At 38.2% G+C, this 144,179-nt stretch overlaps 10 protein-coding genes, 1 long non-coding RNA gene and 1 pseudogene across 14 annotated transcripts in view; 8 read left to right on the top strand and 4 right to left on the bottom strand.

Annotated features, from left to right (window-relative positions):
- Positions 1–9,267: 9,267 nt before the first annotated feature.
- On the top strand, positions 9,268–10,089 carry LOC139196094 (uncharacterized). Its single transcript, XM_070821755.1, has one exon. The coding sequence runs from the start codon at positions 9,268–9,270 to the stop codon at positions 10,087–10,089; it is 822 nt and encodes a 273-aa protein (XP_070677856.1).
- A 4,082-nt stretch (positions 10,090–14,171) lies between these two features.
- On the top strand, positions 14,172–14,750 carry LOC139196093 (uncharacterized). Its single transcript, XM_070821754.1, has one exon. The coding sequence runs from the start codon at positions 14,172–14,174 to the stop codon at positions 14,748–14,750; it is 579 nt and encodes a 192-aa protein (XP_070677855.1).
- Positions 14,751–30,004: 15,254 nt separating this feature from the next.
- On the bottom strand, positions 30,005–33,447 carry LOC103436514 (uncharacterized). The gene is made up of 7 exons (XM_008374946.4): positions 33,104–33,447; positions 32,817–32,874; positions 32,429–32,509; positions 32,245–32,280; positions 31,887–32,126; positions 31,654–31,795; positions 30,005–31,002 (listed from the first exon to the last, which is right to left on the bottom strand). Exons 1-7 carry the CDS (start codon positions 33,322–33,324, stop codon positions 30,509–30,511), a joined length of 1,272 nt encoding a protein of 423 aa, XP_008373168.1. The 5' UTR covers positions 33,325–33,447; the 3' UTR covers positions 30,005–30,508.
- Positions 33,448–52,789: 19,342 nt separating this feature from the next.
- On the bottom strand, positions 52,790–54,348 carry LOC114824811 (cyclin-dependent kinase inhibitor 7). Of its 2 annotated transcripts, none has more exons than XM_070823024.1 (4): positions 53,938–54,348; positions 53,603–53,661; positions 53,296–53,469; positions 52,790–53,106 (listed from the first exon to the last, which is right to left on the bottom strand). In XM_070823024.1, exons 1-4 carry the CDS (start codon positions 54,190–54,192, stop codon positions 53,037–53,039), a joined length of 558 nt encoding a protein of 185 aa, XP_070679125.1. In that variant the 5' UTR covers positions 54,193–54,348; the 3' UTR covers positions 52,790–53,036. The 2 variants fall into 2 exon arrangements, with proteins under 2 accessions (XP_070679125.1, XP_028957916.2); XM_029102083.2 differs by having other exon boundaries at positions 53,296–53,466.
- Positions 54,349–61,790: 7,442 nt separating this feature from the next.
- On the bottom strand, positions 61,791–63,159 carry LOC114825077 (wall-associated receptor kinase-like 22). Its single transcript, XM_029103414.1, has 2 exons — positions 63,119–63,159; positions 61,791–62,826 (listed from the first exon to the last, which is right to left on the bottom strand). The coding sequence occupies exons 1-2, from the start codon at positions 63,157–63,159 to the stop codon at positions 61,791–61,793; spliced, it is 1,077 nt and encodes a 358-aa protein (XP_028959247.1).
- A 250-nt stretch (positions 63,160–63,409) lies between these two features.
- LOC139196092 (uncharacterized) lies at positions 63,410–64,186 on the top strand. Its single transcript, XM_070821753.1, has one exon. The coding sequence runs from the start codon at positions 63,410–63,412 to the stop codon at positions 64,184–64,186; it is 777 nt and encodes a 258-aa protein (XP_070677854.1).
- Positions 64,187–81,672: 17,486 nt separating this feature from the next.
- On the top strand, positions 81,673–86,114 carry LOC139196091 (uncharacterized). The gene is made up of 9 exons (XM_070821752.1): positions 81,673–82,443; positions 82,698–83,573; positions 83,656–83,729; positions 83,818–83,825; positions 83,932–84,215; positions 84,320–85,055; positions 85,405–85,502; positions 85,675–85,749; positions 86,055–86,114. The coding sequence occupies exons 1-9, from the start codon at positions 81,673–81,675 to the stop codon at positions 86,112–86,114; spliced, it is 2,982 nt and encodes a 993-aa protein (XP_070677853.1).
- Positions 86,115–97,288: 11,174 nt separating this feature from the next.
- On the top strand, positions 97,289–99,770 carry LOC114825076 (sugar carrier protein C-like; annotated as a pseudogene).
- A 17,068-nt stretch (positions 99,771–116,838) lies between these two features.
- Positions 116,839–122,434, top strand: LOC114825216 (uncharacterized). Of its 2 annotated transcripts, XR_011581299.1 has the most exons (6): positions 116,839–117,068; positions 117,228–117,326; positions 119,500–120,144; positions 120,239–120,464; positions 120,558–121,572; positions 121,670–122,434. XR_011581299.1 is itself a non-coding variant. In XM_070822309.1 (4 exons), the coding sequence occupies exons 3-4, from the start codon at positions 121,216–121,218 to the stop codon at positions 122,204–122,206; spliced, it is 894 nt and encodes a 297-aa protein (XP_070678410.1). In that variant the 5' UTR covers positions 119,621–120,144; positions 120,239–120,464; positions 120,558–121,215; the 3' UTR covers positions 122,207–122,434. The 2 variants fall into 2 exon arrangements, 1 of the variants encoding a protein (XP_070678410.1); XM_070822309.1 differs by lacking the exons at positions 116,839–117,068; positions 117,228–117,326 and having other exon boundaries at positions 119,621–120,144.
- A 531-nt stretch (positions 122,435–122,965) lies between these two features.
- Positions 122,966–125,977, top strand: LOC114821174 (uncharacterized). The gene is made up of 3 exons (XR_003768598.2): positions 122,966–123,167; positions 123,327–123,425; positions 125,939–125,977. It is a non-coding gene; the product is annotated as an uncharacterized lncRNA (long non-coding RNA).
- Positions 125,978–126,062: 85 nt separating this feature from the next.
- Positions 126,063–128,873, top strand: LOC139196409 (protein ANTAGONIST OF LIKE HETEROCHROMATIN PROTEIN 1-like). 2 transcript variants are annotated; one of them, XM_070822308.1, is made up of 4 exons: positions 126,063–126,582; positions 126,677–126,902; positions 126,996–127,801; positions 128,108–128,873. In XM_070822308.1, exons 1-3 carry the CDS (start codon positions 126,073–126,075, stop codon positions 127,451–127,453), a joined length of 1,194 nt encoding a protein of 397 aa, XP_070678409.1. In that variant the 5' UTR covers positions 126,063–126,072; the 3' UTR covers positions 127,454–127,801; positions 128,108–128,873. The 2 variants fall into 2 exon arrangements, with proteins under 2 accessions (XP_070678409.1, XP_070678408.1); XM_070822307.1 differs by having other exon boundaries at positions 126,996–128,010.
- Positions 128,874–142,698: 13,825 nt separating this feature from the next.
- LOC103436515 (presequence protease 1, chloroplastic/mitochondrial-like) overlaps positions 142,699–144,179 on the bottom strand; it is a 9,694-nt gene continuing 8,213 nt past the window's right edge. The window contains exons 16-19 of the mRNA XM_070823023.1: positions 144,073–144,179; positions 143,815–143,995; positions 143,479–143,550; positions 142,699–143,179 (exon numbers count right to left, since the gene is read on the bottom strand). The exon at positions 144,073–144,179 is cut by the window's right edge and continues 56 nt beyond it. Coding sequence (XP_070679124.1) covers positions 143,038–143,179; positions 143,479–143,550; positions 143,815–143,995; positions 144,073–144,179 — 502 coding nt within the window. The 3' untranslated portion in view covers positions 142,699–143,037. The remainder of the gene's footprint in view (positions 143,180–143,478; positions 143,551–143,814; positions 143,996–144,072) is intronic.

Genomic DNA, 144,179 nt, shown 5'->3' with positions numbered 1-144,179 from the left:
ATTACTGACTTGCGAATTTCCTCTAGAGATGAAGAAATGCCGTCCCAATCTTGATAAACCTTCTTTTCAAGCGCTTGCAGAAACTCCACTTGACTAAGCACAGAGATTACACAAAATGTATAAGAAACTGACTCTGTCCCATTACTTGTCCTAAGTCGATGCTTAATTATCATACTATAAGGAAATATTTGCACAAAACTTGAAAGCTTTCCAGTTATTCATAATAAAGATAGGCTAAGATGCCAACCTACATTATTCCTCATCGCAAAGAGATTCATAGGATAAAGGTCGTACCCAGTGCACAAGACTCCCGCTTTACGCAGGGTCTGGGAGAGGTGAATGTCGGCTAGCCTTACCCCCATTTATGGAGAGACTGCTCCCAAGTCTCGAACCCGAGACCTACCGCTCATGGGCGAAGGCACTTGCCATCGCACCAAGTTTAAATAAGTTTTAAATCTGAAATGAACCTTAACTTTTAAATCCTTCAATAAGATGTTAATTTTTATTTCATTTGCCCGGGAAATTATAACAGATATTTCCAGGTTTATGGACAATACACTTTGCAGAGAGAGGAACAGGTACAGGAAGTCAAGATTAGGCCGAAGACAAATAACTTGAAAAACTTAGTCCAACCTGACGCCAAATATTTGTTCACGAAGCCACGCCAAATATTTGTTCACGAAGCCACCCAAAAACATTTAATTTTGCATCCATTCTTGCTACAGCAATTTAATGACGACCGGCATTGTCTTGGTACTGAAAATGACATATTATAAACTCAAGCTTTGATGGTTGAATGTTAAGGATCAGCAATTATAACATTGACCCGATTTGAATAAGTTTATAATACCTCAGCTATAAACTGGGACACCTTATGCTTAAACCGGCTCTGGCACAGTAAATCGGACTTCTTGAAGAATGTAGTGGATCTGCAATAACATGAAATGAATGCATTAAAACCGTGATGTATTATCTGCCAAACCACTAGTTGAGCACCAAACAAAAATGGCAATAATGATATAGAAGATAAGGATAAAAAAAATTTAGAGAGTAATGGCACACCAATTACATGCCCAGACACCTCCTCACATGCAAAAGCAAGCAAATGAGAAACTATAATATAGGTTTCTTAGCGAAGAGAACTTTATTTCGATTGATTAAGATCAATGTCAATTTTGCATGGGACATATTTTCCAGTCCAGTAATTCATATTTAGAATGGCACCAAGAGAAAACATCTGTGTTTCTCAATCTGACTTGGCCAAATGGCCTAAACTATGAGAAATTATCAAATTTTCTTTGAGTTTTTTAAATTTTTGAATAAGGCAGGAGTTTTGCTGGATGGAGCCCGCTTCATCCAAGTTCGAATTCCCAGTCCCTATTGATCAGAAAAAAAACAAAAAAAACAAAGGAAACTGGAAACACTCATTTGCTACTCGGGAAATAAGAGGGGAGACAATACCAGTTCAAATAGGTCTTCAGCACGTCCTGCCATGACTTTCCCTCGAACAACTATATGGCCACAGGGATCTTTCTTGCACCGCACAGATGACGTCATTGGATCAATTGATATTCCTCCTGTTTTTCTTTTAACCAATTCATGAAGTTGAATAAAATTCATGTCTTTTGTACTCGTGTTCAGCATTAACAAGCTGTCAAGGACATGATGATATTGTCAAGAACACAATAGAGACGGAGACAGGGACAGAAGCTAGGTGTGATTCATCAGCAAGAGAAAATCTGATTTAACAAAGAATACTTGGGTGCTCAAATCATAAGCATACTGGGGTGTACTAAAGAATAAGACTCCACAAACATAAACAATAAACGATTGGACGAAAGAGTAGAAGGAAAGCTTGCCTGTTGAGCAGTCAGCTTCAGTATATCTTCAGGCAAAGGCCGAGAATAGAACTCTTTCCTCTGATTGAAGACAACTCCTGAAATTATGTCCACAATTCATTTAAGAGGAAATGCCATATTAGTCTTATGCTTGGAAAAGAATTGAACGTATAACCAATTAACAAACATAAACTTTGTCAAGGGAATGGAAACCAAGAATACGAGAACTCGGCACAAGTATCAAATGTCCAACCTTGATAAGATATTGAGCTCGTAATGCCAACCCTGTTGCTGGAAAATCTGGACGTCCTCCAAACATTTAGGAAAGAAAACGGCATCAAGGTGTACATCAACCATATTATACAATTCCTGGTTCAGTTACGAAAACCATGTAAGTTTGGAATACAGAATAAATACATTCTTCACACACCCACATTGTAATTTCCTTTCCACTTTGCCAGCTCGTTTTTACCTTTGTAGTTGTGCAAGAACCAGAGTAGTAGGTCCTATCAGCCATTGTTTTAGCATGCAGAGAAGTACTGAAGCTCCCTCTAACCAACTCATCAAATGGTTTTTTCACGGGGTACTTTCTTGACCCACATAACACACTCTGCTGCAGTATGTCAGCGACTCCAGTCGAATCGATCCTTCATCAACAGTTGAACAAAATTAACAACAAATAGGCGAAAAGCCAAAATGGGCAACTGCATTACATGAAAACGAAGGGATTTTTGGAAGAGAACTCACGGCGGTGTTCGGAAAACAATTCCGAAGACCTTTCTGTCGTCGTCGTTGGACAGAGACATGATTTGGGCGCCGATCTTTTTGTGGCGGAAGAGTACACTACAGCGTTGGAGCTGCAGTCTCCGAAGAAATCTTCCGAGACCTTCTCGAAACCGAGCTTGTCCGCAACCTCATCTTGCACACCACGAAGCTCTATGCACACCCAGAAAAGCAAAAATATTTTTTTACAAAAGGGTAGCTTAGTTTGTGGGGTTTGAGAGGGAGATGTAATGGCGAGTTGCGCTAAGTACGTACCTGGCGGAGAAGACTGAGTCCGGGGCATGCCGACGGCGTTGAGAAGAAGTACGGCGGAGCAAGGAAGGCGCGGTGGGACTGAGAATCGGACGGCGGTTGTGGCTATGAGCAGAAGCTGAAGAAAAAATGGAGAACGAAGAAATGGAGTTTGGGTTTTGGTGATGGAAGAGAGAGAGCCAAATGGAGAGAGAGAGAGAGAGTAGTGGGATTATAGGGAAGCGTGACCAGCCTGACCGGGTTTTGATTAGAGAGCTGACCGTACGGAAGGGGAAGGTACTGGCTGCGATCTGACATCATTACAGAGCTGACCGTACGGAGTCTGCGGACAGAGGTGGAGTGTGTGCACTGGGTGGGTGGTTTTGGGGGGAAATATTTCCCAATATTTTACTCAACTCCTTTGTAAAGAGAAGCCGAGCCGAACGAGACGAGCCGAGCCGTCAATTAAGCAGGATGCTTATGTTTAGTTAGACTTTTAATTTTTAATTTTTTTAATTTTTATAAGGTATTTCAAGTTTCCCCTAATTAAACTTGAGTTTGGTTAAAATGTTTTGAACATTTGTTACTAAATGAGGCATTGACAGAATAAGTGGTGGATTACTCAAAAGTGGAAATCTTCAGACTTCATAGATTTTCTGTCACCTCACAACTATTTACATTTTAATATTATAAAATATTATGTCAAAATTATAAAATGACAGAGAATCCATAAAGAGTCTCACTTTTGAGAGAGTGCCCTTAGCATTTCTTTAAATTAAAATAATAATATCACTTATAAAAAGAAAAAAAATAATAATGCAATGACACAATTTGATAAATGAGTTTTTCTTTTCTCAAAATTGAGCTTAGCTTAGTTCGAGTAATCATTCTAACTTATTTTTATGGATATTGTTATTCATACATCTATTTTTATCTCTCACACATACTTGTTAACTTTTTTTTTTTCGAATATACTTGTTAACTTTTGGTTATTAATTTTTTTCAACTCATTCGATCTAACAACCCGAAAATTAAAAGAGGCGTGTAAGAAGTAAAAATTGATGTGTGGATAGCACTATCCATTTACTATATCTAAGTTTTAATAAGTAGTTATAAACGTAAACCGTCTAAGCTCAATGGGCAAACTTCAACAAAAGACTAAGGTACTATTACTTGTAATAAAAAAAATGGCATATTGATACAGTTTGATAAATGATTTTTTCTTTTCTCACAAGCGAGCTTAATTAGTTTGAGTTTCTTTCGTTTTATAAAAGTATAGGTATGAGAACCATTTCACTTTGTAAGTTTTCTCTGTATTTATCAACTCATGAAAAATAAAAAGAAGTGTTAGCTTCCCTTTAAAATTTATAATTAGTACTACGGAACCATTTCTATTGACAACAGCTTTTTAAAAAATTCATTTTTTTTTTGTTTTACTTAACACATTTGTTATTTCAAATTTTTTAATAATTTTTTTTTTAATTTTTTTGGAAGCACCACAACACCAAACCAGCTTGTAATGCTCCAGGACGATTTAGTATTGCTAATGAAGGGCTAACATGTTTTCTAACAACTAAAAGTCTAAAAGTGATTTTGGGTCATAGAAACGCTTTGAAGCGTTTTTCTAGAAATAACTTGGAACATAAGCTCAAGCTTCTCCGAACTTGGATTTGCGGTTTTGAGTCGAGACTAGTTATGGCCTCTTTAACTTCCAAAAGCTTTGCCTCCAAGGCTTGGAGTCCAAGCTCCTCATCCTCTTGGCCCGCGAAGCAAGACTTACAAGCTGGTGTAGCCGGGCACGCAGGAATCTGACAATGACATTCATACCTAAACCTCAAATGCTTTCAAAGTCTTATCCTAATGGCATCTGCGATGTTGAACGTCTCAGAAATGACCCCATCAATCAGTTTGCTCTTCAGACCCTGGAGAAAGTGTTCATCAAGGAACGAGTTCTTGACTGCTGCAAAGCTCATATTACTTGGCAAGACTATTTTGAAAGCTCAGAAATTATGATTGAACCATTGGCGATTACAGTGAAATTCATCTAGGTCCATCCGAAAATTCAAAACCAAGATGTTCACTGTTCATACTGAATATCTGATATCTGACCGGGTTCTGTATTTATTGCCATCGATTGTGCTGTCCTTCGGAATAGATTCCAAGCTCTCACTTTCTAATGGAATCATGTCTGCTACATGATTTAAACTTTTCAAAACGATAATTAGCTAGGGGGATCGGAGAAAGCAAGAGTTACGACGTGATCTTGGTGTATTTGGAAGCAATTTAACAACCAGTATCAGTCCGTTTAGTGCAAGCATCCGATTTCATAAGGCCAAGAGCGCAATCCATTTCATCCATTTGATCTAACTATATACATCTAGACATGTTGGCAGCAACGAATTGAGCGGTCCACCACTCAGTCCTACCTTCTCCCTCCACAAGGCAACTCGTTTGGAATTCAGCCCTCGTCTTCCAAAACAATCATCTTATCTTGTTTTGGCAATTCTCACGGCAGTGTTTCTTAGGAAGACCCTGCCAAACCAAATTTAAGTGCACATAAATATACTAATGTCTAGCACCCAGCACTAACCAATAACTTAATACAGCATTAAATACTCAGTTGGGCCACCCCACAATATAAAACATAAACAGTTTGGATCATAAAACAGAGAACTCAGGTCGCATTTGTGCAAATTTCTTTTTCTTTTGTTGACTTTTGGAGTTAAAAGAGTCTGAACTTGAGACATAGTAACAAACCAAACCAAATCAATTTGATTATTTGGGTATTGACGATGCAGCGTATCATGTAAAGTGATATTATTATGGTTAAAATTAATATTTACCTAAGGCACACATTTCTTATATTATCATTTAACAACCAATTTGACAAATTAATGACAGTCTACCATGAAAACTAAAACGTAACATTGTGCCTTATATTGCTATGTTTTAGAAATGAGGTATCAAGATGACGTTGCGTCTAAACTTGAAGGGCCTTTCCCAAAAAGCAAACACTTTGAAGAAGAGAATTGAACTATTGTATCCAAAAGATGAGAGAATGATGTAAAGCTCCCCATTTTAAACGTGCATTGCAAGTAAAAGAACAAATAATTACACTCCAAATAGTTTTAAAGAAGAAGAAAATGAGCAAGGGATTTGATTAGATAATGCTATGCATATTGGATTACAACCAACTGAAGTATGTGAAATCCCTAGATCTACTTGTTGAAGAAAAACAAAATCATCTGAGCCATTGAGTTCTTCTAAAACCCTAAAAGGGCTTGTGTGTATTTTCTTTCACTTCTAAACACCATGGAACTTCAAAATCTTCATGGAAGAGACGTTCGCGGTTCCTCGAAATTCTTTTTAAAACCTTTATCTTAGCATCAAAACTTACGATCGTCTCTTTCAACTCCAAAAGCTTTGAATCAAGATCTCTAATCTTCTCCCTCCTACCAACTTGCTCAAATTAGCTTCATAATACCTCTTTGATTTCATAGCCACTTCGTATTTGAAGGGCATGCTCAGGCGCCCCTTCAGTCTCGTGTGTAGAAATCCAACATCCATATCCAACAGCTCAGAGGCATGTAAAGTCTTCTCCCACATTACACAATCAGCATGAGAGGGGGGGCAGCTTGCAAGCTCTAATGGCATTAGCGATGTTGGTAGTTTCGGATATTATTTCATCAGCCAACTTACTGTCAACACTTTTGAGGAGATTTTCATGCAGAACTGAGCCTTCTGAGCAGCATAGGTCATAATAGATAGTCCTAACCTGCACAGCGAATTGAGAATATTTAGTCACACCATTCACTAGAATGGTGAAATTATCAATCATTCTAACATCTCCAAAATCAGCTGCTGGTCCTTGAAATGTAATTTCCGCTAAGGTGGAGCCGAAGTCCTCATTGTCACCCTCAGATTGGTTGTCAACAAGCTCGGGATTAGTACTTTTGAATGTTGCCTTGGAAAACGTCTCTTGGAGGAGTCATTAGATGGTTTTTCTCTGCATAATCTTTAGCCAAGTTAACATTTCTGAAGCACATGCAATGATCTCATAATTTCTAAGAGAGGGAGAGAGAGTATACCAGACACTTCTTTTTAGGCGCAGGATTTCATTTTCAAGAGGCTAAAAGCTGCATCGACGTCTGGTAGTCTATGTCTTCGCATTATGTAAACCAGCAACATTGTGTATGAGAGAACAGTAAACTAATCCGCACGGTAGATATCAAGAAATTAGACCGATAAACCACATGCAATGGTAGATACGCTTCATCCTAGCACTAGCAAGAACACCATACTAAGTGGACAGGAGGGTATTAAGAACCAAGCTGTTTCTTGTAAAATTTACGAGAAAGAGAACTATGTACCCGGAAACAACAGTGACTACCTTAAACTTCAAAGGCCTGACCAAATGAAAAACTAAACGGTCGCCAACAAGTAACTTGTTTGCAGTAGAAAACTTTAGCCATCCAGCATTGACTATCCTCCTCTCCCCAAGAAACGTCACTCTATATTTTTCCCCACCTTCAACTTCGAGGGAATGGCAAATACAAATGACAGTGTCCGTCAATAGAAAAATTAATAACATAATTAGTTACACATTTGTCTAGGACTCCAAGTCCTGTCCTTGTTGTAGACATCGAAATTTCGGTGAAATAAATGTTGATCAATAATTAAAATTTCAACGTTCATGTGTCACATAAATTTTACATATAGCATGTGACTAAACGAAAAATCAAAATAAATCGGAAAAGTCATCAAACAGGACACGTGTCAACACCTGGCAGAAATGATTTATTTCATCTGATTATTTAAATCCAAAAAAATCAAGTTTTGGAATTCTATAAATAGGAGGCCAAGGCATTCACTTTTGGGGGGACCAATTCATAACCAATTCACCTCACACCAAAACCTTAAGGCTTTGAAACTCCAAAAACTCCTAAGCAAATCCCGAAGAATCAAGAAAACCCTCTTCGTTCTTCGTCAACGCAACATTCAAGATCAAGCCCCAACGGCCCTTGCAGAACTTCCACCAATTCAAGATCAAGCCCCGACGGCCCTTGAAGAAAGTGTTCATCGTTCATCATCCGTTCATCCTAAGATCAAGCCCCAACGGCCCTTTGGATCAACAACATCAACAAATCCACACATCCAACCATTCTTCAAGATAAAGCCCAAAAGCCCTTGAAGATCCATTCATCAACTGTTCATCAAGATCAAGCCTCAAAGGCCCTTGAAGATCCGTTCATCAACAGTTCTTCAAGATCAAGCCCAAAAGCCCTTGAAGATCCATTCATCAATAGTTCTTCAAGATCAAGCCCAAAAGCTTCTTGAAGATCCATCTATCAACTGTTCATCAAGATCAAGCCTCAAAGGCCCTTTGAAGATCCGTTCATCAACAGTTCTTCAAGATCAAGCCCAAAACCCCTTGAAGATCCGTTCATCCATCAACCTTCAAGATCAAGCCCAAAAGGCCCCATTGAAGAAACTTTCAACCATTCATCCGAGATCAAGCCTCGACGGCCCTTGGATCAGTATCACAATCCACAAATCAACACCTTACGGAGATCGAATCAGATGATCAAATTTGAGAGAGATTGTAACCCCTAAATCATTAATACAAAATATTATTTTGTACACGTGTTCTTGTCTCGTTTGTTTCAGGAAAATTTCGTGTTCATAAATTTGGCATGCCCAGTAGGACCATCTCTACCTCTCATCTCTATCTTTGAATCTGCAAAAAGCACAAATGGCATCAAAGAAGGCTCAAGTTGTTCTCGCAGCCAATGCAATGAACAAGAACGTCATCACCGCAGACGGTGTCACCTCGGGCGTCACAACTCGAAGCAGGGCAAGAGCTCTTTCAACCACATCTTCTACCCCTGCATCAACTCCACCGAAGGAACAAGAGCATCTGAGGCACGAACCTGTGATCACCCTGGCCTCGCTAAGGGCGCCAAGGAAGGAAAGCACAATGAAGTACTCTGGTTGCATGCTTTCCGATGCCAACTCAAGCGGCAACTCAGCCATGCAAGTCATGACTACTGGAGCGACTTCAATCGATGAACAGCTGGCTCATATGAATGAAGCGATCGCAAGGCTAACACGAATTGTGGAAGAAAAAGACCAGGAAATTGCCGCACTCATCAACCAACTAGATGTAAAGCCCGACGTGAAAATCGAGCAAGGGGATGATTCAGTAAAGAAGGAAAACGACGAGAATGAAGAGCCTTCGGTGGAGAAAATCGATGTGAAGCCAAAGCCAGGCCAAGCAGCGGCACTCATGGGATCTCTTTCTATCCAACAGCTGTAAGAGATGATCGCCAACACCATCAAGGCACAGTACGAAGGAAGTTCACATGACTCCGTACTATACTCAAAACCCTACTCCAAGAAAATTGACGCTTTGAAGATGCCAAGGGGTTATCATCCACTAAAGTTCATGCAATTCGATGGAAAGGGAAACCCGAAGCAACACGTCGCCCATTTCGTTGAGACTTGCAACAACGCGGGGACAGAAGGAGATTACCTCGCTAAGCAGTTTGTACGCTCACTGAAAGGAAATGCCTTTGAGTGGTACACAGACCTAGAGCCTGAATCCATCAACAGTTGGGAGCAATTGGAAAAGGAATTCCTCAACCGCTTCTACAGCACCCGCCGCACCGTGAGCATGTTAGAGCTGACGAACACGAAGCAATGGAGGGATGAGCCAGTCGTGGACTACATCAACCGATGGCGCAATCTAAGCCTCGACTGCAAGGATAGGCTCTCGGAGATTTCTTCAATCGAGATGTGCGTCCAAGGCATGCAATGGGGGTTACACTATATCCTTCAAGGCATCAAACCATGGACATTTGAAGAGTTAGCCACCCGTGCCCACGACATGGAGCTAAGTATTGCTCATCACGGGAAGAAAGAGTCGATCACCGACTTCAAGAAGGATAAGGTGTTCTCCCCAAATATAGACAAGACTGGGAAGAAACCCCCCAAGGAAGCGTTCACCGTCAGCACTGTGCCCGTCAAGACCGCCTCCGCGCCTATCAAGATCTCCTTCAAAACCAAAGAAAAGGAGATAAAGAGAGGTGAGCCTCCTCGCACCCAAGAAAAGTACAAAAGCACCTTGAGGGAATTAGAGCAGAAGGCGTACCCTTTTCCTGACTCAGACATGGATGCAATGTTAGACGACTTGCTGGAAAAGAAGGTAATCAAGCTACCCGGAATCCAAGCGGCCTGAAGAAATGAATCGCATAAACGATCCTAAATACTGCAAGTACCATCGAATCGTGAGCCATCCTGTGGGTAAGTGCTTCGTCCTCAAAAAGCTCATCATGAAGCTAGCACAACAGGGGCGAATCGAGCTCGACCTCGAAGACACGGCCGCAACACATACTACTACAATTGCATTTGGATCTTTCGATCTCATGCCTCTCCAAACAACACCTGACCATTCCTATCAATGCTCAAGTTGCACGATACATTCTGCGCAACCATCGCCGGGGGCAAACGAACAGGATGCACATACCGATGATGAAGAAGGATGGACATTGGTGACCTACAAAAAAACAAGGAAACCAAAACCACAAGTTACAAGACCAAAGGTGGAACAAGTGAGAAAGCACCGTCGCCGCAACAGTAGGAAGCCCAAAAGAAACGTAAAAGTTGATAAGCCAACGTATGCTAGGGAACCTATGGAGCAAGAGCCACGCATTCCTGTCTCCTTGCACGAGTACTTCCCGAATGACTTTTTCCAACAGTGCACTATTGTTGCATGCCACATGGTCGAAGTAGAAATGAAAGAACCTTTAAAAGGCAAAGATATCACCACCGAGGGAGAAAAAACTCTCATGCTCGAAGAAGGTCTGCCAACACACTTTAGCATTGAGGAAACGCTACGATTGCCAAAGAAGATGCGAAGAGCATTAGCAGCGGTCTTGGAAAGTCCCAATGACCAAGAAGCGCAAGAAAGCAAAGACGAAGGCTTGAAGCTTCAACCACATGAATGCACCACATGTTGTGCCACCTATGATGCAATCAACTTCACTGCCGAAGATTTACTACTGGGATCAAAGCCTTACAACCGTCATCTCTTTGTCTCGGGGTACGTAAGGGAGCACAAAGTCAACCGCATGCTTGTGGATGGTGGATCAGCCATCAATATCATGCCAAAGTCAACAATGGTTACAATCGGCATCAAGGTGGATGAATTGTCCCTAAGTCGTCTACTAATCCAAGGTTTTAATCAAGGAGGACAAAGAGTGATGGGCATGATCCGAGTGGAGATGACTATTGGTGAACTCAAGTCAAGCACGATATTCCACGTGATTGATGCAAGAACTTCCTACGGCTTGCTCTTAGGAAGGCCTTGGATCCATGCGAATGGAGTAGTACCGTCCACCCTTCACCAATGCTTAAAATTCTACCGAGAAGGAGTGAAGGTGATTTATGGTGACACCAAACCATTCATCGAAGCCGAATCACATTTCGCAGATGCCAAGTTCTATATGGATGAAGACATGGTGCTCGAAGCTCTTCCAAAAGAGATCAAATCCACGGGCAAAGCAACACCTAAAAAGCAGGAGTAGCAAGCCATACCCAAGAAGCAAGAAAGAGAAGCCATGCTGTATTCAAGCAAGAACGATGATGAGCTTGCTAAACCTGCAACAACCAAAGGGAGTAGGACGCCCTCAAATGGATCAAACACTCCCGTTTTTCGATACATCCCGATGTCAAGAAGAAAGAATGGTCAATCCCCGTTCGAAACTGAAGCAAGCAAAGCCGATGCACAGCGGTACAGGGATAATGTAAAGTTGCTCAAGACGAATGCAGTTTTACCTCTGACACAGCTAAGCAATGCTAAGGTTGCAAGATTACCATAAGGCTTCATAAAAGCTCTACCAAAGGGGGTGGAACTAAGCTTTCTCCCAACCAAGAGGACCGAAAAAGGTTTTGATCCAAAACGCCTACAAACTCATGTCAAAAGCTGGGTACGACTTCGCTTCTTCTTCGAATCCTGGGAAAAAGGTTTCAAACACCGTCAACAATAAAGAACGTGACCTCACCGAGACTCAAATGAAGTTGAAGAAGCATGGTTACAGAGTTAACAACAACAAAGCTGGATTTGGCTTCACACCAAATGCACCCGTGAAGATTTCAAGCAAAGCGAAAAATGCTAGCACTCAACACATCAGCGTGAGCATTGAACAAGATCGAGAGGAGCCTAAATCCGCCCCTCGAACGCCAGTCTTCGATAGGATGAATCGTTCAAGATCCAGAACATCAGCCCTTGATCACATTGGTGGTCAAAACTGAACCTCCGTCTTCAAGAGGCTTAACAGGCCAACATCCCAAAACTCTGTTTTTGAAAGGTTGTTAAAACCTAATAAGCAAAGCAACACAGCTAGCTTTCCTCCTCATCAGTCAGCTTTGGAAAGACTTGAAGACAACAGGAAATTTTCTGGAAATAGAGAAACAACATCAAAGGAAGAAAAGCTCGACAGGCTAGCAGAAAAAGGCGTTATTCGAAGCTCAATTCCTTCAAGGATGAAGCGTCAAGCAATCTTGGAGGTTGACGCAAATGGACCACTGATAGTAAGAAGGCATACCATCATCCATACTGGACAATCTTCATACCAACAAACCCAAGAGGACGACACTAAAGAGGAAGTCCAAGATGTCTTCCACATCACGATCCAAGAAGGCAAAGAAGACGAGATCCCTGAAGAAGATGTCACTGCTGCACCACCACAACTTGAGGATGGGGGGCAAGCCACGGTTGACGATCTTAAGGAGCTCAACTTGGGCATAAAAGAAGAGCAAAAACCTATCTTTGTAAGTGCACTGCTAAGTGCAGACGAGATAGAAGAGTACTACCAATTGCTATCAGAGTACAAAGACGTCTTTGCTTGGACTTACAAGGAAATGCCCGGCCTTGACCCTGTCATCGCTGTGCATTATCTTGCAGTCAAGCCTGGAACGCGACCGATAAAGCAAACTCAAAGGCGTTATCGATCCGAGCTCATTCCACAAATCGAGGCAGAGATTGACAAGTTAATCGAAGCAGGATTCATTCGAGAGGTGCAATACCCCAAGTGGATCTCCAACATCATCATCGTCCTTAAGAAATCTGGACAAATACGTGTTTGTGTAGACTTCCGGGACCTCAACGACGCTTGCCTGAAGGACGACTTTCCCTTGCCAATCATCGAAATCATGGTGGACGCAACCACTGGCCACGAGGCACTGTCATTCATGGACGGATCTTCTGGATACAATCAAATTCGTATGGCTCTCGAAGACGAGGAACTAACAGTATTCCGCACTCCAAAAGGTATCTACTATTACAATGTGATGCCCTTTGGTCTAAAGAACGCTGGAGCTACATATCAACGCGCAATGCAGAAAATCTTCAATGACATGCCACACAAGAACGTAGAATGTTATGTGGACGATGTGGTGGTCAAAACAAAGAAAAGATCAGATCACTTGAAGGATTTGCGAGTAGTGTTCGAAAGGCTGCGAAAATACAACCTCAAGATGAACTCGTTAAAATGTGCGTTTGGCGTCACCTCCGGAAAGTTCCTCGGCTTCATTGTCAAGCACAGTGGTATTGAAGTGGACCAATCAAAAATCAAGGCCATTCAAAGCATGCCTGAGCCAAGAAACCTGCACGAGCTGAAAAGTCTACAAGGACGGCTAGCCTTCATCAGACGCTTCATCTCTAACCTTGCAGGGCGTTGTCAACCGTTCAGCTGACTCATGAAGAAGGATGTTCCGTTTGTATGGGACGAAGCATGCCACAATGCTTTTGAAAGCATAAAAAAGTATTTGTCAAGTCCACCTGTCTTAGGGGCGTCTGTGCCCAGGAAACCACTTATATTGTACATCGTCGCTCAGGAAAGTTCAGTTTGAGCACTCTTGGCGCAAGAGAATGAATCCTAGAAAGAATGAGCGCTCTACTACCTCAGCCGAACCCTCACCGGCGCCAAGTTGAACTACTCCCCAATAGAAAAGATATGCCTTGCCTTGGTGTTCGCCATTCAGAAACTCAGGCATTACATGCATGCTTACACCATCCACTTGGTTGCTAAAGCTGACCCGGTCAAATACGTCATGTCCAAACCAGTCTTGACAGGGCAACTCGCTAAATGGGCACTGCTTCTTAACCAATATGAGATCATCTATGTCCCAGTAAAAGCCGTAAAGGGACAAGCGCTAGCAGACTTTCTTGCCGATCACCCAATCCCAGCAGATTGGAAAATCTCAGACAACTTGCCTGACGAGGAAGTGTTCTACATCGACATCTTCCCGACATGGACGATGTTCTTCGACGGATCTGCACGAGCAGACGGAGCAGGGACAGGAGTAGTATTCACGTCGCCGCAAAGGCAGATATTACCTTATTCCTTTCAACTAAGCGAATTATGCTCCAACAACGTCGCTGAGTACCAAGCACTGATCATCGGACTCCAAATGGCGATCAACATGGGAATCGCAGCCCTTGAGGTATTTGGTGACTCCAAGCTCATAATTAATCAACTCTTAACTGAATATGAGGTGAGGAAAGATGATCTCGTCCCATACTTTCGGCTGGCAACTCAATTGCTACAAGAGTTTGAGACTGTGACACTAGAACATGTGCCAAGAAAAGAAAATCAAATGGCAGACACTCTTGCCAACCTAGCCTCAAGCATGACATTAGGAGAAGACGAAGCTGTAGACGTGCTAGTCTGCCAAAGATGGGTGATCCCCCTCGTCACCGAAATGCTACTGGATGATACAAATGTCATCTCAGCACTTCCAGTCGATGTTGAAGAGTGGAGACAACCGCTGATCGATTACTTAGAGCATGGAAAACTTCCAGATGATCCTAGACACCGCTCCGAAATAAGTCGATGAGCACCTCGCTTCCTCTATTACAAAGAAACACTCTACCGACGCTCTTTCGAATGAGTACTTCTGAGATGCCTAGGTGAGGAAGAAGTTAATCAACCTATGGAAGAAGCACACTCAGGCGTATGCGGGGTGCATCAATCTGGACCAAAGCTACATTTCTAGCTCAAAAGAATGGGTTACTACTGGCCAAGCATGGTGAAGGACTGCCTGGAACATGCTAAAAGGTGCCAAGCCTGCCAATTCCACGCCAATTTCATACACCAACCACCTGATCCATTACACCCTACAGCTGCTTCGTGGCCATTTGATGCATGGGGATTGGACGTCGTAGGACCAATTACTCCGAAGTCATCTGCAAGAGAAGCTTACATCCTAGCTGCAACAGATTACTTCTCTAAGTGGGCTGAAGCCATACCTCTAAGGGAAGTAAAAAAGGAAACTGTAGTCCGTTTCATCAAGGAGCACATCATTCACCGATATGGGTTGCCTCACTACATCATCACTGACAACGGAAAGCAATTCTCCAACCGACTCGTGGATGAGCTCTGTGAGAAATACAAGTTCAAGCAGCACAAGTCTTCCATGTATCATGCCCTGGCCAACGATTTTGCAGAAGCATTGATCGGATCATATTTATATATATTTTTACTTCGAATTCACTCGTCTTTTCTTAGTTAGTTCCTTATATTTTTGAGCTATTTACGTTATTTTTATGTTTATAGGATTTGTTATGCAAAGAAAATAAAAATAGCACAAATGAGTTTTAAATAATAAACAGAAAGAATATTGGTTTTATTTTTGGATTGGGTTTTATTTTGGTTTATTTTGGTTTATTTTATATGCATTGAATTGATTGTTTCATAGAATATTGGTTTTGGATTTGTTACTTGAATTTGTTCTTAATTCCCAACTGCTACTAATTTAGAGTTTATGATACAAATTAGTTTTGTATTATTTTGTCAAGGAAGAATCCAAGGACAGCTAAGGAAAGAGAAGGCTGTCTTGCAGCCTTGAGAAACAAAAGAAGAATATAGAGAAAGCTGCCTTTGCAGCGTGCAGAAAAGGAGAAGATGCGGGAGAGAGTAGCATGTGAAAAGAAGAGGACAGTGCGCCAGGGAGCATGTGAGAGGACAGCAAAGGCTGTCTTGGCAGCTCAGAGGAGTGACACGGAGGCAGAAAACGTAAGCTGGAGAAGGGGTCAGTAGGAGAATAAAAGGATAAGTGGGAGGCTGCTTTGAGGGGGGGAGAAACCGAGAGACTGTCTTGCGCAGGAAATAAACAATCTGCCTTTGGGCAGCGAGAGAGAGCACAAACCGAGCAAAACTGCTGCCCTTGCAGCAATTGAGAGGGCACTGCTGCCTTGCAGCTTGTGCACGAGAAAAGACTGAAAAACGCTGCTTGGGCAGCGTGAAACAAGGGAGAGCACGTGGACTTGGCTGCTGTGCAGCCTTGAAAATAGAAGGACCTTGCAGCTCGGCAATTGCTGCTGCGTGGCAGCTTGTGTTCGAGAGGAAACCGAGCAGAAAGAAGCTGAGAAGGCAGGCGCACGTGGACAGAAACAGAAGCTGCAAGCCTCTTCTCTCTCGGTTAAATCTTTCCCACTTATATTTTACTTTTGTTTTATTTCTGTTTTTAATAATGTGTAAATAAACTTATTTTGGCTAGAGGTTAATTCAAAGCCATGATTATATCTGTAATATGAATTGATTACCTTCAGTTGTGATTTCATAAGTTGTGAATTCAATTTACTTATCCGTTCGTATAAAAACTGATTTGTGTATGTTGGTTGAGAGTGCACGCTTAATTTACATGCATGAATTTGATGCTAGAATATAAGTGAATTTCACCTAATCGTTATGAACTTATATTCACAAGTAGTAAAGGTTGCTAGTCACAATCACGTTAAGTAAATTCTTGGCATAAGTTTCATGCAAATCATAGTAACGAGTGTCTCGTCAATGCTTATGTTTTTCATAGAACTTAATGATTCTTGCTTGTATCTCTATTATGCAATTCATGTAGAGAACTTGTAGGGAATGTTTTGGGTTGTCGTATGCAATCATCCAACCCAATAACTTGTGGAAAAACTGAGGGTTAATTAGTGCAATTCACGGTTAATTTGGGGCGTTGAGATTTACAATTTATTGAAAGAACAACTGAAAATCAATTTAGGTTGCATATGTGTCATGTGTGGAGAAGAACCCTCTAGCTAGTCTGTCACCTATTCTTTCACCTTAATTTCATATTTTTGTCAATTCTGTAATTTAATTAAGTTTAATTTACTTTTCATCAAAACCAAACACCCATCCATTATTAAATTATATTATTTAGTTAGTTTTCTTTATTGTTAGTCTTTTAATTTAATTTCCGTCCATTTCAGTTCCTAGTGTTTAATTTAATTGTTTTCATTATTTTGAGTCATTTTAAGTGTGTTTCGAGTTATTAGAGTTTTTAGCCTAGTTTTGTGTCCTTGAGTCTTATTTAATATTTTTAAATTAATTTACAATAGATTAGCAATCCCTCCTAATCCCCGGCCTAGAACGATACCCTACTTACATCTATACTACAATTGTCAAAAAGAGGGTTTAATTTGTGTGTCAAGTAATTCTCGCATCAAGCATTCAACAAAACATTGTGCAATCTCTTAAAGAAGGTGATCGGTCGAACAAAGAGAGACTGGCATGAAAGAATAAGCGAAGCACTTTGGGCATATCGGACGACACATAGGACTCCTACCCAAGCTACGCCTTATTCTCTTGTATATGGCGTGGAAGATGTTCTACCGCTCGAAAGTCAAATCCCCTCATTGAGAATGGCTATACAAGAAGGCTTGACTGATGAAGAGAATACAAAGTTTCGCCTTCAAGAGTTGGAAGCACTCGACGAAAGAAGGCTCGAAGCTCAACAACACTTGGAATGCTACCAAGCACGGCTATCCAAGGCATTCAACCAGAAGGTCTGCCCAAGGTCTTTCCAAACTGGAGATCTCGTCCTCGCATTGCGTAGGCCTATCATCACAACTCACAAGACGAAAAGCAAGTTCACATCAAAGTGGGATGGACCATACGTAATACAAGAGGTCTACACCAACGGCGCCTACTTAATCGTGGCAGAAGACGGCTTGAAGATTGACCCTATCAATGGAAGATTCTTGAAGCGCTACTACCCTTAAAAGGCGATAGCCAACGCTCCTGGCCCACAAGAGCATAAACTGTGTACGGTAAAATCATCATCAAAATCACTGCTAGATTCATCACTCATTTGAACTACGTTATGACTTGATCCCTCCTCAACCGAGGGTACGTAGGCAACTTGAAACGTCAAAACTTCAAGTACAGTCACACCATCTAAAAAAAAACACTTTGAAGAATAAAGAGCAAATTCAAAAATGTAAATACTTTATTTCTTTAAAAGAAGGAGTCGGCTCCAAAGCCTGATTACAAGAAAAACAGAAGATATTACTTGAAAACTATGTCCCTAAAGCTACGAGGGCGATCTTCAAGCAAGCCTTCCAAAGTCTTCAAAGTCTCTACCTCGGTGGGAGACAAGATGGGCAACTCCATAATCATGCATTTCTCTCGTTCTAGGCGTGAAATCTCCTCTTGGCATTGAGAAAGTGTAGTTCCCTGATCCGCGAGAACACTTTCAAGTTGCGATGCTTTGATTACTAACTGCTCTCGCTCTCGCACCAACGCATCTAGACGTGCCTGGACAGAAGTTAAAGAAGTCTATGTAACTTGATAATCTCTCGAAGCAGCTTGATGAAAAGACTGGACTTGAGCCAGTGACAAGTTTATTGTTGCTAGCTGATGAGCTCTAACATCTGGACTCAACTTCTCCAACACGCAAGGAAGAATACTCAGTCGAGGCGGCCATAAGTTCGGCAATCTTGATCTTCAAGGATGAAGAATCAATGTTAAGGTTGTCAATCACAGAAACAAGCCTCGACAAATCCTCATTGAGCAACGTAAGGTCCTCCAACGGGCACTTAGAAATCCTCTTCTCTATATAGCTCTTGATATCCATTGCCGCACCAAGACTAATGCAATGGATGACTTGCTCAGTACCGCTAAGGTTCGACCTTCTCAAAGAGATTTCAGAGCTAACTGGCAAAGGTGTTGGACGCATGATGGGTTCTTGCATACCTTCACCTACACATGCCAAACTTGGGAAGTTTGACGGATTTGGAACAAGCTCTGCACCAGGCGGATCACCGATCTCCCTGTCTGTAGGTAGGTCGCCTGCAAACAGCATCTCCGTATAGGAATAAACATCTGCAGTTGCCAAATAAGAAGGACAAGAAGGCCCAACCTAAAGAAGACAAAGAAAGATGTTAGAAACGAAAGCCAAAATGATGAAAGCATAAGAAATCACGAGAGAAAATGAAGTACATACATCTCTCTCAAATGGCACACGGTCATCGAGTAGATGAGGTCTAAACACTTCTTTCTTCTTATGACGAAAATTGACATCGCTGTCAACCTGAGCATCCTCAAGTGGTCGCTTGTTTGAAACTTGTTGACGCTGTTGCAAAATAAATCCATCTTCATGCGAATCAACTTCATCTTCCGCCTCTTCAGAAGCATCCGGATGTCGAGGAGACAAGCATGGGCGTTGAGGAGCTAAAGCTACATGTCTATCTTGTAAGGGAGCCGCACTGGTGCAATCAAGAGCTACCACTTGCATAGGAACCACATGACAGCCCTCTCTCGACATATCATTGCCCGAGTGAGAAGAATTGGTACCACTTGCCATCCCCAAGTTCTTATAATATACCTTTGACCACCAACGAGCATAAACGCGGGTCACTGGATTACTCTTGAACTCGTCCTTGGTTGGCAGCGTGATAACAACATTTGTACATGCACGGGTACAAGACTTCCAATGCATATACACGGCTTGCAAGGATGCTGATTGGTTCTTTTCCTTCAGCTTACCTGGCAAGTTTTGGACAAAACCAAATTGCCTGCTAAAACGGTGGGGACTATATGGCTGAACAATGCATCGGTCTTCTTGCCGCAAAGAAACAAACCCCGAACGAAGACTCATAAGATAAGACAAGTCTAACAAGTGGAGATGCGAATTATTTACGATGCCTCACCGCACCGAGCCAACTCTCGCTAAGGGGTCCATTCTCAAATCTTCACAACTTTCAAATAGCGCTCGTGCTTGCAAATCATCAAGGCTCTTCGCGGAGAGTGTGCCAGAATACTTCGCCATCAAAGGCCCCATCTTAGCTGCAGTCGATGAAGAATGCCTTGACTTGTCTAGAGTCGTCAAAGAAAAGTGAGTGCCAAAATATTCACCCAACCAACCATACACATAGTGGTAAGGAAGCATCGTAGCACGATCTTCAGTGCTTGCCGAGTTTGAAACAATGCTCAAGCCATTGTAAATGTTGGCTAAAACCGGAATAGCAAGGCTAAAAGACTCACCTGCAGCCATCTTGCTAGCAATTTTGAAAACTCCAGGACGAATTAAGTTGACGTCGCCTGTCGGGAAAACAAACTTACAAAGCCAGCAAGCTAAGAAAGCAGCTAGGTAAAACTCATCCACATGCTCTAATGCTATGCCAAGATCCTCAAACATTCTCAACTCGTCAGAAGAGCGGCGCCTGGTTGAGCCAATAACACCGGACGGGTCTGAGTCTCCCTTTGGCCTAGTGGTATTGTTACGGCCATTTTTGTTCAAAAACTTCTTATACCTCATGGCCTCCCAGTACCAAAATCGGATCCATGAGGAAATCCTTACGCCTGATTTACCTTGAGCATCCTGGAAAAGCTTGTGATACGCCCAAAACAAACAGCGGCAACTCGCAGGCAATCTTCGGCTATTGCAAAGAGAAAGTTCCTCCGCACTGGGAACGACCTCGTTATAAAACTTACCTTGGATCGGCAAGCCTTATATCCTGTGAAGATCCCAAAGTGAAATTGACATATCCCCTTGCGCTGTGTGAAGTGTGTTGGTCGCTGAACACCAATGCTCAAAGAACGCACGAATGACGGAAGGGTGATGATCATAACTAAACAAAGATGCGTACACAGCGTGGTAAAGGCCCGCTTTAGTAAGCACATCTTTAGATCGACTTAGGACATCTTCAAGCCACTCCCAATAAAACTCATCAAAGATGGCTTCTCCAGTAGTCGACAGGGTACCATTCCAAGCCATGGCTCCGCTGCGAATGTGATCACCAAGAAGCTTAAACGAGGCCGGATGATGGTCACGAGCATGGTGCAAATGATTCAAAATAAGAACCCTCAATGTGCACGCCTTTTTCTTCGTATTTGGTTAAACATCGTCTACCACCTTCCAAGATACTTCAGAAGACCACGACTTAATATGCGTGGAATTGTCTTTCATGAGAAAAGCAAGCGCCTTAGGACCAGTTAGTGGCGGGTAAAGCTTCAACATTATTCCATCATTTTGTGAATCGTCTTCCTTCGCAAGAATGGTGATGGTGTTGTTCCTAAAACATTTGAAAAATACCATGACCCCAAATCAGCCACAAAACTTGAGCAGCACGACAAAGATGGCAGCTACAGGATGGTCCTTCAAGGCATGCTACAGTGGCAGAGGAAACCAAAATGCTACGCAATCGCACTACGCAAACCCGCAGCGATTACTCAAGCAGTTTCTTGCACCGCACGTCGACGTCACCACCAAGAAAGAACTGTGACCAAAAGGCATTACGCTACACAGCCCCGCTGCAGACTCTTGCACAGCACCACACGGCAGCGCACCACCAAGGGAAAACTGTGATCAAAAGGCACTACACAGCAAAACCTCATTGCAGTCTCTTGCACAAGCACACCCACGGCCTGCTACCACGGCTCTAAAAGCTTCGCGAAGATCCTAGCGTCAAGCTCTGCCTTCTCAAGATTAAAGATTCCTGACATTACAAACAAAGAAATCCATCAGTGGGGACACACACATTGTGCGTAAAAAAAAAACACATTATATTATGTTATATATATATATATATATATATATATATATATATATATATATATATATATATATATATAGACATATGTGTGCACGGTTTGGTGATGGGACAAGTGCACAGAATGGAGATGGTGACAAGATGATCAACTTCCATACACACACACACACACACACACACACACACACACACATATATATATATATATATGGCTTGAAAAGACGCAAATGGTGATGGTGATGGGACTAATATATATATATACATATATGCATCGCTCAAAAGATGGAAATGGTATGCACGGCTCAAAATACATATATATGTATGTATGTGTGTATATATATAGACACACGCATGTGACTCACCAAGTAAAAGCAACATGAAGGAATTACAGAGGGCAAAGCACATTATATTACATATATATATGTATGCACGGTGATAAAGCAAACTACAACAGCAGCTTTCCGTATATACATACTCAAGTGACTCACCAAGTAAAAGCAGCAGCGCAGGATTGCTGGACAATGGTGCAGTGGCGATGCAAGGCAGCAAGCAACACAGTGGCTGAAGCTGTATTATGAGTGTACAAGCAAAGGAGCAATGCCATATATATATATATAAAGGTCCCCGGAGAAGCAAATGAAATGCGGTGGCTATTCAAAACGCAGGTTCGTGACTGTGCAAATTGTGCAAACGACCACCCGTGCCTGGGAAAGAAAACCAAAATGAGAGGTGATGGGATGGTGCACTGTGAAAATATGATTATGTACACACAAAAGAAAGTGTAAGCTACTGCTAGCAAGTCAAAAAAAAAAAAAAAAAGTGAAAAGGGTGGTAGAGACAGAAGATTGAAAGGAAGAAAGCTTTCCGTCTACAAAGAAAAGGGGGGTGAAAGAATAGTATGCATCAGGCACCATTTAAAAAAAATGAAAAGGGTGGTGGAGACAGAATGATTAAAAGGAAGAAAGTTTTCCGTCTAAAAAAAATGGGGGTGAAAGAATAGTGTGCATCAGGCACCATCTAAAAAAAAAAAAAAGAAGAAGAAGTGACACATCTTAGTCAGATATACGTTTTAGCACAACATACTGAATAAAATAAAGCATGTCCATTGATATCTCTAAGAAATTACAAGTGCGTAAAAAAATAAAAAAAATAAAAAAATAAAAACAAAGGAAAAGAAAAGAAGGGAAAAGAAAAGCAAAAGGAAAAAAAAAAGAGGGAGCCTTCACAAATGTCACTTATGTGAAGCCTCAGTACTTGAAGCCTTAGTACTTGGCGGAACCCTAGAAGAGGGAGGCACTGGAGATGGATTATTCGGAGCCTCAATACTTAGTCGAACTCTAGATGACGAAGGCAAAAAGTGCCTCTGGAATACATCCATAAACTTCTGATGGTCACTTTGAATCTGACCTTCGGAGTTCAGCAGCTGATCAAGCTTCCTCTTCATGCTCGCCGAATAACTATATGCAAGCACATGCAACTCTTTATTCTCGTGCTTCAGCTGTCTGATCACTTAATTAAGAGCTGCCACCTCGGCTGTCAATGATTCAACTTGGCGAGTTCGAACAAGTAAGCGTTGGCCCATGTTGGAAACAGAGTTCGCACACTGGACACTGAGAGCCTGGGACTCTCGAACAGCTAATTCATCGGACCATCGTGAAAGTATCCTATTATCTTTAGGAGTGATGAGGTTCCTAGCTACAACTGTAGCCGTTGCTGCATCCCTCATTAAAGAGTCTTCAACTGTAAGAGGGCCATTAGAAGATGAGAAGGACGGACGCCATATATTACCTTGACGCGGTGCACCTGTGTCACTGCTGAGACTCAAATCTAAGCAAATGTTAGACAGGTTAGCCATTTCCAAAAAGATGGTAAAAGAAAAGGGTTGAAGTGAGTAAAATCTCAGAAATACAGCAAAGACAATTTTCAAAGGCGGGCAATCTTTAAAGTGTGCATGTTGAATGCAAGTGACACCTCTTTAAAAAGAAGAGGCAACACAACCACTTGTTCAAAAAAAAAAAAATATATATATATATATATATATATATATATATATATATCGAAAAGACACCAGTCTTCGAATTTCAAAACTCGGATTTTCCTGCGTAAAATCCGTCAAACACTTTTCAGACGCAGTCTCAGCTTTCGGCTATCACGTGCAACTTTGCCAGAGATCACTGACAAAGTTGAAAACGTGTGGAGTCCATTATTCCCACCTACCCGACTTTTGGCCGACAAGCATGGGTGGCAAGGCCACATCCACCCTGCCACTTGCTGTTGGGAGCTCACCATATAATTCGACCTCCATCCTCTATAGCAAGACACACATCCAGCCTGACTCTTCTTCCTTGCCGAATGCATCGGAAACCAAAACTCAGTTTTCTTCCTCCCTGAAAATACAAACGCCTGACTCTTCTTCCTTGCCAAGAATACATCTTCAACTAAAACCTCTCAACATACTCAATTTTCTTCCTCCATGGAAACGCCTCTTCAACCAAGTCACACCGGAGCAAAGGTATCTCATATCATTGGGGTTGAGAGCAAGAGTATCTCATAGCATGCTTTCTCCCTGTCCTTTTCTTTGTCCTTCCTCTTCACTGCGAAGATAAGGATAAAGAAAGCAATATGTCGGAACCTCCACTCAAGCTCCTGGTAAGGAACCGACTGCTTGGAACCTTTCCTGATTGCTCACCTAGCACTGCTCTCGAAGTACCCATTGTTTCAACATTTTGTGCTTCCAGAGAAGATACCACATCTGCCTGGAGAACAGAAAAGGCGAGTGAAAATGATGCATCGAAGCATGTGAAGACAAGCGCAACAAAATACGTGCTGGTTCATCCGCTACTTCTTCAAAAGCAAAAGTAGCGCAACAAAATACGTGTTGGTTCATCCGCTACTTCTTCAAAAGCAAAAGTATCTCATATCATCAGGGTCGAAAGCAAAGGTATCTCATATCATGCTTTCCCTCATCCTTTCCTTTGCCCTTGCTCTTGCCTGCAGAACAAGGAGAAAGGAAGCAATCAGTCGGAACCTAAAATTAAATGTCCGATCATGAACTGATTGCCCGGAACCTTTGCCTGGTTGCTTACCTAGCGTTGCTCTCGAGTGCTCATCTTCAACTGTTGACGGATCTCGAATTTCCTCAACAAAAATTTCAAAACAGTTAATATGGTGTTGGCTCTTTACACTAAAGCTGCCAAGCATGGATGAGTGGCTAAAAAGTGATGCTCTGAAGGACCATTTAAAGGCAAAGGGTTGCGCACCACTTCAGTTAGGCGAAAGAAACAAGCAGAGAAGAATGCAGCACGATGAGCTAGGACAAATCATTATGGCAGGACACCCTTCTCGACCAAACTGCATAATCCAGACGGAGGGGTCTAAGTCAAATCCAAGTCTGCCATCGTTGCTATAATCAAAGAGCTCGATAAGCTTCAACAACCTTTCGCTGGCACTATCGCCGAAGAACAAAGTCTCAATAATCCTTAAAGATCAAGTCACCAACTGGAAGAAGAGCCCATCAGTCTTGAAGATCATACCGTTGACCAAACTGCTCAGGGTTCATATGAAAATGCTACGAACTTCCTTGATCTTTTAAAGCATGCATGTCCTGAAACTACTCGTGGTCATGTTTAAGTTCGAGATCAAGCCTCAACGGCCCTTTAAGAAATCACAAGTCCGATCCAAGATCAAGTGTCCACCACCCTTGAATCAAATCCAGTTCAAGATTAAGTCTGTGGAAAGTCCTTTGGAGGAAACCAGAAAACCCTCCAGCCCAGTTCAAGATTAAGCCTGTGGAAAATCAACAATTGGAGGAAACTAGAAAATCTTCCAGCCAAATTCAAGATCAAGCCCCGACGGCCCTTGAAGAAATTACCAACCCAGTTCAAGCTTAAGCCTCAACGGCCCTTGGATCGACATCTGCAGTAAGGGACTTCAAAACGCATCTTCTGCACGTGACAAGTACATGTATACGACGCGCCTTGAAGTGGGGGCATTTGTAGACATCGAAATTTCGGTGAAATAAATGTTGATCAATAATTAAAATTTCAACGTTCATGTGTCACATAAATTTTACACATAGCATGTGACTAAACGAAAAATCAAAATAAATCAGAAAAGTCATCAAACAGGACATGTGTCAACACCTGGCAGAAATGATTTATTTCATCTGATTATTTAAATCCAAAAAAATCAAGTTTTGGAATTCTATAAATAGGAGGCCAAGGCATTCATTTTTGGGGGGACCAATTCATAACCAATTCAGAAAAGGAATTCATAACCAATTCACCTCACACCAAAACCTTAAAGCTTTGAAACTCCAAAAACTCCTAAGCAAATCCCGAAGAATCAAGAAAGCCCTCTTCGTTCTTCGTTAACTCAACATTCAAGATCAAGCCCCGACGGCCCTTGAGAAAAGTGTTCATCGTTCATCATCCGTTCATCCTAAGATCAAGCCCCAACCGCCATTTGGATCAACAACATCAACAAATCCACACATCCAACCGTTCTTCAAGATAAAGCCCAAAAGCCCTTGAAGATCTATTTATCAAGATCAAGCCCCAAAGGCCCTTGAAGATCCGTTCATCAACAGTTCTTCAAGATCAAGCCCAAAAGCCCCTTGAAGATCCATCTATCAACTGTTCATCAAGATCAAGCCTCAAAGGCCCCTTGAAGATCCGTTCATCAACAGTTCTTCAAGATCAAGCCCAAAACCCCTTGAAGATCCGTTCATCCATCAACCTTCAAGATCAAGCCCAAAAGGCCCCCTTGAAGAAACTTCCAACCATTCATCCGAGATCAAGCCTCGACGGCCCTTGGATCAGCATCACAATCCACAAATCAACACCTTATGGAGATCGAATCAGATGATCAAATTTGAGAGAGATTGTAACCCCTAAATCATTAATCCAAAATATTATTTTGTACATGTGTTCTTGTCTCGTTTGTTTCAGGAAAATTTCGTGATCACACTTATAAACTTGGCGCAACAGTTAAGAGTTACAGCTCACCAAACAAAAGCAAGAGGACACGTTTGAATGTATCATAGACTTGACAAAGACGGACGGGGTCAGCTCCAAAATAATTGAAGACAAATATCAACCAAATTATTGGTTTTTGAGTCATGACATGCAGCAGAATACAGAGTAAAACCGCCGAAAATATAAGGACCGTGTCGAAAATCACAAAAACAAGCTACATTGTACTTATACATATGGGAAACGGTCAAGCTGCCTTCTTCTTCATGGTCGTGTTCTTCTTTTTCTTCTGGGAAATACTCAGATTCAGAGACTTCTTCTTGCTTAACGTTCATGGCCAGCATGAAGTTTTGGGTGTGTCTCCACTCCTGCGTCACCGCCATCGCCATTGGTGTGTTGATAAACTCTCAGCCTGAGAGCTCTACCACCTCTCTAGTCACTAGTCACTGTGTTTTGCTTTTTGTCAAACACATCTTTAGTTTCTAGCCATTATGTTAAATAAATCAAAATTTGAATTTAATGGATTAAACTACAAGAAGAGTGGAAAGTAAAAGTAGTTCAGAAATAATATGTTGCCACATCATCAGTTATTTTGACACGTCCCGACCTTGATATTCCCCGAATACCAGGATAGACACGTGCTAGCCGACACCCGAGGGTGACGAAAGCCATTAATTTATACAAAAGCTAAGAATAAGAAGTAAATAAGGGTTATGAATTTAAAATACAATGAGTTAATAATTTAGGAACGTGTTCAAAGCATACAACTAACTAGAGCTCTAAAAGAATTAATAAATAATTGAATAAATAAAAGGATGTGGGTCTTACACCGAGAGGACTCAAATATGCCAATGCGAAAGCGTTGACATCGGGATCGTATGCCTCGATTCTAAATCCTAAAATGGGGCACAAAACAAGGGTGAGTGGACCAAGTTCATATATATATATATATATATATATATATATATATATATATATATATATGTATAATACGAAAACAGTTACGAACATACTAACCCCCAGGTTTATAAATAATGAAAACTACTAGCATAATAAATGATAGGTTTTCTGAAACTCTAGCATGCCATAAAACATCTCATCAGGTATAACGCGGAAAAACATCATATAAATCATCCCGTGTATCGTCTCGTAAGCGCGGTGTGCTGCTAGTAGGATCACTGAATAATAATACTCCCGGCCCAATGCTTGTCTCCGTGTCCCTCAGCCTTTCGTTAGGGATTATTTCTCTCGGCCTAACTGCCAACACCAGATCCTCGCCTCAGGCGACATAGTGTCCACTAGGTACGCACAAATAGTTACGCCTCTCAAAATAACCACTTCATAGTATAAAGTTATCCATCGTTTATACTATAAAGAGGGGTTTCGAGAACATGTTCTAGCATCCTATCGTCATCCATCAGATAGTCTACTAATTCATGGTTTTTATAGAAAATACGATATATATTAAAATATAGCTCAATATAGGCCAACAATTAATTCCTTACAAAAGAACGAGACGATAATCAACATTTCAATAAACATGCTTAACATAAAATCAGTTCATAAACTCGTAAGGCATGCATTTCATTTATGAAATTAAACTATAAAATTATGCAAATTTTAGAAGTGGTCCACTCACAGATACTCCGTAGCAGCAGAGTTATGCGGAAAATGATCAAGGAAATCCCCACTAGCAACTTCACCTAAGCACAAAAAAGTACAATTTATCAAACTACCCAACTATAGAATTTCAAGAAATGGAATTGGGTCTTGGGTTTGGATCCGGATTAGGGGTTAGGTTTAGGTTAAATAGGGTTATGACTTATTGGGTTTTGGGTTTGGGTAAGAACAAATGGGTGGTTTGGGCTTGAGCCCAAACCCACACCACACACACTACACACACACACACAACACACACACACACACTGACACACACACACACTCACCCACACGGACACACACACACACACCACACACACACACAACACACACAATCCTCAGCCCAAAGCAAAGCACGGCCCATAGGCCAAATAACCAACTAAAAAGAAGGCTGGGCTTAACCCATTTGAATAAAACCTGAGGCCTCTTTTTGGATTTTTTAAAACAATTAGCTGAAAATAAGAGGAATTGGGCTAGGTTTTATGGTTCTGAGTCGTCTAAATACGGGCTAAGGCCTGTGAGTGGCCTGGTGGCCTGCGTGGTGCTCGAAGAAGAACACCGGAGCTGCTACAGCTTCGGTCGACGGCAAACGTGCCATCCAAGATTCAAACTACACATCAAAATGAAGAGGGGAGAGAGAGGAGTAATAATATACCCTCGTTTTGGCCGGATCTGATTGGAAAGCTCCTCGAAAATCACGGGTTCGTCGGAAAAATGGGTGAGTTTTCCCCTGCGCCGTTCCCGTTTTCAAAACCTTAATAAAAACAAGATGAAACCCATCAAACATCATGCATGCGTACTCAACAACGATTAAGAGGAGATCTAAAGCTTACCCAACCGGAAAATTTAAGAAAACTCACCAGAGGTTCTTTTCCTGGGTTCGCCGAGTTATGCAGAGACGAGAGGAAGAGGAAAGGGACGAGGTTTAGATGGTGATTGTGTCTTCCTCGAGTAGGGAGTGCAGCTGGGTGTGTGAGTGTGTCTTGGTGAAGAGAGGGAAAGAGGAGGGAAGTGAGATGTCGAGGGACAGAGAAAGAGACGGCAGGATGATGATGACGATGATGACGCCGTTGATGTCGGGGAGGGTGGTGTGGTGCTCTCGGGTGTAGGTTGAGGGGTGAGAGATCGGGGAGTGAGTGAGAGAGAGACGGGAGTGAGATACCGGGGGACAGAGAGAGAATGAGGTTTGTTAGAGTGCTGCCACGTGGTAGTTTGAGGGAGTTTAGGAATCTGGATAAAGGTTCCAAATTTAGTCAAGCTAGGGGACCAAAATGATAAATTCAATAAAACTTTGAAAAAATATAAAATTACATATAAGTTCAGGGGTGGGGTTTAACATATTTGGTACCAACAAATATATCAAAACAATATATATCTATAATAACGTAATTGGAGTATCGATATTATCAACAGCATAAAAAACATATTCATTCATATCAGATAAACGTATCAATACTGAATAGTCGGATCACCGAGCTATTCGGGTATGCACACAATTCACCGCCACTAGTGTTATCTTGACGAAGGAGGAACCTACTTATGGGTTGAGATTCATAATTTCATAATAATGATTTGCCAATACGGCAAACACCATTTTGGAAATGGCAAGAGAAGGTCGAAATTACAAGTTTCTATGCCTTCATGAGTCATACTCGTACGAAATGATTTCAATCAGTACTAAATTTTCTGATGTATATCCAGTTTTTATTAGCTTATTCAGGAAAAGTTACAATATCCATCTTCCTCCTATTTACAGTGTACAAATCTTAGTCATGATTCATCCAACATCTACTGTCATAGTTACTCCCTTCATGGTCGTTTCGGGCGGCGTCACGGCTGACCTCACTCCTGGCGATATGTATCATCATCAACCGTCGAGATCACCGGCATCTATGCATTTCGATGCGTCATCAGATGGACAAAATCTATATTAAACATATATACGTTACGTTGTTAAACACATGTGATTATCCTTCATTCCATCTGTAGATTCTGTACACTTCATTCCAGAGGACCAGACCAACGAGTTGGAATAAGCATGGTTTACTCTGGATACCCCTGAAGATGCCCGAAAAGGCAGTCCTCACCTTGGTTGCAACCACTAATTCATTGTGCACCATCCTGTTGGAATAATATCTGTATCGAATCTCTCAGGATCTTCAGTTCCAGCTAACCCATAAGAGAAGTCATAATCTTGAGCGACGAAAGCTTTTGAGACCACGAGGAGGTGAATTCCTACGAGCAGAGGCAAATGGCTGCCCATTCAAAGACCCGCAAAATTTAATATCCCAACCCTCAACGTTCTTAGGGACACAAACATCAAACAGGACTTGGCCGAGTACACTATGTGCACTAATGCTTGGGGGACTGGGCAGAGAGACGGATCTTTCTTTTTTTTCATCTTGTAAAGACCCAGAGTCTCTACTATTTTGATTCTCAGCTGAACTTGGCAAGAAGAAGTGGTCGCTTGGCTCCACTGCAACTCTTCTAAGGCTCTGATTAGAGTTAACTGCTGCTTTCTGGAGATCACATATTAGTTCAGATATCTCATCTTGCACGCCTTCCATGTTAGTATTTTCACCTTCAAGTTCTTTAATTCTTTGAGAAAATACCGAGGCAGCCTTTTCAAGAAAATGAGTAACGGAAGACCTATACTGTATTGGATAATGCTTATAATGACCTGAAACAAACATAAAATTATATTTGTTTAGTTCTTATGTGCCACAAGCATTGAAGTAAACCGAGAGTTAAAAATGTGAAAAATTCTATGTGCTACTTAAATATCTGAGCAGAACTATCTATATCTGCAATTCTGCAAGTTCATTTTACCAATAATCATGTTGGACTGAAGGTCAGCACCAGGTCTAGACTCCCCATTACCATAGATTGGCATGAAATATACCACATGTTTAATGGTACAAGACTGACTGAATCACGGCCTCCAACTAAGAGAATGAAAATCCTCTGAACCTCCTAAAAACTAAACAAAGCTTTAACCATATGATTTTAAAACTTTTGCATCTATTGCTTTTACTTTATGTTTGTCCAAAATACGATGGTGCCCACAAGGATTCAGACAGTTTCAATAGAACATTTTATACTGTTCAAGAGAGTTGCCTGTTGAACACGCTTGACATGCCATAACATCACCCAAACAAAATGATATAATTTCTTACATTACTACAAAGATAATGTTAGAGAGCAGTGCTAAGCTATGTCTACTGGTTTCCAGATACCTGCTGATGAGCGATGTAACTTTCGTAGGTAGTGCACTCTAAGGATATTAAAATTACAGAAAAGGACAGAAAAGGGAAAATGTTTTGAGACAAACCTAGGTGAGGGGAGCCATTCAATTTCACAAGCTTGACATCTCCTCCAAGTTCTTGTAAACGTTGAGTGAAATTGCAGATAATATGATAGGGGGCCAGATCATCTTTATCAGAGCACAGAACGAGAAATGGAGCACCCAAATTCTACAGAAAAAAAAAACTTAAATAAGTTCATTAACTAACAGAAACAAACAATAGACAGCTATAGATGAGTAAAGGCTGAATGACAACTTACAACAGATGAAAACAGAGCGTGCCAATACTCAGCGCACTGGGATTCAAATCTAGTAAGATACAACGCATCCAAACCGGAAGCAATGCCTTTAGCTACCCAAGAAACCAGTTTTGAAGATCCAGGCATCTTTAGAATGGTTGGGTGTAGAGCATATTGAGTGCCCAGATCACTTGTAAAATCAACTGGACCAGAATCATAGATGTGTCCAGTAATACACTTTCTGACCAATCGATATTCAGCCTTCACAAAGTTATATAACTAATAAGAACAGAGTTTCAAAATGAACATGTGGGATCAAATGGGCATTATGAACAAATTACTGCACAATTTTTAACTGAAACTACAAAGAAACACATACCGGATAAAGCTGACCTTCACAAATTCCGTCAATAATCTGCATTTACATTTTTCAAAGCTATTATATTACACAGTACAACCATTGTAATGAAATCAGAAAAGACTAGTTAAGACTTCTAACATTCCAGAAATCAACTTATCAGTACCAGATACAAAGTCGGGTATCCACTACTCACAGAACTTACCCGAAAAACCTTGTACATACAAGCTTTTGTACCAGCAGAAAGAGCCACAAAGACTACAGGACATGGCTTAACCCTTAGCTCCTGCATACCCAAAATAAATAAATAACAGGGACACTCCATAGATTAAACTTGAGCAAAATTAAAAGCTATGCATGCCAAATTCATCCGGCATTAAAAGCAATTTGAAGTTAGAATGGGATGGGAATAGGATTTTACGCCATATAAGAGTTGGGTTCTTTCTCGCCATTGGGCGAGTAATACACGTACACACACAACTAACGATACAGTCATTATCCCCGGAATCAGATCGTAGCTCCATATTTAACATATGGATCAAAATCTGAAGAAGCGATTAATAAGAAATTGGCAAACTGGGAAGGAAGCTGACCTCAACAAGCTCGTTGAGAATAACAAAGGCGGACGACATGGCCTTTTCGGGATAGAATCTGCACATAATGTCATCGTCAGAGCAAAAAAATCAGCTCAAAATGCAGCAAAAACTGAATAAAAATCCAATCTTTAAACCCATCCATGAATCATAAACCAAATATCTACCAAATACAAGCAAACCCACGAAAGATTCAGTACAAAAAGAATCTGAAAAAAAAAACAGCTCATGTAAATGTTTGTTCTGTTTGGGTGGTGAGAAAATGCGAGAAAAGAAAATCCACTTACGCATGGAGAAAATGGGAATGGCAAACGAGGGAATTCCAACCGAGAGAGGAGTACAAATCCACGTGATTCTGCAAGTGCCTCTCCTGAATCGAAACCCAAGCGAAGATAACAACGATTCCTTTGGAATCAGAGACCTCCTCCTTCCGTCCCCAGTAGATTCCACGGCCGACGCCAGCACCACCGCCACCGCCACTACCACTAGCTTCTCCACCGCTCCACATAGCTGCTGAGCTTCTTTGGGAGAATTTTGGGATTGAATTTTAGGGTTTTTGGTGCGGGTGGAATTGTGAGGTAGATGGGGAAATGATGGTTGGAGAGGTGTTGGATTGTTAGAGCCACTCGTGTTCGTGTGCGAAATCCGGAGAAGAAAACGATATAGGGGAGGGGCCGTGGTCAACGTCATGGTGGGGTCTCCTCTCTGAGGTGGGATCCAGAGGACATGTCACACTGTAATGCACCACGCGCGTTTTAGGATAAGTTGGGCCACGTCGGACCCTTGCTTTCTTTACAACTTTATCCTTTTTTTTCCTTCTTTGTACTTATTTGACAAGTATGCTAAAATTGCTTCAAGTTTTGGGGAGTCTTGTTTTCTGGATTTAGTCCAGGGCTGGAAACTTTTCCGCAAATCCCAAACCAAATAATTTTTTTTTTTGATCTCATACTGAAAAATTCTCAAACCGATAATACCAAATTTTTCAAAATTCATACCAAATCGATCCCAAATTTTTCGATACGAGAATCGAGATTACATATTCAATGGTTCGAGAATCCCAAATCAAACTAAAAATATATATATATTTATTTTAATTTCATGCATGTTGAATGTTGAACTTAAGTAGTTTGATAGTAGACAATATTAGAAATAAAAGTATGAAATTAAGTAATTTGGAACTTTGGAACATCAATTGGACTTGCTATGAACGAATTGGTATTTCAATTAGTATGAAATTTCAAATTAATATGAGGTAAAAAAACCTAAATTTTAATTGATATGAAATTAGGAAATAAAATTTTAGGCTTCCACATCCAAAAAATATCAGATTTCGACCAAAAAACCCAAAATCCAATCACGATCCATCCCGAAATACCAAAACATATTTCGGGAATCCTGAAAATTAGGAATAACGAAATTTCAGTTCGGGATTGGTCTTCAAATTCTCATCCCGAAAATTTTCGGTTTGGATTCAGGATCCCATTTTCAGTTTGGGATTCCATAACGAACCACCCCTATCATAGTTAATCAATCTTATATTTGATTCAAGGATTTAGATTACAATATTAAGGTAATTCTCACTTTACTATACATATCGTGGTTTTTAAACTTTTATACATCAAGTTTTTTTCATCCCATTGTCAAAAAAAGAAAAGTGAGGATTGTGGGACACTTTCATACTTTTGTTAGACTTTTTCAAAACCTTTGTTAATGCATGACGTGGCACCCATGTAGATAATGACTGGATGTCACATGTCAATCTAACCCCATGTGAACATTAAAAATTTTAAAAACTAGGTAAGACACCAAATTGGGGTTTGTTGGAAGTTTGGAACCTTGTATTTCAACGGGTAAACATAGAACCTCTCTTAGAATTAGGAAGAACAGAGTACTGGATCAAGAGTTTGTTGGCGACGCTTGTTAGAAATTTTCATTTTTCCATTGGGTGCGGGAGTGGTGAATGAACACGAGGAATTGAAAAGAAAAAAATTGGATCAAGAGCTAGTTGGTGGGGTTTATTGAAATTCATTTTTCATTGGGTAAAGTTGAAATTAGACTCGAAACCTCTTATGGAATACAACACTAGTACACCAAGAGCTAGTTGGTGGAGTTTTGTTTTCTTAAGCTTTGGATACCGTTTGGTAACGTTTAAGATTAATTATCATTTTGCCCTTTAGTACTACGATATAGTGTTATTCCTCTTTACTTGTAAGTGAGAGGTTTTAGGTTCGATTCTAGCTAAATGAGAAGTTGAACCACATTATTATAGCCTTATAGCTGGTCCACTGTGAGACTTAACCCACTCCCTCACACCCTTTAGTGTAAATATTATGTTTGTCAAAATAAAAAAAATTTGCCACTTCCAATTTGGTGGCTTAGGAGGCAGTAGAATTGAAGACCTTCTGCAAAATTACAAGGATATGCAAACCTAACATGATATGTTTTTAATGAAATTCACGTACTCATCCAACTTTTCTTTTTAGATTTGTGAGTCTGAACTTGAGATAAAGTCGCAAATGATACTTTGGTTCATCATTGTCAGTTTAAAATTATTGTAGTTTCAATTTTGTTGATTTTACCACTATTGTTTAGTTTTATTACCAATTTTATTTTTAATTTTTGTCAATTTCTTTTTTATGTGGATGTCACGTATGTTAACACATGATCCTTGGACCTCTAAAATAGTACAAACTTGGGAGAAGTCCAGTTAAGGCTCAAATGAAGAAATGAAGATAAAAGTTCAAAGGAAGAATAAAAGCCCAAAGAAAGAAGGGAAGATAGAGGCCCAAGGGAAGGAAGACCAAGGCCCAACAGAATTAAAAAGATTATTCTGACGCTATAGATGACCACTCAATAGTCTGATTTTCCTACTAGCAGTAAAGCCGAGCGCTTCCTCATATAGTACTTTCCGACCACTATGAGCAAGTTGGCATACTAACAACATTATGACATGAATTTCTAGGGGCAAGTCTACTCGGACACCAACACATGGTGGTCATTTGCGAGAACATAAGCCTATGAAGGGACATAAAGGCTGACAGATCAAGCGCTTGGGCATGAGTTTCCACAACCCTAGGGCCGAACAAAGTACTTGGTACACATTGGCCCAAGAAAACATGCAAGTGGATCTGAATAAGTGTCACTTCGTTGCCATGTGTCGACTAAATAACGAAGGGACAACTAGCAGGTCACGTCAATGTACTTGGTCCATTAAATGTGAAGGCGGTTGAAAACTCAAGCTCAAAGTCATAGGGCTCACTAAAGACTTGTATAAGGAGGGTGAGTACACATTATAACGATCAAACAAAAAGAAAGAAAAAAAGATTAGATTACTTTGAGCACTTATTGTAACCCTTATTCAATATCCACCACAGTGGACGTAGCCCAGTTTTTAGGAGTGAACCACTTAAATTTTGTTGTTTAGTTCTTATTGTTTCAAACTCAAGCCCATCAAGAGCCAACCACACTGACCTTTATTAACCTCCAAAATTTGAGCGTTAACAATGTGCAACGTATTATAGTTTTTTCATGTTCAATCTCACTTAATAAGTTAGGTTAGAATGCTAGCTAAAGTGTTAGAACATAATTAAAAGATTTGGAAAAAAGTTCTTAGGTTATTCTACTATATTCAACAGTTGATATAATAGTTTTATTTATTTATTATACTCGAGTATCTAGCATCCATCATACATGACACACGCCGTAAACAACACCAATTTTTAAAAGTTAGAAATGTCAAATTTGAAATCTTTTTAAAAATTTTTAGACGAAATGTTAACGGTTTTATTATAATATTGAAAAATGATACAAATATAAAATAGTACATTAAGGATAACATAAAAAATATTCTTCAATTTAAATCAACTTTAACATAGCATAGAAGGCTAGCTTGGCCAAATTAATTGTCACCGTGCCGATAATTTGAGGGTGAAACATTAGCATGCCCAAGAATAAGCAAATGAATGCATTCAAATTTTTTAATAATATTAATTTTGTTTAAATTTAATAATATGAAGTATAGAAGTAGATTGTCACAGAGAAAAATAAACTTCTTTCAAGAGAAAAAGAAACTAAAAATAATGCTAAACTAAAGTAACTGGGCCAAAAAGTAGTATGTGCTTGATTTTTAAGAAAAGTAAATAACATGAAAATCCTCTACATGCGGTTTTATTTAGAGGTGTGATATTTACACACTCTATTTTACTTTTCACATACCTTTTTAATTTTCGGCAGTCGGATCAGATGAATTGAAGAAGATCAACGGACAAAAATTATCAAGAGTGTATGAGAAGTAAAATGGGATGTGTGGATAGCACATCCATTTATTTATTATAGCGGCAATTTTATTTATTATAGCGGTCGAAAGTAGTGATAACTACGTATTTTCGTATGAGTTCAATCTTAACCATTCGGGCTTTTTTTTTAATAACAATTTAACCCATTAACGATATCGTTTGTATAAAAAAAATTATAAAAAAAAACATAGTTTAACGTTAATTTTTAAGTCAACATTATGCAAAAATATAATGTGTGAGAGTTTATAAAGAATCTTACTTTAAAAAAAAATATCATAGCATTTTCTCTAATATATATTATAACACGGAAATCCTCAAATGAAAAATCTCAAACGTGCAAAATACCTTATAAGAATAATTAATAAGTTTCCGTAACACAAAAATCGAAACCCCAACGTCCTTCATTAATAAGCAAGCAACATTCCTCCTTTTACAAATCCCCACCTCTCGGCTCTCTCTCTCTCTCTTTGTCAAGACTGAGTTTGCATTGAAATTTAGGTGCATCAGATCCAAAGCAAGCAAAATGCTGAATTTCAACAGCCATCTAGTTACTTCGGCCCACACATGGATTGAATTTCAAGTCTCCAGCCAAAATATTCTCTTGACTGAAGACTTGGGGGACTACTGTTTATACCATATTTAGGGCCTCCGTATTTAGATCTCGTACAAATACTCGGAGGGCTTAAATGTAATTATGTGATAAAGGAAGGGGCAAATATGTAATAAGTGAGGAGTCCTTATTCTATAAAATGACCCCTCACCCTCACAATTAGGGAGGTCATTTCCTAAGGCTCCTCACCCTCTCAAAGCTCTCACTCTCAGAGCTCCCTCTCTCTCAGATAAATACATAACCAGTGTGGACGTAGCCCAAACATTGGGGTGAACCACGATACATCTTGTGTTCTTTACTTTCTTGCAGATTCACGGTCGGATTTACGTTGTTCCAAGACCTCCGGTTTTGTGTATCAACACAAGTCACCATTTTAAGTGCTAAATTCATTTTTAATTTCTATTTTTTATGTTTATAACAATGTTGTATTTTGAAGAAAAATGTGAGGATCAATCATGCAACCGAGATATGATTATTTTTTAAGTTAATACGTGGGGGGTCACACTATGGCACTTACATGAATTTGCAATAAAAAATTGTTCACATGTAACAAAGATTCGGGCTTAAACCAAGTAACGAGCATCCATAATAATTAGATATTAAACTCATTAGTCAAGTGAGTCGAATTTGAGACTTTCGTCACTTACAAATAAAAAGAAACACTACTAGATTGTAGTGTTAATGACAATCCTAGTACTTTAAACACACATTTTTCTAATAAACGTGTGGAGCTATTTATATACAATGATTACCGGAAATTACCATTTGCCTGACAGACCAACTTTCATCGGGCGAAGTAACTTTAGTTGATGGAATAAAACAATTCGTCGGGCAAAAGTGGTCAACGTTTTAGTTTTTTCAGAGCCCTTTGATCAATGAATAATGTCTGATGGGCAAAGTGACCTTCATTGGGCAATGCTTTCGCATCAAGAGAAAAAAAAATGGCGCGTTGTATGCCGCCTTTTGCGTGACAAACTCTTCAAGTTTCGTTAGGCAAAGGTATATTTGATAATTTAAGGTTTAAGGTTTAGGGTATGTAGTTCTTAGGCAAAATGAAATTTTTTTTGTTAGGAAAAAGTGATGGACATTTTGGTATATACGTTATACTTAATGGAAGTATAGGCATGTCTATAGCCGATGACAGCACGAAGCTAAGCCAACCTAGCCCTCTGTGGATGCTGCAAAGGTCGATGTCGATTTGGCGAGTGTGCGCGCGGATGAAGACGGAGAACTCCTAGCCGAAAAAAGGTCAAAGTGTGGTGGATCTGTATAGACTTGTCCTCAAACCAAATCACCCATATATAATGCAAAACAAGATCGCCGTCGATAACCCACTCCATTGATGAGTAAGCCTGAAAGTCAACAGCCTATTAACTCACAAAATGAGAGCAATCATCCGCACCAAGTGCTCCATGCTCGCCCCCTTCATGGAACCCCATCTCTTATCATTCCTTCTTGTCCCTCATTTGCTTCTCCTCACTGCCCTTTGCTCTGCTTCCTTTCTCTCCAACACCCTGTCTATATCAAACCATCAATTGTAATATCCAAAAAATTCTAACGTAAAACATAATGATGTTTTTTTTCTTTTTCCATTTGGATAGCTAGAGATTTCCTACAAATTTCCAAAAATGAAATGTTATCCAATCCACCCTTGGCCGTCCAAATTCCCAAGGCCCATAATCCAAATTCTGTTTTTTTCACGATTAAGAGTAAATGGAGAAGAGCCACTTAGTCCTACGGTCTAATGGTATTCCTCTTCACTTGTAAGTGAAAGGTCTTATGTTTGATTATCACCAAAGGCAAATTTGAACCACATTATTCCTAGCTCATTGTGAGGCTAAGCCCACCCCTTCTTTTTAATGTAAATAATATTGTAGGTTCAAAAAAAAGAAAAAAATAGAGTAAATGGAGAGGTTTTTAGTCATTAATAATATATTAGTACTTTTATATCAACTTTTGGTTAAAATTATTATAAACTTAAAAGAGTGACTATAATTCTATATAGGATACCAATTTTAGTTATTTTTTAAAATTCCCCTAAAATAAGTCTTAAAAGTACATAAATAATATTCTTTGTACCCGCATTATACAAGTGAATATTACAAAAATGATCCATGTATGTCACAGCCCGTCCTGAATTATTATTATTATCGGTGATGTAAAATGATGGTTTTGTCCTTGGATGTTGAAATTTTAGTGTGTGTGACTTTTTTTTTAGAGACTTAGATGTTATTTCCTTGGTTGGTTGGTGACCACGTGGAGCTCACACACACAACACACAACACACACCCTCTCTCTTCTCTCTCGTGCTCTCTCTCTCTCAGACTCACTTTCTCTCCTCTCTCTCGTACGGACATCACCCAAAAGCCTTTGAAACGTGACAAATCGAGGGACTTCAGCACACCTTTGTGTTCGTGAAGCTCAGACGAATCGATTGGTACCATTTATAGGTACGGAATCCTCCGATTTCACGTCGAACCATGAACCACCGATTTTGTCACTGTTCATGCATACGTGAAATATTATTTTTCAGGGAATTTGAAGCTTATAGGAAGCTTAAGGAGGTTCTCACGAGTCTTGGGGTATTTCATTGGAAGGAAATGGACGTCGGAGGGCTGAGATCGACGTGTATCTAGGTAAGCCGAACTATCGAGCTTTCTCGGGGAAAACCTAGTAAAATTTAAGCCTTGAAACTTATATAATGTGATTCTACATGTTATTAGCTTCGTTTTGGTACCAATTTTGTGGAAATGGTGAAGGAGAATAAGCGTTTTAAAGTTTTACCCATAAACCGACAACTTTTATGGATTTGATGAATCGAGTATTCCAGCCATATTTTGACAGGTTTGTTATTGTCTTCATTGACAATATTCTGGTATACTCTAAGTCTAAGGCTGAGCATGCTAGACATCTGAAATTGGTGTTGAGCAGTTTGAGGGAACACCGGTTATATGCCAAATTTAGCAAATGTGAATTTTGGTTGAATCAAGTGGCATTTTTGGGACATGTCATTTCTGCAAGGCATTCAAGTGGATTCTCAGAAAGTGGCAGCTGTGGAGAATTGGGAGCAACCTCAAACCGTCACCGAGGTACAGAGTTTTCTTGGACTAGCAGGCTATTGTAGACAGTTCGTTAAGGATTTTTTAGTGATTACTTTGCCATTGACGAGGTTGACTCGAAAGGATGTTAAGTTTGAGTGGGATAATAATTATGAGCAAAGTTTTCAGCAATTGAAGTATTATCTCACCCATGCACCTGTTCTAACACTCCCAGGTGATAGCGAAAATTTTGAGGTTTATAGTGATGCTTCCTTGAATGGTTTGGGTTGTGTATTGATGTAACATGGTAGGGTAATTGCTTATGCTTCGAGATAGTTGAAATCTCATGAGAAGAATTACCCTACTCATGATTTGGAGTTAGCGGCTATCATCTTTGCTTTGAAGATTTGGAGGCATTATCTTTATGGTGAGAAATGTAAGATCTTCACAGATCATAAGAGTCTACAGTATCTATTTACTTAGAGAGATCTTAATCTTTGGTAGCGGAGGTGGATTGAATTACTTAGAAATTATGATTGCACAATTGAGTATCACCCTGGTCGTGCAAATGTAGTGGCGGATGCACTTAGTAGGAAGACTCCAGCCAGACTTAATGCCATTTATGATTGTCATGTTCCTCTTCTTACGGACTTGAGGTCCACTGGAGTGGAGTTAGGAGTGGAAGATCGAGAAGAAGCCTTGCTTGCTAATTTTCAAGTTAGGCCAATTTTAATTGATCATGTGCTCAAGGCCCAGATGAATGATGAGGAGACCCAGGAAATAATGCAAGCAAGGAATCAAGGTAAAAAGAAAGATTTCGGGATTCGAGAAACTGATAGCATGCTTATGCAAGAAAGCAGAATGTATGTGTCGAATGATGCCGAGTTAAAAACAAAATTTGGATGAAGCACATATTTCGGCATATGCGATGCATCCAGGAGGCACTAAAATGTATCATACCATTAGACCATTTTATTGTTGGCTGGGTATGAAAAGAGATATTGCCGAATATGTGAGTAGGTGTGCTATTTGCCAACATGTTAAAGCTGAAAGGAAGAAGCCGTTTGGGTTGATGTAGCCACTTCCCGTTCCACAGTGGAAATGAGAAAATATTACTATGAATTTTGTGTACAAGCTTCCTCGTACACATAATGGTTATGACGGCATTTGGGTGGTAGTTGATTGGCTTACTAAGTTAGCACATTTTATTCCAGTGAAAGAAAAGTATTCATTAAGCCGATTAGCTAAGTTGTTCATATCACAGATTGTGAAGTATCATGGCGTTCCAGTTAATATTATCTCAGATCGAGATCCTAGATTTACTTCCAAGTTCTTGGTAGCATTTCAGGAAGCTCTTGGTACGAGATTACTTTATAGTACGGCATATCACCCTCAGACAGATGGACAATTTGAGAGGACTATTCAGACATTAGAGGATATGTTGAGATCTTCAGTGCTACAGTTTGGAACGATTGGCATGATTGTTTGGATTTGATGGAGTTCGCCTACAACAACAATTATCATTCGAGTATTGGTATGGCACCATTTGAGGCATTTTATGGGAAATCTTGGCGTACGCCTCTATGTTGGTCAGAGGTTGGCGAAAGAGTTTTAGTGGGCCCTAAGATTGTGGACGAGACTACTCAAAATGTTCTAGTAATTAAGTCTAACCTGAAAGCGGCCCATGATCGACAAAAGAGCTTAGCAGACAAATGTGCCATTGATCGGAAGTATAATGTAGGTGATTGGGTATTTCTGAAGCTATCACCTTGGAAAGGTGTTGTACGCTTTGGAAAGAAAGGAAAGTTGAGTCCTAGGTACTTGGACCATATATGATCACCAAGCGAGTCGGTGAGGTTGCTTACAGGCTTGAGTTGCCTTCAGAGTTGTCCAAGGTACACGATGTATTTCATGTTTCGATGCTTCGACATTATGTTTCAGATCCTTCCCAACCTTTGGAAATTAATTCGGATTTGACTTATGATGAGGAACCAGTGACTCTACTGGATTGGAAGGATAATGAGCTAAGGAATAAGACAGTACGTTTGGTGAAAGTGTTATGGAGAAATCATTTAGTGGAAGAAGCTACTTGGGAGACAGATGATCGGATGAGAGAGATGTATCCACGCTTGTTTTATGATTATTAGTGGATGTAGTGGTTGTATGTAATTTCGAGGATGAAATTTTATAAGGTGGGGAGATTGTCATAGCCCGTCCTGAATTATTATTATTATCGGTGATGTAAAATGACGGTTTTATCCTTAGATGTAGAAATTTTAGTGTGTGTGACTTTTTTTTTTGGAGACTTAGATGTTATTTCCTTGGTTGGTTGGTGACCACGTGGAGCTCACACACACAACACACATCCTCTATCTTCTCTCCCGTGCTTTCTCTCTCTCTTAGACTCATTCTCTCTCTTCTCTCTTGTACAGACGTCACCCAAAACCCTTTGAAACGTGACAGATCGAGGGACTTAAGCACACCTTTGTGTTTGTGAAGCTCAGACGAATCGATTGGTACCATTTATAGGTAAGGAATCCTCCGATTTCACGTCGAACCATGAACCACCGATTTTGTCACTGTTCATGCATACGTGAAATATTGTTTTTCAGGGAATTTGAAGCTTATAGGAAGCTTAAGGAGGTTCTCACGAGTCTCGGGGTATTTCGTTGGAAGGAAATGGACGTCGAAGGGCTAAGATCGACGTGTATCTAGGTAAGCTGAACTATCGAGCTTTCTCGAGGAAAACCTAGTAAAATTTAAGCCTTGAAACTTATATAAAGTGATTCTACATGTTATTAGCTTCATTTTGGTACCAATTTTGTGGAAAATGGTGAAGAAACGAAGGAGAATAAGCGTTTTAAAGTTTTACCCAGAAACCGGCGAAGTCGTCGGCGACCGGCGACTCGCCGGAGAAGAAAGGAGTGTATTCCGTCAAGTTGACGGAATATACTAGTGCCGTCAGTCATCTTTAATAGTTACCGTTGGGTTTTAACAGAATATTCCTAACGGCAGTTAGAGAATCCGTCAGGATTCCCTGCACATGGCCGTGTGTGTTGCCGTGCACTCGTCGGCGCGTGGCGGGGAGTGAGGGGTCAGAAAAATATTCTAAAAATTTGGGAATGATCCTGAGGTTGTGTAGGTCACTGTGGTATATTCAAATACCAAAATTGAGCATTGTATGAGAAGTTATTAGCTAGTTTTGCCTATGTGCTTTAAATAACGTTTTTATAGTTAATTCGCATATATGTGAGACTTATCCCAAGGACGAGCGTGTTTAAGGGCGATTCGGGGGTTACGACCCTTCGACATACCAATGAGTGGGCTTTTGGTTTTTAGTATATATTTATATACTTCATATTTTCCCAAAAATATGTGTTTAAATGAAAGTATGCCTTAAATGCCATGCATATGAATTTATATTTCGTATATGAATTGGTATATGGTGCATTATATATAATTGTGGTGCTGTGGATGCTCAGGTAAACTCAGGTGAGTTATGTTTGGTTATGTGAATTATCAATGGTGCGATATGTGATTGAATAATGTTGAGCTCATAGAACTGCACCTAGGGTGATTGTGATTTAGCCAGAGATATGACACATGCCTGTTTATTATGTCACCTCCTGCACCATATGCTCATATTGGATCCAATTTAGGTGCACAGTCCTGTCATATTGGATCCACCTAAGATGGTCTATATGACAGGACTGTGCACAGTCCTATCAGTCGCATAATAAACATGCATGTTTATTATGTCCCCTTCATGCACCATATTTCTTGCAGTCATTTCATGCACCATTACACTCATTACACTTCATTGCCGTGCACCACCCTTGTCTCCTTCATTATTTCTGATTTCATGCATCAATATATTGAATCATTACACTCAATTGCTGCACACTCCTTGTTCCCTTCACCCATCAGAATTCATACAACTTTTACCTCCACTACATGCACTCATTGATGCACCATCCACCACCTTTGGAATCCTATGTCGTGCATCATGACATTTGCTGCACCTTTGACTCATTTCTGCACCATTCCACCTCCCTTTCCTTTCTATACCATATGCACAATCATTCATGTTCCCTAGCTGCAACACCACTCCATTTTACCCCCCATGCTTTGCATCATCACTTCACTTTCACCTTTGAATCATTTCAACACCACTCCTTGCACTCATTGTTGCAACACCACTCCATTTTACCCCTCATGCTTTGCATCATTACTTCATTTTCACCCTTGAATCATTGCACACACCACCAATTCACCTTCCTTGCCGTGCACTTCCTCTATAAAAGGAAATGTGTGTGGCAGCCATAGAGCTTAGTTTTTGCTTGATCATTCATCCCTATTTCAATACAACCTTCATCCAAACATATCCATTCCTCCATACAAACAAACCTTCAAACACTCACCAACACCTTGTGTCGTAGCAAAGGAAGGGAAGGAAAGTGCTTAGACGTGCTTGCTGTCCAACTTGGATCGTTTGAGCGTTTAAGTGTTTTCTTTCTTTTGTTTCTAATGTTTAAATTCATTTCCTTTCGTTTTGTTGTAAATATGAGTGGCTAAACCCCTCTTAGCTAGGGGTGATTTCAAAGCCATGATTATGTGTGCAATATAATTTGATAAATTCTAGTTATGAACTCTTGAATCGTGAATGCAATTGGCTTAACTATTTGATTGATAACTTATTTGTATTTGTTAATTAAGGGTCGACACTTAATTGGCATGCATAAATCTGTTGCTATAATATAAAGAAGTTTCACATAATCGTTACAAACTTATATTTACATGTAGTGAAGGTCGCTTATAAACAATCGCGTTAAGTTCAATTCCTAGCATAAGCGACATAATGTCATAGTTGCAAGTGCTTTGTCAATGTTTATGATTTTCATTAAACGTAATGATCTTTGATTGTATCTCTATTATGATGTCATGTAGGGAACTTTTGAAGAATGTTTTGGGTTGTCGAATGATGTCATCCAATCCAATAAAACAAGGAAAATCTGAGAGTTAACTAGTGATGTCACGATTAATTTGGAGCATTGTCGTTCATAATTCAATGAAGTAGTAACTGGAAATCAAGTTATTTGCATACATGTCATGTGTGGAGAAAAAACCTATAGCTATCCCATCCATCATCTTATTTCTCAAATTTGTTTTACAATCTGTCTAGTTTTTCATACTTATTTGTTTGTTTCAACTTCATCCAAATCAAAACCCCCCTTTTAGTTTCTTGTTTCAAAGTGTTTCAAATCTGTTTTAGTTTGTGTTCTTAAGTGTTTTGATTCAAGTAAAAGTCAATTTTCGTCCAAAGTCATTCCTAGTGTCTAGTTTAAGTTTATTTGGTTGTTTTAAGCTATTTTGAGTATTTTAAGTTTGCTTTGAGTCTTGTGAGTCTTGTTAAGTGTTTTTAAATTTAGTTTTATGTTTTTGAGTCAGTTTAGAGGTTATTAGCAAGCTCTCATAATCCTCGGTCCATAACGATCCCTACTTATACTTGTACTACAATTGTCAAAATAGGGTTAAATTTGTGTGTTAAGTTAATTTTCGCATCATATTACACCCATTATTGTCGTATAGACCTTTTCATTTGGTTCTGACTCTTGTGCAGTATAATGCCGTATAGGTCATTGTAGTGACTCCGGCTAGATTGACTTTTGAGCTATGAATTCAGCCGTACAGACCACCACAGGGGTTTCGGCTAACATGTTATATTTATATGAAATTATTCTCACATGAATTGCTTACTCTGTTATATATTGGCATGACATACATATGAATATAATATTGTGAAGCATGATTTGAATTAATATAATTACATATATATTTATGTATATGCTTATATCTTGATTCTGCGAAAAATTATACATGTTTTACAGCGAGGGGTTAATTATGTTGATAAATGAAATGATTTTGTAAAATATTTGTTTTTACCCACTTACGTTTTCAGTTTTGCGCCTCTCCATGTTTTAGGTAAGCTTGCTGTCGGTGGCCTTGAGGATTTTGGCGGTTCTGACATATCTAAATAATAGTAGGACATTCCTGGTACTGTATAACTAGTACTTGTCCTACTGGATTGTACCTAGACTTATTATGCTTTGATTAGGAGTATTTACGTTTGTAATTGACTCTTAACACTTCCTGTTTTTTAGTGCACTCTAGTAGTTTCGGTTTTTAAATATTCGTATATTTCTTATCTTAATTGCTTCTGCACTGTGTGCATGGCCAGTGGCGAAGCCACGTGGGAGCGAGGAGTGGCGGCCGCCACTCCCCTCGCCGGGAAATACCACTGGACCCCGGGTCTTCGCCACTCCCCTCGCGCGCCTCGCCGGAAAAGAATGGTTCACGCAGCAGAGGCAGAGTCCTCTGTTTTTCTGGGTTTTCTGGGCAATCTGCACTGCAGATTGCATTATAATTTTTTTTTTTTAAAAACCAGGCCAAAACGACGCTGTTTTGGACCTGGTATAAAAAAATTTAAAAAACTAAATCAAAACGACACCGTTTTGATGTTGAATTTAAAAAAAATATATTATAATGGGGTGGGGGACCGCTTCCGCGTGTCACCCCAATGAAACCCTAGATTTAATTTTTCTGTCTGTACCCCCCCCCCCCCCGCCCCACACACACACCCCATCCACACTGCCTTTACTCTTTTCTATCATTTTCTTCTGTCTTCTTCTTCATCAATTATCAACACACACAGCGGGCCACCATATCCATCTCAGCCAAATTTGCTCCTCAAACTCCAGCAGCCAAGCCAAAGCCACAAAGTCCTCTTTAATTTTTGTTCCACAAGCCAGTGAGCCACTCTCCTCTCCTCTGAGATTGAGCCGGCTCCAATCACTATTTAAAGGTAAATTTTTTAATTCTTAAATGCATAATCCCTACCTTAATTATGTGAATAAAATGATATGGTTATAAGTTATTGATTATTCATGTCATGGTTATTTAATACAAATTATGAAATTAGTTTTTAGGGTGAAATTATTTTTTAGGGTGAAATTATTGATACGAATTGTTGGGAATTAGAAGAATCATGTGTATGTATAATTGTACATATAATTGTACATATAGATAAATTGTTGGGAATTAGAAGAATCATGTGTAACAGTGTATGTATAAATTGTACATATAGATAAATTATTGATACGAATTGTTGGTAATAAGCCACATTTTGAATGAAATTATAAAATTATTTTTTAGGATGAAAATTAAAATTTGAATTCTTTGAATCTTGATGGATGATTAGTTGAATTGCTTAGTTGTATTCATATGAATATGATTAGTTAAATTACTTAGTTGTATTCATATGAATATGATTAGTTGAATTGCTTAGTTGTATTCATAGAGTCTAAGAATTTTTATTTCTTTTCATTTTACAGTTACGTAATGGAACGATACTATAAGAAACAATGCTTAAATCCTCCTTCAAACATTTTGGGTAGTCCTCCTCCTTCAAATATTCCGAGTAGTCCTCCTCCTCCTTCAAATATTCCAAGAAGTCCTCCTTCAAATATTCCAAGTAGGTCACAACAAAGTGAGGCCACTGAGTTGGATGAAATATTGGCTAATCTTCCTGCAGACCCTGCACATAGACGTCGAATGCTTGATTATCCACCTAATTATCGTGAAGCAATTCGTAGACACTATCTCCAAAATGATCCTTGTCAACCTAGAGACCACATCATGCCAAGAAAGGTTAGTGACAATCGATGTTTTATCATTGGTTGGTTTGATAAGTTTAAGTGGTTGGAGTATAGTATATCAAAAAATGCTGCATTTTGCCGTTATTGTTATCTTTTCAAATGTGATTTTGATCAAATGGGTAGCACTGGAAGTGATGTCTTCACTGAGATAGGGTTTACAAATTGGAAGAAAGGACCCAAAAATCTTCGAGTCCATGAGGGAGGTGTTGGAAGTCTTCATAATAAAGCTATACAACAAGCTAGAGATTTGATGACACAAAAACAACACATTGAAACATTTGTGATTAAGCAAACCGATGAAGCTCACATTAATTATCGTACTTTATTGAGTGCCTCACTTGAGTGCACAAGATGGTTGTTGGGACAAGGTTTACCTTTTCGTGGCCATGATAAATCGTTGAAATCAAGCAATAGGGGCAATTATTTAGAGCTTATGCAATTTCTTTCCAAGCATAATGAACAAGTTAGGAAGGTTGTGTTTGAGAATGCTCCCAAGAATCTTAAGTATACTTCTTCCGATATTAAAAAAGATCTTGTCCGTGCTTGTGCCATTGAAACTGTAGGTGCAATCACTAAAGATATGGAAGGTGCATTTTTTTCTCTTTTGGTTGATGGAGCACGTGATTCTTCAACTAAAGAGCAAATGGCGGTGGTATTGCGTTATGTGAATAAAAAAGGAGAAGCAATTGAAAAGTTTTTGGGTGTTCAACATGTCTCCTCTACAACTAGTAGCTCGCTTGAAGATGCCATTGAGAGATTGTTTGCTACAACAAATTTGAGTATGTCTAAGTTACGAGGACAAGGCTATGATGGAGCTAGCAATATGAAAGGTGAGTTGAATGGTCTTAAAACAAAGATTTTGAACAAATACCCTCAAGCATTTTATATTCATTGTTTTGCACACCAACTTCAACTAGCTCTTGTATTCGTGGCAAAGGAAAATGAGGATGTTGCCAATTTCTTCATTAATGCTAGTAGTTTGGTGAATCTTATTGGATCATCGTGTAAGCGTCGTGATGCATTTAGAGAGAAACAACAAGAACAAATTCAGAAAGCTCTTGATCTTGGTAATCTTGAAACGGGTAAAGGGTTAAATCAAGAAATGAGTCTCATGCGTCCATGTGATACACGGTGGAACTCGCATTATGGTACTATAGTTAGTATTATTGTTATGTTTGAAGCCGTGGTGGAGGTGGTTGAATGGATTAAAAGTGATCGCAACCAAGATAATCTCGGTGAAGCAACTAGGTTATTCAAAGACATACAAACTTTTGATTTTGCATTTCACCTTTTCTTGATGAGACTTATATTGGGAATTACAAATGAGTTATCACAAGCATTGCAAAAGAAAGATCAAGATATTGTGAATGCAATGGCGTTAGTGGAAGTATGCAAGCAAAGACTACAATCCTTGAGAGATGATGACTTTGGGGACTTGCTTCATGATGTAGAAAAGTTTTGTGAGGAGCATGATATTATCGTTCCTAACATGGAGGATTTGCATTTCGTACCTGGAAAATCAAGGCGTAAAGCTCCAAAAATCACAAACTTCCATTACTATCGTGTGGACCTCTATTTTCAAGTCCTTGATATGCAACTAAAGGAGTTGAATGATCGCTTCAATGAGGTAAACACCGAGTTACTTCTTTGTATGGCTTGTTTGAGTCCGGTGAATAATTTTGCATCTTTTGACAAAACAAAAATTGTTCGTTTAGCCGAACTTTATTCTCAAGATTTTGATCGTATGGACCTCATGAATCTTCCAATTCAACTTGACAATTACATTCATGATATGAAGATGCATAGTGAGTTTTCATCATTGAGAGGAATTAGTGATCTTGCACAAGAGTTAGTGAAGACCGGGAGGTCTGAAAGTTATATGTTAGTGTATAAACTTCTTACATTGGCTTTGGTGTTACCGGTTGCAACCGCTTCGGTGGAGAGAGCTTTTTCTGCTATGAAGATTGTGAAAACACCATTGCGTAACAAAATGGGAGATCAATGGTTGAGTGATAGCATGCTTGTTTACATTGAGAAAGATGTATTTGCTTTTATTGATAATGAGCCTATTATGCGACGTTTTCATGACATGAAACCTCGCCGGCAACAATTGTAATTTGTTTGTATTGATTAATTATGGAAGACATTACTATATAAAAAGATTTAGTTGTTGCCATTTTTCTTTAACCTTGCACTCTTTTAAGTTCGCCCCTCCCCCCGAGAAATCCTGGCTTCACCACTGTGCATGGCTACGTCACCCTCACGTGACGGGCATATTATTCATTAATCATGATTACCAGCTAGTGTGACAATTCAACTTTATTTGTCATAAACTCCAATTTACTAAAAAAATAAAATAAAATAAAATTTACTAACTTTAATATGTCCATCTTTTTACTCTTGTTTGTATCACTATTTGGGGGCGGAAGCAAGAAAACCCCTAACCCCACATGATTGATAGATTGGGTTTTTGACACGTGTGTGATCATGTTCAAATGCATGTACCTGTTGGATTTGCTTTAATTCTGTGTCCGACAATGCCCTCTGCCACCCTTTCGGTATCTGCTCTCCCTCTGCAGGCTGCAGTGTGTGAGTGCGCGAGCGAGTGATAGAGAGACTGATTCTACCCACATACGTAGCGAATATTTCCTGTCCAGCTCCCTTTTCAAAAGCAGCCGCCCGTCCCTCTACTATCCCCCTAAAACCCTTTTAAAACATATCTCTTCTTCTTTTTTTTTTCTTCGTGGTTTTTCTATAACAAGATACACATTCAGTTATTTAGTATTACGGTTTAGTGATTTTTTTTTCACCTGTAAATAAGGTTTTAAGTTCGAATCTCGTAAAAAATGAATTGAATCATATTATTGCTAACCCATTATGAGACTTAACTCACTTCCCCACCTTTTTAGTGTAAATATATAATATAGTTTGTAAAAAAAACATTTTTCAATAAACAATATTGCCCCCCACCCCTCCAAAAAAAAAAAATCATCTTAGAAGCACATTCGGAATTAACGGACTGCTTATGTCGGAAGCAATTTCACTCATAAGCACTCTTGCTAGCAAAGCTGCTATCAGAAAAGCATAACAAAGTGTTTATTTAGAATTCAAATGTTTCGTCAAGTACATGACATATCATATCGTTCTTTAAAAGTAGCAACAAAAAAAGTGTTTTTAGAATCTCAAAAACGCTTTAATAGGTATTTATCCAATTAAGTTAAAATTTGGTACAGAAGAGTTGCTAACTGCAAGCAGCTCCAGTACTACTAGTAGAAGTAGCTCTTGTTTTATCTATAGTAATCTAATACAGAAGCCAAAACCTAAAATGTAGATTCAATATAAAAAAAACTAAACCTATAATGATACAAGACATTGAATTGAATTCCCCCCTTTTAAATTAGCCTAATTAGCACATCTTAAAAGATTCTAAATCTTAAACAATTCTAGGCTTATTGCAACCACAAATTTGTTAATCCACATTCACATAAGCCGGCAAGTGGAGCACTTGATGTACCACCGTGAAATCTCGGGTCAATAATACAATGTTTTTACTCATAACAAATGCATTAAAAGGTCGATTCCAAGCCAACAAGATTCCCCGCTTTGCAAGGGTTGTCGGAAGAACGTCTATCGTAAGAAGCATTGCTTTTCACGACTAGAACTCGTGACTTTTTGGTCACAAAGGAGCAAAACACCCGTGTCCTAGCATAACAAATGCATTATTGACACAAAATATCACAATTGGGTCTAAAGGATAGGAGATGAGTCTCAATGGCTGGCAAGGGACTTCCAAAATGAGAAGCCAAATTCTTTTTAACAAACAAAATTTCCTAAGGGAGAGGGGGTGAGCTAAGTCTTACAATGAGTTAGTAATGATGTGATTCAAATTCACTTTTAACGAGAAAACCTTTTACTTACAAATGAATGAGACTATTACCAAACTATAATACTAAGTGGAATTAGAGGCCAAATTTGAAATCACAATAAAAAAAACCTACTTTCCTAGTGGCGCCTAGCTAGCCAAGCTATAGTTAGTTTGGTCCCCACGCAAACATAACGAATCATTACCATGAAAAGCATATTCGGAAAGCCAAAAACCCCCAAACGCAAAAAAAAAAAAAAAAAAAAAAAAAAAAAAAAAATCAAAGGATAAGAAAGGCAGAGTAAACCTGTGATTATAAACCAAAAAGCTGATTAAAAAACAAGAGAGATTCACACACCCACAAACACCCAAAACAGACCCAAACAAAAATCCCTTTTCTTTCCCAAAACTAAAAACAAAAAATTAATTAGTATAAATTGTTGCATAAATAAATATATATAATTTTAGAATTTAATTAATTAAAAAAAAGTTGGGAGAAGTTGCAGAGAATTAGAAGCTTCCATTTGTTGTGACATAAAAAGAAAAGAGAAGGTTGTACAATCAAAAACCCAGATCAGCTCTCTCCACCTTCATCTCCATGCATGAAATTACAAGTTGCATGCTACTTTCTGTCCTACCGAGTGTCAGTTTATTGTAATATACCCACCACCTGCTCTCTCTCTATAGCCAACTGAAATGCTTATGGCTTCAAACGAACCCACTGGTACCGACCATCCAGAGGCACGTCCTTGACGATATCATAGTTGTACCTGCACCCGATTCCGAACCCAATTCGAAACCGATAAAATCGGGTATGTTGTTAGTTAGGCGTTCCGATTTCCGTCTCCTGTTAAAATGCGCCACCGGTGGTACACTACACGAAACGAGGCTTATCGTGCGCACTCCAGCAGAAAAATGGAAAATATAAAGAAAATGGAAAATGTGAAAAAAGTACTCACTTCTCTGTAAAGCGCTTATGCTCGTACTTCTCAGCCACAGCGAAGAACTCTTCGATCTCTTCAAACGGAGGGGATTTTCTCTCCGGGATTCTCCGTCGGTGAGACACCGGCGGCGCCGGCGATGACATTTCGTCCGAGTCCAGGCACAGCTCGCTCGACGGCGTCGTTTCCCTGCTGGTGCAGCGAAATTACAAAAATAAGAAAGAAAAAATTGCCGAGTTTTGAGGAACAAAAATCAACCTGAAAAAAATACGTTTCGGTTTGGAGAAATTGAAGAGGAAAATTATGAAGGAATGTGAAGTGAAACCTGAATTTATTGTTGACGAAGGAGGTCGAGTTGGAGAATGCCGTTTTGAAACTCTTGGACTGCAAGCGGTGAAATGAATTTTGAAATTTAAAATTTTTTAAAATTGCAATAAAATTTGAGAAACGTAAAATTGAAGGAAAATGAAGACAGAGAGAGAGAGAGAGTGAGCGTCTGTTTGTTTCCTGAGAAAATCCTAACGGAAACGAGAAAAATCATGGAGTACATTTTTCCGTCCGCTAGTTTATCTCTCCTCTTTTGTCTCCTCGTTTTCGAACAGAAAGAAAGGGGGAAGAGAAATTGGGAGCTCGGACCGAGCTATGGGAAGCGAGATTGACCTCCAGATCTAGGAGCGGAGAGCTGCGGGCGGCGGCGGGGACATCGCTGAGCTCGTTGCTGGAGCAGCAAGAGGAAGGAGGCGGAGAGTGATCGGAGCAAAGGGTGGAGCAGGAGTCCTGGGAATTGAGGAGCTGAAGCATTGTTTGAGTTGGAGGCAATGGCGGCGTTGAAGCAGTAACTTTTCTCCTCTTGGATACGGCTGCGTTGGTGGAGTCGTCCATGGCCGCCATTCGCTTACAGTTGTAGTCCTCCATTTCTCTCTCTCTCTCTTTCTCTCGTTTCTCTCTCTACAGAGAAGGTTAAAGCAGTGCACGCACACACGCACAGAGTGTGTGCTTTCTCTCTCCCTTTTGCTATTTCTGGATTTTGAAAGAGAGAGAAAAGTGGGAGATCCAAGAGGGATGTTGAGTAAGTTATCTGTTGGACGGCTCAGATTAAAAACAGAGAAAAATAAACAGAATTTAGAGGTGGGCCCGGAGGGTGGGGTTGCCTTGGATTTACCGTTCGACCGTGTTACTGCGAGTCTTGGGGGTGAAATTGAATGGGTAAAAGGGTGAAATTGAATGGTGAAATTGAATGGGTAAAAGGGTGACAAAGGGAATGCCGACGGTCCCGTTTCGAAGATCTGGATAATTTTCTGGGAGTGGGAGAGCTTAACAAACAACATGCGCTTCTTCCTCTGTGGGACAGTAACAGTGCCCATATCAAAACGCATGTTTCGTATGTCGTTTGCAAAATTTCTATTTTATCCTTCTCCGATTGATTAATTATATAGTATGCCTTTCTATAATTCCAATTAGGATAAACTACCGTTTAACCTTCTCAATTATTACTTCAGTTGAAAATAACTTCTGACTTGTTTTTTGGTAAATTACATCCTGAACTATTTATATGATGGCAAAGTTGATGAAATTTTATAAAAGTTGACGGAAAAAGATTAATTGACTAATTTCTAATGATTACGGAGATTATTTACCAAAAGTATGTGGCCAACTTTAAATAGTTCAGAGGGTTAAATGACAACTTACTATTCTAATTAATATCATCCTACCATTTTTATTTTCCAATAAGTACGATAGTAATTCATTTGAATTGTCTAGCTATGATCTGTTGTACTTGTGTCTATTATTACCTAAAAGTGAAGGTTTTCGCTCATTTAAATTCATTAATTTCAAATAGTTTAGGAGATTAATTACCAAAAAATAGCTCATGGAGTAATGTATGTGCTCTTGCACTTCGAATCTTATGTTACCACAATATTGCTCGCGATAACAAAAAGTGAGGAAGAATAGGAGTACTTTTCATTTTTGTTTTCTTATCCACTGCCACTAAATCACCACCCCCCAAGTCAAACTGGTACACCAGGGACCGTTTCCTTGGGTGCTAAAGTATGGGTGTTTTGTATCTATTGAGTAAAGAAGGGTTGTAATTGTATAGTGGTATTTTTTTTTTTGAAGAAATTAGGTTCACATTTTTTTTTTTGTTACTTCATTGATTAAAATCCTATTCATTTTTAATTTTTGATCAAGGTCATTGGGTATTAATAACATCATTAATTATTTGAATAATAAAATATTTTTATTTTTAAATATATTCCTTTAGTGTTAAAAATGTTACAATTAGTATATTTATATTTATGGCTAAAATTTTTATCATATATTTTTATTTTTAGTTTGTATCTATTTTTAATTTGCAAATATTTTTTAATTTGTACCAATTTTCTTTTCATTTTTAATTTGTACCCATATATGAGTTTCTTTTTGTGCCCATATTTTTTAAAGTTTCATTTGTGTTTATATCCATGTGTATACCGTCACGTGACATTGTATATTTAATCAATGATAGAAAAATTACATATGGTATATTTATGTTTTATGCCTAAACTTTGTATCATATATTTATATTTTTAGTTTGTACCCACTTTTAATTTGCAACATTTTTTTTTAAATTTGTAGTATTTTATTTTTAGTTTTATTTTGTACCCATGTATTAATTTCTTTTAGGGCCTATATTTTTTAAAAATTCATTTGTGCTCATAATTTTTTAATCTTTTATATGCACCCTAATTTATTTATAATGTGCCCATTCTTCTTTATTAATGTACATATGTGAAATGTACCAATTTTTTTTAACACTATGGATACATTCTTCTGCCATTTATTATTTCTTATTTTTACATAGTTTTTATCCATTTATTCAATCAAAATGTTTGAATTCTTTTATTGTAACTGTTTCTAATAGTATTATAATGAGAGATTTTAAATTTATAGGATTATAAATCTCATAAAATATAAAACGATTAATGTCAAAACTATAAAAATATAAATATTAATAGTAATATATGAGGTGTACAAAGTCAAGGGACTTTGATCAAACTTTGAATACCATTAAGGTTTTAATCAAAGAATGTTAAGGATTCGAGACCGCATCCAAAGTATCCCTTTTTTTTTAACAATCCATATTTGTAGCAATGAAATACTAGTGTTCTTATGTGTCTTTATAAATCCTGTTCATGGATTAACGAAAATGTGCAAAAACTCTATTTGCCTTTGCCATTTTATAAGTCTCTTCCTTTTTGCGTATAGCAAAGAAGATTATGTAAACACTTATTCAAAATTCAGTTGTACTATGCTCTCCAAGTGTGCTTGTTACTCCCTTCTTCCTTACCATGACAAGTCCTTATAAAATAACTCCGATGAGAAGAAAAAAGAAGGCATTAAGAGACCTCTCTAAAATGATATAGACATATTTAATCTAAAATTAGATGGTAGAGTACTAGTTTACGTACTTATATAATCTCAACGTTGTAATTTGTTTTGTTGTGTGTATTTTTCTTTCTGCTAGCAAGTGACGGTCCTTGTGTTAGGTTTGTTTTCGTGAATAACGAGTACGGTATTAATTTATTTTTCACTTATTAGTGTAAGTATATGGTTGTATAAATGTTAAATTTATTAAAAATCAAACTAATAAAGGTATTTCAATATACTTTTTTTATTACATATTAACTTTTAAGGTAATTTAGCCAAAAATCAATAAAAACTTTACTATTAATCATATACCATGTGGACTTTATGCCATTATAAATAGTTTAGAATTTATTGTTCATGCTGGAAAACATCAACAAAAACAATAACAGCATGACATTCTTATGACGTTTTTAGTTTGCAATTTGACAAATTAAAATACTAGTTTTAAAACCAAAAAAATGTTGGAGAAAATTACTGTAAAATCTCTAGAAAGTTCAGACTGAAAATCATCAAAAGTCTTGGTAAGTATCTTTGATTTTCCTCCTTTGGCTTACATTCCTGTGTCCTAATATCCATATCAAAGCGTCCTCGTTCGTTCCCAAGCTTATGTCCATTTACACAAAAACTTTAATAAGATTATCTAAAATGAACAAGTATATATGAATCAATAGTAGTAGAAATTCATTAAATAAGTTTTAGAATTGAATTTCATTAATATGATTCCATAGTAAATTTCGAAATTGCTAAACATTCCAAACAAAATTAACATACTTCATTTCATCCATTTGAGATATCACTGCAAATCGTAGACTCTCAATTGCAAGCCATCACTAAGAGAAAAGCTGGCCTAGTTAAGTATAGGAGCTTGTCAAGAGAGGGACGGTGAGATGAGAAAGCATAGAGCTCTACGGTCAGCAATCCAAATCTAGGAAACAGATACTGCGTTGCAGTTTTTGAATCCAAATGTAAAAAACAGAACAGGAAATGGTCATTGAATTGCAGTATTTGAACCAAATGTGAAGGGAGTTGTGTGAGGTGCAAAGCACTCGAGGCAGGTGAGTGATAAAAAATATAACACGAAACGAAAACTTCAATGCAGTGTCTAAATCCAAAAATAAAAAACAGAACAAGGAACAACATTACAGTGTCTGAATCCAAATGCAAAAATGAACACTGTTGATGCACAAAATCAGTGAGGACTTTGGTACAACAGAAAGTGTTAAGTTTGTAACCTTCGCTAGATTACTCCGGTCACTAGTGTGGATAAGTATGTAAATGGATAGAGACAGGGAAGCAAACACAAGATGTATGTGGTTCACCCAGATTGGCTACGTCTACGGAGTAGAGGAGTTCTCATTAATTGTGAAGGGTTTACACAAGTACATAGGTTCAAGCTCTCCTTTAGTGAGTACAAGTGAATGATTTAGTACAAATGACATTAGGAAATATTGTGAGAGAATGATCTCTATTTATAATAGAGAGTTTCTAGTTTTATTCTGACATTGACACGTGTCGTATTTGAATCCAAATGTGAAAGGAGTTGTGTGAGGTGCAAAGCACTGGAGGCAGGTGAGTGATAAAAAATGGAACAGGAAACGGAAACTTCAATGCAGTATCTAAATCCAAAAATAAAAAACAGAACAAGGAACAACATTACAGTGTCTGAATCCAAATGCAAAAATGAACACTGTTGATGCATGTGAGTGATGGAAAAAATGAAACCATGAAATGGACACTGCAACGCAGTGTCTGAATCTAAATGAAAAAAAATAGAATAAGTAAATAGACATTGTGTTGCAATGTCTATCCATATTGACCTATTCCAAATTATGAAAAATGCGAGAAAATGGGTGTTAGTTGAAGTGAGTGCCAGTTGTAGTGGCAGATTCTGTAATTTTTGTTTATTTTAATAAATTTAAATATCATAATACATGATTGACTTATTTTAAATTAACATAAATATTATTGATCTATTTCCAATATTATAATTTTTATTAATTTTATACAAAATCACCTAAACTTTTATCATATCAATCTTGTTTTTCTTTTGGTTAGGACATTAAATCCTAATCCATTTACGCAGCGTAATCAAATTTCCCCATTTGGCCTTTGAGTAATAATTAATCTCATTACTCATAACAGACAAGCATGGAAGGTTTAGAAATGGATGAAAGCATCTCCAATAAAAGATGGAATATCTTGAAATTCGCATTTTATATTTTTGAGAAAATGGCGGGATGTAAATATTCATTTTTGCCGGAAGATGTATATGAAATAAAAATTTGCTTCTTTTTTAACATTTTTTGGAGGTGGGCTCCGCCAACTGAAGAGAGAACAATAAATGAAATCTCAAATTTACATTTCTCCTATTGGAGTAGAACTAACATTCACCCCTCACGAAATATAAAATGAGATTTAAGAGAATCTCCAAATGAAATGTAAAAAAAATCCTAAATAGACAGTTTTGACAAAAAAAAAAAAAAATCAACTTTGCCGTCAAATTTGAAGGCAACGCCAAATTTTTTTTCCTATTTTACTTTAATGTTGGGTCCACATATTTCTTTATTTTTCTTCACTTATTGATTATTTTATTATTAAATTTTGACTTACTTGATTTTATAAATAACAAAAAAGCACTTTAATTTGACACCTCAGTTGGAATAGGAGACTTTACAAAATGTTGTTTTGCCATGTTAGCTATAAAAATGAAATTTGACATCTTCATAGGAGATGGTGTAAATGTGGTTTTTATTTTTAGATGATTAATTAAAAGGGTAAATTTGTCCTTGAAGGGTTTATGCGAAAGTGGATTAAAGAGGTGGTGTTAGTGTAATGTTTTAAACCTATGAAGTTTTTATGAAAACACAAAAAACTTAAGAAGGTGTTTGTGTAATTAACCCTAAAAAGTGTTGTACGAGATTTTCTAGTAATATTCTATTTAAAGTCACGTTTAGATTAATTTTGACCATTGAATTTCATTTAGACTTGAAATGGCACATTAATGTTTTTGGTCCAACTGTTTTGTTTATACCATACTTAGGGCCTCCGTATTTAGACCTCGTATAAATACTCAAAGGACTCAAATGTAATTATGTAATAAATAGAGGGGCAAATATGTAAAAAGAGGAGGAGCCTTTATTCTATAAAAGGACCTCCTTACCCTCACAAACCTTAAGCCTTCTCACATCCCTCAAGCTCTCACTCTCAGAGCCTCATATCCCTTCTCATATTCAGAGAAGCTCATCCTCACATAAGGAAGCTCTCTCTCCCTCTCTTCCTCTTCAACATCTCAGAGAAATACAATAATCAGTGTGGACGTAGCCCAAACATTGGGGTGAACCACGATACATCTTGTGTTATTTACTTTCATGCAGATTCACGATCGGATTTACGTTGGTCCAAGACCCCTTCGGTTTTGTGCATCAACATGTTTCTCTTCCACCTCTCACATGAAGTTAAGATCTCATGTGTTGAAGAATAGAACCCCAAACTGAAAACTTCACAGAATATTATTATAAATTATATTGAATGGTTCTACTCGTAATTGTACCAAGGTATTTTGTGATAAATTTCAATACCTTTTAATATGTACAAGGTGGTTAAGTTGATACAATATTTATGTGATTGGTAGTAGGCCACTAACCCGACTATGAAATCTTGACATCATATCATCATCTTGAAGTGTACGATCACAATTCCAACTCATGATGAAGTTTATAAATAATAATAACAATAATAAAAATGAGTAGAGAAAAATGGGTGCCTCCAAAACATGTTTTCCTACATTTTGGTACACTAGTCTGCTGCGCAAGGTGTAATTGATTGGAGAACGAGTGAGTACAAAACCCAATTTCGTGCCCACAAGAGGAAAAAAAAACATGAAGTGAGGACACTTTCTTGGTTGATGTTTGCCACAAGTACAAGGTAAAGACTTAAGTGATGGATCATGGATGGATGGGACCAAAGCTGGCTAAGGTGTTGATACTTCCATTTGTACTCGCATCCACAATTTAACTGTGATTTTATTTATTGAGACATTGATTGCTCTACGGTGTACAATCATAGTTGTCAAAAAACAGAATCAAAGTTGAATAAAATTGATTATTAGTGAGATTTTTTTCGACAAGTATTTATGCGTAGAGAATCTCTAATCAAGTATGGTACAATTTTAACGTATTTGTATCTCCATCTATCGGAGAAAGACTTATATGGAACAGGTTCACCGCCATGTAACATCTCAGTTCATTAATACATGTCATATGTAAGTTTTTCTCTATATGAAACAATAATATTAATCAAGACGCCGCTTAACAATGGATTCGTTTCATACAAGTTGCTTTCCACCTAGAGGACCGTCTTTGGTAGTCTAGTATGTAGGTGTTTAATATTAAATACGTATGTATTTACTTATTTGTCTATGTGAAGGGAGAATCAAACAACAGTCTCGAGTACAAAAAAAAAAAATGTTGGTAACCATACAAGGATTAAAGGGCATTGTGAGTTTTAAGAGCTAGGTTAATTGGAATGACCAAGGACTCATCTAGACTTAAGGGCCAACCGCCAACATGCAGTAGACCAAACATGCCACATTTCTGTAGAGAAGGTACAATTAATTACTTCCGATCACGCAAACTTGTCTTGCCTTCTTGAAACATGCCACTACACACCAATTATTATGGTGAAACCTAGATGTTACAGTCTGTTGGAATTTACAGAAAACTTTACCAAAAACAAGTGAAAAAACTTCAATGCCGTTACATTTTATGGTGGTTGTTTGATCAAATGGCAATTTTCTATTTTATCAACGGAAAGTGTTACAGCTACAAGAGCCAGTTGATTGAGCAAGTGTTATTGTTTAGCTTTTTACAGTACTGCAACTCATTGTTTCACATTATACATGTAAAAATGTGATTGACATATACGATGAGGAGAAATGGCTCCTTACATATACGGAACCAAGTATTTTAGGAGCTAGATCAAGTGAATGAAGGTGAGGAGTAACTGTAATAAATAGTTTTTGTTTTTAATTTTCGAAATTTTATTACGCTCTAGTGTATGACATGCAGTGGATGAACGAAAGACTAGAAACATGTTACATGCCCAATTCAACCAGGAGCTAGGCATGCTTCACAGCAAGCGGGATTGAGCCACGGGGCTATATTATGCGTGCTGTCACACAGCCTCCTTAATTCCCCTGCCACTTCTTCCATCGTGGGCCTTTCGGTACTACTCAACTTGAGGCAGCGCTTTGCAAGCTCTGCAACAGCTCTGAGCTGTTCTCTGTTTCCCTCATTTACAAGTTGCGACACAACGATCTGAAACAGGCCATTTTGTTCCACAGATGAAACGAAATGGGATGTTATGATTCTTCGATTTTCGGGTCTGTCAAAAGACAATGGCTTCTCTCCCGTCAAAATTTCTAACAAGACGACTCCAAAGCTATAAACATCACTCTTATCTGTCAACTGGCCCGTACTTAGATATTCGGGGTCTAAATAACCAACCGTCTGCTGTACCAATGTAGTTATCTGGGATTCATTACTAGGGATTGGGACCAACCTTGAAGGTCCAATACCGGAGACTTTGGCCGTGAAACAATCGCTCAATAATATGTTGGAAGAGTTGACAATTCCACGAATGATCATTGTTTTTGATGAGTCTGCTGCAGAATGCAGATAGGCAAGAGCAGCGGCAGATTCTGAGGCTATCTTCAAAAGGACGTGCCAAGGCAATGAACTCTTCCCGTTAGCATGATGAATGTAGTTGAATAAGGTCCCGTTGCAGGCGAGTTCATAGACTAACATGGGTGCTTCAGTCTCTAAACAGCAGTCCAAGAAATTCACCACATTTTCATTGTTGATTTTGGTAAGAGTGACAATGTCATTTATAAAACGCTCGATTTGACCCTCGCGCACTACCGTTTTCACTATGTCCACAGTCACGCCGTCGGACAAAAGTCCTTTGTAAACTGTTCCACTTTCTCCTGAACCAAAAGTGTGACTCTGGTTATAATAGGCAGCGGCCGCTTCTAGCTCCTCGGCTGCAAAAGTTTTTGTGCTTCCATGTAAAGAAATATGCTGGTCTAGCAATAACCCTCCATTTTTCTGGAAGAACTTGGCTTTGAGATTAATGAACTTCTTTCTGTCAACAATAATTGCTAGATATTATTGGTATAAATAATAGACTTGTAATTATTCTTCTAGCTAGTCATCATTACTTTACTTTATAGCTAGCCATCATTACTTTGCTTTGCTTTCATTTTCTCCTTATTTTCCTCTTCGGTGTTTTCCTCATGTAATCATCATTTGGCTTGTCCACTTGTTAGGACTAGTTTTTGGCCCTCTATAAGAGAGGACTTCCCTCTTGTAAACAAAGAAGAATGAAGTATATTTCGATTTCTGAGATGGTATCAGAGCAGTCGATCATGACTGACTCTTGAACCTCGAAAACAGAAAAAAGCTTCCGCCATATCATATCTCAATCATCATATCAGTTTTATTTTTATTTCAACTTCACTGATCTTAAGCCTATACAATGGTTAGTGATGATGAAGTATCAGACCCACCAATTCAGTCCTTCACACCAGGTGAATCAAACTCCACCACACAAGTGGTCACCATTCAAAATGATAATTCCAATTTCTTTGCAGGAATTAAACTTGATGAGAACAACTATTCTCTATGGCATCAAGTCATAGAGATGAAAATTGCTGGTCGTGAAAAACATGGGGCATCTTTCCGGTGATACTAAGCAGCCTGCAATCACAGACCCACTGTATAACAAGTGGCGAGCTGAAAATTGCCAAGTCAAAAGTTGGTTATTTGATGCTATGACACCCAATCAGATGAAGCGGTTCATCCGTTACGACACAACCATGCATGTATGGGATGCCATAAAAAAGACTTACTCAGATGGCTCTGATGAAGCCAAAATTTATGATCTTCATAAAAGGACATTTACCATGAAGCAAAATGGAGCTCCTATTGCTAACTATTACAGCAATCTCATTGAGATTTTTCAAGAACTTGATCAACTTAGTCGTACTAACATGAAGCACCCAGATGATATCTCATCAAGGCAGCAAGAAATTGAGCGACTTCGAGTCTATATTTTTCTTGCAGGATTAGACAACAAGTTTGATCAAATTCGTGGTGAGATTTTGAGGATGGAGCCCAAACTTGGTCTTGAAAGAGCATACTCTCATGTCAAACGTGAAAGCAATCGACAAGGAACCATGTCAGAAAGTGCCACCATGCTTGAAGCTATTGTGCCCTTTACCACAAATTCTCGATCTCCACAAGGACCTCGACTTCAAAACATAAACTCCTTAACAGTTGATCGATTTCGTAATCGACCACCTATGCAGTGCACCAAATGCGGATTGAAAAATCATACTATTCAAGGCTGTTATGAGATTATTGGCTATCCAAAAGGATGGGTTCACAAAGGACGAAAGAAGGAATCTAGCAGAGCATCATTCACCACCTCTGAGTCTTCTTAAGATGTTAGCTCATCTGACCATGTCCCAAAAGCCTTGAACACCTCAGGTATATCTAATTTTACATCCGCTAATACCTGTAATAGATCGTGGATTATTGATACAGGTGCCACAGATCACATGACATCTGATGCTAACATTCTTCACTCACTAAAAACAGCCAACCAGACATTCATTACCAGTGCCAATGGTTCAATCTCTCCGGTTACTGGAGAAGGCTCTCTTTCACTAACTTCCTCACTCAATCTTGATCATGTCCTAGTTGTACCATCCCTAGATTACGATTTTTATTTGTTTCTCAAATTATTGACTCCCTTAATTGTTCTGTTTCCTTTTGGCCAATATATTGTCTTTTCCAGGATCTGCTCACCAGGGCCATGATTGGTTATGGTACTAGAAGGGGCAAACTATATTATTTGGACTTAAAGGAAGAATGCAGCAATAGATTGAGTCAAGTGCATCATGTAAGCAGAGACGAATCAACCCGAATGATTAAGATTTGGTTATGGCACAGGCGATTAGGACATCCCTCATTTGGTTATCTTAAACTTTTATTCCCTGAACTTTTTCCCCAATTCAAAGAATCTGATTTCCATTGTGAAATTTGTATTTTGGCCAAAAGTCATCGTGTTTCCTATCCATTAAGATTAAATAAAAGTTTTGTGCCATTCATGGTCGTTCATTCTGATGTTTGGGGTCTTGTGATATGAGCATATTTATGCGACTGAGTTAGCTTGTTCTTATGCATTTATGTTGTTATTCCTTAGTAGTTTTAGTGTTTAAAGTCATTTTTGTGCAATTTCAGGTTTTAAGGACAAAGTATGCAAAAATGTGCATTTTGGAGCATTTTGGAGCAATTTTGGGCTTGGAATAAATATCACATGCTTGGAACTAAAGGAATGGACAAAATTGAAGACCTAAAGATGAAGATTCCTACTTGAAGTAGGAAAGTTAAGCCAAGGTTTCCTATTTTGGTTTGATCTTTCCTAAATCCTAAATGTCCCTAAGTTCCAGCAACATTGAAGGTTTCCTATGCATTTTAGGACACAAATTAAGGGTTCCTTGTACCATAACAAACATTTGCTGTGCACTCCATCCATGTTTAATTCTTGCATCAATCATCACTTCACTTTCACCTTTGAATCATTTCAACACCACTCCATTTTACCCATGCTTTGCATCATTACTTCACTTTCACCTTTGAATCATTTCAACACCACTCCATTTTACCCATGCTTTGCCTTGCACTTCCTCTATAAAAGGAAGTGTGTGTAACATAAATTGAGTTAATACTTGGTTAGATTATTCACTCCTATTTCAACACAACCTTCATCCAAACACATCCATTCATCTTCACATCCATTCCTCCATACAAACAAACCTTCAAACACTTACCAACACCTTGTGCCGTAGCAAAGGAAGGGAAGGAAAGTGCTTGGACGTGCTTGCTGTCCAACTTGGATCGTTGAAGCGTTTAGGTGTTTTCTTTCTTTTATTTCTAATGTTTAAATTCATTTCCTTTCGTTTTGTTGTAAATATGAGTGGCTAAACCCCTCTTGGCTAGGGGTGATTTCAAAGCCATGACTACGTTTATTGCAATATAATTTGATAAATTCCAGTTATGAACTTTTGAATCGTGAATGCAATTGACTTAACTATTTGATTGATAACTTATTTGTATTTGTTAATTAAGGGTCGACACTTAATTGGCATGCATAAATCCGTTGCTAGAATAGAAGGAAGTTTCACATAATCGTTACAAACTTATATTCACATGTAGTGAAGGTCGCTTATAAACGATCGCGTTAAGTTCAATTCCTAGCATGAGTGACATGATGTCATAGTTGCAAGTGCTTTGTCAATGCTTATGATTTTCATTAAACGTAATGATCTTTGATTGTATCTCTATTATGATGTCATGTAGGGAACTTTAGAAGAATGTTTTGGGTTGTCGAATGATGTCATCCAATCCAATAAAACAAGGAAAATCTGAGAGTTAACTAGTGATGTCACGGTTAATTTGGAGCATTGTGGTTCATAATTCAATGAAGTACTAACTGGAAATCGAGTTATTTGCATACATGTCATGTGTGTTGAAAAAGCCTCTAGCTATCCCATCCATCATCTTATTTCTCACATTCGTTTTACAATCTGTCTAGTTTTTCATACTTGTTTGTTTGTTTCAACTTCGTCCAAAACTCAATCCCCCTTTACTTTAGAGTGTCTAATTAGTTAGAATCTGTTTTAATTTGTGTTTTTAAATGTTTTGATTCAAGTAAAAGTCAATTTTCGTCCAAAGTCATTCCTAGTGTCTAGTTTAAGTTTATTTAGTTATTTTAAGCTGTTTTGAGTATTTTAAGTTTGCTTTGAGTCTTGTGAGTCTTGTTAAGTATTTTTAAGTTTAGTTTTATGTTTTTGAGTCAGTTTAGAGGTTATTAGCAAGCCCTCCTAATCCCCGGTCCAGAACTATCCCTACTTATACTTATGCTACAGTTGTCAAAAGAGGGTTAAATTTGTGTGTTAAGTTAATTTTTGCATCAAGTTTTTGGCGCCGTTGCCGGGGATTAGCAACTTTGCTAATCCCTTATTATTTCTTTTTGTTTATTTTCATGTATTTTTGTTCCTAGTTGCTGATTTTACTTGTTTTCTTGTTTTAGGTGGTTTATGACTCGAAGTTCTCAACCTGTTCATAAGCACATCTTTGAATTTGACGACGATTTTGAATGAACTTTGAGATGAGCAAGGAATCAACAAGATCCCCAACCATTTCAACCTGCACCAGATATTGAAAAAGACAAAGTAGAAGAGCAAGAGGAGGCCATGGTAAGGACTTTTGAAGAAGTCCAAGATATGGCAGTAGACAATCGAACAATCAAGGAGCTTTCCGCTTCGGGATTGGACAATGCTCTGCCTTTATGCATTCAATATCCAAGGGCGGCCCAAAACAAGACTGACGAGTTCGAATTAAAGTCCAGTTTATTGCATCATATTCCTAAGTTCCATGGGTTGTCCATGGAAGATCCTAATAAACATTTGAAGGAGTTCGAGGTTGTTTGTTCGAGCATGACCCCTGTGAATGTTGATGGGAGCATTCTGAAAATGAAGGCTTTTCCCTTTTCTCTCTTGGAAAAGGCTAAAGATTGGTTGTATGAGTTAGCCCCCGGAACTGTCACATCATGGGAGAGTATGAAACGGGCATTTTTGGAGAAGTTTTTCCCAACTTCTCTAGTCATTCTACTATGCAAAAGGATTAGTGGCATTCAGCAAAATCAAGGTGAATCCTTTCCCACTTACTATGAGCGTTTTAAAACCCTTGTTGCTTCATGTCCACAGCACCAGATGAAGGATGAGCTTCTTCTTCAATATTTCTATGAAGGGCTTCTACCAATTGAACGCCAAATGTTAGATGCCTCAGCATGAAGAACTTTGTTGGACAAAACACCCATGGCTGCCAAGACCTTAATTGCTAATCGAGCATTGAATGTTCAACAATATGAAGGCGTTGGTCAAAGAGACAACCCACGACAGCAACAAGTTAATGAGGTAAATGCTATTTCCGAACTTTAAAATCAAATGGCTAATCTTACTACTCTTCTTTCACAAGTGGTTGAAAAACCAAAAGAACAAAGTGTAGCTGCTTGTGGCGTGTACTCAATGAATGGACATCTCACGGGTAAGTGCCCTTAATTGATCGAGAACGGAGGGTGGGAATCTGCCAACGCCGTGGGTTTTGGGAGTCAAAACCAACCAAGGAATGATCCGTTCTCGAATACATACAATCCAGGTTGGAGAGATCATCCAAATTTCAAATGGAGGGAGTCCCAACAAACCCAACAACAAAGTGCATTTAGACAACAACCTCCGAGATTCTATCAAAGGCCGTATGCACCCTCACAACCCAAACACAACCTGCCCAAAATAACTCAGGTTCGTCTTTTGATAATGCTCAAGTTATTCAGTTACTAACTACGTTGGCGAAGGGTCAGGAAAATCAAGCCAAAGATATGCATAATTACGCCAAGGAAGTGCAAAATTAAGCTCGAAAGGTGACTGAATTGAAGAGACAGATGGGAAAAATGGCTGAGTTCATGGGGCAATTTAGTAGAGAGCCAGGTAAGTTACCTAGTTCGACGGATGTGAATCCAAAGGGAGGCTTCGAATCTACCAAAGCCATCACCTTGCGAAGTGGACAAGAAGTTGGATCTGATCCCAGCCCATGTAAATCCAATCAAAAGGAGGATGAAAAGATGCAATCTGAGGAGAAAGAACAAGGCCTGCCCTCGGCAAGGATTGAGCAATCGTTGCCGCAGTCACCTACACACCCTAATTCGACCACCAAAGGTAAGTTGGGTTCAAATTCCATGACTTCTAATTCCATTCCAACCAATGCACCCTTTCCTCGCATGTTTATGCAATCAAAGAAAGATGAAAGTGACAAAGACATCCTTGACACATTTAGAAATGTGCAAGTCAACATTCCACTTCTAGATGCAATTAAACAAGTCCTCAAGTATGCTAAGTTCCTGAAAGAGCTGTGCACTACAAGGAAGAGGGCTTCAAACAAAGAGGTGGTAAGGGTAAGTGAGAATGTCTCAGTTGTGTTGCAATGAAAACTGACTCCTAAGTGCAAAGATCCAGGCAGTTTTACAATTCCTTGTGTTATAGGAAATACTCACTTTGAATCTGCTATGTTAGATCTAGGTGCATCAATAAATGTCATGCCTTATTTAATATATGCATCTATGAACTTGGGAGAATTAAAAAATGATGGAGTGATCATTCAACTGGCCGATAGATCTAATGCGTATCTAAAAGGTGTTTTGGAGGATGTTTTAGTGCAGGTGAATCACCTAGTCTTTCCGGCGAACTTTTACGTGCTTGAAATGGAAGACTCGAACCATTCCTCTCAATTACCAATATTACTTGGCCGACCATTCATGAAGACTGCCCGTACAAAGATAGATGTATTCAAGGGAACATTGATCGTGGAATTTGATGGGGAAGTTATTGATTTCAATATTTCTGATGCTATGAGATATCCTCATGATGGTCACTCTTGTTTCTCTATTGATGTGATTGACTCTTGGGTGCAGGAATTCCTTGATGATTTGAATGAGGATGCACTTGAAAAGACTCTCATGTAAAGCATTGGACTAAAAAACGAAGGGTTAACACTTAGGCATGCACACGATAACAACAAGGAACATCTTGCCGTGCTTATTCAAGAAGAATTGGTGGAGATAGTTGCTGCCTTAGAGTTAAATCCAAGGCATATTGGTAAGTTTCCTAACCTAATTTCAATTCCCATTTCGACTAACAAGTTGCTTCCTTCTGTAATCCAGCCCATTTCTCTAGAGCTTAAACCATTGCCTAGCCATTTGAAATATGTGTTTTTGGGAGAGCAAGAGACACTGCCAGTCATCATCTCTTCTTCACTCATTGCACAAGAGGAGGACAAGTTGGTGAGGGTGCTTCGGGAATACAGAACTGCCATTGGGGGGACATTGGCCGATATTAAGGGAATTAGCCCTACCACTTGTATGCATCGAATACTCATGGAAGAAGGAGCCAAACCATCTAGAGAAGCACAACGCCGGCTCAATCCATCCATGATGGAAGTTGTGAAGAAGGAAATCATCAAGCTACTAGATTGTGGAGTGATTTACCCAATTTCTGATAGCCATTGGGTCTCGCCGGTCCAAGTTGTTCCTAAGAAGTCCGGAGTCACTATGGTAAAAAATGAAGATAATGAGCTTGTGCCCACCCAAATCCAAACCGGATGGAGAGTTTGTATTGACTATCGGAAGCTCAATGCTATGACAAGAAAAGATCATTTCCCGCTGCCCTTTATTGATCAAATGCTGGAAAGGTTAGCTGGTCATTTATTTTATTGTTTTCTTGATGGCTATTCGGGTTATAATCAGATTGTGATAGCTCCCAATGACCAAGAAAAGACTACCTTCACATGTCCCTTTGGTACCTTTGCTTATTGACGCATGCCATTTGGGCTATGCAACGTACCAGCCATATTCCAACGGTGTATGATAAGTATTTTCTCAGAATTTGTGGAAAATATCATTAAAGTTTTTATGGATGACTTTAGTGTCTTTGGTGACTCATTTGATGCATGATTGAATAATCTTACTCTGATCTTACAACGATGCATCGAAACTAATCTTGTCTTGAATTGGGAAAAGTGCCATTTTATGGTAAAACAAGGTATAGTTTTGGGGCATATCATATCAGAAAAAGGGATTGAGGTTGATAAATCTAAAATAGATCTTGTACGTCACTTACCCTCTCCCACTTCGGTGAGGGAGGTTCGTTCTTTTCTTGTCCATGCATGATTTTATAGGAGATTCATCAAGGATTTCTCAAAAATCGCCCAACCCCTTTGCCGTTTACTCCAAAAGGAAGTAGCCTTCGAGTTCAACAAGGATTGTGAGACCGCTTTCAAAACCCTCAAGGACATGTTGACGTCGGCCTCCATCATCATGCCACCAGATTGGAGCCTTCCATTTGAGCTAATGTGTGATGCATCTGATTATGCCATTGGTGTTGTTTTAGGCCAAATGAGGAACAAACAGCCCCACGTCATCCACTACGCTTCCCGGACACTAAATGATGCTCAATTGAATTATTCTACCACTGAGAAAGAACTTCTTACAGTTGTATTTGCTTTAGATAAATTTCGTTCGTACTTACTTGGCACTAAAGTGATTGTATATTTTGACCATGCAGCATTGAAGTACCTGCTCACCAAGAAGGAGGCCAAACCAAGGCTGATTCGTTGGATGCTCCTACTTCAAGAGTTCAACATTGAAATAAGAGACAAAAAGGGGAGTGAAAACGTGGTGACTGACCACTTCAGCCGTTTGGTGCACGAGGATGACTCCTTACCCATTCTAGAGACCTTCCCTGACGAGAAATTGCTGTCCCTAGAGGTAAGTGAGCCCTGGTATGCTGATTTGGTCAATTATTTGGTCACAAAACAAGTTCCTAGCACTCTAGATAAATACAAGCGTGATAAACTCAGAAATGATGCACGATTTTATGTGTGGGATGATCCATATTTGTGGAAGTATTTTCCTGACCAGATTATTCGTAGATGTGTGCACAATTCCGAGTTTAATTTAATTCTTGCATTTTGCCATAGTTATGCATGTGGGGGTCATTTTGGCACCCAAAGGACAGCCCTTAAGGTTTTAGAGAGTGGTTTCTATTGGCCTACATTGTTTAAGGATGCTAGAACATTTTGTATAACTTGTGATAGATGCCAAAGAACAGGTACAATCGGTGCCAAAGACCAAATGTCGCAAACCCCCATCTTGAATGTGGAGATCTTTGATGTATGGGGTATGGATTTCATGGGACCCTTTCCACCCTTATATGGTTTTACTCATATTTTGCTATCCGTTGATTATGTGTCGAAATGGGTGGAAGCCAAAGCCACCCATACTAACGATTCTAAAGTGGTGGCAGATTTTATCAAGGCTAACATCTTTTCCAAATTTGGCATGCCGAGGGTGTTCATAAGTGATGGGGCTCCCACTTTTGCAATCGCACCATTGAGGCGCTATTTAAAAAGTACAATGTGAAGCATCAGGTTTCCACGCCATACCACCCTCAAACAAGTGGCCAAGCCGAAGTCTCGAATAGAGAAATCAAGCAAATCTTGGAGAATACTGTTGGGCCAAACCGGAAGGATTGGAGCTTGCGTTTAGATGATGCACTGTGGGCATATCACACTGCCTACAAAACACCTCTAGGGATGTCTCCATTTCGACTAATCTACGGCAAGCTGTGTCACCTACCTATGGAACTGGAGCACAAAGCGCACTAGGCTGTGAAAACATTCAATTTAGACTTAGATGCTGCTGGAATGAATATGAAGCTCCAACTAAATGAACTTGAGGAGATACGGAACGAAGCCTATGAGAATGCATGAATTTACAAGGAGAAAACCAAGGTGTTTCATGACAAAATGATTCGGGGAAAAACATTCTCAATTGGACAGAAAGTGCTACTATTCAATTCCCATCTATGATTGTTCCCTGGTAAGTTACGGTCTAAGTGGATTGGGCCATTTGTTGTCACTAATGTTTTTCCCCATGGTGCAGTTCAAGTTAAAAGCTTAAGGAACGGTGACGAATTCAAAGTGAACAGGCATCGCCTGAAGCTATACTATGAGAGTGATGTGGGGCAGATTGTGGAAGAAATCCCACTCAGTGTCGTGGGCCCTATCCAAGCTTAGAAGGAAGTTTCGTCTGGCTGCAAGACGTTAAAGCAAACGCTTCTTCGGAGGCAACCCATGTTTTGCGTTCCTAAAAACCTTCCATTTTCTGCAATTTTATTTTGCCATGATTGTCATTTGTATTTGTTGCTTGTTTAATTGTTTTTTTTGTGGGTTTATTTTTGAAACATTGACAAATATGCAAGGTAATTTACATTAAAATTCGTTGAAAATGAACAGGAGGCAGAAAAATACAAGAGAGAGCCTTCACAAAGGCTGCTTAGGAGAAGTCTCAGTAGTCGGAGGAGCCACAAAAGGAGGAGGTATCGGAGGTTGATCATTTGGAGCTTCACTATGTGGTACAGCCCTAGAAGACGAAGGTAAATGCTGTTGGAACAAACCCACAAACCTCTGATGATCAAGTAAAATCTGACTATCAGATTCCTGCATCTGGTCAATCTTCCTCTTCATGTTTGTAGCATAGTTATGTGCAAGCTTGTGCAACTGTTTATTCTCATGCTTGAGCCCTCTAATCTCCTGTTTGAGACTCATCACTTCAGCCGCCAATGATTCAACTTGACGGGTTCGAGCAAATAGACGTTGGGCCATATTAGACACAGAACCCGCACACTGTACACTGAGAGCCAGAGAATCCTTAACAACCAACTCATCAGATCGTTTGGAAAGTAGTATGTTATCTTTGGGAGTGATAAGGTTCCAGGCCACCACCGCAGCGGTCATATCATTATTCATCATCGAATTCCCAACGGTAAGAGGACCAGTAGGGGATATGAAGGATGGGCGCCATATGTTGTTTGGAGAAGGCATGGATGCCTCTTCACCAAGGTTCAAGTCAAAACGACGATCGGAGGGGCCAGACATTTTCAAAGGTGTTGAAGAAAAAAGAGGTCGGACAAATCGAGATCTTAGAAGTGCAATGAAGGGAGTTTTTATGGGCAGAAATTTAAGTGTGCTTAGAAACGAACTGCTTAGAAATCGAAGAGGCCAATTCAAAAATCGAAGAGGCGCTAGCTTTCTCAAAAGCTGGGCTTGCTCAGAAACCACGGGCCATCCTTTATTCCAGATTTGTCCGCACTTGTCACATGCAACCTCTGCACTCGACGGATCTCAGAAATCGAAGAGGCAAGCTTAGAAATCGGAGAGGCATTTGCTTTTCCAGACGTGTCAGCATCTGTCACATGCACACCCAGCTTGCGGAAATCACGGGTAATTTGTCGAAGCGCCGATTTCAGATATTGAAGAGGCATTTGCTTTTCCAGACGTGTCAGCATCTGTCACATGCACACTCAGCCTTGCGGAAATTACGGGCAATCTGTCGAAGATTTCTAGTGACGTAGAAAGCACGTGAAGATTACTATTCAATCATCCAACGGTTGCCGACAAGAGTGAAAGAATAGTAGCAGTTATTAATTTCTATGGGCAGAAATTCAAGTGTGCTTAAAAACGAACTGCTTATCCTCTATAAAAATCAGCACTTGACGGGATTTCAGAGATCGAAGAGGCGAGCTCAGAAATTGAAGAGGCTAATTCAAAAATCGAAGAGGCGCTAGCTTTCTTAAAAGCTGGGCTTGCTCAGAAACCACGGGACATCCTTTATTCCAAATTTGTCCGCACTTGTCACATGCAACCTCTGCACTCGATGGAGCTCAGAAATCGAAGAGGCAAGCTTAGAAATCAGAGAGGCATTTTCTTTTCCAGACGTGTCAGCATCTGTCACATGCACACTCAGCTTGCGGAAATCACGGACAATTTGTCGAAGCGCCAATTTCAGATATAGAAGAGGCATTTATTTTTCCAGACGTGTCAGCATCTGTCACATGCACACTCAGCCTTGCAGAAATTACGGGCAATCTGTCGAAGATTTCTGGTGACGTAGAAAACACGTGAAGATTACTATTCAATCATCCAACGGTTGTCGACAAGAGTGAAAGAATAGTACTGGTTATTAATTCATATAAATGTCGACCTTCACCCCCCAATGCAAGGCAGACATACACAACCCTTCTTCATCTCCGAGAATGCCTTGCCAACAAAGCCTATCGAGTCACTCAGTGTTCCTTATTCCCTGGGATACCTCTGTAAACAACCCATCAAAAGCAAAAGTATTTCATATCATGAAGGTTGAAAGCAAGAGTATCTCATATCATGCTTTCTCCATGTCATTCTCTTTGTTGTTGTTTTCATCTGCGGGACAAGGAGAAAAAGAGCAATCAGCCAGCACTTGGTATCAATCTTCCGATCTGGAACCGACTGCCTGGAACCCCTTCTTGATTGCTTACCTAGCCTTACTCTCGAGTACTCATCTTCAACATCTTATGCTTTCTCTTCGTCTACCACTTCTTCTTGGGGAACAGATAAGGGAAGTGAAAATGATACCTCGAAGCATGTGGAGACAATGTGCTAATTCATCCTCAGCTAGGGACAAGGAGAAAGAAAGCAAATGGTTGGCACTTGGAAAGATTGAAGAAAGAAACAGACCATCACCTCTACCTCGTGCCTGCCTGCCGTGCAGAAGAAACAAGCAGAGAAGAATGTAGACTGCACAACCAAGGAACTCTGATATTCCTCACTCAGAATTCCAAACCAGTTGGAGATCAAAGCTGTGGAAAGTCAACAAGATCATCTATCTCCAAAACCAGATTTGCGTTCTTAAACTCTACTCTGTCTGATTTTTACTTTGCTATACTTGTCATGTTTATTCATTGTTTTTTGTTTGCTTGTTTTTGTGTGAGTTTATGCTTGAAACATTGAGGACAATGTTTGATTTAAGTGTGGGGGGGGGGTAACCAAATTGATTTGCATGAAATTCGTAGGAGTTTATCACCCATTGCTTCTAGTGTTGTTCCTTGCTGTTTTTAAGTGTTTTTAAGCTGTTTTGGAGTGTTTTAGTGTGTTTTGACATAAAAATCCGAAAATCTCATAAAAATTTGAAAAATTGTTTTGAAAAACCCAAAAGCAGTTGTTTTTGTGTGTTTATTTATGTCTTAGGGTACCTTCCAACACAATGATGAGGATTTGGTTTTTAATTACATGACTGTTAAAGAGAGTTATAAACATGGATGAAAATTTGATTTACTCTTGGATTTATGCTTGGTTGTGGTTATAATTTATGAATTCACATGCAATCATAAAGGAACAATCAGTTTTTGTAACATGCTTGAAAGAAGGAACTCAAATGAACGCTACAACCTTGTGAGACTTGAGCCTAAGGAATATGTAATTAGGAGAATGTAATTTAAAGAAGTTAGATTCATGAGACCATTCTCTTTCGTATACATATCCTAAACGTTCCTGATCATAGGATTGCCAATTGGGCATTGACAGTCCGTTAAGATCAGTATGTGCTATGTCTTCTCTTAATGAGAGTGACTGGTCTCGAGTCATTGGTGTGACTGACACCAAGACAAGTACGTAGGTGCTCAATAAGGAATGAGTTCACTGAACACGATCAACGAAGAGTTCTCATACTTATATGACATGAGAACTCATGGTTGGGATAATGCAAAGTAGTCCTTTGACCTGAGGCATCATAGTTGTCTTGTGGTTAGGTCCTTGATCTTTGATTATGTCAAAGTCACTCCATTCGCGGGTGTCCACGGCATAGTTGGGGTTAAGCCACTTAGCCATGGAGGCAAGTGAATGCGCAACAAGGGATCTCTAACCTTCAAACCGTTTGAGGGAGAATACTCAATGATATGATTAAGAATCTTTGGCCAGAGTATGAATGAGATTTAGGAAGTCATTCCAAATCACATTCAAGGTAATCATATAAGTAAATGAATCACATTGGATAGTAGACATGAATAAACTATCAAACCAAACAATGTGGTCAAGAGTATTGTATTAGAGAAAGACCGTATTGCATTGTAATCCTAAACTGAATAGGTTCTCCACCTCTTCTGATTAGCTTGGGTAACCATGACATACTGCTAGGTGTCACTCATGGTTTGTGGGAGCCCTAAATGTGTATAATCACTGAAGGGAGAATTGAAAGTAAGTTTCAATTCACAATCGATTTGAAAGAGTTCTAATCGCCCACTGCATCGCTAAAAGGAACCTAATGGATCGTACACCATGTAAGGTAGAGATTGAAGAAACAAAGGAGATGAGTAAGGATAATTAAATGGTGTAATTATTTATGGCAAGGATTAATTAATATGTTAATTAATCAAACGAATAAAGTTCGTTAAAAGACCACGGGTTAGTTTTGGGCCTCAAGGCCCAATGAGCTTCGAACGTCAAGCCCATTGACTTAAGTTGTATGATAACTTAATGAAAAATAATTCACAAAGGCCTAAAAAGCCCAATGAAACCCTATGGCCGGCCATATTGATAAAGGAGTGTGTTTTGGACTTAATTACAAGTTTGCCACTCCAATGAATGTAGGTATAAATATGACTTTATAGCCAAAATTCATTTAGGGTTTCTTTTGGAGAAAAGATGAGAACACAAGCTTTCTTTTCTCTCTAAGAGGCCGGCCACCCTAGAGGAATTTAGCTAGCAATCTTACTTCCTCTAGGTTACTCATTTCTTCATCAATCTTTCCTTGGTGTGGAGACTTAGAGGTTTTCAACTTTGAGAACTTGGAGAAACCAATTCTTCCATCCAAATCCATGGAGATAAGAAGCAAGGAATGAAGGCCCTATCTCTTGGGTGATTATCCTTTGCTTATGCAAAGAGGAATCAACAAAGGTATAAATTTCTCAACTCACTTTATTTTGAGTTGAGTCTTGGTTCACCTAACTACTAGGCTTTGAATTTCATGGGTAATGTTTTGTTTTGAGTGCATGCAAGCATGATTCCGCCTTTAATTGTTAATTGCATGCTATATAGATGTTGCTCAAATGAACATGTTTTTCACAAAATTTCCTTCATTTTTATCAATGTATTGTAGAAAGCAAGTGTGGGGGAAGTGATTCTTGTGTGTGTGTGTGTACCAAAGTCCTTAATAAGGCACGGGTAGAAAAGAAAAAAAAAAAGAGTGAATAGAAAAAAGTTTGTTAAAAAAGGGTCCAAAACATTGAATTCGGCCCTAAGTGTTGCATGAATCTTCCCTTTGTATTTAAAAGTTGATTCTGCATTCTAAAGTGAATTCCAAGTGTCTATTTCAGTGCTTTGCTTGTTATCGCTTTAAGAATGTTTGTTATTGCTATCCTTTCTTTATTAGCCATTACCCCCAAGCCCTGTTACAACCTTTGACTTCAATCTTGAGTGTTGTGTGTTTCAATTTGTGGAGTTCGAAATTGGTATGAGCATATGGTGTCACTGGTTCTCGCATCTAAGTAGTAGCATTCCATTCATGAGATCATATCTAAACATGCTTATTAACTCCAGAAATTGCTTTCTTTGTTATAACATATGTGAGTACTAGTCTTCCATGTTTACATCAATCTGCTCACATATAACTAGTGTAGGGTGTGTAGTCAGAAAATATGTGTGAAAATAGAGAGTATCTTGTAAGGAATTGAGCAAATTCTCTAAGGCATGTTACTACATTCAAAATATCGTTTTAATTGGTTAATTGCGAACTAGTAAGTGGTGACTGTAATTAAGTATGTGCTCAAGTGTGAAGATGACTAAAAGCTATGGGAATGATGATTTTTAACATGTCATGTGCATTGGAAATCCCTGAGGCAAATGTTGGAAGGTTAAGTTGTGTTGTGTTTGTTTTGATTCGTTTGTTTCTTTTGTTTTGCTCGAGGACTAGCAAAAGCTAAGTGTGGGGGAATTTGATAGGAGCATATTTATGCGACTGAGTTAGCTTGTTCTCATGCATTTATGTTGTTATTCCTTAGTAGTTTTAGTGTTTACAGTCATTTTTGTACAATTTCAGGTTCTAAGGACAAAGTATGCAAAAATGTGCATTTTGGAGCCTTTTGGAGCAATTTTGGGCTTGGAATAAATATCACATGCTTGGAACTAAAGGAATGGACGAAATTGAAGACCTAAAGATGAGGATTCCTACTTGAAGTAGGAAAGTTAAGCCAAAGTTTCCTATTTTGGTTTGATCTTTCCTAAATCCTAAATGTCCCTAAGTTCCAGCAACATTGAAGGTTTCCTATGCATTTTAGGACACAAATTAAGGGTTCCTTGTACCATAACAAACCATTGCCGTGCACTCCATCCATGTTTAATTCTTGCATCAATCATCACTTCACTTTCACCTTTGAATCATTTCAACACCACTTCAGTTTACCCATGCTTTGCATCATTACTTCACTTTTACCTTTCAATAATTTCAACACCACTCCATTTTACCCATGCTTTGCATCATTACTTCACTTTCACCTTTGAATCATTTCAACACCACTCCATTTTACCCATGCTTTGCATCATTGCTTCACTTTCACCTTTAAATCATTTCAACACCACTCCATTTTACCCATGCTTTGCATCATTACTTCACTTTCACCTTTGAATCATTTCAACACCACTCCATTTTACCCATGCTTTGCCTTGCACTTCCTCTATAAAAGGAAGTGTGTGTAACATAAATTGAGTTCATACTTGGTTAGATTATTCACTCCTATTTCAACACAACCTTCATCCAAACACATCCATTCATCTTCACATCCATTCCTCCATACAAACAAACCTTCAAACACTCACCAACACCTTGTGCCGTAGCAAAGGAAGGGAAGGAAAGTACTTGGATGTGCTTGCTGTCCAACTTGGATCGTTGGAGCGTTTAGGTGTTTTCTTTCTTTTGTTTCTAATGTTTAAATTCATTTCCTTTCATTTTGTTGTAAATATGAGTGGCTAAACCCCTCCTGACTAGGGGTGATTTCAAAGCCATGACTACGTTTATTGCAATATAATTTGATAAATTCTAGTTATGAACTCTTGAATCGTGAATGCAATTGGCTTAACTATTTGATTGATAACTTATTTGTATTTGTTAATTAAGGGTCGACACTTAATTGGCATGCATAAATCCGTTGCTAGAATATAAGGAAGTTTCACATAATCGTTACAAACTTATATTCACATGTAGTGAAGGTCGCTTATAAATGATCGCGTTAAGTTCAATTCCTAGCATGAGTGACATGATGTCATAGTTGCAAGTGCAAGATGTTGGCGCCAAATAAAGAAAGTTTCCCCCTTTTTAAAAAACTTTGCCCGACGCACGTGCACGTACGTCGCGCAAAGCTATTTTGCGCGACGTACGTGAACGTACGTTGCGCAAAGTTGACTTTGTGCGACGAATACATGCGTCGCGCAAAGCCGTTTTGCGCGACGTACGTGCACATGCGTTGCGCAAAGTCAACGACTTTTTGTACTTCACTTATTCAGTTCGGGAGGCAGAAACTGCAAACCCAGTTGCAGCAGCTACCTCCATCCCCCATTTCTCTTAAAAACCTTCTCCAATCCGTCCCTTGCTCATAAATTCAACATACAAATATTTCATCTCTTTTCATCATGCAATCCCTCCTTTGCTATTTGATGGTCTTTGATTTGGAGTAAGCAAATGTAATTTAGCTGTTGAGAATTGAAGTTTTTTTTTTATTCATAAACTTGAATTGAATACTTTTGATGGCTTATATATATGAAGGTTTCAATCATTTGTTTTGAATGTTTATTGTATAACGGTATAGAATCAGTTGAATTTGATGAGAGAATGCTTGTTATTTGGATTGTGTTTAGTGGTTTATTGAACAATTTATTAGGATATGCATCTGTATGCAATCTGCTTCAAATCTGTTGACTTGCCTTCAGTCACTAGGAAATTTGTAAGTCTTGGGGTTGTCGTAGTTACAACAGAGAACAAGATGTCTTCCCTATTAGTTTTTTTTGTTTTCAGAAGACAATGGTAGTGGACATATGCAACGAAAAGATATACAGAGAAAAGAATGCTATAACATTAGGGTATATTTTTCATTTTTCTTTTGGTTCTACTGAGATCATTGGTATCCATGTTTCCTTCATATTATTAGACAATCCGGTTAAGGATATTCTTTTATGTAGACCAACTTGTTTATAATAACCAGATTTTACCACGGTAACATACATTTTAGTTTTTACAGTAAACTGGGTTTTCATTTTCGACTTTTATTGCCCATGTTAATTAGCACACTCTTACACTGCTCTAGTAATGTTCATCACAGGGACCCATGAATGCTTGTTATTTGTTGCAGCTTTACAGTACAATGAAAATGAAGTCTAAGATGTTTTCTCGTTATGTTTGTGCTACTTGGACAACATGTCAAAGCAATATCTTCCCCTTTTAGGCCAACCAATTGCATTATACAGGTAATTGACTCACACTCTCTCAGTCAAACCACTTGGGGAACTTTTCTAATTTTAGGACATAGCTTATCAAACCAACTACAATGCGTTATTTTTTTTAATTAGCTGAATGTTTATCTGATTGATTATAATGATGAATAAGCACTTTTAGTTTGTAACTTTAGAAGGATTATAAAATGAATGAACTATTTGGACTATTTGGCTGCAAGACCCAGTTGCTTGTAGATGCCAAAAGTTCCTACCTACGATACCAAGTTTGAGATGGTGGATTATTGACTGAAACCTAACCTCTTTGGGTCTTTATATTTTTAGTTGCAATAGTCCTTTTTAGATTCTCGTGTAGATGCGTAAAGTGAAATAAAGGGTGCATAAATCACTTTATATTACAATGAAAATGAAGTCTAAGAGAAATTTAACTACATTTGAGATGTCACAGTGTACATAAATCACTTTATTTTCTTCGCTAAATTAATTTTTATGAATTTTATCTATTTTATTTAGTTTTAGTAATTATTTTGATTTAGTTTATTTGTATGCACATATTTTTGTACATCACGTACAAAATTGTTTTGTGTTGTACGAAGTTAATACTACTTAACTTCGTACCCTTTGAAATTTAACAAAATTGTTTTGTGTTGTACGAAGTAATAACTGTGCATTCCTGAATGAGATAGAGCCCATGAAGTAATAACTGTGCATTCCTGAATGAGATAGAGCCCTTATCGGACAAATAAGGTGACAAGACAATAGTTGAAGTTGTTGTAATTCTTGTACTTTTATTGGGATTGTAGACAAAATGGACAGACGGTGGATACATAATCATAATAGATGTGCTGTTGAGTATTTGGATGGAATAGATGAGTTCGTTAAATTCGCAAGTAGACACAACAACCTAAGTTCAACTCATATTTGATGCCCATGTAGGAGGTGTAACAACTCAATATCGGAGACATTCGAGAATGTTCGATTTCATTTAGTAAGAAATGGGATGATTGAGACCTATACTACTTGGTATCATCATGGAGAACGATTAGAGCAAGCTTCGTCTTCATACGTGACACGAGTGGAGACTATTGAATCTAATGTGGATCCTAATGAACAAGTTATGAATATTCTAAATGACATTTATCCATACGCCTCGAGCAACACCAATCAGGAAGGGGGAGATGATGGCCGTCCAACCATGGACAGTGAGGCATTCAAAAACTATGAAAAACTATTGAAAAATGCCAAGCAAGAATTATATCCGGGTTGCGAGAACTTTTCGGTGCTCACAGAAATTGTGGAGTTGATGCATGGCAAGATCAAGTTTCGTTTGTCAAACAAATGTTATGATTACTTTTTTGTTGTTATCAAGAGGATGCTTCCAAAGGAGAATTGTTTACCTGAAGATCATAAAAGTGCCCAAAAAGTGTTGAAGGGTCTCGGATTTGGGTATGAAAAAATTCACGCATGTGTAAATAATTGTATATTATTCTATAAGAAGAACAAACAGTTGGATAAATGCCCTGTCTGCAATGAGCCGAGGTTTAAAATGACATCACAGAATAGAAAGACCAAGATTCCACAAAAAATAATGCGTTATCTTCCATTGAAGCCTAGGTTGCAGCGATTGTACATGTTGATGCATACCGCAACCGACATGAGATGGCATAAAGAAGGACGGGTAAATGATGATGTTATGAGGCATCCTGCAGATGGAGAGGCATGGAAAGAATTCGATCGGATATACCCTGATTTTGCAGCTGACCCGCGCAATGTTAGATTGGGACTTGCCACCGATGGATTTAATCCGTTCGGGGTTTTAAACCAAATGCACAACACTTGGCCGGTCGTCGTGTTTCCTTATAATCTGCCATCTTGGAAGTGCATGAAAAAAAATATATAATGTTGACTCTAATAATTACCGAAGATCCAGGAAAGTCCATTGATGTTTATTTGTGGCCGTTGGTTGATGAGCTAAAAGATTTATGGGAAAACGGTGTTCGTACATACGATAAATATACTGGGTAGATGTTCACCATGCGAGTGGCAGTGATGTGGACAGTAAATGATTTTCCCGCGTATGCAATGGTTTCTGGGTGGATGACTAAGAGTTATTTGGCATGTCCAATATGCAAAGAGAACGTAACATCGTCTTGGCATGCAAGAAAAGTTTGTTATCTTGGTCATCGTAGATGGCTCCCTTGGGACAACGAGTGGCGTCAGAAGGATAAAGCCTTCCACGGCATAAAAGAGACTCGGCTAAGACCAAGAGAATGGTCTGGAGATGAGATTTTGGATCAGTTAAACCGTTTGGAATTTGGTAATTTCGGCAAAGGGGTCAGTAACCCCAGACCAACCACACATCTGAACTGGACGCACAAGAGTATGTTATTTGAGCTCCCGTACTGGTCAAAGTTAAAATTGAGACACAACCTTGATGTTATGCATATTGAGAAAAATGTGTTTGATACTTTGGTCGGGACAATTCTAGACATTGAAAGAAAAACAAAAGACACGATGGAAGCTCGCCTCGATTTGGAACGAATGGGCATTAGGTCATCCTTGTGGATGAAGAATGTCGGTGGCACATTAAAGAAAGGCCATCCCTTTTTTACAGTTAAGCTGAATGGGAAGAAAGAGTTTTTCAACTTTATTTCTTCTGTAAAGTTTCCAGATGGGTATCTTTCCAATATATCACGTTGCGTGAACGTGAAGGGGTGTAAATTTTCAAACATAAAGAGTCATGACTGTCATGTGATACTCCAACGCCTTCTTCCGATTGGTATTCGATACTTATTGCCTCTTGATGTGGTTAAACCAATCGTGTTGTTGTTGAGATTTTTTTCGCAGTTGATTGCAAGGTGTTTGCGGAAGTCGGATGTTAAACAATTACAGGATGACATTGTGAACGTTTTATGCAAGTTCGAACATATATTCCCTCCAGCTTTCTTTACAAGTATGATTCATGTGATGATTCACTTGCCAGATGAGGCATTGCTTGCCAGATGAGGCATTGCTTGCCAGACCAGTGAACTGTCGATGGATGTATCCAATAAAAAGGTACTTAATTAAGCGTCTATATATGTATAACATATTCATGATCAACGAACGCTTTGAATAATTTGTAGCATACCTTTTACTTGTGCAGATATATTGGTGAGTTGAAAAAGTGTGTTTGAAACAAGGCAAAGGCCGAAGGATCACTGGTGGAGGCATGGGTCGCATATGAGTCACTTACTTTTTTGTGCAATGTATCTTGAAGATGTTGAGACAGCTTTCAATCGTCCTCAACGCAATAATGACGGTGGTGTTAGAAAAGAGAAACTGTCTGTTTTTGCCCAAATTGCGCGACCATTCGGCGATCCTGTAAAAGGTGAATCGTTTACCAAAAAGGACATGGAGGTAGCGCATTGGTTCATACTCAACAATTGTGATGATGCTTTGCCATACCTTGAAGAGCATGAACAATTGATGAAGCAGGAACATCCTTCACATTTATATGCCAAGAAGCACCGTGACTTGTTTGCTTCGGGGTTTCACGCACATGTAAGTTGTATGTGGTTTGAATTGAGCATATTTTCCAACTTGTTCATGCCCGTCTTTAAATTTGGTTACACTAACAGGTTAACTTTTTGTATATGTTATATTAGATGAACAAATTGAAGGAATTGAATTCACCCTCTTACGATGAAGAATTATATAACTTGGCGAGAGGACCGCTGCACGTTGAATTGTTCTCAAGTTGTCATGTCAATGGGATCAAGTTCTTGGGGGAAACACGTGATGACAAGTTGTCTACTCAAAATAGTGGTGTCCATGTCCCGGGTGCGGGCGACAGTGAAGACATTGACTTTTATGGCAAACTAACTAGTGTAGTACAATTGCTTTACAAAGACAGGTGTCAAGTGATATTGTTTAAGTGTGTTTGGTTTGATACAAACCCACATAACCGAATGAGTGTTAAGCGAGACCATGGTTTACTATCAGTAAACACTACGAGACGTTGGTACGATGAAGACCCATACATTTTGGCAACAATGGCAAAACAAATATTCTATCTAGACGACCCTAAAGTCGGCAATGGTTGGAAAGTTGTTCAGAAGATTGATCGAAGAGGGCTATATGATATTCCAGAAGTAGATCATGATGACAATGATGACAATGTCGCTGACCAACAGTTATCATCTTCGATAGAAATTGGTGAAGAAACACTCCGAGATACTAATATTGTCCAAGAACCGTTTGACGTACCTGAAGTTCCCGAATTCAAAATATCAATTGACCTTGGTGATCTGCCTCAATACAATGCACCGGAAGAGGAAAACAAAGATGAAGACGAATGGGAATCTGGAAATGATAGTAGTGAGGATAGCGAGAGTTATTATTGTAGTTCGGATGAGGATTAATATAAACTTGTAAAGGAAAAAGCAGGAGGCTAAGGGTTTAACACCGCTTCTCATCTACCCAACTCTAATATTCCCAACAAATCGTCTGATCGTCTCCATTCTTTGATTAGGTATTTCTAGATGTGATTTGTTTTTTTTTTTTTGGCATTTAATACATTTGATTTGGATTTTTTATAATTCAAAATGTATTATGTTTGTTTATGATTGTTCGGCGGTTTACTTGTTTTTTTTTTGTCTTGATTAAGCATTGTAAATGTAATCGATTTTGCTTTTGTAAAGTCAATTTTTTGTGATTGATATGGTTTGTGTTTGTTGGTATAATGTTGCAGTTCCCATTGGTCTCTACGGGTTTCAGCATTATCTTTCCATGTTGGGCTTGATAATTCTAATTCCACTCGTCATAGTGCCGGCAATGGGTGGTACTTATGTGAGTTGTTATGCACATATATTTATTTTATGTTATGCTTTTTGTTTACTAGAGGGTACAATGTTGGATAGTTTGAACTGATTGGATTTAGAGTATGTAGAAGGATACTGCAAATGTTGTCTCCACAGTGCTTTTTGTTTCGGGAGTGACTGTAAAAATTCATTTGATACAGGGCCCGTCATTTGTTTACCTAGCTCCTACATTGGCGATAATCAATTCCCCAGAATTTCAAGGACTCAATGGAAATGTATGCTTCTGTTCTTGCTTTTGTTTAGTTTGATTGGGAGCTTAGTGAATATCTTTTTGTATTTACCACAGGCCCTTCAATAGTTAAGTGTTCAGCCAAAACAAAGTGAATTTTGTTAGTGTTGTCTTATAAAATTTCCGAATGCTTTAAATAGCACACATCTTAGTGATTACCACAGGCGTGATGTCTGCCATCTAATAATGTTGTTTGCTTTTCTTGTTTATGTCCTTTATTGATTAGCTTGTATGGTTATATTATTAGAAGTTTCGTTTTGTTGCTTCAGTTTAAAATTTGCATTTTAATAGCTCACATCGTTCAAAATAGGCTTGAGAAGGGCATCTGCAGATTTGGCACTAAAGTACTGACATCCCTTACATTGATATGATTTTAGGGAAAAATTCAAGGCTGTGAGCATCGATACAAATGGTTACATTTGGGGCTTTCCTGGTGCTAATCGAGTAAATTTTACAGAGGAAAATCCAGGCTCTATCTTGAGAGCTCACAACTGCAAACAGCCTATCAGTTGCTACATTAAATGGAAGAAAAACTAGAAGCCATGTCATTTCTGAACCTGCTGCAGCTCCCTCCATGCTTCTTCAGGTAATCTAATTGTTCTCATTGTCTTCCTTTCCTTCATCTTGTTTCTGATAAAAGAAAATTGTAGCAAAGAATTGCATTTGTGTAACAGAAATAAATAAATTCAAAATATTGATAGGGGTGGAATGCATATAAATTACATAAAAATGACATAAGAAATTAAATAAAAATTACATAAGAAATTAAATAAATTAAAATTTTGATACGGGTGGAATGCATATAAAAATTACATAAGAAATAACATAAAAATTACATACGAAATTAACTAAATCAAAATATTGATGTGGGTGGAATGCGTATAAATAAATAAAAATATTGTCACCTGATCCGCTAAACTTGTCCTACTACAGAAGTTACCGGAAGCATGAGAGATGGCGTTTTTCCAACAAGTAAAGGATGCGCTGAGTTTTTTCCAACGACCTTGAAGACCTTGACTAGTTCTGGCGTCTTTTCCATGTACATCACAAAACACTTTCGTAATTTTACTCCACATTTCTCGCTTATCCATCTCATTACCCATAATCGGGTCATGAGTAGTGTGAACCCAACATTCACACAACGTAACACGTAACATCTTCAATGAGCTTCCACGAAGGCATTTTTTTCTCACAAAGTGTAGAAAATATTGAAATGTGGTGTAAAGGTTGAAGATGAGGGTTAGGTATTTATAGGAAAAAAAATAACATTTTTAAAAATTTTCTGTATTTTTTAATAATTTTTCTGTACTTTTTATAATTTTTAATAAATTTTAATAGAGTTAATTAATCTGCACCGTTGGATTTGAAAAATATTCAAATCCAAGAGCCAGGGAGTTGCCACGTGGCCAACGGTCATATTTCTGACCGTTGGGCTTTTTTTTGTTTTTTTGAAAAACACGCGGACCGTTGATCTATGATCGAACGGTCCATTTTAAAAGTAAAATTCAATTTTTTTTTTACCGTTGGAAATCCAACGGTCTAGAAAAACTAGCCGTTGGAAATCCAACGGCTATGAGCATGCCACGTCGCTGATGGGATCCGGAGCACAAGTGGGCTGGCAGCCCGTCTGCAGCCTGTTGGCTACTCGCGCCCAGGCGCGCTTGTCGTGCACACGCCAGCCAAATAGGCCGGCTTCTTGGTCTGTCAAAATTGGGCTGGTCTGTTGCCTGGCATGGGCTGGGTGCCAGGCAACTTTGTGGGCTGGAGCAATTTGACTGAGGGCCAGGTTGTTTTTTGTGCTGGGGGCTGGGCAAAGCAAGCCCCAGTGGACTTGCTCTAAAGGCTTGGACTGACTTCATTTCTCTGAAGTCGAACTTTATCAAGAGTGGTGACATTATCTTGAACCAGGCTTATGAATTCTTTAAGGGTCATCAAGACTTGATCTCAAACAAATCAGCACCACAAGTAGTGTCAAGTGGTGGGTGGTCTTCGACTTTAGTGTGGATGAATCAGCACGTATTTGTTGTGCTTGGTGATTCTCCACGAGCTTAATGAAGAACATGAGTGTAAGCCTTGAAATGAAACATGGTTCATGAATTTGTAATTTGAAGTCATCCTCCAAGGAAGTTTAGTGAGCGATTTCATGCTTACTCTAGGTACCACCATTAATTAACATGAATGGAGAGGAATATGAGGGCCAATTGAGATGGTTTGTAATTTGATTCAAGCCTCCCATCTTCTTTTGGATTTGTGATTTGAAGCTTCCCCTTTTCTTTTGACTGAAATGCACACTTTAAGCATTTGGCACCATAAAGGTCACGTCTCGATCCCGAGATACATCTAAAATCAACACTTGAAGGTAGGAAAATAACAGTACAACATATAATAAATAGGGTCACTATGACTCATACATACAATATAAACAAGAGCTTCACCAAAAATAACTTAACAATAAAGGGTGACGATACCTATTTTGAGTGTACCGCCCGCATAGCCACCCCATTGGAAATTCTCTTCCCTAACCGCTACCTGTTACTCTGCAAAACAACCTTACGATGTGGAATTGTTGCACTGAGCAAAACAAAACCAGGATAAGCTGTGAAACTCATGTGAGTGACAATAATACAATATAAGTGAATATAAGTAAGATCAAATGATTAAATTAGAAGTAGTGTCTATGTCCACACATGACTTTCTTTTGAATACTTACTCAATATGTTGATCTAATTACCATCATTATCATTTCATCGTTCTCTTCGGATTGTGACTCACCACTCACCTTTCATCATTTTCCAAATGATCACAAAGATCCAATTGCCGCATATTTCATAATTTAACCATCATACGTCTCATTAATACGTATAAGAATGGTTCTTAATTTCAAATCTCACCATACGTCTTTTGAGATAACAATAGTCATTATACAACCCCAAGTTGTGTAGGATGGACACACCATTAATAATACAATCAAGTGTAGGAATGATATTAGTATCTTTTTCATCATTGCATCTCTGTTTCTATCGGGTAGGAATGAGTCATATCCAAATCTGTTCACTTTAGATACACTATCAAGTAAACTGTTTGATTCAACTTTTTCTAGATTAAGGCACACATGCATTCAATCACTTCAGGTGAATGACTTTAATATTATAAACATAACATAGTATAACAAGTAAACTGTTCATGAATTTCTATATTTTCGATAACACTATCAGGTAAACATAACATAGTAGCTCTCATTTCCATGAAATCATTTGTAAATCTATGTTATATCCACATAGTATAACAAGGAAGTTTCACGGGTAACCATACCAATAATATTAAAGTCATTCACCTGAAGTCCATTTTTCATAAGACATTAACTTAAATTAAGACATTAAAGATTGTTAGGTAGTTAATTAACGAGGAGGGCAATTGTACGACACCATTATCTTCAGAATAATGTAATGCAGGTTGGGAGATTATACCGCACCACTCAAGTTAGTAGTCAAATTAAATATACAGTGTAGAATGGACGATTATACTGCACCATCTAAAATTAAATATGCAGTGCAAGATGGGCGATTATACCGCAATATCTAAATTTTCAATAAAATTAAATAAAATTAAGTATTAGGTTAGTAGTCAGGAGCTACACCAAATAAGAAATAAAAAATTTAAGATGGACTGCCAATTTAGTTCCTAAATTATCACCTGAGTAAAAATTAGGGTCATAAACTATTTTTTTTCCAAAACAATTAGTCTTTGAATTATACAAATCTGCCAATTACATCCCTAATATTAGATTCGAAGCTACTATATTTAATTTTCCGTCAATTTAAGTCATGTTACTTGCATGTGATACACATTGGAGGGTAGATTGATAATTTTTCCTAAAGAAATAGTGTATGGAATTAACTTTAGAGGGTAAATTAGACATTAGATTCGCAACCTAAATGATATGCTAGGGGCTTATGGGCAAGAAAAAGACGGTTACACTCTAAAGTGTATAAAGTGACTTAAGCTGATGAAAAATTGAATAAACTAGCTTTGAATATAATATTAGGGATGAAATTAGTAATTTTTAATGAATTTAGAGATTTACTTTACGAAAAAAATAATTCAAGGACCTAATTTTCATTGAGGTGATAGTTTAGGGACTAAATTGGCACATCACCCAAAAATTTAAGTGGACCATTGTTATTAACATGAAGACTAGGATAAGGTATATTGGTAGCAGATCTTCATTGTGGTAGCAAGGGATCACAAAGCAGGTGAGGAAGAGAACGAGAGATGAACAATATGATCCTAACGGGAAACATTTTTCGGCGAAGGAAATGAAAACTAGTTAGGGTTAGAGAGTCGTGCTGATAACGTGTTATAAATAGGTAAATAGAGAGAGAGAGAGAGCCGTTGCTAGAAATCAAAGTGGAATGGGAGCAATGTATAATACTATTTATTTTTTTAACTGTATCAGACAATGGACGTAGAAGAAGAGATGGGAGGGAGATTTGTATTATCAATTTCTGCTTTTGATCTTGTGTGTTGTTTGTGAGGAAAAAGTAAGTTGTTTCGATGTATTTTTAGAAGAAGAGATGGGAGGGAGATTTGTATTATCAGTTTTTGCTTTTGATCTTGTGTGTTGTTTGTGAGGAAAAAGTAAGTTGTTTTGATGTATTTTTTGAGTCACCATTGACTCTTTTATATAGGCAAAAGTCACAAACAAACAACTACAATCTTACACAATCATAAAGGAAAGAATGATGTAGCAACTAGTGAGAACTATTTCTTGACCACTACCTCTCAATAGGTTCTGAAAATGTAATATAAACTGTAAGCTTTGCTGTTAATGTTAAGGATCAATACAGTCGAGCTTTATTGAATAAAGTCTAATAATACCTCCATTTTAGCTTTAAAGTCATAGAAAATCTGCTTAAATCGCTGCTGGTCTGTTAACTGGACTTCTTGAAGAACATAGCTAACCTGTAATAACATGAAATGAATGCAGTAACAACCAAAAGTTGCAACAATAATACGGTGGAAAAGGGTAAAAACCTAGTGAGTAATGGTACACCAATTGCATGCCCAGAAACCTCCTCCCAATGCGAAGAAAATAACAGTGAAGAGATTTTTTTATTAAGAAAAGGTAACCATTCCGCAACTTATGATTGATTACCTCGGTGGGAACAAGATTAGGTTCCTTGGAAATATCTCGCAGAAGAAACCTGGAACACTTCTCAAAGCTTCGGGTGGGTCAGGAGTTTTCTTCTTCAGTCGCAGCTCCTCAGTCATACGTACCAGATCAACAAGAAGCCATTTGCAGATCAGGCTGACAAAGAAGTAGATCCTTAGGAGTAATAAACACAGTCAAAATGTTCCGTGCAAAATTTTACAGTTGATTACATGTATTTATATTTTCTAACAGAAGTTGATGTGGATTTTTCAGTAAGATTTTCCCCATACCCCATTAGGGGAGAGAAAACAGCCTTAGACCGTTCCTTTGAGTCATTACAATCGACCAGAGCATTAAGGAAAGAGGCCTTGAAGAATTGATCCAATGTGAAAAACTCTTCAACCTAATCCTAAATAGAGGTTGAAGGAGGTGAAAATTAACTTCAGAAGAACCTCCAAATCCATTTTTAAACAAGGCTAATTTGTTCAGTGGAGAAAAACTGAGGATACTTATAAAATTGTTATGTGAATATATTTTTGTATTGCATGACTGAAGCTGTACAGAGGTATGAGTTTATACAAGAATTGTTATGCTATTCTAGGTAAACTAAAACTAATTCTATGCTATTACAATCATCTCCTACAATTGCTCCAAGATGGATTATTGCATCCTACAATCACTCCAAATCATATCAGATAGTTGACTATTTTATTTCCTTTAACACTCCCCCTCAAGTTGGAGTGTGGATGTCAATGACACTCTACTTGCTAGGATGTGAGTGGAAGACAGGTGCTCTTAGCGGCATCGTAAATATTTCAGCTATTTGACTCCTTGTTTGCACATGAGTGGTCTTGACTTCTCCCCTTTGAATCCTTTCACGAACCGTGTGACAATCCAATTCTATGTGTTTGGTCCGTTCATGATACATGGGATTTGCTACAATATGTAGGGCAACTTGATTGTCATAAAACAATCTTGCTGGCTCAGGGTGATGTACACGCAAATCTTTCAATAAGTACCTTAGTCAGCTCAGGGTGATGTACACGTAAATCTTTCAATAAGTACCTTAGTCAAGTAAGCTCACAAGTGGTTGCAGCCATGGAGAGATATTCGGCTTCGGCTGAGGATCGTGCGACCGTGAATTGCTTTTTACTTTTCCATGATACAAGTGACTTACCAAGAAAAATGCAAAAGCCTGTCACTGATCGGCGTGTGATTGGACATCTAGCCCAATCCGCATCACAATAGCCAATCAAATTGAGTTGGTTTTCTGAAGAAAACAATAGACCTTGTCCTGGTGCTTCCTTCAGGTATTGGAGAAGACAGTGTGCTGTTGTAAGATGATGAAGCTTGAGTTGTTGCATAAACTAGCTGAGAGTGTTCATTGCATATGTAATCTCTGGCCTTGTAATTGTAAGGTAGATCAATTTCCAAATCAAACGTCGATATCGAGTTAGGTCCTTGAGAGCTTCACTTCCTGTTGTTGTCAATACCAAATCAGGTTCCATAGGCACTTTGGCAGGTTTTACTTCGAGCAAACTGGCTTCCTCCAATATATCCAAGGTATATTTACGTTTACAAATGGAAATCCCAGCTTTGGAACGTGCAACTTCTACACCAAGAAAGTATTTTAATGGTCCGAGATCTTTAATTCGGAAACAACCACTGAGAAACTTCTTGAGGTTACTAATGGCGTCTTCATCATTCCCTGTAATGATCATGTCATCAACGTAAAGCAACACCACAACAACAGAGTTTTCACAAGCCTGAGTAAACAACGAGTAATTCGCATGTGACTGTTGGAAGCCAATTTCTTGAATGGCAGAGGAGAATTGTTGGAACCAGCTGCGAGAGGCCTGTTTGAGTCCGTATAAGGACTTGTGCAGTCGATAAACCATGGTCTCCCCTTGTCGACGATAATCAGGAGGTGGTAACATATATACTTCCTCATGTAGTGCACCATGAAGAAATGCATTTTGCACATCCATTTGGGGCAAAGCCTAATTTCGAACAGCGGCAACGGTCAAGAGACAACAATAGTAATGAGTTTAGCAACTGGAGCGAACGTTTCTTTGTAATCGATGCCCTCATGTTGAGTGAACCCTTTTGCAACAAAGCAACCTTTGTACCGCTCAATGGTACCGTCGGAATGGTACTTGATCTTGAAGACCCATTTGCAACCAATGGGTCGTTCGCTAGGAGGCAGAGGAACCATAGTCCAAGTGTGGTTGTCTTCAAGAGCTCAAATCTCAGAATTCATGGCTGCAATCCATTTGGGGTCATGACGGGCCTGCTCATAAAAAGCTGGTTCGACCAGGTGAAAGATGTTGTGTATAAAGGATTGGTGAGCAGGAGATAAATGAGAGTAAAAGACGTATCGGTGAAGCGGATATCTTGTACTGGACATGGAGGAAGGGATGACACTGAGCATAAGCAAAGCAGCATGGTGTGTTTGATAGTCACTGAAATGAGCATGTGGATGTTTAATTCGGTCGGAGCGACGAAGTAAAGGAAGAACGGGCTGGGGTGGAGAAGCAGGTTCTGGTGATGGGGATGAGGTGTCTGTGTGAGAGTTGGAATGTAGGGGGTCTATAGATGGAGAATAGGAAGAGGACAAGGTGTCTGTGGTAGAGATTAAATTGGTGGGGTCAGTAGATGGGCTTAAATTGGATGGTGTAGGTGTTTGGGCTGAGATTAAAATAGAATTTGTGTCATCATGAGGAATGGGTAAGACGGGGAAATCTAGTTGATTTTTTGGTGGTGAGGTAGCAAGAGGAAAAATGTGCTCGTGAAAAACAATGACACGAGATGTGAAGATTTGCTTGCTATCAAGGTCATAAACTCGATAGCCCTTTTGGCCAAGGGGATATCCTAGAAAAAAACAGTGACGTGCATGTGCATCAAACTTGTGTGAGGGAGTAAGATTGGTGGCATAACATAAACACCCAAAAACCCGGAGATGGGAATATTCGGGTGATGTGCCATGCAAGAGTTCATAGGGAGATTTATGTGAAAGTAAGGGTGTAGGAAGACGATTTATGAGGTAACAAGCTATTTGGATACTTCCCCCCCTCCCCCCCCAAAACATTAAAGGTAAATTGGCTTGAAAACGTAATGCACGACCAACATTCAAAAGATGCCGATGTTTACGCTCAACCACCCCGTTTTGTTGAGGAGTGTGAGCCCAAGTATGTTGGAAAATGGTGCCATGAGTGTCTAAAAACGTACGCATCGATATAAATTCACCCCCATTGTCAGCACGTAGGGCTTTAATTTCACGATTAAATTGTGTTTTGACCCAAGAAAAAAATGATTTCAACAAGGCTTGTGTATCGGATTTAAAACGCATGAGATGAACCCATGTGAAGTGAGTAAAATCATCTACAATAGTAAGGAAATAACATGCTCTGGAGTGTGTATGGATTTTGTGTGGTCCCCAAATATCACAATGGATCAAATCAAAAGGTGCAACCGATTTTGTTGAACTTGAAACAAAAGTTAAGCGAGTTTGCTTTGCTAAAGGACAAACATCATAAACATGCTTCGAATCAAATATGATTTCTGGGATGGTCTGGGATAAAGAGTGAAGAGGGGCTGATGATGGGTGTCCAAGACGTTGGTGCTAAAGTCCCGAGGTGCGATTAACATGATTAGCTAGGTAAGGCTTTTGGCTTGGTGTGAGGTAGTAGAGTCCATTAAAATGCTTGCCCAGGCCAATCGTCCTCTTCATATCCATGTTCTGCAGAACACAAAAATTCGGATAAAATATCACGATACATCTCAACGCCCGAGTTAATTTACTCATAGACAACAAGTTCACACAAAATTTTGGCACATGTAAAAATCCATCAAGAGATATCTTTGGTGACAATTTAATAGACCCAATGCTTTCAATTGCAGCTCGTCCTCCATTTGGTATACCAACAAAATCATGTTGGGTTTTAGTTTTATCATGGCTGGGTGATAAATGAGAAATGTGACCTGTTGCCCCACTATCCACAATCCAATATAATGTTGAATGCAGATCATGTTGTGCAATATTGCAGGTGGGTGTATATATACCTGTTGCATGTGCGAGTGGCTGATCTTTACCGTTCTTATTGTGAAGTCGAGCCATGAGTTGATTATACTCCTCGGTTGTGAACGTTGGGTTGTTAGAGGTTGATGCCTTGGTTGTGTCAACTTTGGTGGCTTATGACTGAAGCGCTTCAACATTGTTGGATGTTGGATTTGTGCATTTATTCTTGGGCTGCACATTCTTCCCATGCCATTTGTGACCTTCGGGAAATCCAATAAGGAAAAAGCAACGTTCTACTGGATGTCCTCCGTCACAGTAGCTGCATTTGAATGTCTTGCATGAATTAGAGTTGCTAGCACCAGAGCTTCATTTTGGCGTTGTCGAACGGCTTGTTTGCATTGCATGGGCAGCAGGTTCACGATGATTTGCCACATCTATTTGGCGTTTGTGTTGTAGAACCAACCCATAGACTCGTTGTGTATCTGGGAGTGGACTTATCTTCAAGATGGAGCCTCGTATGGTTGAGTAACTCTCGTTCAACCCCATTAAAAATTGCATGACCTTCTCTTTTTCTTCCCTTTCTGCACGTATCTTGGATGCCTCACATTCACAAGCAATTGGATCATGGTATGATGCCAATTCATCCCAAAGAGCCTTCAACTTCATGTAATAATCTGAAACAGATAGTTGTCCTTGTCGGTGTTTGACAATTTCTTGTCGAATTTGATAGATCCTTGAATCGTTTCCTTGCGAGAATTGATCCTCAAGATCCTTCTATGTTGCTGATGCGAATTTGCAGTAGAGTATACTGCGAGCAATGTTGCCTTGCACGGACTGCCAAATCCATGACAAGGCCATGTCGTTGTATCTCTGCCAAATTGAATACTTGGCATCAGTGATTGTAGGGCTCTTGATTGATCCATCAATAAACCCAAGTTTGTTCTTGGCGCTGAGAGCGATGCTCATAAAACGACTCCATTGTCCATAGTTATGTCCGTCAAGGAGCTATGAGACTAAAACAAGACTTGGTGAGTCTGAATGGTGTAAGATGAGAGGATTAGATGCGTGTGGCATCACCTCTGTTGGTTTTTCGTCGCTCATGTTGGCTGTGTTTAATGGAAAGAATTTGGATTGTGTTTGTGGCGGAAGTCGAATAGGCTTCTAGAGTCACCAAGATCGGTGCTCTGATGCCATATAAAATTGTTATGTGAATATATTTTTGTATTGCATGACTGAAGTTGTACAGAGGTACGAGTTTATACAAGAATTGTTATGCTATTCTAGGTAAACTGAAACTAATTCTATGCTATTACAATCATCTCCTACAATCGCTCCAAGATGGATTATTGCATCCTACAATCACTCCAAATCATATCAGATAGTTGATTATTTTATTTCCTTTTACAATACTGATTACATCTAACAAATGTAAGAGTGTATTAGAGCATAGCACTAATTGGGACATCCCACATCGCCCAGAGAAGTGATCTTTAAATGTATATTCCCATCCCTACCTAGCACGAGACCTTTTGGGAGCTTACTGGCTTCGGGTTCCATAGGAACTCCGAAGTTAAGCGAGAAGGAGGCCAAAGCACTCTCAGGATGGATGACCCACTAAGAAGTTGCTCGTGAGTTTCGAAAAACAAAACCATGAGGGAATGGTAAGCCCAAAGTGGACAATATCGTGCTACGGTGGTAGAGTGGGCTCGGGAAGTGATCTGCCCTGGGCCGGGATGTGACACTAAGTAGCAGCATGTACTAAATATTAAAAAAGAACACTAAGTAGCAGCATGTACTAATTTTATCTTATTTGGATTTAATATCCTTTATCCTTTCATTGTCAAAGTTAATTAAACTTGAGCTTGCAAATTGTAAATTTGACCTTTGTCAATCAAAATACAAATCTCAACCTGCTAAGTTGTTAAATTAAATTAACCCGACAGCCACCTATTACACAGAGAAATAAACAACACTGCTGCCTACGAAAAAGAAAAACCCTACAGAATTAGGGTTACAAGAAGGATATTATCTACACTAAATATTTAAATTAAAAAAAATATGAATTAATTAGAGTCCGGGTTTTGTGGGAGTGTATCCTTGATATGTCTGTTAGATAATGGGAAGGAGTGGAAATAAAGTTGGCTGGGCAGGGAAGTAATCAGTTATCGAGTATAATAGCAATTTCAAATCATTTGGACTTCCGACTTGTCAGTTGGTTTTTCACTTAGATTCTTGATCCGGATAAGATCACTCATTATGCAGATAACATTAGTAAATCTTCCACTATAAATATCACCTCCCACTCTCAATGTACTTTTCTCATAATTTCATTCTTCCAAGTTGTTATCTCTCAGTGTTTTCTCTTCTACACAACAATGGCTGGGGGCGGAATAGGTCCGACGAAAGGTGGAAAAGAATATCCGGGCAAACTCACTGCTAGGGTCCTTCTCACATGTATGGTGGCAGCTACCGGTGGTTTGATCTTTGGCTACGATCTCGGAGTTTCAGGTACACAACATGTTTTCTTTATCACAGTCCAAATTTTATTTTATACATATGCATTCTTTAATTTTTAGATTATTGTGTTATTGTTTGCAACGTCATTTATACAACCAAAACATGTATTAATTCTTGGTCTATGAATACGAATTTATATGAATTATAGAAGTTTGAAAATTGACATCTATGCCTGTGAAAAAACAATAAATATATCGTTATTTGACAACAGAGAGTATCCATATAATTTTATTTTGTTTCTTATAAAATATTGTATTTAATATTGATTGATTATTATGCAGGTGGTGTGACATCAATGGATTCTTTCCTGAAAAAGTTTTTTCCAGAGGTTTACATTAAGGAATCTACGATCAAACCTTCCGATGATCAGTACTGCAAGTTCGACAGCCAGAAGTTGACGCTCTTCACATCGTCATTATATTTAGCTGCTCGTGTCGTGTCTTTGTGCATCAACTGTAACCAGAAAGTTTGGTAGGAGGCTTACAATGTTTTTGGGTGGAGTTCTATTCTTGATTGGTGCACTCCTCAATGCAGGCGCTCAATACCTTTGGATGCTTGTTGTTGGTCGAATACTTCTCGGTTTTGGCATTGGATGTGCCAACCAGGTACCACCATCGCCATCTCCCGATAGCCTAGGAACGCAGCTCATCTCTCTCTGAAAAGCCAATAAATTTTAGTTGCTTTGCTTGATTCCACGTTGTACCACATTTATCTATAAATGGGTCTGGCAAGTTGAAAGCCTCTTATATATTAGACCATTAAAGTTGGTTAACTAAGAAAACCACACCTAATGAACTGTAAAAAATTATCGAGCTCCAAAACATGGTCTAAATTCAATATTTTTTTTTTACATTAAATGTGGTTAAGGTTAATTTTATCTCATGTTTTATTTAATTGTTTCAGTTTTCATGTGCTCGAGTTCCTAAATGTGGTCAGAATTCATTTTGTTTCTTTACCTTAAATGTGTTTAGATTACTTAATTTTATCTCGTGTTTTATTTACTTGTTTCAATTTTCATGTGCAGTCTGTGCCAATTTATGTTTCTGAGGTAGCCCCATACAAATACCGTGGTGCTTTAAACATGATGTTCCAATTGTCAATCACTATTGGAATACTTGCTGCTGGTGTCATAAACTATTTTTTTGCTGAGATCAAAGGAGGTTGGGGATGGCGCTTGAGTTTGGGTGGTGCTGCAGTCCCTGCAATTATGATCATGATCGGCGCGCTAGTGTTACCGGAAACTCCAAACTCTTTGGTTGAGCGTGGCAAGAATGAGGAAGCCAAATCTCAGCTCCTCAAAATTAGAGGCGTCGCCAATGTTGACGAGGAGTTTGATGACCTAGTCGCGGCGAGTGATGCATCTAAGTTGGTCAAACATCCCTGGGAAACCTTGTTGACGAAGAAATACAGACCTCAGCTTGTTTTTGCACTTGCAATTCCTGCCTTTCAGCAGCTTACCGGCATGAATGTGATCACATTTTATGCCCCCGTCTTGTTCAAAACAATGGGATTTGGAAGTAGCGCTTCTCTCATGTCCACCGTTATCACCAACGCTGTTAACGCCGTAGCAACCCTTGTTTCGATTTTCACTGTTGATAAGGTTGGAAGGAGGACCCTTTTCATTGAGGGAGGTGCTCAAATGTTCCTCACCCAGGTTTAGTTCATTTTCTTTCTCAGCTTTTCTTCATTGTCTCTTCCATTTTCCTTAATAATTTTCACTATTTCATAAAGAACAAATTCAATTTAACGTGTCTTAATCTTTTTTGCCATTTAATAGGTGATTATTGGAATTGCAATAGCTGTTAAATTTGGGGTTAGTGGCAACCCTGGTGAATTGTCCAAGGGTTTTGTTGATGGCTTGCTGGCGTGCATTTGTGTATATGTTGCTGGATTTGCATGGTCTTGGGGACCTCTAGGATGGTTGGTGCCAAGTGAAATTTTCCCTCTTGAAGTAAGGTCAGCTGCTCAATCCATCAATGTCGCTACCAACATGATCTTCACTTTCGTCATAGCTCAAGTTTTCACCACAATGCTTTGCCACTTGAAGTTCGGCTTGTTCTTCTTCTTTGCGTTCTGGGTCCTAATCATGAACATCTTAATTTACAAGTATTTACCAGAAACTAAAGGGGTTCCGATCGAAGATATGCACACTATCTGGCAGAAGCACCCATTTTGGAAGAAGTACGTCCTTCAAGACAAAGGCATTGCAATGGGCAAGGAAGGACATGATGATGTCTAGACTTTTTTGCTCGGTTTATCTTAGGGTTTTTTATCTTTTAAATTTTTGTTTACCTGGGGGTTTAATTTCACTTTTTTGGATATTATTATTAGATTTGTTTTTTGCAAGTTTTATTACTGTAGAATGGTTAAGCTGTGAGATAACTTTGGGTGCTTATTAGATTAAAGCTTATTTGTTTATTTAATTACTGAGTTTTATTTGTTTCCATTAGTCTATTAAAAAGCCCTCGTTATCTTAGGCTGCTGATATAAGAAGAGGAGGGATTTGGCGCACTGTCAGTTGCATTGGACTCGTTATAAACCTCCAGGATGTCCAGTATTTTGGTAGATTTTTCAAATTCTTAGCGGATTGGTACAGATTTACCAAACTACTGAAAATGTCTTCTGCCTCAGCTTGCCAGCATAATTTCGAAAACACATAAAAGGGGATTCGAGAGGTGAATACAAATCTGACGCAACAAATGGATCACCCACCGAAGGCTGCATGAACTTGTCAGGAATGACGAGTGTGTGACATTACTAGGCTTTGCCACGAATATCTGTTGAGCAAGTGAACCACAAGTGAAAATTGATACATTGTGCGGATGATCTGAGGAAAACTTGAAGAACAAAATTATATAGAAAACAGTGTTACAAAATGTCTACTTCGCAGAGCATTCTCTCAGCTTTGGGGGGCTTTCTTTTCTTGACTGTTTAAATATCGCTCCCTTTTCTCCTTATCTGCTGCATCAACATCAGCTTCAGATGCCAGTAGAACAATGACTCCGTTGTCTTTGAATGCATTCATTGCACTCCAAATTCTTTCAAGTCCTGCGGGACGGACAAAGCAGTGACGAGTAAAAAACAGAACTTGACATAAAATCGCCACAGGCGCATACCCTTCACTGTGGAAGGTGCAAAGATTGAAAATGGAATGATAATGAATGGAGATCATTGTACTTATACAAAGATAGGTGGTAAACTAATCGACTAAGGTGAGGTTGAAACAAGAATTAAATACCCTTCTAACACTTTTCTGATCTAGTTCTTGCGGTGAGTAACACTTTTAAAACTAAGCATGCACAGAACGATGGTACATGGAATGTTGAAACGGCAAGGTCCTGGAAATGAACAAAATCAGTACGTCAATCAAGAAGATGCACTGTCCGAACCAGTCACTAAACCCTAGCATGTCATCTCATATCACAAGTCTCCAAGTAATCAGGCTGCACAATGTCAACGCCAGCTTTCTCTTTTTTCCTTGATTCAAGGTCCCTAACTTGTTGAGTACTTGTTAGTCTTGTGTTTGGTGTAAATCACCTTAAATTAAGGAAAAGTATGTGTCCTAGGTTTACCCGGTCTCTAGGGGTTCATGTAAAGATGGTTGCCTGTAACCATTTACTTTCTTTGCCTACATACATTGCCTTGTACATTCATAACTCTCCATGAAATAGAAATATACTTTGAAACTAAAAACCTACATGGTATCAGAGTGGGTTGTCCCTCGTGTAAAAGCCCAAGGGCCACATGTGCTCACACGTCACCCACTTGTTGTCCACGTGTAGGCTTGAAAATCGACCACACGTGCAGGGGCATGTTGAGAGTTGATGATGTGTGGACAATTTGTCCCACATCGGTGAGGGATTGGCTTAGCTATGGGCTTATATGGTCTTGGGGCTACTCCTCATATTGCCAATTGGTTTTATGATGGAACCCCAATTTCTACATGGTATTAGAGCAGTCTCATCCTTGACCCGTCTCTGCCCATTTTGTTTCTGCTGTTGTTCCTTTTTGAGTTTCCGTAATGGCTGAAGAAAGCTCAGTTAATCTTGAGGGAGAAAGCTCTCAGGTATCTCCTTTGAGTTTTTAAGAAGCTGAGGTCAATACCAACCAATGCTTATGCTCAGTGTTGTTGAATGAACTCAATTACCTTCCTTGGTCTAGGGCAGTTTCACTTGCCCTAGGAGGAAAGGGAAAGTTATGATGGAACCCCAATTGGTTTTATGATGGAACCCCAATTTCTACATGGTATTAGAGCAGTGTCATCCTTGACCCGTCTCTGCCCATTTTGTTTCCGCTGTTGTTCCTTTTTGAGTTTCCATAATGGCTGAAGAAAGCTCAGTTAATCTTGAGGGAGAAAGCTCTCAGGTATCTCTCCTTTGAGTTTTTTAGTTGAAAAGAGATATTGCTTGCCTTCAACAAGAAGGGAAGTCCTTTGTTCAACATCTTGGTAGTTTGAAGATTATGTGGAACGAGTTGGATGTATACCTTACTCACACCACGTATCCTACTATTCTTCTCAAAAGAGCTGAGGAGGATAAGATTTATCAACTGCTTGCAAGTCTCAGCTCAGAATATGAAGATCTTAGGAGTCACATATTAATGAGTATAGAGCTACCACCATTCAAGATTGTTTGTGCTACGGTGCAACGTAAAGAAGCAAGAAGGAGGGTGATGAATATGGAGTCTAATCTCAAGTTATCAAAAGCTCGAGGATATGCTACAAACCACAGGTACCATGATTCCAAGGTGTATAAGGTAAAAAATCCACATCTGAAGTGTAGGTACTGCAATGCCATTGGTCACACAGAAGCGAGGTGTTAGGAGTTGCACCCTGAACTCAAGCCCAAGTTCAAAGACAACAGAATGATGTCTCCAAAACCTTCATCAATGGCTCATTTCAAAGCTCAACATGTTGCCATTCATGCCACCAGCTCTCTCACTCATGGCTCGGTGGACTTCACTGCCATTCATGTGGTTCTTATCAATGAGTTTGCAGCTTGCAAACTAAAGGTCATGGAGAAGCTGCACAAACATCGAAGGGTGAAGGGAACAACCACATCGCACTATTTGGACAGTTTGCGGGATTTCTAGCTGATCATGATCATGTTTCACGAGACATAGCCCCAGGTATCCTCAAAGCATTCTCAACTGCACTACAAACTAGTTCTAATCATGATTGTTGGATAATTAACTCGGGCGCATCTGATCACATGACAAATAAAGCCTCAAACTTACATGATTTTCAAGCTTTGTCAAAACCATCTTATGTGTCAATTACAAATGGAAAAAATGTCTCAGTCATGGGTAGAGGAAAACTAGGTTTAGTCTCAAACACTATAGAGTCTACTTAGGGCTGGGTTCGGTTTTTTGCCAAAATCGAAACCAAACTGAAATTTCGGTTCGGTTCAATTTTTTTTCGGTTTCTGTTTTTTTCTGTTTGGTTTCGGTCCAGTTCAATTTTTTTCATTATTATTATTATTATTATTATAGATCTAGATATTAATAAACTATCCCAAAAGAGGACCTGCCAAACTAGCCCAATAGATCCAACAAACAGTAAAGGCCCAAGCCATAAAATACAACAAAAGAAAACCTAGGCTTCTACTACAGCACCCGTCGCCGAGCATCCTACTGGCACAAACCCTCACCACCAACCAACCGACGCCTCGCCGATTGTAACATCCGGCCACAAGCACCTGTCCGAACACAACCAAACAGACGAGATCCAAGGGTTTAATAAAAATAAAGATCCAAAAACCAAAGATCTTTACCACATAGGGCTCCACAAAGACAAATCCAAGAACACCATCAGCCAATTTTTCTTCAAAAATTCACAAAGCATAGTCAACAAATAAATTTACATAGCATAGTTAACAAACCAAAGAAATAAAAACTATTAATCAATACATAAAAAAAAAACTACCATTTTCAGCACTCAAAGAATTAAACAAGAAAAAGAAAAAAAAAGAAAGAAATTGATTACTTATTGTTAAAGAAATCTGAAGGAACAAAGATGTATGTCTGGTGCGACCTCCATATGAATCCCAGAGTAAAAAACTATTTGGCTTGTATTTGAAAAGCAGAGATCGAAAGTTTATGGAGAAAGAAAGGAATATTAGAAAGGAGTGAAGAAGTTGTTGTTGTTGTAGGTGAGAGTCCACAGAGAGAGTCTATCAGACGAGGAGCAGAGAGACAAGATGCGTAAGATTTGGAGAGGGAAAAAATGGGGATTGTCAAATAAATTCATCACAAACCCTACGCCTCTTGTGGTAATCCTTTAAAAAAGTAAGATCCATGTTACAACCATGGACTTGGCAGGTTGGAGAGAGGAAGAGAGGAAAGAGAGTTGAAGGGAGGAAAAGAAAAATGAAGGAGAGAGAGACTGAGGAAGTAGAGAGGAATAGCAGCGGATGCGAGAGAGAGAGAGAGAGAGAGTGTGTGTGTGTGTGTGTGTGTGTGTGTGTTTGAGAATGAAAAGGAGTGACGGCTAGGGTTTGTAAACTTTATAAATTTTATAAAACATTAAGATTAGAATACCTATAAATATTATACTGGTACAGTTATAGCAATACAAAGCCTACAGTCTAGTTGGTTTGAAGGAGCTATCCCCAACTTGGACGGAATGGGTTTGAATCTTCACTCCAGCAGGTTTTGAGTATTTATATTTTATTTTCATATTTCGGTTCGGTTTGGTCTGGTTCGGTTTTCATACCTCAAAAATAGAAACCGAACCAACCAAATTCGGTTCGGTTCTGTTCAACATATTTGGTTTGGTTTTTTTTTCGGTTCAGTTTTTTTTGGCCTCGATTCGGTTCAGTTGTCGGCTTTTTTCGATTTTTGTTTTTTCCAACCCACCCCTAAGTCTACTGCCTTATATGTACCATCCCTTCCATTTCAGTTGATGTCCGTAGGACAACTCACTAACGCCCTAAATTGCCTAGCCATATTCTCACCCACAAATGTGATTTTTCAAGATGCTCTCACCAAGAGGACAATTCGTGAAGGATTCTATCTAAATGGACTTTATTATTTTTGCATGAAGCCTCTTATTTGTCAAAAGCCCTTCAAGTTGAATCAAGCTATTCCAAGGATCAACAACTTTGGCACCCAAGGCTAGCCCCTCCATCCGAAGTTGTTTTGTCAAAACTATTTCCCATGTTTTGTCACCCATCGATTAAGTGTGGCACTTTTCATTTCTCAAAGTTTGCGAGGTTACTTTTTGGAACTCCAATTTCATCATGGTATCATAGTGGGTTGCCCCTCGTGTGAAAACCCAAGGGCCACACGTGCTTACGCATCACTCAGTTGTTGTCCATGTGTAGGCTTGAAAATCGGCCACATGTGCATGGGCGTGTTGAGAGTTGATGATGTGTAGACAATTTGTCCCACATTGGTGAGGGATTGGCTTAGCTATGGGCTTATATGGTCTTAGGGCTACTCACCATATTACTAATTGGTTTTATGGTGGAACCTCAATTTCATCATGCACTATTAACAGCAAGAAAAGTAATATAGATGACATTAAATGCCACTGCAAAAATCTACCTTAGAAACATTTCCATGTTTCTGAAAGTGTGCTTCAAAGAGGCAGGACTAGACCACTAGAAATTTTAGAATGTGCAAGGTTAGACCAAAAGACGGATCGCATCAAAATTCCAGTCCAAACCTGAGACCATCCATTAGGTCAGAAATATATCCAGCTGTATTTAGTTTCGAATGCATCCTTATTGCAATAAGTTCAAACATGGTTTTCTGAGAAGAGAAAATAAGCGTTGATAATAGATGTTAAGGACCAGTTCTGCAACCACTTTAACATTTTTGCTGAAAAAAATATACTTACATTGGTTCTAGTTTTGATTTGGGAAATAAACTGCTTAAACTGCAGCTTGTCTGGAATCTTGAATTCTTGAAGAACACAATTGATCTGCAATACCATGAAATTCATGCCTTCATCTGTTATATAACGCAACATACACTTGTTGACAACTAAAAAAAATGTTTCGATAATACTATATAGGAAGAGGATAAAAGTTTAGGTAGTAAATAGGACACCTATTGTCTGCCTAGTTCTTGAAAAAATAAAAAATAAAACACAATGCATGGTTAGGAATTGCATCCTTATGCAACCAAATTTCTGGAGAGGTTAAGAGCAATAACTCCTTACAGCATGCTAAATAAGTACGTTAAATGTAGTTCGCATAAGTTATTTGATACGCAATGAAAACTTCAAATACTCCTCTGCAAACTCTTAAAAGAAATAGGAAAATTACCGGATGAAATAGGTCTTCAGTATGTCTTGCCAAAGCTTTGCCTCGAATAATCATAAGGCCACAGGTGTCCTCCTTGCCTCGTACAAGTGATGTCTATGGAATAAACTTATACACCTCCTGGTTTCTTTCCAATCAACTAATTATGTTGCGCAAAACTCGAGCTTTTTGTTCCAAAATCCAGCAAAGATTTACTGTCAAAGAACAGTCAAAGAACAATGTTTTAGTCAACAAACCATTGTTCTAAAACTCTCTACCCAGACGCGCCTAGGCACCCACCTATGGCAGGAGAACTCGACCGCAAGGCAGTTACGATCTGGAGGGAATCACTCTCAAGTATCAAATTTTGAAGTCCCCTGTGTGAAGCCAACAATAACCCTTCATGAGTTGCAAGAGCTTCAATGTGAGTGGGCGATGAGACATGCTCAAACGACTTGGAGAAGGCAGCAACAAAACACCCATTCTTAGAGCAAATCCACCCCTCATTTGGAGGTTGGCCCAAAATCTAAAAAAATAGGCTGGCACCCAAAAAACCCACTCCACCCCCACAAAATAGGCCGGCCCAAAGTCCTCCCCAATCTCAAGGCCGGCCCAAAATTGTTTGAGTGAGGAACCGGCCCTATCTGACGTCAGCCATGACTGATTTTTTTTTTTGCAACTGGCACGTGGGATACACGTAAGTGTGGGCGCGCATTCCAGACTTAAAAAAATAAAGGTCAGAGTCTCACCGTGGGCCACGTGTCCACTTTCGGAAATAACATGTGGCGTGATAAGATTGATTAAAAATTCTATTCGAAATTAAAATAATTATTTTTTATTATTTTATGAAATAATTAATAATATTTTAATACGAATTGACTAGACTTTGGACCAACTCATTTTTTAGTTGTGGAGATGCACTTGACTAATTAATGTTCAATCAAGTCAATTACTATTCATTTAGGTGGATTTAATGGACTTTGGGCCATCTCATTTTTTAGGGGTAGACTTACTCTTATAATATATATGTCATTTTATTTTGCAATTTATATATTCCGATGGCCCTAATAAATTTACTTAAATTCGCTTAGGTCCCGCCTAACCGCTTAGGCTTTAGGCCCTAACACGCCACCTGACTAGCACCTAGTGTATTTTAGAACATTGCAACAAAGGGATCAATATCATATATTCATTCCTTCTGCGGAAAGTTAATCGTTATTATTTAAGCGGATGATCAAGAAAAGAGATGGCAGGTATTGTATCCAGCAGAAAAAGGAGAACAAAAGTAAAGAGGGTATATATTAAAATGCATTCGAGCATTGAGAACACGCCCTGAGGAAATGGCCCAGTCTTCTATCTTTCCCTTCCCCCGCCCTGCCTCACCCCACCCCGCAGTAGCAAAACTCGGTTGTATTCAGGACGCTTCAACAACATCTGTATCAACACCTTCCTCTGCTAATTTTTTAACTATACTCATGATTAGCTCTTCTACCTATTGAATGTCATTTTCATCAACACCCTTCATCGCAATACTATTTAAAGGTCGAAGGAGACGTGAATCAAACCCACCACAAACTTCTTGTTAAAAACTGAAATAGAAAGGAACGATGTTACGCAAAAAATGTAGAAGCCTTGAATGGTGAATGATTCTTGGGATGAGTTGCGTACTAAGTCACTCTCTTTAAGACGTTTTGCGGCTCTGCCCAAAGTGTGCAAGCAGTTCACAAATACCATGTTGTCCCCAGGATAAAACAACCCATAATCTTATTCCTCTGATAAGTTCTTCCTTGCACAATGAAAGAACCTTCAAACTCACACATTTTCTCTCTTTTCCTTTTTTTTTTTTTCATACGCATAACTTGTATATCTATTTATATATGTTGATGTGTATATATATATATATATCTATATAATAAAAAACACATTGAGATTGCAATCTGTAAGGAATCAAAGCAATTGAAATCCAAATTGCAAGGAATCATGGCAATTGAAATCAAAACGGATAAAAACCACAACGGGACAAAACGTAAGTCAATTCAAACTGAAAAAGAAAACAAAACGATTTGATTGCATGTTTCATATTTAGGGGAGATAACTCCTTAAGCCAAAATTAATTGAATTTTAATATTGGTAATAAAACAAAACATAAATATATTTAAAAATTTAAATAAAAACATAACTGCTCCAACAATCCCCCACTTGTTTTTATTTAAATATATATCAAGCATCATATCATAAAGCCATGCTTTAGTAAAAGTGTTTCTCAACTTGAGCATGTACATAGTGTTCGTGATCCAGATTATACTAGAGTAACTTATAGTTTTGAACTCTATCTCTGACAACACCACACACATAACTTTGTTAAGGTCAAGTTCAAAAAGCCAGCACATTACGGCAATGTGCTTGTATCCCAGTATAGTGAACACTCTAGAAGCTTGCCCAAGATTTCATAGGAAGCGGCATCACTTCCACATTCACACAGGTAAGACTATCAAGGATATTCCTGTAACTAGATATCCCACTCAACATAGAGTATAGACCGTACTAAGAGAAAAAAAATCTCAACCTAAAAATGCTTAAGGATGTCATGCTTCTTAGGGATGGACATGGAATAATATTCCAAATTAAAATTAAGAAAACTTCACTCATATCACTTGTGACTTGTTATTACCCTTTGAACCTATTTCTTGGAATCTCCAGTCTATAGGTTGGGTTGGTATCACAAATGACTTAATTTTCTACGGGCTTTAGTCCCATCCCTTTAGAGGTTTTCCAAACCTGTTCTTGCGCTAGTCCTTTCGTCAAAGGATCAACTAAGTTTTCTTCAGACCGTATATGATCCACTCTTATAGCTCCTTTAGAGAGGTAATCTCTTACAGTGTTGTGCTTACGACATATTTGTCGCCTTTTCCCGTTATAATAACAGTTTTGCACTTCAGCTATTGTCGTTGTGGTATCACAATGGATCCAAACTGCTGGAACCGGTTTCTCCCATAAAGGGGTATCTGTTAGTAGGTTTCTCAACCATCCTGCTTCTTTGCTTGCTGTAGCTAACACTATTAATTATGACTCCATAGTAGGCTGAGCCAAGATAGTCTGTTTCTTCGACTTCCATGACACAGCCCTGCCACCAATACTAAAAATATATCCACTAGTGGCTTTAGAGTCATCTGAAAGGGTATTCCAATCAGCGTCGTTGTAACCTTCTAGGATAGCGGGAAACTTCTCATAGTGTAATCTGAAATTCATCGTCCTTTTAAGGTATCTCATAAGCCTCTCTATAGCATGCCAATGCACCAAACTAGGTCTGCTAGTAAACCTACATAAAACTCCTACGACATAGATATACCAAGCCTAGTGCAATCAGTAGCATAACAAAGACTACCAATAATGCTTGCATACTCAGATTGTTTAACACTATCACCAGTGTTCTTGAACAATTTTACACTAGGATCATAAGGAGTACAAGCTGGTTTACAATCAAAATAATTATACTTTCTTAAAAAAATTTCTATGTAGTGAGATTGATCTAAAGAAAACCCATGTTCGGACCTAGTTATTTTCACACAAAGTATTAAACTCGCTTCACCAAAGTCTTTCATATCAAAATTAGCACATAACAAAGTTTTGACATTGTTCACAACATGAATATTCGAACCAAAAATGAGCAAATCATACACATATGGGCATATTATAGTGCATATATTATTTTCAAACTTATAATAGATGCATTTGTCACTTTCATTTATTTTAAAACCATTCGAAGTAACCAAATTATCAAATTTCACATGCCATTGTTTAGGAGCCTGTATCAATCCATAAAGTGATTTATCTAACTTGCAAACTTTATTTTCTTGTCCTGGAATAATAAAACCCTCTGGTTGATCCATATATATTTCTTCCTCTAATTCAACATTTAAGAAAGCTATTTTAACATCCATTTGGTGCACAACAAGATCATGAATAGAAGCTAAAGCAAACAATACACGAATAGATGTTATTCCAGTCATAGGTGAATAAGTATCAAAGAAATCTATATTTTCTCTTTGTCTATAGCCTTTGACAACAAGTCGGGCTTTAAAATTTTCAACTGAACCGTCAAGTTTTAATTTTCTTTTAAGAATCCATTTACAACCTATTGTTTTACAACCAGGTGGAAGATCCACTAAGTGCTAAGTTTGATTTGACTCCAGGGAGTCCATTTCATCATTTATAGCTTCTTGCCACAAATCTGCTTCTAAAGAAGTTAAAGCTTCTTGAATTGTATTAGGATCTTCTTGTAAGTTATATACATGAAAATCAAGCCCAAAATCTTTAGCTATTTGAGCTCTTTTACTTTTCCTAGGTTCTAATGCAGATTGACTATGTTCTACAATAGTAGGTTCATAAATTTTAGAAGAATTAGAACCCTCACTATTTCGAAGATTAAAAGGAAATTTATTTTGATAAAAATCAGCATCAAGTGACTCAATTATGACATGGTTTTTCAAATCATAAAATCTATATGCTTTGATATTACATGCATAACCAATAAAAACACATTCATATGCTTTACTAGCCAATTTCGATCTTTTTGGATCAGGTTTACGAACATAAGCTAAACAACCCTAAGTTATGAAATACAACATATTTGCTTTCTTATTTTTCCAAATTTCATAAGGAGAAATATTCGTTTTTGAGTTAGGAATTCTATTGAACACATAACATACAGTCAACACAATTTCACCCCACCAATAAGAAGCAGCTCCAGAACTAAGTAAAGTAGCAACAGTCAATTCACAAAGAGTTCGATTTTTTCTTTCCGCTTTACCATTCATTTCAGGAGAATAAGGAGCAGTAGTTTCATGAATAATTCCATGAGACTTAAACAACTTAAAAAATTCAGTAGATTCATATTCTTGTCCTATATCACTATGAAATCTTTTAATCTTACGATTAAATTGATTTTCAACTTCAGTCAAGAAAGTTTTGAACATGTCAATAGCTTCACTTTTATTTTTCATAAGATAGACAAAATAGTAATTCGAACAATCATCAATAAAGGTAATAAAATAACGTTTTCCATTTCTAGTTAACACTCTATCAAATTCGCATATATCGGAATGAATTGAGTCAAGTGGTTCAGATTCTCTATTGACAGATTTATGCGAAGCTCTAGTGATTTTAGCTTGACTACAATATTCACATTTTTCAAAATCATTCATTGATATTACTCATGTTCTTAACCAAGTGTTTGTTAACATGACAAAGTCTAGCATGCCAAGTATTAAAAGAAGACAAAATGTAAGAAGAAGTAGACATTTTATCAACATTCAATTTAAACATTCCATCAGTAGCATATCCCTTTCCCTTTTTAGTAAGAGTATACATATCTACTCCAAACGTTTGAGTGAATCCAGCCTTGTTGAGAAGAAAGCTGGAGACCAGATTCTTCCTTATCGCTGGAGTGTGCATCACATCTTTTAGTATCATGGTTTTTCCAGAGGTGAACTTCAACTCCACCTTTCCAGTACCAGCAACATCTGTTGAGTGCGAACACCCAACAACACCTTTCTTCCCTCAGCCACATAATAGGTCTTGAAAAAGGAACGATCATAGCAAACATGGCGAGAAGCACCAGTGTCCACCCACCACCCTTCGGATCCATCAACTAGGTTGATTTCTGATATTATTGCAATTAATTGCTCTTCAACAAGATTTTCCTGAGAAGCAGAGTTTTCCTTATAATGCATGGCAGACTGAATTCGTCTTAAAATTGTTAAAAACTGAAATAGAAAGGAACGAAGTTACGCGAAAAATGTAGAAGCCTTGAGTGGTGAATGATTCTTGGGATGAGTCGCGTACTAAGTCGCTCTCTTTAAGACGTTTCGCGGCTCTGCCCAAAGTGTGCAAGCAGTTCACAAATACCACGTCGTCTCCAAGATAAAACAACCCAGAATCATATTCCTTTGATAAGTTCTTCCTTGCACAATGAAAGAACGTTCGAACTCACACCTTTTCTAAATGTTGCTTTCAGAACTCAATTTAAAAAATATATATAAGCTGTAGTTTTTTTTCTCTCTTTTCCTTTTTCTTTTCTTACGCATAACTTGTATATCTATTTATATATGTTGATGTGTGTGTGTATATATATTATAGTAAAAAATACGATGATATTGCAATCTGTAAGGAATCAAAGCAATTGAAATCCAAACCGCAAGGAATCATGGCAATTGAAATCAAAACGGATAAAAACCACAACGGGACAAAACGTTAGTCAATTCAAACTGAAAAAGAAAACAAGACGGTTTGATTGCATGTTTCATGTTTAGAGTAGATAACTCCTTAACCTAAAATTAATTGACTTTTAATATTGGTAATAAAACAAAACATAAATATATTTAAATATTTAAATAAAAACATAACTGCTCTAACACTTCTTCTCCCAAGCCACTTGCCAGCAAGATTTACTCAATGAAGAAGCAAGCAATTTCTGAGTCTCCAAGTCCAGGTGCTTGTCAGAGAGCAACCAATTGATGCATACTGTGTGTTTCTTTTTGAAAATTTGAAGTTACTACCTTCACCAGAAGGATATCTCCGAACAATCCGAACTGGTTCTGTTAATAGTTTCTGTGGTTTATCCCTTGATTCATTCGAAGCTGAACTTGCATCAAACATATCTAGGTACTCTGAGTAGACCTGACAATTTCTTACACGACCCATTAACACGACACGTAAACGACACGAAAATAACGGGTTTCGGGTCAACATGATAACTAATCGGGTCACATGATAATAACCCGTTAATAACGGGTCGTTAACAGGTTTACACGAGAGTGACAAGTTACCTGTTTCAACATGATAAGAAAAAAGTTATTTTGATGATTTTAATTTTTCTAAAAAAAACTGACTATAAAATACAATAGATATAATGTATATGTATATGTATATATTATTTATTAATTATTATTCTATATAAATTTTAAATTTTAAGTTTTATTTATTTATTTTTATAGTATATTATAGGCAATGGTTTAGATTAAAAATCATAAAACACATTAAAAATAAAAATATCAAGTAATTTAAAAATACCAAACACATTAAAAAAAAGGAAAATTAATGAAAAGGGCTTGAAAACTTTGAGTTTTAATGATAAGGACAAAATAAAGGGTAAAGTGAATAGTACCAGGATTGACTTTTTAGTGTAAAAATGTGGTTTTTGGTTAAAGTGAACAGTACCGGGTGCTTTTCGTTAAAGTTCCCTTAAAAAAATTATAATAATTAATTTACATGTACGAAAAATATGAAAAAAATATGCAAACGCTCGTAGTCGCATCCTCTATGCTTTGAGGATGGGTATATGATCATTTAAAATTTTAAAACCATACAAACTCTCATGACTAGTATTTTTAAGGGAGTTCAAAATAAACAAAATTCATAATCATTAATGTTAAGTTTGAAAGATGTGAAAGCATAATAAACGTTCATAAATGCATCCTCATAATTGCATCCTCTATGCTTTGACGATGGTTACATGGTCGTTTAGATTTTTAAAACCCTTCAAATCTCATGAACAATGTTTTTTATTTGAGTGAAAAATTAATAAAATTAATAATAATTATTGCAGGAGTGTGAAAAATGTAATCACTTGTAATGAAAAGATTTACAACTTTCATGAAGGGGTCAACTCCAAAATTTAGTATATATATATACTAATTTAGTATTATGTTTTACATTTTTTTGGGTCAAATTATGTTTTCCATTTTCATTTTTATTGATTTAAAATATATTTCTTAAAAGGTAACGGGTCGAGTCATATTACCTGATAATATTAACGGGTTGATTTCGGGTCGGGTCATATTACCCGTTTACTTTAACGGGTATTACACAACATTACCCGTTAAGCTATTGGGTATGACACGAAAACGATACGAACACGAGAAACACGACACGAATGCCAGGTCTAACTCTGAGAGAGAGAGAGAGAGTAAGATGAAAAAGATCAGAAATATGTTTTCCACCATCTTAAATTAATATCATTCATCTAAATCATCAAAATTAAAACCATTTACATAAACGAAGACAATTTCGATCAACAGTAGCATATAGTAACTTTCGGGAAAAAATGAAGATAGTTCGTTGCCAACAATAGCATACACTTAAACTCTTACAAAATATTTCTAATAAAACTGAAATGAGGGAACCATTTTCATTTTTTTGGGGCTCAGCAACCTTGTTTCAAAACTATTTAAAATAAAAATTTAGAGAAATAGACAAAACTAGGACATTTTCTTAATCTTGGGACATAAAAATAGGACATTTTCTTAATCTTGGGACATAAATAGGATTTTTTGAATATGCATAAAGCATGCACATGCCATGTACAACAATGGGACAAAAATAGGATTTTTCCTTCAATTAAAATTGACCTAATTACCCTCGTATATAAATGGGTTATTTCCACCCATTTTTTGATTTCTCTCTTTCTCTCTCTCTCTCTCTCTCTCTCTCAAAGAATCCTAACGATGCACTCACCCTTTAACAACCCACCTTACCGACGGCAATCCTTTCTCTCTCACCGATGGCCATCATTTAACCAGTCCCCTCTCTCCTCTGTTTTCGAACTGGTGACCCAAGATTCAGATTGCATCTAACTTTTGGGTGGCAATACAGTTCCCAACTCACAATCCCAAAAGCTTAGTGTGTAATGGATAATAATTCATCCACCAAAGCTCTCATGAAGGTCACATGTGGGATTGGATGAATCAACATGAGCCAAAGCTCAGTACAAGTGATGTGGGTTTCTTTAGGATATTTGGGAATAATTGTTTTGATTTTTTAAAGCTCTCATGAAGGTCACATGTGGGATTGGCTGAATCAACATGAGCCAAAGCTCAGTACGAGTGATGTGGGTTTCTTTAGGATATGTGGGGAATAATTGTTTTTATTTTTTAAAGGTTTGTTTATGGGTTTTGATTTCAAAGTGCAATATTTATGAGTATTAATTTCTAAGTTTGTATGTTTTAGGGCTGTTGGGTTTCTTGGCTTTGCCTGTATTTTGTGAATTCGTGGGTTCTATGGCTAGGGTCAAATATTTCTTGGCTTTGGCTTCAATTTTCTAGAAAACTATACACTGTATGCACACGAGATGTATAAAGGAGGTCAAATTTAGGTTTGTGCTCAATTATTTTAGTCTAATTTTGACGTAACACGATTAACAACGACACAGAATCACGCCCTATACGATTTGAACCTACTACATCGGGTTTTGGAGACTTAAGCATGCTTTGTTAATGTTGTGTGTTGTGCCTCTTTTCATTAATAAAGCAAACATTGTTAACGTTACCAAAAACTTTCTCCTTTTCCATTTACTAACAAAAAGTACATGATAATTAAATTTGAAGAAAAGTAAAGGAAAAGAAACAAATCTAGTCCCTATTAAAACCATTTAACATTTCACAAAAACTGTTCAGTTCCTGATGCCATCTACACGAATTGCAACTACTGAATTTTTCATGGCACCAGTAATCCTAATGGTAGCACTGTCCTCGTGAAGCTTTATTATACTCTACCTCTAATTCCATGTCCACCTGAATTGACCAAAAAACACCACCAAGCTCTTTCTCTACACTCCATTACGCTCACCAATTTCTAACGGTCGAAAGAATGCTGAAGCCTGAGGCCTTTCTCTTTTTCTTCTCCCCCTAGAACACCAAGATTGCACCGTAGACGTACGTTGATGCTTGATGACCCTTGGAGACTACCGTCTTCAGAGACTCAATTCTGAGTTTAGAATTATTGTATCTGAAGTACCATCACATCCCTTGGTTGTATAGGGCCTAGAGTTTGTTAAACTCCCTACACCGTTCCAAGAACTTGTACACTTCTTCATCTCTGCTTTATGAAGTTAGCAAGTCGACCCTTTCAAATATCTGAATTCTGATGTGTTTGAAGATGCTGTCATGTTGGGTGAATTGGTTGAACTTATTGCACACCATTTTTGCAATATATAGGAAACGAAAGGAGCAGGAAGCAACCTTGGTGAGTATTTCCAAAAAAAAAGCTCATCTTGAAGAGATTGTATGAAAGTTGGGGTTGTTGTGCCTTTCTTCATCGTTCTGCAATTGGATGAGGTGGTTTGTGCTTAGAAAAGCGTGAATAAATACTGAAGGAATAATTGTGAAAACAAGTTCATTTGAGCAACATCTATGCATGCAATTAACAATTAAAGGTGGAATTATGCTTGTATGCACTCAAAAACAAAACTTTACCCATGAAATTCAAGGCCTAGTAGTTGTGGTGAACCAAAACTCAACTTAAATCTTAAAGAAAAGAGTTGAGAAACTTTTACACCTTTGAAGCACCTCTTTGCTTAGCAAAGGATATTCACCCATGTGAGGGCCTTCTTTCCTTAGTCTCCTTGCTCCTTGGCTCCATGGATGTGGATGGAGGAATTTTGCTTCTTGGCTCCAAGTTCCCAAGGAAAGGAACCTCTAAGTTTCCACACCAAGGAGAGAATTGAGGAAGAGATCAGTGACCTAGGAAGAGATGGATCCTAGTCCATTCTTCCTAGGGTGGCCGGCCTCCTAAGAGAAGAAAGAACTTTTTTGTGTTTTTCTCTTTTCTCTGTAGAAAACCCTTATGAAGGAATGAATTATAATTTCCTTTCTATAGCCACTTACATTGAGTGGCATAATTGAAATTAAAACCAATTCTCCCTCACACTCTCTATGGCCAGCCATGTGGGTTCATTAGGCTTTCATGCCCTTTGTGTTTTCAAGTTGTCATACAACTTGAGTTATTGGACTTGTGGCCCAAAACTAACCCGAGGTCTAAAACAAACTTATTCATTTGATTAATTAACATATTAATTAATCCTAACCATAAATAATTAAACCATTTAATTATCCGTACTCATCTTCGTTGTTTCTTCAATCTTTACATTACACGGTGTACGATCCAAGGTTCCTTTTAGCAAGGCAGTGGGCGATTAAAACTCTTCAAATCGATTGTGAATTGAAACTTACTTTTCAATTCTCCCTTTAGTGATTTTACACCTTTAGGACCCGTTTGTTTGACCGGATTAGGGGGGACTGGATTGGACTAGATTGTAGTCCCTTGTTTGTTCTGCACCAGGATTAGGTTTAATGGGATTAAATGGGACTCGCTCGGATTAAGGGGTTCGCTAGGAGTTCTTAGCCGAGAACCCCAAATTCGGCCGGACTCGCAAGACCTTCCGCGAGAGAAAACCTCGCTCATCCTGCGAGAGAGAGAGTTGTCGCCATCGCTCCCTGCTTGCCTTGCTCCCTCATCCTCGTCCTCTTCACCCTCATCTCTGCGTCTTGCTTGCCTTCATCTGCATCTTGCTCGCCCTTATCTGCTCTTCTTGCCTGGTAAACTTCGAATCTTCGATTTATTTCTTCAATTTGTTTTGCAGATCGTGATATTACTAAGCTTTATTTGATTTAATTGTTTTGGGTTTGAGAAATTTTCAATAATATACCTCTGTAGTTGAACAAATTAGAGTTTTGATTTTTAGGGTCAAATTTCAGATCCTGCTCGCCCTGCTCCTCCACCTTCTTCTCAGGCGACCTCTCAGGAACACTCCAACCAAATCGCCCCTCCTCCTCCCCTGTTCGATCCCAGTCAAAGTAACCCTCTCTCTCTCTGTCTCTCACTCTTACTCTGGTTCTTTTGAATTTGCAGTAATGTGTGTGTGTGTGTGTATGTATGCAGTGTGTGTGTGTGTATGTATGCAGTGTGTGTGTGTATGTATGTATGCAGTGTGTGTGTGTGTGTATGTATGCAATGTGTGTGTGTGTATGCAATGTGTGTGTGTGTGTATGTATGCAGTGTGTGTGTATGCAATGTGTGTGTGTGTGTGTATGTATGCAGTGTGTGTGTGTGTGTATGTATGTAGTGTGTGTGTGTGTGTGCAATGTGTGTGTGTGTGTGTGTGTATGCAATGTGTGTGTGTGTGTATGTATGCAGTGTGTGTGTGTGTATGTATGTAGTGTGTGTGTGTGTGCAATGTGTGTGTGTGTGTGTATGCAATGTGTGTGTGTGTGTGTATGTATGCAGTGTGTGTGTGTGTATGTATGTAGTGTGTGTGTGTGTGTATGCAGTGTGTGTGTGTGTAGTGTGTGTGTGTATGTATGTATGCAGTGTGTGTGTGTGTGTGTGTGTGTGTGTGTGTATGCAGTGTGTGTGTGTGTGTGTATGCAGTATGTATGCAGTGTGTGTGTGTGTGTGCAGTGTGTGTGTGTGTGTGTGTGTATGCAGTGTGTGTGTGTGTATGTATGTATGTATGCAGTATGTATGCAGTGTGTGTGTGTGTGTGCAGTGTGTGTGTATGTATGCAGTGTGTGTGTGTGTGTGTGCAGTGTGTGTGTGTATGTATGCAGTGTGTGTGTGTGTGTGCAGTGTGTGTGTGTGTGTATGTATGCAGTGTGCAGTGTGTGTGCAGTGTGTGTGTGTGTGCAGTGTGTGTGTGTATATATGCAGTGTGTGTATGTATGCAGTGTGTGTATGTATGCACTGTGTGTGTGTGCAGTGTGTGTGTGTGTGTGTGTGTATGTATGCAGTATGTATGCAATGTGTGTATGTATGCAGTGTGTGTGTGTGCAGTGTGTGTGTGTGAGTATGTATGCAGTGTGTGTGTGTGTGTGTGTGTGTGTGTGTGTGTGTGAGTATAAAAACAGAGTGTGTGTGTGAGGGTAAGAGTGTGTTGCACTCTGTCCCCATGTGTGTGTGTGTGTGACTGTGTGCAGTGTGTGAGTGTGAGTGTGTGTGAGTGTGAGTGTAAGTGTGAGTGTGAGTGTGTGTGAGTGTGAGTGTGTGTGCAGTGTGTGTGTGTGTATGCAGTGTGTGTGTGTGTGTGCAGTGTGTGTGTGTGTGTATGTATGTAGTATGTATGCAGTGTTCAGTGTGTGTGCAGTGTGTGTGTGAGTGTGTATGCAGTGTGTGTGTGTGTGTATGCAGTGTGTGTGTGTGTATGTATGCGGTATGTATGCAGTGTGTGTGTGTGTGCAGTGTGTGTATGAGTATGTATGCAGTGTGTGTGTGTGCAGTGTATGTATGCAGTGTGTGTGTGTGCAGTGTGTGTATATGTATGCAGTATGTATGTATGCAGTGTGTGCAGTGTGTGTATGAGTATGAGTATGTATGCAGTGTGTGTGTGTGCAGTGTGTGTGTATGTATGTATGCAGTGTGTGTGTGTGTGCAGTGTGTGTGTGTGTGTATGTATGCAGTATGTATGCAGTGTGCAGTGTGTGTGCATTGTGTGTGTATGCAGTGTGTGTGTGTGTGTGCAGTGTGTGTGTGTGTGTGACTGTGTGCAGTGTGTGAGTGTGAGTGTAAGTGTGAGTGTGTGTGAGTGTGAGTGTGTGTGCAGTGTGTGTGAGTGTAAGTGTGAGTGTGAGTGTGTGTGAGTGTGAGTGTGTGTGCAGTGTATTGTGTATGCAGTGTGTGTGTGTGTGTGCAGTGTATGTGTGTGAGTGTGTATGCAGTGTGTGTGTGAGTGTGTATGCAGTGTGTGTGTGTGTGTGCAGTGTGTGTGTGTGTGTGTATGTATGCAGTGTGTGTGTGTGTGTGTGTATGTATGTATGCAGAGTGTGTGTGAGTCTATGTCAGTGTGTGAGAGTGTGTATGTCCGTATGTGTGTGTTAGTGTGAGTGTGAGTGTGAGTATGTATGTGTATTTTGCACATTTGTCCATGAGTGTGTGTGTATGTACTTGGTTTATAACCATGATATTACAATGTGAATGTTTTGTATGGTGTGAGGTTGATGCTGAATTGCAATTTTTTGTGGTTGTTTGTTGCAGAGAAGAGGAGCATAAACAGAAGGCTAAGGCTAAGGCTACAGCATTACAGTTGTCCTTTAATTTCCCTCTTCACATGCAATGCCTAGGAATGATAGCAATCCTCATACTATTGTTTTTTTTTTTGTTTGGATAGATATGGATCGAAGGAAGCTTTTATTGATCTTATTGTTAGAGATGTCTTATTTGGAAACAATTTGTATTTGTACGATTCTTGTGGTGATGATGCTACGTGGCAAACAGAGACATGTTGAACGACCCACATTGACTAACCGTTCACTTATTAGACGAGAGATTAGTTTGTATTATCTGAATGGTATAATAGGGAATACTGATACTGAATGTGTCAACGAATTGAGAATGGATAGAAGGACTTTTGGCATATTATGCGACTTACTTCGTCAAGATGGGAGGGTAAAAACTGATGGTTTGGTGTCTGTAGAGGAACAGGTGTGTATGACTTTACAAATATTAGCACATCATACTAAGAATCGTAGTGTTGGCGGTAGATTTTATAGGTCGGGAGAGACTATAAGTAGGTATTTCAATAGCGTATTGCAAGGAATTTTGCGATTACAAGGTATCCTACTAAAAGTCCCCCAGCCTGTGCCTATTGATTCTACAGATCCTAGGTGGCGATGTTTTAAGGTATGATGAGAATTTTTTTTCATTTTCCCTAAGCTTTAACTCTTCATTCCCTTTGTATAAATTAACAAAAACTTTTTTATTTTTTATTTTTAAGAATTGCTTGGGAGCATTGGATGGAACACACATTGATGTGCATGTACCTGAAATTGACAAACCAAGATACCGAACAAGAAAGGGTCGAGTCGCAACTAATGTGTTAGGTGTGTGTTCAGGAGATATGCAGTTCATATATGTGTTTCCGGGGTGGGAGGGTTCCGCATCAGACTCTAGAGTGCTACATGATGCAATTAGTAGGCCTAATGGTTTTAAGGTACCAGCGGGTAAGACTATTACTTAGTCTCAACTTTGTAAGTTAGGTTTAGTTTTGTTTGTCAACTACAAAACACTAATAAGGTCTGTTTTTTTTTCATTAGGTTGTTATTACCTTGTAGATGGTGGTTATACAAATGGTGAAGGATTCCTTGCACCCTATAGAGGAATACCTTATCATTTATCTGAATGGGAGGGACGAACACCTTCTAATAAGGAAGAATATTTTAACATGAAGCATTCTAAGGCAAGGAATGTAATTGAACGCTGTTTTGGCTTGCTAAAAGGAAGGTGGTCGATACTAAGGAGTCCATCTTTCTATCCGATAAGGACACAAGGTCGAATAATTACCGCTTGTTGCCTACTACACAATCTTATTAGGCAAGAGATGTCTGTAGATCCAATGGAGAATTTGCCAATAATAGAAGATGGACAAAATACAGAAGAAGGTGAATATGTTGGTAGTGTTCAAACATCGGACCAGTGGACTGCAATGAGGAATGATATGGCTCAGGAAATGTATAATGAGTGGAGAGCAATTAGGAACCAGCAACCGAACTAGCTATATGTGTTAATGATAACATTTTATTTTAGTATTCCTTTTTATCATGCATTTGTTAGATATTAGCACAATGATTGGATGGTATGCAAATTAATTGGATATTATGCAAGTTGATTGGATATTATGCAAGTTGATTGGATATTATGCAAATTGATTATTTGTATGGTATTTTCCTTCATTAAAATATTTTTTGTTTAGGTATGGATAACGAAAATTTTTTGAATGCTACTCAAGAGCCAAAAGGAAGAAGGCGTAAATGGGAAGCATTTGAGGAAGAAGTATTACTAGGAGTTCTTGAGGATTTTGTTGCTCGGAAGCAACGGTGTGACACCGGTGCTTTCAAACAAGGTACTTTGGTTGAAATAGCAAAAGCTGTCAATGTTTTATGTCCTCATTCAAATATAAAGGCAAATCCACATATTGAGTCCAAGTTGAAGAAATGGAAAAAAACATATAGTATGGTCGTTGACATGATAAACACAAGTGGATTTGCATGGAATGATGTCAAAAAGTGTGTTGAAGTTGACAGTGATGACGCATGGCAAACTTATGTGCAGGTTCATATCCTATTTTATTTATGCATTAGTTATATTCTTGCTGCTATATTTGTTACGCATGCTAAATTTTAGTTTTGCTATGTTGATATAATTTTAGAGAAATAAAGAAGCCGATGGATGGAGAAGCAAACCTTTTCCACTGTTTGATAGATTTGCATATATATTTGGAAAAGATCGGGCTACGGGTAATGTAGCCGAAACCCCTGCTCAAATGGTGGAGGAACAAAGTCATGATCATGTTGGTGAAAGTGATATTGGAGGTGATAATTTTGTTTCTTCAATGAACCAACAAAGCCAACAAAGCACCCCATCTGAAAATAGCCAAAGAAAGAGGAAAAGAGCTGTGGGAAGTTCAAGTGATGGAACCGAGGCAATTATCAGTGGACTGAAAGATTTTTATGTTGAAAGTGGGAAGAGGATGCAAATGGTAACTGAAGCTTTAGTTCAAGGTACTGCAGATCATACTGACATAGCTAATGAACTTGAAGCAATGGGTCTCTCTCCTATGGATCAAATTGATGCATTGTCTCTTATTTTGGATAAACCAAAAAATGTGGGAGTGTTCAGGGCAATCAAACCGGAACTCAAGAAAGTGTTCGTCCAAAGGCTTTTAAGCGACAACGCAAGTGGATGAGGATTTTGGCTAATGTTAACATGGATGTATTTTATTAACGTTAACATGGATGTATTTTATTAATCATACAATCTTATGTTATGACTTATAACTTAGCTTTGCACTAGTATTTTGGCTTATGTTAACTAGCCATTTTGTAAATTATGGAGATCTATTTTGGCTAATGTTAACTAATGTTAACTAGGATTTTCTAAATTATGGAGATCTTATGTACTTGTATTTGTTGAAGTTGCATGTATTGGCCACTACTATTTTTCTTCTGTTGGGTGATAGAGTTTAAATCAAGCTACATTTGCAAATTAAACCCAATTCTATTAGCAGGTAATAGAAACAAAACAATTGTCAATTTTTTTTAAGATTCATAATATACATGGTAAAAATATGCTCCAATTAACCCATATCATGAGATTTGTAGCATTACTCTATTACACAATGGCAAAAATTTGTAGTCCTAGTCTAAGCAAACACAAATCTGGTGAACAGTACTGTTTTTCTTATCCTGCTTCTTAGTCCGAGACTGCACCAAACGCTTCACTAAGTTAGTCCAGCTTAGTCCAGTCTAAGCCAGTCCAGCTTAGTCCCGGCAGCTAGTCCAGTCCGAGACAGTCCGACGCAACAAACGCACCCTGTGGACCCGTTTGTTTGACCGGATTAGGGGGGACTGGATTGGACTAGATTGTAGTCCCTTGTTTGTTCTACACCAGGATTAGGTTTAATGGGATTAAATGGGACTCGCTCGGATTAAGGGGTTCGCTAGGAGTTCTTAGCCGAGAACCCCAAATTCGGCCGGACTCGCAAGACCTTCCACGAGAGAAAACCTCGCTCATCCTGCGAGAGAGAGAGTTGTCGCCATCGCTCCCTGCTTGCCTTGCTCCCTCATCCTCGTCCTCTTCACCCTCATCTCTGCGTCTTGCTTGCCTTCATCTGCATCTTGCTCGCCCTTATCTGCTCTTCTTGCCTGGTAAACTTCGAATCTTCGATTTATTTCTTCAATTTGTTTTGCAGATCGTGATATTACTAAGCTTTATTTGATTTAATTGTTTTGGGTTTGAGAAATTTTCAATAATATACCTCTGTAGTTGAACAAATTAGAGTTTTGATTTTTAGGGTCAAATTCCAGATCCTGCTCGCCCTGCTCCTCCACCTTCTTCTCAGGCGACCTCTCAGGAACACTCCAACCAAATCGCCCCTCCTCCTCCCCTGTTCGATCCCAGTCAAAGTAACCCTCTCTCTCTCTGTCTCTCACTCTTACTCTGGTTCTTTTGAATTTGCAGTAATGTGTGTGTGTGTGTGTGTATGTATGCAGTGTGTGTGTGTGTATGTATGCAGTGTGTGTGTGTATGTATGTATGCAGTGTGTGTGTGTGTATGTATGCAATGTGTGTGTGTGTATGCAATGTGTATGTGTGTGTGTATGTATGCAGTGTGTGTGTATGCAATGTGTGTGTGTGTGTGTGTATGTATGCAGTGTGTGTGTGTGTATGTATGTAGTGTGTGTGTGTGTGTGCAATGTGTGTGTGTGTGTGTGTATGCAATGTGTGTGTGTGTGTGTATGTATGCAGTGTGTGTGTGTGTGTATGTATGTAGTGTGTGTGTGTGTGCAATGTGTGTGTGTGTGTGTATGCAATGTGTGTGTGTGTGTGTATGTATGTAGTGTGTGTGTGTGTGTGTGTATGCAGTGTGTGTGTGCAGTGTGTGTGTGTATGTATGTATGCAGTGTGTGTGTGTGTGTGTGTGTGTGTGTGTGTGTGTGTGTATGCAGTATGTATGCAGTGTGTGTGTGTGTGTGCAGTGTGTGTGTGTGTGTGTGTATGCAGTGTGTATGTATGTATGTATGCAGTATGTATGCAGTGTGTGTGTGTGTGTGCAGTGTGTGTGTATGTATGCAGTGTGTGTGTGTGTGTGCAGTGTGTGTGTGTGTATGTATGCAGTGTGTGTGTGTGTGTGTGCAGTGTGTGTGTGTGTGTGTATGTATGCAGTGTGCAGTGTGTGTGCAGTGTGTGTGCAGTGTGTGTGTGTGTGTGCAGTGTGTGTGTGTATATATGCAGTGTGTGTATGTATGCAGTGTGTGTATGTATGCAGTGTGTGTGTGTGTGCAGTGTGTGTGTGTTTGTGTGTGTATGTATGCAGTATGTATGCAGTGTGTGTATGTATGCAGTGTGTGTGTGTGCAGTGTGTGTGTGTGTGTGCAGTGTGTGTGTGTGAGTATGTATGCAGTGTGTGTGTGTGTGTGTGTGTGTGTGTGTGTGTGTGTGTGTGTGAGTATAAAAACGGAGTGTGTGTGTGAGGGTAAGAGTGTGTCGCACTCTGTCCCCATGTGTGTGTGTGTGTGACTGTGTGCAGTGTGTGAGTGTGAGTGTAAGTGTGAGTGTGAGTGTGTGTGAGTGTGAGTGTAAGTGTGAGTGTGAGTGTGTGTGAGTGTGAGTGTGTGTGCAGTGTGTGTGTGTATGCAGTGTGTGTGTGTGTGTGCAGTGTGTGTGTGTGTGTATGTATGCAGTATGTATGCAGTGTGCAGTGTGTGTGCAGTGTGTGTGTGAGTGTGTATGCAGTGTGTGTGTGGGTATGCAGTGTGTGTGTGTGTGCAGTGTGTGTGTGTGTGTATGTATGCAGTATGTATGCAGTGTGCAGTGTGTGTGCAGTGTGTGTGTGAGTGTGTATGCAGTGTGTGTGTGGGTATGCAGTGTGTGTGTGTGTGTGTATGTATGCGGTATGTATGCAGTGTGTGTGTGTGTGCAGTGTGTGTATGAGTATGTATGCAGTGTGTGTGTGTGCAGTGTATGTATGCAGTGTGTGTGTGTGCAGTGTGTGTATATGTATGCAGTATGTATGTATGCAGTGTGTGCAGTGTGTGTATGAGTATGAGTATGTATGCAGTGTGTGTGTGTGCAGTGTGTGTGTGAGTGTGTATGTATGCAGTGTGTGTGTGTGTGTGTGTATGTATGCGGTATGTATGCGGTATGTATGCAGTGTGTGTGTGTGTGCAGTGTGTGTATGAGTATGTATGCAGTGTGTGTGTGTGCAGTGTGTGTATATGTATGCAGTATGTATGTATGCAGTGTGTGCAGTGTGTGTATGAGTATGAGTATGTATGCAGTGTGTGTGTGTGCAGTGTGTGTGTATGTATGTTTGCAGTGTGTGTGTGTGTGCAGTGTGTGTGTGTGTGTATGTATGCAGTATGTATGCAGTGTGCAGTGTGTGTGCATTGTGTGTGTATGCAGTGTGTGTGTGTGTGTGCAGTGTGTGTGTGTGTGTGACTGTGTGCAGTGTGTGAGTGTGAGTGTAAGTGTGAGTGTGTGTGAGTGTGAGTGTGTGTGCAGTGTGTGTGAGTGTAAGTGTGAGTGTGAGTGTGTGTGCAGTGTGTGTGTGTATGCAGTGTGTGTGTGTGTGTGCAGTGTATGTGTGTGAGTGTGTATGCAGTGTGTGTGTGAGTGTGTATGCAGTGTGTGTGTGTGTGTGCAGTGTGTGTGTGTGTGTGTATGTATGCAGTGTGTGTGTGTGTGTGTGTATGTATGTATGCAGGGTGTGTGTGAGTCTATGTCAGTGTGTGAGAGTGTGTATGTCCGTATGTGTGTGTTAGTGTGAGTGTGAGTGTGAGTATGTATGTGTATTTTGCACATTTGTCCATGAGTGTGTGTGTATGTACTTGGTTTATAACCATGATATTACAATGTGAATGTTTTGTATGGTGTGAGGTTGATGCTGAATTGCAATTTTTTGTGGTTGTTTGTTGCAGAGAAGAGGAGCATAAACAGAAGGCTAAGGCTAAGGCTACAGCATTACAGGTGTCCTTTAATTTCCCTCTTCACATGCAATGCCTAGGAATGATAGCAATCCTCATACTATTGTTTTTTTTTTGTTTGGATAGATATGGATCGAAGGAAGCTTTTATTGATCTTATTGTTAGAGATGTCTTATTTGGAGACAATTTGTATTTGTACGATTCTTGTGGTGATGATGCTACGTGGCAAACAGAGACATGTTGAACGACCCACATTGACTAACCGTTCACTTATTAGACGAGAGATTAGTTTGTATTATCTGAATGGTATAATAGGGAATACTGATACTGAATGTGTCAACGAATTGAGAATGGATAGAAGGACTTTTGGCATATTATGCGACTTACTTCGTCAAGATGGGAGGGTAAAAACTGATGGTTTGGTGTCTGTAGAGGAACAGGTGTGTATGACTTTACAAATATTAGCACATCATACTAAGAATCGTAGTGTTGGCGGTAGATTTTATAGGTCGGGAGAGACTATAAGTAGGTATTTCAATAGCGTATTGCAAGGAATTTTGCGATTACAAGGTATCCTACTAAAAGTCCCCCAGCCTGTGCCTATTGATTCTACAGATCCTAGGTGGCGATGTTTTAAGGTATGATGAGAATTTTTTTTCATTTTCCCTAAGCTTTAACTCTTCATTCCCTTTGTATAAATTAACAAAAACTTTTTTATTTTTTATTTTTAAGAATTGCTTGGGAGCATTGGATGGAACACACATTGATGTGCATGTACCTGAAATTGACAAACCAAGATACCGAACAAGAAAGGGTCGAGTCGCAACTAATGTGTTAGGTGTGTGTTCAGGAGATATGCAGTTCATATATGTGTTTCCGGGGTGGGAGGGTTCCGCATCAGACTCTAGAGTGCTACATGATGCAATTAGTAGGCCTAATGGTTTTAAGGTACCAGCGGGTAAGACTATTACTTAGTCTCAACTTTGTAAGTTAGGTTTAGTTTTGTTTGTCAACTACAAAACACTAATAAGGTCTGTTTTTTTTTCATTAGGTTGTTATTACCTTGTAGATGGTGGTTATACAAATGGTGAAGGATTCCTTGCACCCTATAGAGGAATACCTTATCATTTATCTGAATGGGAGGGACGAACACCTTCTAATAAGGAAGAATATTTTAACATGAAGCATTCTAAGGCAAGGAATGTAATTGAACGCTGTTTTGGCTTGCTAAAAGGAAGGTGGTCGATACTAAGGAGTCCATCTTTCTATCCGATAAGGACACAAGGTCGAATAATTACCGCTTGTTGCCTACTACACAATCTTATTAGGCAAGAGATGTCTGTAGATCCAATGGAGAATTTGCCAATAATAGAAGATGGACAAAATACAGAAGAAGGTGAATATGTTGGTAGTGTTCAAACATCGGACCAGTGGACTGCAATGAGGAATGATATGGCTCAGGAAATGTATAATGAGTGGAGAGCAATTAGGAACCAGCAACCGAACTAGCTATATGTGTTAATGATAACATTTTATTTTAGTATTCCTTTTTATCATGCATTTGTTAGATATTAGCACAATGATTGGATGGTATGCAAATTAATTGGATATTATGCAAGTTGATTGGATATTATGCAAGTTGATTGGATATTATGCAAATTGATTATTTGTATGGTATTTTCCTTCATTAAAATATTTTTTGTTTAGGTATGGATAACGAAAATTTTTTGAATGCTACTCAAGAGCCAAAAGGAAGAAGGCGTAAATGGGAAGCATTTGAGGAAGAAGTATTACTAGGAGTTCTTGAGGATTTTGTTGCTCGGAAGCAACGGTGTGACACCGGTGCTTTCAAACAAGGTACTTTGGTTGAAATAGCAAAAGCTGTCAATGTTTTATGTCCTCATTCAAATATAAAGGCAAATCCACATATTGAGTCCAAGTTGAAGAAATGGAAAAAAACATATAGTATGGTCGTTGACATGATAAACACAAGTGGATTTGCATGGAATGATGTCAAAAAGTGTGTTGAAGTTGACAGTGATGACGCATGGCAAACTTATGTGCAGGTTCATATCCTATTTTATTTATGCATTAGTTATATTCTTGCTGCTATATTTGTTACGCATGCTAAATTTTAGTTTTGCTATGTTGATATAATTTTAGAGAAATAAAGAAGCCGATGGATGGAGAAGCAAACCTTTTCCACTGTTTGATAGATTTGCATATATATTTGGAAAAGATCGGGCTACGGGTAATGTAGCCGAAACCCCTGCTCAAATGGTGGAGGAACAAAGTCATGATCATGTTGGTGAAAGTGATATTGGAGGTGATAATTTTGTTTCTTCAATGAACCAACAAAGCCAACAAAGCACCCCATCTGAAAATAGCCAAAGAAAGAGGAAAAGAGCTGTGGGAAGTTCAAGTGATGGAACCGAGGCAATTATCAGTGGACTGAAAGATTTTTATGTTGAAAGTGGGAAGAGGATGCAAATGGTAACTGAAGCTTTAGTTCCAAGGTACTGCAGATCATACTGACATAGCTAATGAACTTGAAGCAATGGGTCTCTCTCCTATGGATCAAATTGATGCATTGTCTCTTATTTTGGATAAACCAAAAAATGTGGGAGTGTTCAGGGCAATCAAACCGGAACTCAAGAAAGTGTTCGTCCAAAGGCTTTTAAGCGACAACGCAAGTGGATGAGGATTTTGGCTAATGTTAACATGGATGTATTTTATTAACGTTAACATGGATGTATTTTATTAATCATACAATCTTATGTTATGACTTATAACTTAGCTTTGCACTAGTATTTTGGCTTATGTTAACTAGCCATTTTGTAAATTATGGAGATCTATTTTGGCTAATGTTAACTAATGTTAACTAGGATTTTCTAAATTATGGAGATCTTATGTACTTGTATTTGTTGAAGTTGCATGTATTGGCCACTACTATTTTTCTTCTGTTGGGTGATAGAGTTTAAATCAAGCTACATTTGCAAATTAAACCCAATTCTATTAGCAGGTAATAGAAACAAAACAATTGTCAATTTTTTTTAAGATTCATAATATACATGGTAAAAATATGCTCCAATTAACCCATATCATGAGATTTGTAGCATTACTCTATTACACAATGGCAAAAATTTGTAGTCCTAGTCTAAGCAAACACAAATCTGGTGAACAGTACTGTTTTTCTTATCCTGCTTCTTAGTCCGAGACTGCACCAAACGCTTCACTAAGTTAGTCCAGCTTAGTCCAGTCTAAGCCAGTCCAGCTTAGTCCCGGCAGCTAGTCCAGTCCGAGACAGTCCGACGCAACAAACGCACCCTTAGGGTTTCCACAAACCATGAGTGACACCTAGCAGTATGTCATGGCTACCTAAGCTAATCAGAAGAGGTGGAGAACCTATTCAGTTTGGGATTACAATACAATATTATCTTTCTCTAATACAATACTCTTGACCACATTGTTGGATTTGATAGTTTATTCATGTCTACTATCCAATGTGATTTTCTTACTTATATAATTACCTTGAATGTGATTTGGAACGAATTCCTAAATCTCATTCATACTCTAATAAGAGATTCTTCATCTTATCATAAAGTATTCTCCCTTAAACGATTTGAAGGTTAGAGATCTTTTGTTGTGCATTCACTTGCCTCCATGGCTAAGTGGCTTAACCCTAACTATGCCATGGACACCCTTAGACGGAGTGACTTTGACATAGTCAAAGATCAAGGACCTAACCATAAGTTAACTATGATGCCTCAGGTCAAATGACTACTTTGCATTATCCCAACCATGAGTTTTCATGTGACATGAGTATGAGAACTCCTTGTTGATCGCGTTCAGTGGACTCATCTCTATTGAGCACCTACATGCTTGTCTTGGTGTCAGTCACACCAATGACTCAAGACCAGTCACTCTCTCTAAGAGAAGACATAGCACGTATTGATCTTAACGGACTGTCAATGCCCAATTAGCAATCTTATGATCAGGAATGTTTAGGATATGTATACAAAAGAGAATGGTCTCATGAATCTAACTTCTTTAGATGACATTCTCCCAATTACATATTCCTTAGATTTATCGTTTAAGCATATAACATTTATATGAAACGGCTTTAAACAATAATCTTTGCCCTTTATATTAAAGTAAATTAATTTAACATGGGAAATGTCCGTAAAGTATCATCATATGATCGGCTTTAGGGCACATTTCCAACAAATACACCACCTCTCATGCAACCCAAAAGTCATTCATGCACAATTTTGTAATTACTTATAACAATTTCCTAATTATGCGTAGTTTTTTAAGCTTATTGTTTGTGTATGCACACAAACCAACTAGATGAGGTGGTTGAGACTTTACAACCCAACCATACATGCACAATAACCAATCGTCATCACTTTTAATTCAGACAACCCTCGAGAACCCAACCACACACCAAACATGTGGGACTTGTCATTGACTATTATTTGTACTTTTTGGATTCGTTTACAAGACATGAAGATGTTGTGTGCATATATTGTGCATGTGTATGTGCAATTCTTGTGCAATTCTTGTGCAATTCCTATGCATGTCAATCATTCATGCACAACATCCAAGAAAATAATAAAAAGATAGGCAATCATTGATGAGTGGAAAAAAGTGGTGACAAGGTAGATATAGTAACAATGACATGACAATGATGACACATTGGGCTAGTTTTTTGTAATTATGCCTAGTTATTAAAGTTTCTTGTTTGTGTATCTTTACGAAGAAAAATTGAAAGGTACAAAGTCCATAGAATTACGAATTCAGTAGTACATGAGAGACATAAAGGAAAACTAAGGGCTACGTTGAAATTTAAAAGCTATGATTACAACAAAATCAAACGAACAAATAAAACAAAGTACCTATCTCTACCACATAATATATAGCAAAACATATTCACTTCCCGATGCCATCTACATACATTACAAGTAGTGAATTTTTCATGGTCAGATGCATCCCAATGCGTTCAGAGTGTGATCGGACCCTAGGGACTTCCACAGTCAATGCGAGGCTTGATGGCAACGTTGCCGTGGTGAAGTTTTAAGATTCAGGCCCTTACTTCCCTATGCACCTAAAAACCTAATAAACACAGGCGAAACCTCTCTCGGCATACCATTACACTCAACTGTCTCGAGTTGTGATGGTTGAGAGAATATAAAAGTTCGAGCCTTTCGTGCTTGGAATCCCATATCGCACTCTTAAGATGCTTAATTTCGGCTTCTTCCTTGTTGTCTTGGAAGAAGTATCACATCCCCACCATGTAGAGGCCTTGGGGTTGTGGCACTGGATGTAGCAATTGATGAAGTTTGAGACTTTGTTAGACGTGCTGATAGGAGCATATTTATGCGACTTAGTTAGCTTGTTTTTTTTGCATTTTCATAGCTAGTTTCTACTTATTATAGTGTTTTAAGTTATTTTCATGTGTTTGTAGGTCCAAATGACAAAGTTGGCAATAAAGTGCATTTTAGAGCATTTTAGAGCAGTTTTGGGTATCAAATGGATAGCTTATGAGTGGAGAAAGATGGATGGATGAATTTGAAGACCAAAGATGTCAAGGAATGTGCTAAAGAGTTGAAGAAATAAATCTAAGACAAAGAAGATAAGGAATCAGCTCAAAAGAAGGAAAATTATCCAAAACCTTATCCAACCTTATCTTATCCAAACTAACCTTATCGTATCTTATCCTTTCCTAATCTAGCCTTATCTTATCTTATCTTATTCAAATCAGTTTGTGCCTTAATTCTAGCCATTTATAAGGGATAATTATGCATTTAAAATACATATTTCAGATTCTAGAACCTTATCCCTTATGTGCCGCATATATGCCCTCTCCTTGGTGATTTAGGAATTGTAATCCTTCTCTGAACCCATGCCTCCTTGTCCCTTTAGGTTCATAAATTTGTGCTGAAACATCATTTCTAGAAGTTTTAAAACCTGCCGCACCTTTCTAGCCTAATTCCCCTTGGTTTCTGATTGTTTTAACCCATTCCACTTGGGTTTTGGTTACACGATCCTATTCCTACTCGGCCTTATGTCATGCCTAGCCTATAAATACATCATTCTGCCACACAAATCAGACCACCACCCTCCACATAATTCGACATCACCATCTACCACACAATTCATGCCAAAACACAGAAATTCATCAAGTGCTTGCAAGGAAGGAAGGAGGAGAAGGAGCTTTGTGCCATGGCTTGCAATCCAAGGAGGGTTCGAAATCTGCCATTGGAGTTGCTGGGACGTTCCTAGTTCTTTCTATCCCTAGACTTGTTTCAATGTTTGTTTTTGATTTGGTTTTATGTTTTCAAAGACATGAGCAACTAATTTCTTTTTAGTTGGAGGTGAATTCGAAGCCATGATTATATGCTTTATATGAATTGATTACATCCAATTATTATTTCTTAAGTCTTGAATGTGATTTGCTTATCTGAGTTATTAAAACTTGTTTATGTATGTTGATTGAGGATGCATACTTAGTTTGCATGCATGAACTTGATGCTAGAGTATAAGGGAGTTTCACCTAATCGTTATGAACTTATATTCACAAGTAGTAAAAGTTACTAGTCATGATTGTGTTAAGTAAGTCCTAGGCAGGAGTATCATGCTTTTCATAGTTACAAATGCCTCGTCAGTACTTATGGTTTTCAAGGAACTTAATGACCTTTGATATGTCTGTCTATCATGCTTTTCATAGTTAGGGGACTTGAGAAGGATAATTTGGTTGCGATGCGTATTCCATCCAATTCAATGAATTAAGGAAAATCTGATGGTTAATTTGTGCTATCACGGTTAACTTAGGGTGTTGATAGTTTAAAGGAATAATAACTAGAAATTGATTTGTTTGCATATGTCATATGTGGAGAAGGATCATCTAACTAGCCTTTCACCCTTTTCAATTCACCAAATTAGTTTTTATAAAGTGTTTTATGCAAAGTTTCTGTTTTAAGTTTTAAATTCATCAAAAACAATCCCCCATTCATTAAGTCTTGTTAGTTGAGTCATAATCTGTTTTCTTTTAGTCTTTTGAGTCAAGTTAAGTTTTATTTTCGTCAAAATCACTCGTTAGGTTTAGAATTGAGTCTTTTTTATTGTTTGTTGTTGTTTTTAGTGTTTTGAGTTAGTTTTGAGTCTATAGAGTCTAGTTTAGTGTTTTTGAGTCTTGTTTGTGTTGATTAGCAGCCCTAGTTAATCTCCGGTCTAAAACAATTCCTACTTGCTTAATACTACAATTACATGTTTAATAGGGTTTAATTTGTGTGTCTAGTTAAATTTCACATCACGCGCCCCATGATCTAAATGGGTTGACGGTCTCAAAGTCTGTAATATTGATGTGTTGGTAGATGCGAGGGTCTTTGGCTATTTCATTGAACTTCTTCAAGACCATTTTCGCCGAAAAGAGGTCCCTTAACGAGTGGAGAGCAACGATGATGAGAATTTTGAGAAAAATGTGGTCCCAAATACAAATTGCATGGAGGAAGAGTTGGTGCACCCTTTCTTCATCATTTCCAACTTCTGGTTTTATTTTGTTGGGAGAATGTAAATTGAACTTGTGGTTTTGTAATGAAATACAAACCCACAAGACAACTTAAATAGATGGAGAATAATGGTCCTTCAAACGGTGCAACTTTCACAAAAAGGGTCATTCAAATGGTGCAACTTCCCTTGACAAAAAGTAAACTGCTTAAATACGTAATAATTCAAAAATAAAACCACCCAATAGCATTACAGAAGTAGATTAATGATAACCGCCTTCCTTATACAATGCATGCGCATTATATGCACAACGCATGCGCATATTAAGCACACTAAATGATCTCCTATGCTCATGATATGCACACTACATGCTGCGTCTCGAATACTAAAAATATATAATCTAGAATTAGAAAAATTAATATTTCCCAAACCCTTTTGGGTCAATAATTATTGCAACTATGTGTGAGAAGCGTATTTATATACAAGTTTACCATAATGAGGATAAAATCTGTTAGGTAAAAGAGAGATTGTGTTGAAGGTTTTATGTGGTGAGGATGTGATGCATATGACCTTCAAAAGTTGTATGAATCCCCACCATTACTTTTTTGTCCCCCCCCCCAACTTGAACAATGCTTCCAAATGTTCTTACTTCATTTCTAACATAAAGGTTAGTGTGTTATCAAATCTCACATCCCTTACATCATGCTGTGCATCGGTTGGTCCAGGCATATCTAACTATTTTGTAATATATTGCAATTGTGTGCAAATATAAACAATAGGGGTGGGTTCAAAAAACCGAAAACCGAAAATAACCGAAAACCAAACGGAACCGAAGCCGAAAAAAACCGAACCGAAAAAAAACCGAACCGAAATTGCCAAACCGAACCGAACCGAATTTGGCCAGTTCGGTTTCGGTTTTTGAGGTTCGGAAACCGAACCGGACCGAAAAAAAAATAATTTATATATAAAATATAAATACTAAAAAATGTGTTGGCGCCAGGGTTTGAACCCCTGACCTAGAGGTTGGGGATGGCTGTTTTAAGACAACTTGACTGTGGGTTTGTGTTGTCATAATTGTACCCAAACTATATTTATAGGTTTCTAATATGTAATGCTTTTATAAAATTTCTTAAGTTTACAAACCCTAGCCGTCACTCTCTCCCATTTCAGTTTTTGCCTTTTCTCATACACTCTCTCTCTCCCCTCCGCTACTTTCTTCCTATCTCTCTGCTTCCTCAGTCTCTCTCTCTCTCCTTCCTCTCTCCCTCCAAATCAATCTCTCTCCAGTCTTCTCCTGTTCTCCTCGCGGATTCCTTCTTCCAAATCATAATTTTCCCTCGCCCCCTTTCGAATCGGAAGCAGAGGAGGATGGCAGAGGGAGTTCGAATCGGTTCAATCTCTTCCTTATTTTAACTATTAATTTAAAAAAGATTTATTTTTTTGGTTTGGTTGTGTTTAATTTGGTTGATTTAAATTTGGTTGTGTTTTATTTTTTTCGTTTGGTTGATTTTAATTTGGTTTTGTTTTTGTGTTGTGTTGTTGGTTAATTTTAATTTGGTAAATTAGGAGTTTTCTGTTTGTGGTTTATGATATAGTTTTTCTACTGTTGGGTTTTTCTCCATAACCCGCAACAACCCTCCTTTCACCAAAGATCCCCAATCTCTCTTATTTATTTGTCGATTTATAGGTTTTTATGCTGCACCTGTTTTGCTTTTCTTGATTGTGCATGGTAGTAAAAGGGTGAAATGGTAGATGTCAGTTGTAATGCATAATTCAAATTTCTTGAATGTAATTTGATTCACTTGGAAATTAAGAAATGCAAGGATTGTTGTTTAATTGCTGATGAGCAGCTTAAATCTCATATGTTTCCCGATGGTGCACTTAAATTTCTTGATTAGTTTAGATGTAATTTGCCAATAACCAGTTGTATATGTTTGTTTTAAGGTATCTCATTAAGTGCATTTGAGGACTAATTGAAGAATGTATTCAATTTTTTCGGCAATTCAGAATTCTTTATGCTATTGAAGAAGACGAAGAACGGGAGGATAAAAAAAATAAAAATAATAAAAAACCCGAACCGGGCCGAACCCAAACCGGAAAAAAACCGAACCGAAAAAAACCGAAAAAAAATTGAACCGAACCGAACCGAACCGAAATTTCGGTTCGGTTTCGGTTTTGGAAAAAAACCGAACCGTTAAGAACCGAACCCAGCCCTAATAAACAATATGAAGCGTCTAGCCAGTTGGTGACTATACATTGATAGTTTTAGCAAGACATGGGTTCGAAACTTGGAGATTTTTCCATCTTTTTTTTTTCTTTTTTTCTTTCTAAACTCATTCATATGGTTTTAACTCATCGTTTGAAGGTAATGAAACCCAGAATACAACACCTTGTATATATTGATAACAATATAGAAGAGTAGGGCAAATCATATGGAGCTGACAAATGCGCATATCATGTGTATATTGTGTATAATTTCTTTCCTATTGAGCTAAGACTTGTAATTCACAAACATTTTCAAACAAACACAGATTCCAGATTGAATTCACAAACATTTGCAAGTTCATAAGAAATTAACAAATATTGACCAGCACAACTCCATGAATCTTCAATACCCTAAACAAAAATTAAAACACAAAACTCTAAGATTGAAATCCAAAAATTGAAACTCAAAATCTAAAATAACAAAACCCACAAACAAATAAAGATTTCCAGAACACATCCCGAGCCATCTCTTCCCTATCCCTCTTTTCTTCAACTTCTCATCTCTACAAATCCAAAAACCCTAATTGAAAAAAACAAGTAAATAGTTGCAAAAATGCAGATGACCGAGTTAGAGAGAGAAAGAGATGAGAGGGAGACGAATCGGATGGCTATGTAAATATGATCGTTGAAGCTTCATTGGCTGAAAAAATGGAACTTTCTAGCCAAAACGGAAAATCTAGTACAAAATTCATATCTTTAACAATCGAACACTGATGCAAACAAGAAACCCTCATTTCGAAATTGGTGCTCAGAGATCTGAGCTGAACTTAGAAACCCAGAGCTCTCTCAGAATGCCTCTATTCCAGATGACAAAAATGATGCAATGATTTGAGGGTTTTTAGTATTTATATGTGAATATTTTAGTAATTTCAGTTTTGTGCATGGTGTGTGCTTGCTAAACCCAAGTGCAGGTGTTGCGTAGCAGTATAAACTCGAAGTCCGAGTGTCGTATTCCTCAAAGAGCGTTGAAAAAGAATGCAAAATTATCAAGACTAAAACAAAGAACAATATTGAATGAGATGTAACTTATAGAAGAAAAGTTCAACAATTAAAAATACTAAAGCATAAGGGTTCCACCCGCATACAACTATTGAATTTCACTATTTCGATTCCTTTTTATAACTCAACTGAGATACCAACAAGTAATCCCAACCGGAAAATATAGCAATTAAGTTTTCATCATATAAAACTTCTTGAAAAGTGATTTTCATTGTAGATATTCAAAACAAAACGCCCATTCAATTTCTTATAGAAATAATCCCAAATATAATTTGTACCTACGGCAACAAAATATTAAGAAATTACTCCGTCGAAATTGTACCAATCTACTAATTTATTCAATTCACTAAAAGCATGAATGTGAAACAAAACTATAGGAAAAACATGATTAAACCTATGAATCATAACCAACATTCATCAATCCGAAAATAGAATAAATAAGAAATTCCGTTGAAAATCCACAATGTAAAATTGACATTAAAACTCTGAAATAGAATCGAAATAATAAAACTACATACTCGTAATATAGGTTTACCCCCTAGCTAGGCTAGGGAGATTAGTTCTCCATAAACTAAATAGAAAAAGAAAAATCTAAAATTATGAAAGAGCCGGCCCCCTTTGGAAAACAATCAAATGGAGATTATATAAGCTACTGCCACAACCAACCTCCCTTCATATTCTTCTTGAATAATGGTCATTCATCAACCCATTATTAATATATTAATGCCAATCCCCATAACCCTCTAAATAATGGTCATTGATAAGCCTTGATGCCATATTGAAATGGTAATGGCTGGCCGTTTCTTTTTCTTCTTCTTTGCCTTCTCCTTTCTTCATTTCTTTTTGGTAACCGACATAGAGTTAATCACCAATTTATTGTCTTGGGCCTCACCCTTTAATTTCCTTGCAACATTCTCATCGTCTTGCACATGAACATTAATATAACATCAGTAAAAAATTAAAACAAATTAGATATAAAACCTATTTGACCAGTTATACATGATAAAGCACAAAACTGAAAGCGGATTTTGATGCTAGTACTTTACCCCTAATACTAAAAGCGGATTCTGATGCTACAGTTGAAATAGGAATTGTTAACACATCTCGTGCTAACAGAGAAAGTATTGGATAATGAAAATGCTCCATTTGTCACCAAGAAAGAACATTTATATCTTGTCTTCAATCTATTCTTTTATCATCCAAATACTTCTGTAATTCACTTTTTTCAACCGAGTGTGGACCATTGTAATTATTATCAAAATTCTACATCACAAAAAAATAAAAATAGAAAGATAATAAAAACTACGCATCATCGAATTCCAAAGTAAAGTACAAACAAACTTTAGGTTACCTCAAAGAGAGCATCTTCATCCTATGTCCGATGATTAGGCGCCGAGTTCATTGGAATATTTGAGTGCTTTAGATGAGAAGATTTCCCCGAATACACATTAAAAGACAAGTAAATGTGTAACAAACATTTTGATATTCGACAGAATTCACTCCATGAAGCTTTGTGTAAGCCCAATCCACAAAACACAGCTTGTAACAAGGATCATAAGTCTAATATCGAACACATTCTACTTCAACTGATGCTAACAGCTTATGAAGTGCTTGCTTTTCAGTTTTGAACATCTTCAACACACATGTTTTAACAGTATTTTGACACAGTATCTTAATATCAAGATATACACATGCAAACAAAGCCCTAATTCCCATATATTCAACAAAACTAAAAGGAAGTTTATGCTAGATGACTGCCTTTACCAATAAGCCACGGAATACCATATGATCAAACTTTTGGAAACAAAATTCAAATGCCAACATAAACAGTTCAACATTATTCTTTGCCGGGCATGTTTTCAAATGTCTCTTCATATTACCTGTCTCATGTTGACTATCATCTACCTACACTTTCTTACAATCTTTACATTGAGCACGACTTTTACCATCTTCATAAATAGTATCCAATTTATTGAAAATGTTCCAAATGGGAGATCTGAGTTTCCGCTTACCTAAATTGATCTTTCTAGCCTCTTCCTTTGCAACACTTGTATTTGTATTGTCTATATTTTCACTTCCAAAATCTAATTATGTTCCCATTTTAATTTCCATAGACTTCTCGTCACTAATGTTCACAGAATCTGAATCTGTAGTATGCATTGCTTCCAAAAAAAAAAAAAAAGATAGAAATTAATTAAAAACCTTTTAAACAATGACAATTGACAAATCGAATATGAATTACAACTTTTATTCAAGTATGTCTCTAAAGTAATTATTATCATTCAAATCAGTCTAATTAAATAATGACAATTCACAAAGCGAATACAATTTAGATGTGGAGTAGAGAAAGCTAAGGATATTAAAACATAAAAAAATAGGGTTTTTATTACCAATGGTCCCTAGGATTGACCAAAACTCATCATTTTGGTCTCTCACTTTCAAAATCAATGAATGTCATTCCTAACATTCATCACTGCACATCAATTTGGTCATTCCGTTTAGATTCCATCAACTATTTCTGTTAGTTTGCATGTGGGACCCACAAATCCAATAAAATAGTGACATGTGGATTACACAAAAGAAGGGTTTTTATTACAAATGGTCTCTGGCATTGATCAAACTCCTCATTTTGGTCCCTGACTTTCACTAATGCACAGTCTGCACATCAATTTAGTCATTCTGTTAAAATTTCGTCCATATTATTTGTTAGTGTTATAATATGGTCTCACTGGTCCAATCATATGGCGCCACATGAATTAACTATTAAAAAAAATTAAGATTTAAAACTAAAACTACTATAAGAAATTAAAAACAAAAACTAAAACGAAAAAAAAGACATCATCGTCTTCATCTAGGTATGCTCAAAAAGAAAAGAAAGGCATTATGACACCACTAAAGCTCTTGTCCTCTGTGAACTCACTTCTCATTCTCTCTAGTTGGTTCTCATTCTCTCTAGTTGGTTATAATCCTATCAAATTTGAATTAAATTTGGATTCGATTTTATCAAATTTAGATTGAATCCTATTTTCCAATGAGGAGTTTGGTCAATGTACCATTTGCGATAAAAACCCATCTTTTGTATATTGACGAAATTTTAATGGAAGGATTCTATTGATGTGCGATAGTGAAAGTCAGGGACCAAATTTATTGATTTTTGAAACTCAGGGATCAGAATGAGGAGTTTGATCAATGTTATGGACCATTTGTGATAAAAACCCTTCTTTTGTATAATCCACATGTCACCATTTTATTGGATTTTTGGATCCCACATACAAACTAACAGAATAATTGATGGAATCTAAACGGAATGACCAAATTGATGTGTGGTAGTGAATGTCAGGGATGACATTGATTGATTTTGAAAGTAAGGGACCAAAATGATGAGTTTGGTCAATCTCAAGGACCATATGTGATAAAAACCCTAAAAAATATAATTGTAAAACAAAAGCTCAGCAATAGAGGAATGAAGTTGTTGGAATTAAAAACGAAATGTGGTGGGCTACTTTAAAGAAAAAAAGAAGAAGAGATAAACAAATCAAACTTAACTAAAGAAACAAATCAGGAAACGATCCCTTTTTGAAGAATATATATATTCAAGAAATTATTTTCTTACTAAAATTTTCCAACAAATTTGGGCTTTAAAAGTTGAAATGAGAAGTTAATCAGGAAATATATCATGCCATTGAAAGCCAAAATTTGTTGGAAAATTTTAGAAAAAATATAATTTTCCCAAATATATATATTCTTCAAAACGGTATTGTTTTCTGATTTGTTTAGCAAAATTTGATTTGTTTATCCTTTATTTTTCTCTTTAAAGTAGCCCACCACATTTCATTTTTAATTCCAATAGCTTCCTTCTGCTGAGCTTTTGCTTTTACAATTATATTTTTTGTTGTTTTAATATACTTAGCTTTCTCTACCCCACATCTAAATTGTATCCCACTTGTGAATTTTTATTATTTAATTAAATGGATTTGAATGATAAGCGTTACTCTGGCGACATATTGGACTGAAAGTTGTGATTCAGAATCCATTTGTCAATTGTCATTGTTTAAAAAGTTTTTAATTAATTTCTATCCATTTTTTTCTTCATAAGCAATGGATGCTACAGATTTAGATTCTGTGAACCTTAGTGACAATGAGTCTGTGAAAATTATAATGGGAACAAAATCAGATCTTGAAGTGAAAATACAGACAATACAAATACAGAGTGTTGAAAAAAAAAAGGAGGCTAGAATGATCAATTTAGATAAGCAATAACTCAGATTTCCTATTTGGAACATTTTCAATAAATTAGATACTATTTTTTAATATGATAAAAGTCGTGCTCAATGTAAAGATTGTAAGAAAATGTTGATAGATGATAATCAACATTGGACAGGTACTATGAAAACACATTTGAAAACATGCCCTGCAAAGAATAATGTTGAATTGTTTATGTTAGCCTTTGAATTGTGTTCCTAAAAGTTTGATCATGTGGTATTTTGTGGCTTATTACTAGAGGCAATCGTAAAGCATAATCTTCCTTTTGGTTTCGTTGAATATGAGGGAATTAGGGCTTTATTTGCATATGTATCTTCTGATATTAAGCTACTGTGTCGAAACACTGTTAAGGCATGTGTGTTAAGGATGTTCAAAACTAAAAAGCAAGGTAAAAGAAACAAGGTAATATAAAAGGGAGAATGACATTCTTGTTGATGTTGTTCTCTCTCTCCTTTTTCTTCTTCTTCCTCTGTCTTTTCTTTCTTATTCCTTCGGTTGGTTCTTGCCCTTCTTTTATAGAGACTGCATGACATCTTACTTCTCATCTAGCTTGAGGATGAAAGCTCCCAAGTGTGCCAATAGAAAGACGCCAAGTGTTGTGTAAATCATTAGCCATGATATGGTCTAATAGAAAAACAACAAATGTTAAGCTAATCATTAACCCTCTTATGTGTTCCAATCGAAACACTCCAAAAATTAAGCTAATCATTGACAATAGTATGTGTTCAAATGGCAAAGAGACATGTGTTAAGTTAACCAATACCATGCAAGGTGGATGCAAACATCTAAGGCCACTTTGAGCTTCACTTTAAGTTTTCTTCCTAGATCAAAACACATTGTTAAGTCTACAAAGTAATAGGCCAGCCAAATGGTGGTGAATTAAAAGCTCCAACTCATGAAAAGCCTTACAAAACAATCTAATATATATGAAACTACAAACTTAACGCATATCGTAGTACAATTTATAATGAAATGTTAATTAGTACAAACATCTCTAGTTGGAAAAATTTAATTATAGAAGTACTAGCTAGACTTAAAAATATATTTTTGTAGTGAAAGCATCTCTACTAACTTACATGTCAAAAATACTAGTTCTTGTACCTACACACACATTTATATAATTAATTTTTCTTAAATATGAGGTATTACAGATTTCTTGTTCCATTCGCCAATAATTTTTCTCAACTAACATGTTTGTAGTTTCATTGGTTAAGCTTTTGCTTTACAATTGAGGGAGGGTAAAACGAGTTTTGAGAATTGAAGAAGATAAATAGTACGTTAAAAGTGATTTAGGGTGTATTCAATTTTTTTTATTTAAAAAAAAAATCTTTTAAGGTCGAAATTGTCATTACATAGTAAAGTACATAAGTCATTTAATATTAAACTTTAACGTAAGGTGTATTTAAGGTTGTGTGGTACTAATTAAAAAAAAGTCAATTTTCATTGTGCTTTTTATATTTAAAAAGAAAATATAATTATGCGGATTGCATAATAAAATTTTTAAAATGTCAGTAACAATTTTAAAAAATAATTCATAAAATCTTTTATTTTGAATAAAAAAAAATTTGAAGAAGAAAAATGAGGATAAGTGGGGCAGCGGGAAAGATGGGCCACACCGTTTCCCTCCTCGTAATGTTGAGTAATGTATAATATCGCTTGTAACAGATTGAGAAAAGGAAAAAAAAAAAAAAAAAAAAAAAAAAAAAACCCCATGGCCATATTGAAAGACATCAAATGTCAGTGTTTTGATATATTGTTATTTTGGTAGTGTGAACCAAGAATCAGTTACCAACAAATTGCAAGATGAGCACCGATGTCATGAGTTTTTCACATAGAAGGGATCAAAAGACTTGGCTGCCCCTGTTTAAAAATAATACCAAATTGCAGCATCCGACATGGTAAGTACACTTTTTATGCTCCAAAATTTCTTTTCTATCTGCTACGACTGTATGTATTGCTTTGTGTGTAATAAAACGAAGAAACACATTTGGCGTCCCTTGCTGTCTAATTGGAAATAGGGTTACAGAAAGATCGATATCCGGAGCATTTTATACGACTTAGAGGGCTTTCTTTACTTGAAAGAAGTTGTTTCGCTCCTTTTGTGCAGCATCAACGTCATCTGGAGATGCCACTGCAACCACAACCCCTTTGTCTTTGACCGCGTCGATTGCATTTGCAAATTCTTTGAAGTCCTTCAAGCTGTGGGATAAACAAGTTAAATCTTGAACTAGGTAAAACATTAACAGGCATGGCCTTATGTTCTCGTACCAGAATCTAAATATGATAATAAAATACTTAGGTATGATAAAACAAGCATCATGAGAGCTACCTATTGCCGAAAAATAAAAAGGGACAGTTTAGTTTATCACGTTGACAACGATGGAATAACAAAAATGGTTCTCCTAATCAGTTTTTCTGCCGTAGTAGTGTTATATCCTTGGCATGCCTTACGACTTGAATAACAAGTTCAATCATCAACCAATGAACAGCATCTTTACCTTGTTGACAGTATCTCTGCTCGTCTGATTTGCCTTTCTTCTTCTGTGATTCCCACTAAGTATCGGCACAAACTGCAGGAGAAAAAAAAGAGGAAACAGGTGAGGAGAAAAGATTTAAGTCTTCTGGAAACAAGAAGTAAATTCAGAACTAATCCGAGACCGCCAACAAACTATTCTGGCAGGTCGTATGTGTAAAACTAGATGTGGTGGCGTACACATTATTGTTTCAAGCAACAATCATTAAAAGGTAAAAATATATCATGTTCTCTTCTGGTTCACAGTGGTCCTCGCATAGATCTCCACTTTCCAACAAGCCAAAAGTTGATGTCAACATACCTACTATAACCTTTGGCGTCAGGAAGCTGGTACGAATCAACGTCTCCGATTGTCCCAATGACAGACTTGGTAAGAGTCTCATCATCCATTTCTAATTGTCGAAGAAAATCCCCAGTCCCATCATATACACCAAGTGTCTTTAACAAGTTGGGGTCACGATAAGATAAGAAAGAGAATACTCCTACATAAAATTTCACAAATTTAGCTCCTAACACAAGCAATTAAAACTCCATGAGAACATTTAACAAGAATTTTTACCTGAGTGACTATCAAAGTCACAAAACCCTCCGTATGCTCCACCACTAACTCTTACACGATCCCACAACCATGTAGTACTAATGTATTTGGAGATAACATGTGCACTC

This window comes from Malus domestica, chromosome 05, assembly GCF_042453785.1.
Source record: "Malus domestica chromosome 05, GDT2T_hap1".
NCBI classification, from domain to species: domain Eukaryota; kingdom Viridiplantae; phylum Streptophyta; class Magnoliopsida; order Rosales; family Rosaceae; genus Malus; species Malus domestica.
Note: the sequence above shows the minus strand (reverse complement) of the source record. Positions and strands in the feature narration are given on the sequence as shown.

Coding starts and splice junctions, on each gene's coding strand:
- LOC139196094 (XM_070821755.1), top strand. CDS start 9,268: ATGCCAAGGGGTTATCATCCACTAAAGTTCATGCAATTCGATGGAAAG.
- LOC139196091 (XM_070821752.1), top strand. CDS start 81,673: ATGATTGAGACCTATACTACTTGGTATCATCATGGAGAACGATTAGAG. Junction 82,444..82,697: donor TTGCAGCTGACCCGCGCAAT/GTTAGATTGGGA, acceptor TATACTGGGTAG/ATGTTCACCATGCGAGTGGC. Junction 85,750..86,054: donor TTCAAGGACTCAATGGAAAT/GTATGCTTCTGT, acceptor GCATTTTAATAG/CTCACATCGTTCAAAATAGG.
- LOC139196093 (XM_070821754.1), top strand. CDS start 14,172: ATGTTCTTCGACGGATCTGCACGAGCAGACGGAGCAGGGACAGGAGTA.
- LOC114825216 (XM_070822309.1), top strand. CDS start 121,216: ATGGATAACGAAAATTTTTTGAATGCTACTCAAGAGCCAAAAGGAAGA. Junction 121,573..121,669: donor CATGGCAAACTTATGTGCAG/GTTCATATCCTA, acceptor ATATAATTTTAG/AGAAATAAAGAAGCCGATGG.
- LOC114825077 (XM_029103414.1), bottom strand. CDS start 63,159: ATGATATGGCGGAAGCTTTTTTCTGTTTTCGAGGTTCAAGA. Junction 62,827..63,118: donor TCTGTTTTCGAGGTTCAAGA/GTCAGTCATGAT, acceptor TATTGTTGACAG/AAAGAAGTTCATTAATCTCA.
- LOC139196409 (XM_070822308.1), top strand. CDS start 126,073: ATGGATCGAAGGAAGCTTTTATTGATCTTATTGTTAGAGATGTCTTAT. Junction 126,583..126,676: donor CTAGGTGGCGATGTTTTAAG/GTATGATGAGAA, acceptor TTTATTTTTAAG/AATTGCTTGGGAGCATTGGA. Junction 126,903..126,995: donor TGGTTTTAAGGTACCAGCGG/GTAAGACTATTA, acceptor TTTTTTCATTAG/GTTGTTATTACCTTGTAGAT.
- LOC103436514 (XM_008374946.4), bottom strand. CDS start 33,324: ATGTGGAGCGGTGGAGAAGCTAGTGGTAGTGGCGGTGGCGGTGGTGCT. Junction 31,796..31,886: donor ACGCTCTGTTTTCATCTGTT/GTAAGTTGTCAT, acceptor TTTTTTCTGTAG/AATTTGGGTGCTCCATTTCT. Junction 31,003..31,653: donor GAATGGCTCCCCTCACCTAG/GTTTGTCTCAAA, acceptor TGTTTGTTTCAG/GTCATTATAAGCATTATCCA.
- LOC139196092 (XM_070821753.1), top strand. CDS start 63,410: ATGGGGCATCTTTCCGGTGATACTAAGCAGCCTGCAATCACAGACCCA.
- LOC114824811 (XM_070823024.1), bottom strand. CDS start 54,192: ATGGAGGACTACAACTGTAAGCGAATGGCGGCCATGGACGACTCCACC. Junction 53,662..53,937: donor CTCCGCTCCTAGATCTGGAG/GTCAATCTCGCT, acceptor CACCGCTTGCAG/TCCAAGAGTTTCAAAACGGC. Junction 53,107..53,295: donor CATAAGCGCTTTACAGAGAA/GTGAGTACTTTT, acceptor AATCGGGTGCAG/GTACAACTATGATATCGTCA.